General features: G+C 40.6%; 2 protein-coding genes across 6 annotated transcripts; one reads left to right on the top strand and one right to left on the bottom strand.

The window, feature by feature from the left end:
* Positions 1 to 11,071: 11,071 nt before the first annotated feature.
* On the bottom strand, positions 11,072 to 76,860 carry LOC139362802 (zinc finger protein 669-like). Its single transcript, XM_071094861.1, has 4 exons — positions 76,690 to 76,860; positions 18,130 to 18,252; positions 17,791 to 17,934; positions 11,072 to 17,452 (listed from the first exon to the last, which is right to left on the bottom strand). Exons 3-4 carry the CDS (start codon positions 17,817 to 17,819, stop codon positions 16,633 to 16,635), a joined length of 849 nt encoding a protein of 282 aa, XP_070950962.1. The 5' UTR covers positions 17,820 to 17,934; positions 18,130 to 18,252; positions 76,690 to 76,860; the 3' UTR covers positions 11,072 to 16,632.
* On the top strand, positions 76,580 to 96,830 carry LOC105475563 (asparagine synthetase (glutamine-hydrolyzing)). 5 transcript variants are annotated; one of them, XM_011730919.3, is made up of 13 exons: positions 76,602 to 76,717; positions 79,106 to 79,141; positions 79,746 to 80,017; positions 84,400 to 84,637; positions 89,468 to 89,653; positions 89,913 to 90,014; positions 90,458 to 90,585; positions 92,033 to 92,159; positions 93,406 to 93,512; positions 94,189 to 94,289; positions 95,630 to 95,711; positions 95,807 to 95,962; positions 96,489 to 96,830. In XM_011730919.3, the coding sequence occupies exons 3-13, from the start codon at positions 79,769 to 79,771 to the stop codon at positions 96,696 to 96,698; spliced, it is 1,686 nt and encodes a 561-aa protein (XP_011729221.2). In that variant the 5' UTR covers positions 76,602 to 76,717; positions 79,106 to 79,141; positions 79,746 to 79,768; the 3' UTR covers positions 96,699 to 96,830. The 5 variants fall into 5 exon arrangements, with proteins under 5 accessions (XP_011729220.2, XP_011729221.2, XP_011729218.2 ...); XM_011730916.3 differs by lacking the exon at positions 76,602 to 76,717 and adding an exon at positions 76,913 to 77,388; XM_011730920.3 differs by lacking the exon at positions 76,602 to 76,717 and adding an exon at positions 77,010 to 77,027.
* Positions 96,831 to 109,383: the final 12,553 nt, after the last annotated feature.

Raw genomic sequence — 109,383 nt, 5'->3', positions numbered from 1 at the left:
TATTGGCAGTAATATCATTCTCTTCTTTTGTGAATATTAGGAGCAATATAACCGGGTGGCTGTACACCCCCTGCTCTATTGGGAGTAATGTCATGCTCTGACCCATGGATATTAGAATCAATATCACAGGGTGGGTGTACACCTACTGCGATATTGAAACTAACATCGTGCTCTCCCTCCCTGACTATTACGAACAATATCACAGTTGGGTGTAGACCCCGTGTGGTATTAGAAGTGATAATAGTGATAATATTATTAATCATTAAATATGAATATTAATTATTAATAGTAACTAATCCAGACTTCTAACATAATGGTATTATTAATTAATAATAATATTTGTTATTAACCAACATTAATTGGTAATAATTTATTTAGTATTTCTATTTTTGACATTATTAATATTAATCATTATTATTAATACCAATAATTCACATTAATTTTATTGTGATCACTTTAATTACTGATATTAATGATTAATATTAATTAGTATCATTTTATTTATATTAACAATTGACATTAGTTTTAATTATTAACATTAATAAATATGATTGTTCCTGATATCGGGGGGCAGACAATGATATAACTCCCAATATCACAGACGGCATACACCACTTGTGTTGTTCCTAATAGCCAGCGGGTAGAGGATAATATTACTCAAAGTATCGCAGTGGGTATGCATCCCTTCTGTGATATTGTTCCTAATATCCACGGGGGAAGAGGATGATATTACTCCCAATATTGCAGGGGGCGTAGACCCCTCCTGTGATATTGTCTCTAATATCCAATGGTGGAGAGGATGATATTTCTCCCAAATTCGCAGGAGGTGTACGTCACCCCTGTGATATTGTTCCTAATATCCAGAGGGCGAGAGGATATTAGTCTCAGTATCACAGGAAGTGTACACTCCTTAGTGATATTGTTCCTAATATCCAGGGACGGAGAGGATGATATTACTCCCAGTATACCGGGCCGGGTACACCACTTCTGTGACATTGTTCCTAAGAGCCAGCGGTGGAGAGGAAGATATTACTCCCGATATCGCTGGGGTATACATGCCCGCCCACCCCTGTTATATTGTTCTGAAGATTCAGAGTGGGAGAGAATGATATTACCCCCAATATCTCAGGGGGTGTACATCTTCCTGTGATATTCTTATATTCAGGGGGGAAAAGATGGCATTCTCCTAATATCGCAGGGGTTGTACACACCTCCTGTGATATTTTTCCTAATATCCAGAAGGGGAGAGCATACACTTTCCCTGTGATATTGTTCTTAATATCCATGATGGGAGAGGATGATATTACTCCCAATATCGCAAGAAGTGTACAGCCTCCTGTGATACATATCCTAATATCTAGGTGGGGAGAGGATGGTACTACTCCCAATATCGCACAAGTGGTAAAACCCTTTTGATATTTCTCCTACAATCCGTGGGGAGAGGATGACATTACTCCCAACATGGAAGAAGGTGTACACCCCCCCATGACATTGTTCCCAATATCCACGTTGGCAGACCGTGATATTACGCCCAATATTGCAGGGGATGTACACCCACCTTGGGATATTGTTCCTAATATCAAGAGGGGGAGAGGATGATATTACTCCCAATATCGCAGGGGCTATACACCCATCCAGTGATATTGTTCTTAATGTCCAGAAGGGAAGGGATGTTATTACTCCAGATATCGAAGACTTTTTCTCTCCCCCTGGGATATTGTTCCTAATATCCAAATATAGAGAAGATGATATTACTCCCAATATCACAGGGGGTTATACACCCCTCTTGTGATACTATTCTTAATATTTAGCAGGGGCAGACAAGGATATTACTGTCCATATCACAGGGGTGGACAACACGGCTGTGAGATTGTTTTTGATAGTCAGTGGGGGAGAGGAGGATATTAATTTCAGTATCACAGGGGACACACCCCCTGTGATATTGTTCCTAATATCCAGGGGAGAGAAATGATATGACTCACAATATGGCAGAGGGTGTACACCCCCTCCATAATATCGTTCCTAATATCCAGATGTGATTAGAATGATATTACTCCCAATATCACAGGGGTTGTACACGACCCCTTTGATATTGTTTCTAATATCCGGGGAGGGAGAGGATATTACCCCCAATATCGTAAGGGATGTACACCGCCCCCAACATTGTTTCTCATATTTAGTTGGGGAGAGGATGATAATACTCTCCGTATCTCAGAGGGTGTACACCCCTCTTGGGATATTGTTTTGTAGTATCAAGTAGGGGAGAGAATGATATTACTACCAATATCGCAGGGGGTGTACAAACCCCCTGTTATTTTGTTTTGAATATCCAGGTTGGGAGACGATGATATTACCACCAATATAGCAGGAGTTGTACACCCCACCTGTGATATTATTCCTAATATCCAGAAGAAGAGGGAATGATACTACTACTAATACCGCAGGAGGTGTACACCCACCCTGGGATATTGTTCCTAATATCCAGTCGGGGAGACGATGGTATTACTGGTCATATCACCGGGGGTGTACACCACCTCTGTGATACTGTTTTTAATATCCAGGGGGAAGAGGATGACATTACTCCCAGTATCGCAGTGAGTGTACACCAACTCTGTGGTATTGTTCTTAAAATCCAGGGAGGGAGAGGATGATATTACTGTCAACATCGCAAGGGGTGGACATCCTTTCTTTGATATTGTTCCTAATATCCAAGGGAGAGAGCCTGATATTAATCCCAATATCGCTGTACACACCCCTTTTTGTTATTGTTCCTAATATCCAGGAAGGGGGGAGTCCATATTACTGGCAATATCACAGAATATCACAGGGTGTGTACACCACCCCTGGTATATTGTTTCTTATTTCCAGCAACGAAGAAATTGATATTACTCCCAAAATGGAATGGGCTGTACTCCTCCCAAGAGATATTGTTCCTAATATCTAGGGGGGAAAGGATGATATCACTCCCAATGTTGCAGCAGGTGTATAATCCGCCTGTGGTATTGTTCCTAATATCTACGGGGAGTGAGGATGACATTACTCCCATTATCACAGATGGTGTACACTGCCCTTGTGATATTGTTATTAATATCCATGGGGGCAGAAAATAATATTACTCCCAATATCGTAGGTGGTGTACACCCCCCACTACGCCCATGATATTATTTCTCATATCCAGGTGAGGGGAGCATTACATTACTCTCAATATCACAAGTGATGTACACACCTTCTTTGATATTTTTCCTACCATTTACGGGGAGAGAGGATGATATTACTCTCAGTATTGCGGGGGGTGCCTCACTATATCACAGTTGGGTGTACACCCCCTACAGTACAAAGAATAATATTACGTTCTCTTCCTTTAGCTCTTGAGAACAATATTACATGGTGGGTGGGACAACCCCTGCACTATTGGGAGTAATATCCTTCTCTCTTATTCTGGATAGTATGAAAAATATCACAGGCGGGATGGACAACCCCTGTGATATTGAGAGTAATATCATCCTCTTCCAACGTGGATATTAGGAACCATATCACAGGGGGCGTGTACACTTCTTCGATATTGGTAGCGATATCATCGTCTCCTCCCTGGGTATAAGAAACAATGTGATAGGCGGGGTGGACACCCCCTGCGACTTGGGGAGTAATATCCCTCCCTGCATATTAGGATTCACGGTGGACACACAGAGTGTTTACGGTTTTGTGAATAATACCATCTCCCCCTATAGACATTACGAACAGTATCAAAGACGGGTGTACACCCTCTGCAATATAGGGAGGAATATCATCCTCTCCCCGCCTGGATATTAGGAACAATATCAAAGGAGTGTTTATAACTCCTGCGATATTGGGAGTAATATCATCCTCTCACAGGTGGAAATTAGGAACAGTATCCCTGGGGTCTTGTACACCCCCTGCGATATTGAAAGGAATATCATCCTCTTCCCTCCTGGATCATGGGAACAACATCACTGAGGGGTGTACACTTTCTGCGATATTGGGAGTAACATCATCTTCTGTGCCTTGGAATATTAAGGACAATATCACGGGGTGTGTGTACATCTTCTGCAATATTGGGAATAATAGTATCCTCTCTCCCCCTGCATATTAGGAAATATATCACAGAGCGGGTGTTCACCTCCTGCGTTATGGGGATTGATACCATCCTCTCCCCTTCCGGATATCAGGAATAGTATCACGCGGGGGTGTACAGTGTCTGCCATACTGGGAGTAATATCAACCTCTCGGCCTTGGAATATTAAGAACATCACAGGGTGGATGTACACCCCCTGCCATATTGGGAGTAATATCAACCTCTCCCCTCCATGGATATTAGGAACAATATCCCAGGCTGGCTGCATGCCTCCTGCTCTATGGGGAGTAATATCATCTCCCTTCCAGGATATTAATAACAATATCACAGGGCAGGTGAACACAGCCTATGATACTGGAATTATTATCATCCTCTCCCCTTCCGGATACTAGGAACAATATCACAGAAGAGCTGTACCCTCCCTGCGATATTGGGAGTAATAGCATAAACTTATTCCGTGAATATTAAGAGCAATATCACCAGGTGGCTGTCCATTCATTGCTATGTTGGGAGTCATGTCATACTCCACCCACCTGGATATTAGGATCAGTGTCACAGGGTGAGTGTACACCTTCTGCGATATTAAAACTAAAATCATGCTCTCCGTCCCTGGATCATAGGAACAACATAACAGGTAGGTGTATACTCCCTGTGGAATTTGGAGCAATAATATGATTAATTATTAAACATCAAGGATCAATTTTAATAATTATCATTAATACTATCAATTAATAGGATATGATTATTAATTATGGATAATTATTTTAAATATATGATTATGCACGCAAAAATTAGTTATTAATATTAATGTCATTTAACAATATTATTAGTTCTTAATATTAATTATTATTTTATTACAAATATCACTTAGTATTGATTTAACATTAATTGCTGATATCATTATTTTATTATTAATAGTGATAATACTATTAATTATTAATACTAATTGTTAACATTTTAAATCAGTATTAATTTTTACTATCTTTATTGTGATTATTAATATCGATGATTACTATTAATTTTTATTATATTTATTACTATTAATAATTAATAGACTTGTTCTTGATATCCAGGGGGGAGAGGATGATATTACTCCCAATACCGCAGAAAGTGTACACCCCTCTATGATGTTATTCCTAATAGCCAGGGGTAGAGGATGACATTATTGAAACTATCGCAGTGGGTGTACATTCCTTTGGTCATCTTGTTCCTTATATCCTGGGAGGGAGACGATGATACTAGTGGCAATACCGCAGGGGGTGTACACACCCACTGTGATATTGTTCTGAATATCCAGAGGGGAAGAAAATGATATGACTCCCAATATCACAGGGGGTGTACATCCTCCTGTGATATTCTTATATTCAGGGGGAGAAGATGATATTACTCCCAATATTGCAGGGGTTGTACACACCTCCTGCGATATTGTTCCTAATATCCAGAAGGGGAGAGCTTAGTATTACTCTCAATATCGCAGGGGGTGTACACCTCCTTTGTAATGTTGTTCTTAATATCCATGATGGAAGAGGATGATATGACTCCCAATATCGCAAGAAGTGTACAGCCGCCTGTGATATAGTTCCTAACATCTAGGTGGGGAGAGGATGATATTACTGCCCATATCGCACAAGTTGTAAAACCCCTTCGATATTTTGCCTACAATCCTGAGGGGAGAGGATGATATTACTCCCAATATCGAAGAAGGTGTACACCCCCCTGTGACACTATGCCCAATATCCACGTTGGGAGACGATGACATTATGCTCAACATCGCAGGGGATGTAAACCCACCCTGGGATATTGTTTCTTATATCGAGAGGGGGAGAAGATGCTATTACTTCCAATAACGCAGCGGCTATGGCTGTACACCCCTCCTGTGATATTGTTCTTAATATCCTAGGGAAGAGAGGATGACACTACACCCGATATCGCAGGGGGTGTACACCCACCCAGTGAAATTGTTCTTAATGTACTCCACCTCCCACCACCAGGGATATCATTCCTAATATACAGGGGAAGAGAGGATGACATTATGCCCAATATCGCAGGGGAGTGTACACACCCTCTGTAATGTTGTTCCTAGTATCCAAAGGTAGAGACGATGATATTACTGGCCATATCGCAGGGGGTGTAACCCTTCTGTGATATTGCTTTTGACATTCAGTGGGAGAGAGGATAACATTAATCCCAATATCGCAGAAGGTGCACAGACCCTCGTGATGTAGTTCCTACTGTACAGGGGAAAGAGAAGAATATTGTTCTCAATATCACAGGGGGTATAACCACCCTGCCCCCTGTCTATTGTTCCTAATATGCAGCGGGGTGGAGGATCATAGTACTCCCAATATCCCAGAAGGTGCACACACACCTGTGATATAGTTCCTAATATCCAGTGGGAAAGAGGCTGATTTTACTTTCGATATCGCAGTGGGTGTATACCGCCCCCAACCCCGGGGTATCGTTCCTAATATCCAGGCGGGAAGAAGATGACATGGCTGACAATATCGAAGGGGGTAGACACCTCTTCTGTGATATGGTTCCTGATATTCAGGGGGTGAGTGGATGATATTACTCCTAATAAAGTAGGAACCATACAACCACCCTGGGATTTTGTCCTTAATAACCACAGGGGAGAGGTGATATTATTACCAATATTGCAAGGGGTGTACACCTCTCCTGTGATATTGTTTCTGATATCTAGGAAAGGAGAAGATGGTATTACTGCCAATATTGAAGGGATGGACAGCCCCCATGGGATATTGTTCTAAAGATACAGGTTGAAAGATTATGACATTCCATCCAATATAACAAGGGGTGCACACCCCGCCTGTGACATGAATCGTAAAACCTAGAAGAAGAGAACGACATTGCTTCCAAAAATACACGGGGCGTACACCCACCCTGTGATATTGTTCCTGTCATCAAAAGGAAGAGATGATGATACTACTCTCACTACCCGAGAAGGTACACACCCCCCTGTGATATTGTTCCTCATAACTTGTGGGGTAGAGCATGATAGTACTTTCAATATGACAGTGGCCTGACACCCAGTTTGTGATATTGCTCCTAATTTCCAGTAGGTAAAGCATGATGTTCCTGCCAAGAGAGTAGAGGGTGTACAGCCGCCCTGTGATATTTCTCTGAATATTCAGGGAAACACAGGATGACATTACTCCAAATCTCCCAAAAAGTGTACACCCATGGTGTGATATGGTTCCTAATATCTGGAGGTGCAGAGGATGGTATTCCTTCTCCTATCACAGGCTGTGTACACACAACCTGTGAAAATGTTCCTAATATCCTGAACAAAAGAGACTGCTAATAATGGACACACATTGCAGGGGTGAGTCATTGGCTATTACGATCCACATCGCAAGGGGGTGAGGCACCCCCCACGATATGGGGAGTAATAGCAACCCCCTCTCCCTGCCTGGCTACTACGATCCACATCGCAGCGCAGTTCAGGACACCAGCCCTGCCCCAACCTTGACCCAGACAGTGGGTGTCATGAGACCACCTCAGGGTGGGTGGCAGCTCAGCTCTAAGGTATCCCTGCTGCCAAAGACCAACTGTTCCTGCCAGTTTGAATCTGGCCACAGGGTCTCTGTTGGTGAGACAGATGACCATGAGGCAGACACCCTGAAATCTAGCACGACAGGGCTCAACGCCCCCATGAGAGGCACCATAGCACCCAGACTTTGCAGACATATTAGCGAAGACCACAGCAGGCCCTGAGTGAGAAACAATCTGACCAAGATCCTGGGGTCCTGCCACACAGCCCTTAAACGAGAGACTGGAAACTGTTTCCCTAAAGAGCCAGGAGTCAGTATTTTCAGCTTTGCCAACTGATCTTTGCCTCAAGGATGCAACTCTGCCATGGCTGCAGGACAGCAGCCTTCTGCAGGTGGCCTGTGAAGAGATGGGCATGACTGCACCCCCATAAAACTTTACTTATGGACATGGAAAGTTCTCAGTGTCATGAAGTGTTATTTTTTTATTTGTTCAACCACTTGGAAATGTAAAATCTGTTCTTGGAAATGTAAAATCCGTTCTTGATTCACGGACCACAGGAGCAGGCAGGCACAGGCTGCCCCTTGCCGACCTCTGGAATGAGCTTAGAGAAGGAAATGACAGGCTGGACCAGTGCAGCCTCCTCACAGCAGATTCGCTGCAGGAGGGTCCTTCGTAGCAACCACTTCTCATCCTTCATCTTGGCTTTAAGTGCAGTTCAGGTGGAGAAAGAGAGAACAGAACTGGCCTCAGCTACAAGAAGGAAGGAGATGCAGGGTCAAGCGCCCGCCGTGTGGATTGATCACACTCAACATTCATACCAAGCGGAGCACAGGCAGGACCAGCCCAGGGGGACCGAAGCAGAGGCTCTCTGGGGTGGGGGACCTCTGGGTGGGCAAGATTCTCTACCTAAAACTCATATAGAAGTTCCACACAGCAGTAGTTACAGAAAACACACACTAAGAAAAAGGACAAAATAAAAATAGGACACCAAGTTTGGCCAACCGGGTCTCACAAGCCAGTAGATAAGAAAGCCCAGGAGGTCCCACCAGAGGAGCTGGGGGTGGGTTCCCGCCTGCAGGGGGCCTGGGACACCCCATTCCTACAGATGAGGACCCAAGCTTTGGGGAGGAAGCTGTCAGAGTCACCCAGTGAGCTGATGAGAGCCGGAGCCACAGAGCAGGTGAGGAGCCCTGGCTAATTTTTGTATTTTTTATAGAGATGGGATTTCACCATGTTGGCCAGGCTGGTCTTCAACTCCTGACCTCATGATCCGCCTGCCTCATTCTCTGTACTATGGCTCACTGTTTTTTTTTATTTTTTTATTTTTTTTTTGAGATGGAGTCTCACTCTGTCACCCAGGCTGGAGGGAGTGCATTGGCGAGATCTTGGCTCACTGCAAGCTCCACCTCCCGGGTTCATGCCATTCTCCTGCCTCAGCCTCCCAAGTAGCTGGGACTACAGGCGCCTGCCACCACGCCCGGCTAATGTTTTGTATTTTTAGTAGAGACGGGGTTTCACCGTGTTAGCCAGGATGGTCTCGATCTCCTGATCTTGTGTGACAGAGTGAGGTTGCCTGGGCGACAGAGCGAGACTCCATCTCAAAAAAAAAAAAAAAAAGAAAAAAAAAAGAAAAGAAAAAAGAACAATATAAACCAAATTCACTCAAAAGAAATAAAAACAAGATGACAAGTCAATGGCACTGAAAACAGAAAATCAACAGAAGAACTCAATAGAACAATAGCTGTTTCTTCAAAAAGATCAACAAAATTGGTAACTATCAAGCCAGGCTAACAAAGAAAAAAAGAAATCACACAAATTACTATAAGGTGAGTACAAAAGTAATGGCAGTTTTTGCATTCTTGGAATTTGCTGTTTGATACTGGAATACCCTCTTAAATATCTTAAATAAATGTGGTTATGTTATACATCATTTTAATGGGAATTTCTTGCCTTTTTTTTTTTCTAATGACTTATTATTTATTTTACACTATGGAAATGATGTCAGACAAAAAGCAAATTCAAGCAACTTTCTTATTCGAGTTCAAAATGGGTTCTAAAGCAGGGGAGACAATTCACAACATCAACACATTTGGTCCAGGAACTGCTAATTAAGGTACAGCGCAGTGGTTCAAGAAGTTTTGCAAAGAAGGTGAGAGCCTTGAAGATGAGGAGCGTAGTGGTCAGCCACTGGAAGTTGATAACGACCAATTGAGAGCAACCACTGATTTCGATCCTCTTACAGCTACACCAGAAGTTGGCGAAGAACTGAATGTCGACCATTCTATGGTCATCCGGCATTTGAAGCCAATTGGAAAGTTGAAAAAGCTTGATAAGTGGGTGCCTCATGAACTGACCAAATATTTTAAAAATCATCCTTTTGAAGTGTCATCTTCTCTTATTCTATGAAACAACAATGAACCATTTCTTGATCAGATTGTGACATGCCACGAAAAGTGGATTTCATACAACAGCCAGCTCAGTGGTTGGACTGAGAAGAAGCTCCAAACCACTTCCCAAAGTCAAACTTGCACCAAAAAAAAGGTCATGGTCACTGTTTGGTGGTCAGCTGCCAGTCTTCTGATCCACTACAGTTTTTGAATCCTGGTGAAATCATTACATCTGAGAAGTATGCCAAGCTAATCGATGAGATGCATGGAAAACTGCAGCACCTGGAGCCGGTGCTGGTCAACAGGAAGGGCCCAGTTCTCCACAACGCCTGACCACATGTCATACAACCAGGGCTTCAAAAGTTGAATAGACTGGGCTATGAAGTTTTGCCTCATCTTCCATATTCATCTGACCTCTCGCCAACCAACTACCACTTCTTTAAGCATCTTGACAACATTTTGCAGGGAAAACACTTACACAACCAGCAGGATGCAGAAAATGCTTTCCAAGAGTTCATCGAACCCTGAAAACGTGGAATAAACAAGTTTATTTCTCATTGGCAAAAATGTGTTCATTGTAATGGTTTCTTTTTTTTTTTTTAGACAGAGTCTCACTCTGTCGCCCAGGCCAGAGTGCAAAGGTGAAATCTTGGCTCACTGCAACCCCTGCCTCCTGGGTTCAAGAGATTCTCCTGCCTCACCCTCTTGAGTAGCTGGGATTACAGGCACATGCCACCATGCCCAGCTGATTTTTGTATTTTTAGTAGAGACTGGATTTCACCATGTTGGTCAGGCTGGTCTCAAACTCCTGACATCCTGATCTGCTCGCCTCAGCCTCCCAAAGTGCTGGGATTACAGGTGTGAGCCACTGCGCCCAGCCCATTGTAATGGATTCTAGTTTGATTAATAAAGATATGTTGCAGCCTAGTTATAAAAATTTAAAATTCATGGTCCAAAACCACAATTACTTTTGCATCAACCTAATAAGAATTAAAAGAGGCCTTTATATTAGAGAGCCCATGGATGAGAAAATAATAAAGAATATTACAATCTCCATAACCCACAAACTTGGTAACTTAGACCAACTGGATGAATTAAAAGATACAATCTATTAATACTAAAACACAGGAGAAATAGGTAATCTAAATATATTTATATCTATTAATAAAATGGAATTGATACCTAATAACCTTACAGAAAACTTCTATATTCCAAAAATCTGACATTCTCTCATGTTATTCTAACTGGTGGGATTCGGGGATTTTCATTTTGATAAGAACATAGGTGAGTCACATACACTTAAGTTTAGTGCTCATTGGTCAGGAAACCTATGTCCACTATAGGATACTGCAGAGCGATGCATTATGGAGAATTTAGGCAAGATAATATGATTTTCAGAGTTACAGGAGGAAAACCTGTTTTATGTACAGTAATTCCTCATAATATCATAGGGGATACCATATTTAAACTTTGGGGTATCCCCAGGTATAATTCTTATTTGAGCCACATGTGAATTTCAGACACGGAGGCTTCCCAACTTTGGTGGCTTTCAACAAATGTTGAAGTTAATTCACAACCTATTTTGTGGAGGCATAAAATTCAATGAGCACTCATTTAACCTTTAATATTAAATATTATTTTTGTAAACTTTGCATTTCCAATTAGGTGAAATTTTAAACCTGTTTCAGTTCTTATCCACTTTTTTCTTTTTTCTTTTTTTTCCTGAGATAGAGTCTTGCCCTGTCACCCAGGCTGGAGTGCAGTGGCATGGTCTCGACTCACTGCAACCTCCGCCTCCCAGGTTCAAGCGATTCTCCTGCCTCAGCTTCCCAAGTAGCTGGGATTACAGGTGCCCGCCACCACACCTGGCTAATTTCCATATTTTTAGTAGAGATGTGATTTCCCCATGTTGGTCAGGCTGGTCTTGAACCCCTGACCTTGTGATCTGCCCACCTTGGCCTCCCAAAGTGCTCGGATTACAGGCCTGCGCCACCGCACCCGGCCTCTCCACTCTTTTTAGGTGGAGAGGAGTAATGGTTGCTTTCAGTTAGGAGGGACTCCCATGTACCCAACCCATTTGTGTAAATTTCTTCCTTCAGAGTTCTTCAAATCAGCATCACCATTGTTAAAGGTCTCCCACGTGGTAATAATTGTGCTACAGGGTTTTACGACATGAAGTTTATGTTTGGCTGAATTAACCTCCTTGCTGTGGCACAAGGGGGCCATAGGTGTTTTCACCAATTATGAAGCAGGTTCACTGTGCAATGGCTACCAACTTTTCTGACTACAACGAGACCAAACACATTCATACATAAATTCCATGAAGTGAATTTATTACTTACAAATAGCAAACAAAAGACAACAGAAGTCTAGAATTCAATATGAACCGCTACCACAAGATCAGGAAAGCTACCCAGAGCAGATGGATGGCGTTTTGACTGTAAATGCTTCACTTGCACTACAACTGAGGGAGCCCAGAAAGCAGCCCACCTTGGGTTGTCTCCCAAGATGTGGTTTGCTGGACACAAGCGTTAAAGGCCATTCTGTTTCGAGCAGGGACTATAACAGAGCCTGGGCTGTTCTGACCAATGTCACCTGATTATCAGGATATTGCATTCCCAGCATATCATACAGTTATCTTGAGAACTACCAGTAAGAAAGGGAGGAAAATGGCCCTGCACCTTTACAACTGAAGGATCAGGATGTTTGTTGTGACAGAGGCACAGACAGTAGCGACAGAGTGTTCTTGTGAGCCATCTACTAGTTCTCTTGACTGGAGCGTGGCACCTGATTGCTTTTCTCTTTCCTTTCAATGGAAACTGTTTCAGAATATTTTGAATATTTTGAGTTTCTACATCTATAGAGTTGCAGCGCATGATCACTGGCAGTGTTGTGCATGGTTAAAGGAAAGAGTTCAGGAGCCCATCAACCCACATTGGAGGAGACCACCTAATCCTCCAGAGAGTGCCACTCCATCTTCCTGGGGTTGCCTCCATATGCAGTAAGGCCATTATGTCTAAGGCCGTCAAGACTTGCAGTGCGAAGATTAGACTTTTGACATGCTGATAAGCAGCAGTGATAAGAAAAGCCCACACACTGGCTAGGAATTTTTCAATGAAAGCAGCTGAGACATTTCTGCATATGCTTCAGTAGGGGCTAATATCAAACTCTTTCTTTCTACTTTCTTTACTCATCAGTGCCTGAACCATGAGGCACCATAGATGTACACCTCATCAGGAGGGTGTATGGGACAGCAGCAAGGGGAGCAGTAGCACAAGAAACAAACAAGGCCACTACTTCTGCCTACATAATAACTATTGTCTTGGAGTGTACAAGAATTAATAATGTTCACATGGCTGCCCTAAGCATACAGAGATGGTGACCAGAGTAGATGCAGGGACTACACAGATACAGCCTGATTCTTGCTAATTAGGACTTAAGTGTTGGCTTATGTGCTGTGCTTTTGTGCATTAATAAGCCAGGGCCTCAAAACTGCCTGCTAAGCACAGGCCAAATGTCATGCTGGGGTGCAATTAAACATTCATGTCTAGGAGATGAGAGCATTTTAGTGTGGAAGAAGATGGCAACACGTGAAGACCACAAAGACCAAAGGGAAGGCCCATCATCAGCTCACGGTTCTGACCCAGGTGACTGCTGATGTGTTACGGAACCGTCAGCCGACAGCAGGTAGGTCAAGTTGAGCAGGTATCCTGCATGAGGGCTGGTCCATTCCATTTGTGTTGCCAATTGTTTCAATAGCGTCTCATGCACCCTACTGGTGAGGAAGGAAGGAGCACCCTACGTTTACTGGCACCGTTAAACACGTAACATCTATTACTAAACAGATAAACCTGACATCAGTTATTAATTACATATAGGAGGATGGTGTAAGCTCCCACAGGCCCAAACAGGGATTAACTTGGGAGCAGAGAGTGGTATAGCATTAAAAAACTGAGGATGTTCCTTTTTTTTTTTTTAAGACATAATCTCGCTCTGTCACCCTTGCTGGAGTGCAGTAGTGTGATCTTGGCTCACTGCAAGCTCCGTCTCCCAGGTTCACGCCATTCTCCTGCCTCAGTCTCCCTAGAAGCTGGGACTACAGGCGCCCACCACCAAGCCCGGTTAATTTTTTGTATATTTAGTAGAGATGGGGTTTCACCATGTTAGCAAGGATGGTCTCGACCTCCTGACCTCGTGTTCCACCCGCCTCAGCCTCCCTAAGTGCTGGTGCTGGGATCACAGGTGTGAGCCACCATGCCCAGCCGAGGATGTTCCTTTGCTCCTACAGGAGTATGTGATTGGTTTGTCTGTTGGCTGGTAGGGAACTGAATCATGTGACACTGACTGGTAAGACTGTAATACTGTAAAATATAATATATAAACTATCATACCATAATGGTGTAATACTATCTACTACAACACCAAAGGCATCGATGAAAAGCCCAACGGTATCATATGTGACTGAGAGACTGAATGCTTCCTCCCTCAGATTGGTTACAACATATTGTCCTATCACAGGTCTCTCTCCTTCATTCAAAATGAACAATCCAAATAACAGAAATAATAAAGAATAAAGGGCAACAAATGCAAAGAACTCATGAGATGATACTCTATGGTAAACTTTATGTACTTAGGAATTAATACCAACTCATTATTAGCAAAAAATAAACATCTTTACATCAAGAGTAGTTTTTCCTTTAATAAAAAAGGTGGAATGTGTATAATGGACAAGGGATAATCAAAATTTGCCAAATGAGGCTAGTAAGACAATCCCAACAATTCACAATCATTATTCACTGGTCCATTAATCACAGGACAATACATACAAATGAAACTTACCTGGCTGGGCGCAGTGGCTCATGCCTGTAATCCCAGCATGTTGGGAGGCCGAGGCGGGCAAATCATGAGGACAGGAGTTCAAGACCAGTCTAGCCAACATGGCGAAACCCTGTCTCTACTAAAAATACAAAGAATTAGCTGGACATAGTGGCGGGCGGCTGTAGTCCCAGCTACTCGGGAGGCTGAGGCAGGAGAATCGCTTAAACCCAGGAGGCGGAGGTTGCAGTGAGCCGAGATCGTACCACTGCACTCCAGCCTGGGCAACAAAGTGAGACTCCACCTCAAAAAAAAAATAATAATGAAATTAAAAAAAAAAAACTTACCTACATATTAGAAAAACATCAAAATTCAACCATGAATCCAGCACATTATCAAATGAACAGACAAAACTTCTACCAACAAACTTAAGAAAATATTGTTATCTATGAAATTCAAGTACCACTGCTTAAAGAGCATTTACAGAACTCTCACCTCAAGGTTTCCCTGCAAAACAAGGTGAAATGCATACTCAAGACTCTAAGAATGAGCCACTGATACAAACAATATACTTGTAACTTGTGTAACATTTCATACATTTTTTTCAAGCATTGCACGATAATTAATTTGCATCAGGCTTTCCAAATTAGAAAAGCTTCACTTATACAACTTCTTTCCAGTGGGAGTTTTCACATGACTTTTCAAGTAAATGTTAAAACTGAAAATATTCTTGCAGTTTCTAAACTATTAGAGTTTTAATCCTGTGCAAGTTCTTGTATTTACAAGGTCCAGCCAGCTACAGTGTGCATTTTCATATGTCCTTGAGTGGGTATGAGAGAAATGAAACATTCCCACATTCTGGACATTCATAGGGTTTTTCTCAGGAGTGAGCTGATGTCTTCAAATGGAACTAACACAACTGAAGGCCTTACCACAAATTTAAATTCAAAAGGCTTTTCTCCACTCTGAGTCCTCCCAAATCTTCAAAAACAGGAAAATCTCAAGGCTGGACCACATTTCCTACATTCTTAAGGTTTCTCTGCAGTGTGAGCTCTTTCATGTTTATGAGAGAATGGGAAAGAGTAAATGTTTCACATTTCTTACATTCAAGGGGCTTTATTTATTTATTTATTGAGATGGAGTCTCACTCTGTCACCAGGCTGGAGTGCAGTGGCACAATCTCGGTTCACTGCAACCTCCACCTCATGGGTTCAAGTGATTCTCCTGCCTCAGCCTCCTGAGTAGCTGGGATTACAAGCATACGCTACCACACCCAGCTAATTTTTGTATTTTTAGGAGAGACGAGGTTTCACTAGTTGGCCACAATGGTCTCGATCTCCTGACCTCGTGATCCGCATGCACAGGGCTTCCCCCCAACCCCCTGTGGCTTTTTATGTCCTTGAAAAAGAACTAAGACAACTGAAATGTACCACCATGCCCAGCTAATTATTTTCTTTTTTTTTTTTTTTTGAGACGAAGTCTCGCTCTGTCGCCCAGGCTGGAGTGCAGTGGTGCGATCTCGGCTCACTGCAAGCTCCGCCTCCCGGGTTCACGCCATTCTCCTGCCTCAGCCTCCCCAGTAGCTGGCGTGAGCCACCATGCCTGGCACTATTTTATTTTTTGTAGAGACAGGGTTTCACCATGTTGCCCAGGTTGTTTCACATTGTTTTAATCCAGGCTGGTTATGAACTCCTGGGCTCAAGCAATACACACACCTTGGCCTCCTAAAGTGCTGGGATTATAGGCTGAGTCACCACACCCAGCCTCTATATCATGACTTCTTTCATGGCGAGTAAGGTGACTGGAACGAGTGTAGGCGTTACCTCATCTCTTACATTCATAGGGTTTTTCTCCAGTATGAATTCTTTCATGGAAGTGAAGGGAACTGAGGCGACTGAAGGCTTGGTCACATTGTTTACATTCATAGGGTTTCTCTCCAGTATGAGTACTTCTATGGTTACAAAGGGAACTCAAACGACTAAAGGCTTTGCCACATTGTTTACATTCATAGGGTCTCTCTCCAGTATGAATGCTTCCATGGTAATGAAGGGAAGTGGAACAGCTGAAGGCTTTATCACATGTGGTACATTTATAGGGTCTTTCTCCAGCGTGAATCCTTTCATGCGTCTTAAAAGAACAAGAAAATCTGAATGCTTTCCCACATTCCTTACATTCGTAGGGTTTCTCTCCAGTGTGAGTTCGTTCATGTATTAGACAAGAACCGGAAACAGTGAACACTTTACCACATTGTTTACATTTATGGAGTTTTTCTCCTGTGTGAGTTCTCTGATGTCTTTCAACTGAATTGAGAAAATAAAAAGCTTTCCCACATATTGTACATTTATAAGCTGGATTTCCACTGTGCATTATCTTGTGTCTTCTAGCACCTGGAACAGAAACGGAGAGTTTCCCACACTGTTCACATTTATATTGCTTCTCTCCATATGGTTTGTATCCTGAGTGAGCTAGGACGTGCCTGTTAAGAAGGGAATGACGTACAAAGACTTTTCCACAAATACTGCATTCACATTGCTTTAATCCAGTAGAAATGTTCTCATTCAGATCAAGATTTGGAATTTGGCTGACAACTTGTCCATACTGACTACCTTCTTTGCTTTCACACAGTCTCTGTAACATATGATTTCTGTAAAAAAATGACAAGCACATTATTATTGGTTGGTTTAATAACTTTCTACTTATTAATAGGTCTTGGACTTACACTACTACCAATACCAGGGAAAATGCTTTCTTTTTTTTTTTTTTTTTTTTTTGCCATGACTGAATTATTTGAAAGTAAATGGCTTACTATTGAAAACACAGCTACCACCTGCATGGCTATGACCAAAATAGTAACATTCATATACACAATTTTGTAGTACTATTTTCAAGTAAACTGTTTTCCAAACACTGACTGCTACACTGAAGTACGTTAATTTTGGGTGACATTTTGCTAAAAAGAAATAAATTTCAAGTGATTCTTACTTGCTTTGATTGCTTGTTTTTAAGTTCATGACATACTAAGATTCCTTCAGAGGACTTTACTTCCTCTTCTCAGTGCAAATTATCTTATATCTTTCCCAGGTTTTTCGAAGTGATCTTCAATATTCTGGTCTTTTCATTTGTTTCCTAAAATGCAGACCCATAAAATTATCATGAATTATTACAAACTATAGAAACATTACTAGATTTAATGTTCATTGTACACGGTGCCCATGCCTGATTTATTCACCAAATCATTCCCTTGACACATTACAAATCACAAATAGCACTGATGATAGGGAAATACTTCTGTCATTAAGTGAAATGTGTTGTCATTCTTACCTACAGAAGCCAGGTTCCTGCAGGTTTCCTGCATCACTTCTCTACAGAGATTCTTCTGAGAAGAATCTAGCAAAGTCCATTCCTCTTAAAGTTCACAGCCACATCCTCAAAAGCCATGGAGTCCTAGAACATTCCACACATATGGATAGAAGGATGGGTGAGACTGACAGCACTGGGAATCTATACTCAATTCATAAGCTGTTTACATGATTCTAAAATTTCCAAGCATTTACTCTATGACTTGATTGTCACAACTCTTACTCTGTTCACACATACTCCCTCCCACACAGCAGTACTAATGCTAGAATTGAACTATTCAAAAAGGCAACAGCAAAGTAGAAACACCCATCTCATTAGAAAATCCAGGGAGTAAGATGTGCTGCTAGGAGTTACCTTTTAACTTCACTTTGTACATTTCTAGTATCTGTCATAATAAAGTCCTACCTGATGTGCATAAGTGAGTTAATATTATCAGTCCTGAGACTACTTACCCTTAAAAATGCCTGCTCACAAAGTTCAATCTTTGTTTGTATTAGTAACTTACATTTTGAAAGGGATTCCACCAACCCAAGTAATAAGAATGACTCACTGCATCTAAATGGCTTATGCAATATATTTGCCAAAACTTTTTCTGCTGAAGGTCTATTATTTTGTGTCACTGCAGTGGTGCTTACGAACTAGACACCAAAACACAGTCTGAACACTAAGTGTTCAATGAGTTTCCCTGGTAGACAATATTTTACATGTGCTGTCACTTGTTAACTGGGGAGTTGAGCACATTCCATGTGATTACACTGAGAGAATAGGCTTATTAAATTTAATTGAGTAGTAAATAAAACTAATAACTGATATTTAACAATACTAATACAACAATTTTTAAAATTTCTATTGCACAATGTCAAGGCAGAAAGGAATAAGAGGAAATATGACACCTGTTTTTTAAAATGACATGAATGTCACCACTTCCAGATGCTACTCCTGTGAAATCACATAAATTCCCAAATCAGGTTGTTTTAGGCAAGAAAAACTACTTTTTCATATGTAAAAAAAATGACAAATGTCTAAGGATTTTTAGTCATCTAAAAAAAGAGTGATGGCTTGTCTTACGTACTTCTAAGATTTTCAAACGAAAATATTCAGGACAGCACAGTATTAGCAGAGAAATGAGCAAGCAGACCAAGGGAAAAAAAAGTCTTAATGACCCAGCATTTATATGGGAAGTTGATGAATGATAGAGTAGGCACTGTAGAAAAGAAAAAGAAATCACATGCACTTTAAAATATGAGGCAAACCAGGCTGGCATCTACTTGGGAAAATGCATTGCATTCTTCTCTATTCCATGAACCATAATCAACTTATTATATATTCAAATATGAAAGATAAAACCAGAACACTTTCAGAAGTCACAGGAAGATTTCTTTTCTTTTACGAAGGATTAGGCAGAATTTTTTTATGTAAGAAAAAAGTGATAAAGGAACAGACAAACTCAAACATATTAAAATTTAGGGAATAAAAAGAAAATAGAGTGGGCCGGGCATGGTGGCTCACGCCTGTAATCCCAGCACCTTGGGAGGCTGAGGCGGGTGATCACCTGAAGTCAGAAGGTTGAGACCAGCCTGGCCAACATGGCAAAATCCCGTCTTTTTGTTGTTTGTTTGTTTGTTTTTTGAGAGGGAGTCTCGCATTGTCGCTTGGGCTGGGGTGCAGTGGCAAGATCTTGGCTCACTGCAACCTCCACCTCCCGGGTTCAAGCAATTCTCTTGCCTCAGCCTCCCAAGTAGCTGGGATTACAGGTGCCTGCCACCACACTCAGCTAATTTTTTTGTATTTTTAGAGACAGGGTTTCACCATGTTGGCCAGGCTGCTCTGGAACTCCTGACCTCATGATCCGCCCACCTTGGCCTCCCAAAGTGCTAGGATTACAGGCATGAGCCACCATGCCAGGCCTAAAACCCCATGTTTACTAAAAATACAAAAATTAGCTGGGTGTGGTGGTGGGTGCCTATAATCCCAGTTACTTGGGAGGCTGACACAGGAGAATCACTTGAACCCGGGAGGCGGAGGTTGCAGTAAGCAGAGATGGCGCCACTGCACTCCAGCCGGGCTACAGAGCAAGACAGTGTCTCCAAAAAAAACAAAAAACACCACCAAAAAAACGCTCAGATATCCAGATGAGAGGATACAGATGTGTCCACTGTCATAAATTCTTCACCACGCTACAAGAGGGGAACTGACATTTTGGTGAATCTTTGTAAATCATCAATTTATCTATCACATTTTATTTCACCAGTAGCATTTACAAAGCTAAGTCCTACAATTCCATTTGAAATTACTCTTAAAAACAACAGACCTTTAAAACTTACTACACTCACTCTGGGGAAGAAATAAATATGAATTTTTAGCAAATAAAATACATCATTTTACCTTGCCTCTTTGGAAACAGTATTTTTATCTTTCAAGCTGTACTGAGAAAATGTATCTTACAGTCAATGAAAAACTGAAACTCAAATAAGCGGACAAGCCTTTTCAAGGTAACAAACTCAGGGAAAGGCAATGCTGACTCCAACACAGGCCTTTCTAAGTGTCACGGCAGGCCATTCTATCCCTCGGGACACCCATCCTGTTCAGTAAAGTACTGTTACCACCTAGAAGGCAATGGCACTGCTCCTTGTCCTCCTGTGTGCCTTAAGTGTATTTTAATATTCAGGTTCTTGCACATCTCTCTGGGGTGGGTTTTCCTTGTCCTTTGGGACAGTTTTTCTCTCTTCACAAGTCTGAGACAATCTAGAAAGCAGAAATCATTTCTGCCTTTTCCTCTCAGTATCAGCATCCAATTGGCAGACCATCAACATGTCTCCGAGGAATAAAAACTCGGGCTGGAGGAACAATTTTAATGACCTAACTTTAATGACATTACATTGTATTGTTCATTAATTTTAATGTCCTAAAATTTTAGTGACCCTAAGAGGTCACCATTTTAGATGAAACTATACCAGGAGATTCCTCTAAGGCCAAGAGCATCCAGCTGCTCCCCCGAGAGACTCTACCCCCTACCTCAGGCTGCCCTTGGGGATGAGATGACCCCGGGGCTGATACTCACTAGACACTCCAATAGACATGGCCACTGTGGGTATCCTGGCTCATCCCCAGACAGTTCTAAAATGCCAGGACTAGGAAAAGACAGGAGGGTGGCTGAGGACACAACACCCTGTAAAGTTTTCACGGGGGGACCTCAACCTAAAGACATTTTGGTAATATGTACACTTAGGAAAGATGAAGAGAGGCACAAAGATTTTTTTTACAGTAGAGTGTCAGATGATTTATTCTCCGCTTTCCTCTCATGTAAAATGTTTGGAAACAGAAAACTTTTTTGGCCAAGGTGGCTCAGGCCTGTAATCCCTGCGCTTTAGGAGGCCGAGGCGGGCGATCAATTAAGGCCAGGAGTTCGAAACCAACCTAGCCAACATGGCGAAGCCCTGTCTCTACTAAAAATACAAAAATTAGCTGGACGTAGTGGTGGGCGCCAATAAGCCCAGCTACTTGGGAGGCTGAGGCAGGAGAATCGCTTGAACCCGGGAGTCAGAGGTTGCAGTGAGCTGAGACTGCACCATTGCACTCCAGCCTGGCGACAGGGCGAGACTCCGTCTCAAAAAATATATATCTATACACACACATATATACACATACATAAAATATGTACATATATATGTATATATATATGGTTTGCTTCCTCATTAACCTTATCAAAGCCTCTCATTTACGTCCCTCCTGTGGACCAAAAACCACAAACCATGACTGCGGTACCCGGTTTATGAATCGCCGTTTGCTCAAACACACCGTTTAACGTTTTAACAAAGCCTCAGGTTAATTTTAGGGGTAGAAAGGTGGCACTGGAAGTTCCATGAACCACAGCTCCTCCCACGCTGGAACCCCGCACACCGAGTCGGGGCTCTCCCGGATCACCCTCCCGTGGTCACCGCACTACCTGGGTGGGGGAGGCGCGGGGTTCCCGAGAGGGCTCCGGCCAGCGGAAGTGGTGACCACAGGTACAGACAGGACGCAGGGGTCCGGCTGCCCGCCCCGCTCGGCCCTGCACAGAAGGGGACTGAGGTCCGGCTGGGCCGCGGCGGCTGGGTCCGCAGGTTCCGCAGCAGATGGCTGGTTCCAGCAGGTTTCAACCAGCCCTCTTCCCCACTTCGGGAAGCTAGGCGCAGTCCACTCACCATTCCTCGGCTTCCCGGGTGTCCTGGCGTCAGCTAGGCATGTCCCAATACCCGCAGGTCAGAGGGTGGCAGAGGCTGCTGCAGAGCCACCTGGGCCTCCCAGAGCCAAAAAGCAGCAGCGGAGACTAACAGAAAGAGCCTACTGTGGCGAAGGCGAGACAAAGCGCCCGCCAGCCTGATTCCGGAAGACGCCCTCTCCTTCCCGGCGGCGCGCCTGATTGAATGGTCCCCACCCCAGCGCCCCTGACTATAGGCGGCTTCAGGCCCCACCCCCTCAGGCCCTGAGTGACAGGAGATTGCGATCTCACGTGAGGCTGGATGAGGCCAGAACCACCGTTTTGGCCTAGCGGTTTGTAGGGGGTGCGTCCTTCCTGCGCTGGGATCTGACCATGCAAGGAGGACATTCGCATTTAACCTTGTATACAAGGTTATAGCTATTTGTGTAATTGCAAGCAATATAGTGACAATTCTGTAACTGCCCAGTGGGTTCACCTTGCCCGCTACCTAGACAGAGCCGATTTCTCAAGAAGGGGGAATAGCAATAGAGAAAGAGTAATTCACGCAGAGTCGGCTGTGCCGGAGACCGGAGTTTTTTATTTTATTTTATTTTATTTTTCTGAAACAGAGTCTTGCTCTGTCGCCCAGAGTGCAGCCTCAGAGTTTTATGATTATTCAAATCAGTCTCCCTGAGCATTTGGGGATAAGAGTACTTAGAAAGTCTATTTTGCCAAGGTTGGGGATGTTTGTGCATGACACAGCCTCAGGATGTCCTGATGACAGTTGCCCAAGGTGCTCAGAGCACAGCTTGGTTTTGTTGGAGATAAATGCTCGGTGCTGCAAAGCGAAACCACCACTCAAGCGAAAGTTTTCTCGGCAACGCAATTTACTTCTGCAGAAGCGTGCTGCTTGCATCAATCACAATGGCAAGAGCACACGGAACAAAGGAAAGCAGGGGTTTTTATTCCTAACGCAATCCCTACCTCTGGCATGGGCTGGGGTCGGACCTCAAGCTCTAAACTGACCCGGTTGGTATTGGTGAATATTTTCTCAAATAACGAAGGGGGAAGGGGGATGTGAGTTACAATGGTGGGACATGTGGTTTCGAAGGGAGAAATGGGTGCAGAGCAGGTATTTGATTAGAACTGATGGGAAGGTTGTTTATTGATTAGAACTGATGGGAAGGTTAACTAAGGGCAAGGAGGAATGGAGAAAAAGAAAGTTGAGTTCGAGAACAAAAAACAAGAACGTTAACATGCCAAACCTTGGAAGAGAAACTGACTGTATCTGACAGTTTTATACATTATAGGGAGACAGGAGACATCAATCAACATATGTAAGATGAACACTGGTTTGATCAGGTACAACCTGAAGCAAAACTGGGTCAACCCGAAGCCAGGAAGGGACTTCCAGGTCATAGGTAATTGAGAGAGGAACGGTTGCATTCTTGTGAATTTGCATGAGCCTTTCCAAAGGAGGCAATAAGACAAGCATTCTTCTCAGTGAGCAGGGGATGACTTTGAATAGAATGGGAGGCAGGTTTGCCCTAAGCAGTTCCCAGATTGACTTTTCCCTTTATCTTAGTGATTTGGGGGACCCAAAATATTTTCCTTTCCAATTTTCCCCTTTTGTTTTAAAAATATTTTGGAGAAAGCATTTTAGAAGAAAACAGTCTCTGGTGCCAGGTTTTGTCTGATTTCTCATGGAGTAGCTGGGATTACAGGTGCAGGACACCACACCTGGCTAATTTCTTTCTTTTTTTTTTTTTTTTGGTAGAAACGGGGGTCTCCCTCGGTTGCCCATGCTGGTCTCTGGTGCCCAACACAGGGCTCCGGTAATCTCTGCAAATAATCCAGTGAAGGAACACCAGAGCGTGGAAAGAGGAGGACGACCGACAAAGGACCCCCGAGTAGGTTTTCACTTCAAGCTCTAGGGTAAGTGGGGTACTCGGAGAATTCCAGGGAAACCTCGGGAAAATATGGGTCAGGCTGAGAGTAAGTTCGCTAATTACTTAGGCCTTGTGCAGCAGTTACTGCATCACGGAGGGGTAATTGTGAGTACCCAAAATCTCACATCTTTGTTCCATCTGGTAGACAAGTATTCTCCCTGGTTCCCGGAATATGGAACCATGAATGTGAAAGATTGGGACAAGGTCGGATCAGACTTAAAACGAGCACACTTAAAACGAGCACAACAAGAGGGCCACGATATTCCCGTCTCGGCTTAGTCTGTGTGGTCGGCAATTAAAACAGCACTGGAGCCCTTCCACACTGAGGAGGAGAAGGAGGAGTTTCAGGATGACATAGGAAAGTTGAATAATCAGGAGTCTAATTATCAGCAAAGTGAACCATGACAGTTTAGTTTTAAAAAGGGCGAGAAACGGGAAGGTATGTACGCTAATCTCCAAAAACTTATAAAAGGAACAGTGCCACCTACTGCGCCTTTAGGGGAAGGTCTGGAATGGCCACCCCCAGGCCAGCCTTAGGAATTTTTGGAATGGGAGCCTGAGACGCACCTTGCGGCTCCCTTTGTTGCAGGCCCCGCCAGTAACTATGGTGAAGGGAAGCTTCAGGCTTGTCCAAAAGCCAATTACGATGAGGGAATGATCCAGGCTTGCCCACCTGTTAATTATGGTAAAGGAATGCTGCGAGCCTGTCCAAATACAAATTATGGCACAGGGACAATCCAGGCATCCATTCGCCAGGTACAAGAAATGGGGGATTTGAATGCTTGGCAGTTTCTGGTAATTATTTCACCAGCTGAGGCGCCCAGAGAACTTGCTCAAGCATGCTGGGAGCCATTTCCTTTTAAAATATTAAAAGACTTAAAGCAAGCAATTGGACAAGATGGGCCAAATTCTCCTTATGTTCATTCCTTGTTACAATGTTTGACTTATAACAGACGTTGAATACCTATGGATTGGGAGGCATTAGCCCGATCCGCCCAGACCCCTCTGAATTTCTCCAATTTAAAACCTGGTGGACGGATGAAGCAACAAATCAGGCACGCAGAAATGCTCAAGCCCAATGTCCCATTAATATCACATCTGATCAATTGCTTGGAATCGGACAGGCATGGGGTACTCTAAATCAACAGATGGTAATGGGTGATAAGGCTGTTGATCAGCTCAGAACTACATGCCTAAGAGCCTGGGAAAAAATTCACGACCCTGCTACTGCTTATCCTTTTCACACAGTTCAACAAGGTCCAAGGGAGCCTTTTCCAGATTCTATCGCCCGTTTGCAGGATGCAGCTCAAAAGGCTATTTCTGTTTCTCATGCCAAGAAAGTGGTCGTTCAGCTGCTTGCTCATGAAAATGCTAATACAGAATGTCAGGCAGCAATTAGACCTATTAAGGGAAAGGCAGATCTAAATGAGGAAAAACTTTAAGTGAATACATTAAAGCCTGCGATGGCATTGGGGGGCACTTATATAGGGCCAGCCTCCTTCTATAAGGCTGGGGGAGAGAGGGGGATGCTATTACTCCCCATATCATGGAGGGTGCCTCACCCCCCTGCGATGTGGATCCTAACAGCAAGGGGGAGAGAGGGGATTGCTATTACTCCCCATTATGATGTGGATCATAATAATTACTCCACCCCGCAATGCGTGTCCATTATTAGCAGTCTCTTTTGTTCAGGATATTAGCAACAATTTCACAGGTTGTGTGTACACAGCCTGCGATAGGAGAAGGAATACCATCCTCTGCACCTCCGGCTATAAGGAACCATATCACACCATGGGTGTACACTTTTTGGGAGATTTGGGCTAAAGTCGTCCTGTGTTTCCCTGTATATTCGGAGACATATCACAGGGCGGCTGTAGACTCACTACTCTCTTGGCAGGAACATCATGCTTTACGTACTGGAAACTAGGAGCAATATCACAGACTGGGTGTCAAGCCACTGTCACATTGGAAGTAATATCATGCTCTCCCCCACAAGTTATGAGGAACAATATCACAGGGGGGTGTGTACCTTCACCGGTAGTGAGAGTAGTATCATCATCTCTTCCTTTAGATGATAGGAACAATATCACAGGGTGGGTGTACACCCCATGTATTTTTGGAAGCAATGTCATTCTCTCTTCTAGGTTTTACGATTCATATCACAGGCGGGTGTACATCCCTTGTTATATTGGATGGAATCTCATCCTCTTTCAACCTGTACCTTAGAACAATATCCCATAGGGGCTGTACATCTCTTCCATATTGGTAGTAATGCCATCTTCTCCTTTCCTAGATATCAGAAACAATATCACAGGAGGGGTGTACACCCCTTGCAATATTGGTAGTAATATCACCTCTCCGCTGTGGTTATTAAGGACAAAATCCCAGGGTGGCTTTACAGTTCCTACTTTATTGGGAGTAATCATCCACTCACCCGCTGAATATCAGGAACCATATCACAGAAGAGGTGTCTACCCCATTTCGATATTGTCACCTATGTCGTCTTCTTCCTGCCTGGATATTAGGAACGATACCCTGGGGTTGGGGGTGGTGTATACCCACTGCGATATAGAAAGTAAAATCAGCCTCTTTCCCACTGGATATTAGGAACTATATCACAGGTGTGTGTGCACATTCTGGGATATTGGGAGTACTATGAGCCTTCACTCTGCTGCATATTAGGAACAATAGATGGGGGGCAGGGTGTTACACCCCCTGCGATATTGACAGCAATATTCTTCTCTTATTCCCTGTACAGTAGGAACTACATCACAGGGGTCTGTACACCTTCTGCGATATTGGGATTAATGTAATCCTCTCCCCCACTGCATATCAAAAGCAATATCACAGAAGCATGTACACCCCCTGCGATATGGCCAGTAATATCATCGTCTCTACCTTTCTGTACTAGGAACGTCACCGGGGGTTTGTACACTCCCCTGCGATATTGGGAATAATGTTATCCTCTCTTCCCTTGGATATTAGGAACGATATCCCTGGTGATGGGAGGTGGAGTACATTAAGAACAATATCACTGGGTGGGTGTACACCCCCTGTGATATTGGGTGTAGTATCATCCTCTCTTCCCTATGATATTAAGAACAGTATCACATGAGGGGTGTACAGCCACAGCCCCTGTGTTATTGGGAGGAATAGCATCTTCTCCCCCTCTTGATATAAGGAACAATATCTCAGGGTCTGTTTACATCCCCTGCGATATTGGCCATAATGTCATCGTCTCCCAACGTGGATATTGGGCATAGTGTCACGAGGGGGTGTACACCTTCTTCGATATTGGGAGTAATATCATCCTCTCCCCTCAGGATTGTAGGCAAAATATCGAAGGGGTTTTACAACTCGTGTGATATGGGCAGTAACATCATCCTCTCCCCATCTAGATGTTAGGAACTGTATCACAGGCGGCTGTACACTTCTTGCGATATTCGGAGTCATATCATCCTCTCCCATCATGGATATTAAGAACAATATTACAAAGGAGGTGTACACCCCCTGTGATATTGAGAGTAATACTATGCTCTCCCCTTCAGAATATTAGGAACAATATCGCAGGAGGTGTGTACAACCCCTGCGATTTTGGGAGTAATATCATCCTCTCCCCGTGAATATAAGAAACAATATCACAGGAGGATGTACACCCCCTGTGATACTGGGAGTCATATCATTTTCTCCCCCTCTGGATATTCGGAACAATATCACAGTGGGTGTGTACACCCCCTGCGATATTGCCACTAGTATCATCGTCTCCCTCCCAGGATATAAGGAACAATATCACAAGGGGGTGTATACCCCCTGCGATATGGGGGGTAATATCTTCCTCTCCTCCGCTGGCTATTAGGAACAATGTCACAGAAGGCGTGTACACCTCCTGCTCTATTGGAAGTGATATCGTCCTCTCTGTCCCTGGATATTAGGAACAATATCACTAGCGAGTGTACACCTCCTGCAATATTGAGACTAATATCATCCTCTCGCCTCCTGGATATTAGAAACCATATCACAGGGGTGGTGGACACCCCCTATGAAATAGGAAGAAATATCATCCTCTCCACCTTTGGATGTTAGGGACAATATCACGGGGGAGGTCTACACCCCCTGCGATATTGTGAGTCATATCATCCTCTCCCATCCAGGATACAAGGAACAAGATGACTGAAGGGATGTACACCCACTACAATAGTTTCAATAATGTCATTTTCTACCCCCTGGCTATTAGGAATAACATTATGGAGGAGCGCACACTTTCTGAGATATTGGGAGTGATATACTCTCCCCTCCGGATATCAGGAACAAGTCTATTAATTATTAATATTAATAAATATAATAAAAATTAATAGTAATCATTGATATTAGTAATCAAAATAAAGACAGTAAAAATTAATACTGGTTAAAAATGCTGATTAGTATTAATAATTAATAGTAATATCACTATTAATAAAATAATATCAGCAATTAATGTTACTTAAATCAATACTAAGTGATGTTGGTAATAAAATAATAATTAATATTAAGAACTAATAATATTGTTAAATGACATTAATATTAATAATTAATTTTAAGCGTGCATAATCATATTTAAAATAATTATCCATAATTAATAATGGTATCCTATTAATTAGTGTCATTGATAATTATTAAAATCGATCCTTGAAGTTTAATAATTAATCATATTATTACTTGTAATGCCACAGGGGGTGTACACCTACCTGTTATGTTGTTCCTATTATCCAGGGATGGAGAGCATGATTTTAGTTTTAATATCGCAGTAGGTGTACACTCACCCTGTGACACTGATGCTAATATCTCGGGGGGCAGAATATGACATGACCCCCAATATAGTAATGAATGGACAGCCACCCGGTGATATTGCTCCTAATATTCAAGGAAAAAGCATATGATATTACTCCCATTATCGCAGGGAGGGTACAGCTCTTCTGCGATATTGTTCCTAGTATCCAGAGGGGGAGAGGATGATAATAATTCCAGTGTTGCAGGCTGTGTACACCGGCCCTGTGATATTGTTTTTTTTTTTGTTTTTTGTTTTTTGTTTTGAGATGGAGTCTCGCTCTGCCGCCCAGGCTGGAGTGTAGTGGCGTGATCTCAGCTCACTGCAAGCTCCGCCTCCCGGGTTCCCGCCATTCTCCTGCCTCAGCCTCCCGAGTAGCTGGGACTACAGGCGCCCGCCACCTCTCCCGGCTAGTTTTTTGTATTTTTTAGTAGAGACAGGGTTTCACCGTGTTAGCCAGGATGGTCTCAATCTCCTGACCTTGTGATCCGCCCGTCTCGGCCTCCCAAAGTGCTGGGGATATTGTTATTAATATCCTGGAAGGGAGAGGATGATATTACTCCCCGTAGAGCAGGAGGCGTACACCCAGCCTGGGATATTGTTCCTAATATCCATGGAGGGGAGAGGCTGATATTACTCCCAATATGGCAGGGGGTGTACATCCACCCTGTGATGTTCTTAATATTCGAAGGCCGAGAGGTTGATATTACTCTCAGTATGGCAGACACTGTACACCCCCGTGTGATACTATTCCTGATATCCAGAAGGGGAGAGGATGGTATTAATCCCCATATCGCAGTAGGTGAACACCCGCTCTGTGATATATTTCCTAATATGCAGGGGGAGAGAGGATACTATTATTCCCAATATTGCAGAAGATATACACACACCCCGTGATATTGTCCTTAATATTCCAAGGCACAGAAGATGATGTTACTTCCAATATCACAGAAAGTGTACACCCCCCAGTGATGATGTTCCCATGATCCAGGAGGGAAGAGGATGATATTCCTTTCAATATCGCAGGGGGTGTATACGCCCCTGGTGATACTGTTCCTAATTTCCACCTGCGAGATGATGATATTACACCCAATATTGCAGGGGTTATAAATGCTCCTTTGATATTGTTCCTAATATCTAGGCGGGGAGAGGTTGATATTCCTCCCTATATTGCAGAGGGTGTACACCCATCTTTGATACTGTTCGTAGTAAGTATCCCAACAATTCACAATCATTATTCACTGGTCCATTAATCACAGAACAATATATACAAAGCAATATCACCCCCCTCTACCCCCCTGGATATTATGACCCACCTTGCAGGGGGGTGGACACCCACAGCGAGGAGAGGAGCAATATCACCCTCCTCTCCCCCTCTGGATATTACGACCCACCTCGCAGTGGGGTGGACACCCCCCACGAGGCGGGGAGTAATATCATCCCCCTCTCCCCCCCTGGATATTATGACCCACCTCGCAGTGGGGTGGACACCCCCCACGAGGAGTGGAGTAATATCACCACCCTCTCCCCTCCCTGGATATTACGATCCACGGTGGTCCCACAGTGTGTTTACGATACTTTGAGTAATAGCATCTCCCCCTCTTGCAATTGGGAACTATTTCCAGACGGGTGTACACCCTCTGCAGCATTCGGACTAATATCATCCTTTCCCCACCCTTCATGTTAAGAACAGTATCACAGGATTGTTCATACTCTCTGTCATATTGTATCATCCTCTCCCACGTTGAAATTTGGTACAACATCACTGCCTGCGGTTTACACCTTCTGTGATGTGGAAAGTAATATCATCCTCTACTCTCCTGGATCATGGGAACAATATCACTGTGGGTTGCACACTTTCTGCGATATTGGGAGTAGTATCATCCCCTCTGCCTTTGAATATTAAGGACAATCTCACAGGTGGGTGTACATCCCCTGCCATATTGGGAATACTGTTATCCTCTTCCCCCCTGCATATTAGGAAAAATAACACAGAGTGGGTATACACCCCCTGTAATACGGGGAGTAATATCCTCTTCTCCCCTTCTGGATATTAGGAACAATATCACAGGAGGGTTTACACTTTCTTTGATATCTGGAGTTATGTCCTCCTCTCCTCCTTTGAAGGTTAACAGCAGTATCGCAGGGGAGATGTACACCCCCTGCAATATTGAGAGTAATATCAACCTCTCCCCAACTCCCCTTGATATTAGGAACAATATTCCAGCGTGGGTGTACACCTCCTACTATATGGTGAGTAATATCATTCTCTCCCTTCATGGATATTAGGAACAATATCATAGGCTGGGTGTACACAGCCTGCAATGTTGAAAGTAATATCATCCTCTACCCCTCCTGATATTAGGAACAATATGACGGAAGGGTTGTACACTCTGTGCCATATTGGGAGTAATATCATTTTCCCCTTCCCTGAATATGACGAGTAATATTCCCGGGTGGATGTACACCCACTGTTATATTGGGAGTACTGTCATACTCCACCCCCTGGATATTAGAAGCAATATCACAGGGTGGGTGTACACCCATAGCAAGATTGGGAGTAATATCATGCTCTCCCTCCCTGGATATTAGGAACAATGTCACAGGTGAGGGCACACCCCCTGCAGTATAAGGAGTAATATTATCTTCTTTCCCTTTAGCTATTAAGAACAATATTCCATGGTGGGTGGACAACCCCTGCACTTTTGGGAGTAATATTATTCTCTCTTATTCTGGATAGCAGGAATAATATCACAGGCAGGGTGTGCACACCCCTATGATATTAGGAGTAATATCATCCTCTCCCAATGTGGACATTAGGAACAATATCACAGGGGGCGTGTACACTTCTTCAATATTGGTAGTAATATCATCCTCTCCCCTCTGGATATAAGAATCAATATGACAGGCAGGGTGGGCACCCCTCGCGATATGGGGAGCAACATCACCCCTCTCTCTCTCCCTGCCTATTACGATCCACAGTGGACACACCGCGTGTTTACAATATTATAATATCATCTCTCTGTCTAGAAATTAACAAACAATATCAAAGATGGGTGTACACCCTCCACGATATAGGGAGTAATATCATCCTGTCACCCCAACCCGGATATTAGTTACAATATCAAGGGAGTGTTTATAACCTCTGCGATACTGGGAGTAATAACTTCCTCTCCCACGTTGAAATTGGGAACAGTATCACTGGGGGCATGTACACCCCCTGCAATATTGAAAGTAATATCCTCTTGCCTCCTGGATCATGGGAACAATATCACAAGGGCATTGTACACTTTCTGTGATATTGGGAGGAATGTGATCCTCTCACCCTCCCCGCATGTTAGAAAATATTACTATATATAAAAAATATCACATTATATATTTGTGGGAACAATATCACAAGGGCGTTGTACACTTTCTGTGATATTGGGAGGAATGTGATCCTCTCACCCTCCCCGCATGTTAGAAAATATTACTATATATAAAAAATATCACATTATATATTTCATATATTTCATATATCTAAACATATATGTTTTGTATATATCTAAATATATTTTTTATATATTTATCTATATATAAAATATCACATCATATATTAAGGACAATCTTGCAGGGGGACCATACTCTGAGAACCTGTGGTCTAGGGTGAGTTACAGATCTCTAATATCACCAAGTACAGGGCAGGCCAGCTGGAATAGCAGCTCTACAGAAGTGACAGGTACAGCAGAAGAAAAGAAAGGAGGGATTTGATTTGTCTGCAACAAAAAGTAAGGCTTGGGAGGTTTGCCATATATGTGATGAGAGTCTTCAATTGTTCTGGCTCTTCCAACTTGCCTCATTATTCACTAATTCAATACAATCATTTATGGTGTAGAAATGCTAATTTTGGACTACATAGGATTTTGTATTTGAAAACAACTAACAGTTTAAGGGAGCAGGAGTAAATAAGATACAGAAGCGAACAATGCAATAATTTGATATTTTTCCCTAAATGAGGCGTAAATGATGACAGAAGTCCCCTGATTTATAGTGGCAAAAAACTGGCAACCATCACGTAGCTAGGGATGGGAACTGTTGGGAAAAACTCAAACTGTGTTTTTTCCTCTGCTCTCATACCATCAATAATCATCAACACAGAAGCCTTCTGCGACCCTAAAATATGTGGATCTCTCTCCCCCCTAGCAAGCAAGCAATCAATTCTGCCGCAGACACCAGCTGGGTGTTCTTCAATTCAATTCCAATACTATCTACCTGGAGATCACATCAGATCCCACAGGTGAAAGGCTCAGTCCTCAACATTGCTCCTCCCTCTCAGGCACCAGTTGCAAGTCCAGGCCTCTAGAACTTCTGACCGACTGGCTTCAAGTTGGGGTTCTCACAATCTCCTCTTTCGGTTTAATTAATTTGCTAGAGTGGCTCACCAGACTCAGGAAACACTTACTTATGTTTATTGGTTTATTTTAAAAGATTTTCCTTTTTTTTTTTTAAGACAGGATCTTGCACATGTGCCCAGGCTGGAGTGTAGCAGTATGATCATAGCTCACTGTAACCTTAAACTCCTGGGCTCAAGTGATCCTCCTGCCTCGACCTTCCAAATAGCTAAGACTACAGGCTCATGTCACCATGCCTGGATAATTTCCTTTATTTTTCATAGAGACAGAGTCTTACTATGTTGGCTGGGCTGGTCTCGAACTCTTGGGCTCATATGACCCTCCCACCTTGGCCTCTCAAAGCATTACTGGGATTATAGGTGGAAGCCACAACACCTGGCCTATTTTAAAAGATACAAATAAGCAGCCAGAGAAGAAGTACATAGGGTGAGGTCTGCAAGGGTCCCAAGCACAGGAGTTTCTGCCCCTGTGGAGTTGGGGTGTTCCATCTTCCTGGCACATGAGTAAATTCTTGTTCACCTTCCTGTCAGCCTGCATGTGTTCTGCTCTCTGAACTCGGCCCTTTTGGGTTTTTATGGAAGCTTCATTACATAGGCATGATTGATTAAACTGTTGGCCACTGGTGATCAACTTGACCTTCAGCCTCTCTCCCCTCCCTGGAAGGTTGGGGAGTGGGGCTGAAAGTCCCAACCCTCTGATCATGCCTTTGTCTTTTTAGTGGCCAGTCCCATCCTGAATCTATCAGTCAACAATTGCATACCAAAAAACAAACAAACAAAAAACACTTTGGAGATTCAAAGTATTTTAAAAGTTGTATGGCAGGAAACGGGACGGATACCAAATATATATTTCACAGTATCGCAGGGGCTCTTTGTCTCTCTGAAAAACAGATCCCTTTGGCTGAGACCTTCATCATCCAGAATTACATTTCTTTCCTGGCTCAAAGGTACACACAGCATTAACACCTCATCCTCCTCTCTTATGTCTCCTGCCCTACTCCCCAGCTTCTAGCCTAAACTAGAATCTGCCCAACAACATTGGAGTCTGTATCCCTTTTCATAAGTCCTTGTAACAAATGATGAAATGTCTAGTCTGCATTCAAATTGCCAGACAAGCAGGGCATGAGAAGGCAGAGAAAAAGTGGAGAAGAAAGCTGTAGCTGGAAGCTTCCTCTGTCTCTCCTGTTCTTCGGGACCACACTCTGCTCCAGTAATTTCAGAACCCCAAAAACATTGGACTCTGCCCTCCTGGCAAGTGTACATCACCACTGTGCCCCCACATCTGGTCAGAGGAGGATTCTTGGCTGTGCGCTGGGACTAATCAGAGTAGCACGAGGTGGAGGAAAGCCAGCACTTATTTTCTCGCGTCCTCATAGCTTCTGTCCCTCTTCCCTCTTGCCATGCTTCTAGACATGCAAGCAAATATTTCTTCCTAGAAAATGGACGACACCGACAAATGAGAGCACAGAGAAGTGTAATTCACAGGATTTTCACAATTGCACAAAACAACATTGTAAGTGTACAAATTGCAATGTTAGAGAAAAAAAGTAACTCAGAATCCCACCATTTTAATGTTTCCCATAAACCACAGACATTTTTCAAGAAACGGGGCTTCCAGTCCTTGTATTTGCACACATATTTGTGATCAGAATATTGATCGAAGTTCCTTGCCCTGGCTGCCCATTTGAATCACTAAGAAACATAGATGTCCAGGTGTTGAGGCTAAGGTATATGTACCTCTATTTTGGTTAAATTTTTATTGAAATAAACATACATCATAAATGTGAAGCTAGATAGATTTTCACCAACTGAACAAAACTGAGTAACTAGCTTCCAGATCCAGAAACAGATTCTCACCAGCAGGTCAAGAGAGCCATTAGGGTCACTTTCTAGCTACTGCAGCCCAGTGAAAGTTGTCAACATCCTAACTTCTAACATCATGGGTTAGTTTTGTTTTAGAAACAAACAAAAAAAATTAAAATAATATATACTCCTATACTAGCTTCCTTCCCTCAATGTTGTATGAGATTCACTCATATTTGTTGTAAGTAGTTGTGATTTGTTCATTTTCATTGCTTTATAGTATTTCATTGATTGAATAAACCACAATTGATTTATCCATTTAACTGTTGATGGGCACCTATGTAGTTAACAATTGATAAACTGGAGTATATTAAAGTTAGGGAACAACAAAATTTAACAAAAGTCACCATTAAAGAGAGTGATATGTGAAGAAAAATATTCTCAATACACATATAAAACATAAAAGACTTGTACCCTAGTGAGAGGGAATGAATATGTAGACAGGAATCCTATGTATTAACCAGTAAAACACAGCTCAATTTTTAAAATAATTGGCACACCTCAGAGAAAATATGCAAATACTCAATAAGTATATGCTCAATTTCATTTATGGCTCAGGAAATAAAAATTAAATTACCCACTGGAGTGGTTAAAATTAAAAAGATGTAAAATACCAAGCAATTGTATTGAATATGGAATAATGGGGATTCTCATACTGCATTGGTGTGAGTGTTAATTTGTACAATCATTTTGGAAAACTCTTTGGTGATATCAATGAAAGCTAATCACATGCATATCCTGATTTAGCAATTCTATTCTCAGATATACACTTCACAGAGATGCATACATATGTGCCCCAAAAGACAGGTACTGTATAAGATGTTCTTAGTACTACATTTGTAATGGCCCCAAACAGTTATCTTTATGTTTAAGATGCTCTACAGGTGATTCTCAGGACCAATAAGGGCTGAAAACTATGACAATAAATATATTTTTAACAGAATTTTGAGTTAAAATTGCATTTTATGTGCTGACTTAATAGGGAAATTATAAGCCTTTACCTTTCTCCTTTGTAAGAGACAAAGCCTTAATAATAGTTATGGCTAAAATTTATTTATTGATAAAATATTAAGGTTTTTGTTATTTGTTGAAATACTAAATGTTTTCAAGATCATTTCTATTTTTTATGTGGTAGAATCTTAAGAAGTATTTGGCTTTGATGATAGGACCTAATATGGGAAGAGGTTAAAGTCAGGAAAAAGTAATAAAAATTCCTTAGTAATAAATCTGTACAGTAGTATGATATAATTTGGTCCTCAGCTACATCCTGAAATTTTAAAAAAGAGACTGAAAATGATTTCCCTTCCCAGTGAAGCTGTCAGTTTCAGGCAGCATTGCCAGGTCATCAAAAGAGGATGGGTTAGTTTCTCACTAGAGAGGTCTTGGGTGGGATTCAGTCTCTCTGCTAGGTGTCTAATTCTTTAATTGTCCCAACACTTGAAATGGCTCTGGGAGGTGGTTCTTTTACTTCCATTTGACAGGTAAAGGAGTTGAGGCTTAGGGAGGCAAGGCCACCTGGTCACACAGCCTGCAGGTGATAGAGCCAGATACTCCCTAGGAGATGGGTATTTCTGGTGCTGAAAACAGAGGAACAGGCAAAAGGTGTTTATTTAGGGCTTTCTATTTGCTGGGCTCTGGGCTAAGCACTGGCTTATGACAAGAGGTTCCAAAAGGAATGGAGACCAGGGAGTTGGTATAAGGCAAGATTTTCATTCTGAGAGACGAGGCTATTTTTTGGAGGCTGGCAGCCATGGTGTCTTTCGAATATAAGAAAAAAGGGCAAGAGCTGATTCACTCTTTCTGGTTGTTGTTGGGAGCTTGACAGGAGAAGATATTCAATGACAGCTTTGAATAGTTGTATTAGTCCATTTTCATAATGCCATAAAGAACTACCCAAGACTGAGTAGTTTATAAAGGAAAGAGGTGTAATTGACTCACAGTTCAGCATTGCTGGGGAAGCCTCAGGAAACACAATCACAGCAGAAAGTGAAGGGAAAGCAAGACACCTTCTTCATAAGGTGGCAGGAAGAAGTGTTGAGCTAAGGGGGAAGAGCCCCATCAAATTTCATGAGAACTCACACAGCATCAGGAGAACAGCATTGGGGGAACTGCCCCCCATGATTCAATTACCTTTACCTGGTCTCTCCCTTGACATGTGGGGATTTGGGGGATTAAAATTCAAGATGAGATTTGGGTGGCATAAGTATATCAATGGTACTCTGCAAAATAGGGATACACACTGAGATTGAGGTTATAAACTAGGTGGTGGGTAGTCTGAGAAAATGGAAAATCTCTTTGATCTCTAGAGATAGCTAGTACTGTTTGGCAGGAAGTGTATTTCAAAAGACAAATTAGGATTAATGTGGCGAATGAGGTTGAAGATGATTCTTGGAATAGAACTGTAGTCAGATTGTCCAGGGGCATTTGAGATAAAGTGTAGTGTGGCAGACCTGGGCTGACTAGGCTTATTCTTATCCAGAAGATGGGTGTCAAGGGTAGTGTTGAGTTGAAGAGACTAGGTCAGGGCTACAAACTGATAGTAGTGGCTCTTGATATTTTATTGCTGTTAGCTGTCAGTGGCTCCAGGAAAAGTGGGGACAAGGGACCTGTTATAACAGGAACTTATTGGGGGTAAATATGCCATTTTGCATAGGATAGGCTGGTGTGTTGCACCAGCCATATCCGAGTACTGCTGGTTGAGAGCCCTCCATTCATTGCTTTCAGTTGAGGACTTTTCTTGCCCAACGTTATACTCCTTAACTAATGACTGGTTGATGCAGAGTCATAAAGGCCTAGCTATATAATCCCAACTTGGGACAACTTTAAGGGCTCTTCCAGCTTCAGGGCTCCAATAAGGTTGGATGACATGTTCAGTGACACATTATAATCCAACCTCTCCCTGCTCTATCCTGACCCTTTCCCTTCCATAGGTGTTGATCTAAAGCGTACTCTCAAATAAAACTCCTTTATGTTAATTGCCTTCTCAAAGTCTGCTTCTGGGAGAATGCAATCTGCAACAAAGGCAGTGATTGCCACAGGAAAATGCCATTTGGCTTGGGTAGGTGTGAAAGCTATGATGTCTTAGCAGGTATACAAAAAGAGTCCCTTCTGTCTGAGTATTTCGGGCATTGCAAAGCAGGGCTACTTGGAATAATGTCCTCCTGCATGGAATAAGCATATGAATTGAAGATTGGAGTGCAGACAGCTGGACAGTACATAAATACAAAAATATTCTTTGATAAATAAGATTGTAATAAATGACCTTGCTTTTAGGAGGAACTTTCAGGACACAATATAGGTTAAAGGTGGCAGGAAATGTGTCTAAAATAAAGGCCAACTGGGCACAGTGGTTCAGGGCTGTAATCCCAGCACTTTGGGAAGTGAAGGCAGGACAATTACTTGAAAACAGAGGTCAAGACCAGCCTTTGCAACATAGGAGGACCCTGCCACTACAAAAACATTTAAAAATTAGCTGAGTGTGATGGTATATCTTTGCAGTCCTAGTTACTTGGGAAGCTGAGGAGTGAGGGTCACTTGAGTCCAGGGTTTGAGGCTGCAGTGAGCCATGATCCCACCACTGCACTCCAGCCTGGGCTACAGAGTAAGATCCTATCTCTAATAAAATAAAATAAAATAAAAGCCATAGTCAGGTTTTTCCAAAGACATTTTAAATTGGAAGGCTAAAGTAGACCCTTTGGCCACCTAGGCTTGTCCTTTCCCTGTAGGTAGATGTCAAAGTCAATATCCAGCTAGAGAGACTAATTGGGAATAGCTGTGTCACCAAAGTTCCCTGCAGACTTGGTTCAGATATCCAATGGACAGTGCTATGGTTTGAACGTGTCCCACCAAAATGCATGTGTAGGAAACTTAATCCCCAATACAACAGTATTGGGAAGTGGAGGCTAATGGGAAGTGTTTGATCAAAAGGGTTCTACCCTTATGAATGGATTAATGTCACCATAAAAAAGGGCTTATGGGAGTGGGCTCTCTGTCTCTCTGTCTCACTCTCTGTCTTTCCCTCTCCTCTGCTCTTCTCATGTGAAGACATGTTGTCCCTTTCCTCTGGAGGATACAGTATTCAGGGTGCCATCTTGGAAGCAGATAAACCAGGCCATAACCTACTGGTACCTTGATCTTAAACTTCCTAGCCTCTAGAAATGTGAGAAAATAAATTTCCATTCTTTATAAATTACCCAGTCTCAGGTGTTCTGTTACAGCAGTGCAAAATAGACTAAGACAGATACTATTTTTAGTAGATTGAATTATTAGCTTCAGTTCTCCACTCCTCTCTTTATCCACACATTTTCTTATGGAAAGAGTGAAATTCCTCAGCACTTAACATTGGGCTTGGCCATGTGACTTGCTTTGAGCAATAGAATGTTAGCACTTTTATCCACTTGAAATATCCTTGCAAAGTGGGGTTAATCATCTTGCATCTCTGTTATCATTTTGAGGGACATGCCATGGTGAGCCTACTGATCAAAGAGGATAAAAGTTACATAGAGGGCTGGCCATGGAATCTCACACCTGTAATCCCAGCATTATAAGAGGCTGAGGCAGAGGAATCGCTTGAGCCCAGGAGTTCAAGACCAGCCTGGGCAACAAGGCAAAACCCTGTCTCCACAAAATCTACAAAAATTAGCCAGTCATGGAGGTGCATGTCTGTAGTCCCAGCTACTTTGGGTGGCTGAGGTAGGAGGGTTGCTTGTATGGTGGTGCATGCCTGTTGTCCCAACTACTCAGGGTGGCTGAGGTAGGAGGATTGCTTGAGCCTGCATGTTGAGGCTACAATGAGCTGTGATTGCATCACTGCATTTCAGCTTGGGTGACAGACTGAGATGCTGAAAAAAAAAAAAAAAAAAAAAAACCAGCCCTATACGGCTGACTGTGACCTACAGTCTAAAGCAGAGTCACCTCCATTGACCCAAAACCTCTTGAATAGAACAAATATGTTGTTGCATAAAATTTTGCAACTGTTTATTCCATAGCAAAAAATCAACCAACACAGTAGGGTCTGCTGGGTAAGCATCTCCATTTTGCTGCTTCCTGTTGTTTTACTTGTTTTGATAAAACTCTCAGCCTTCCTAATACCTAGAATTCCCTCTAGATGTTCTCCACAGAAAGAATGTCTTTCTGCTTCTTCCATGAGGACCAGGTAGTGGAAAAGTTCTTAGTTGAAAGATATCTGGGTTAATACCAACCTTTTCACCTGGTGCCTGCATTTCCAGATTGGGCATCTTTCAGATAGTGTTGGCCACTGGGCACTTAGCAAATGGAGAAGTGCATGTTCTTGAAATGATGAATTACAGTAGATTTATTAAATGCTAGCATTTATGCATCTGCTGAAATTCCAAAATCAAGATGTTGGCAGGAATGCTTTCCTTTTCAGAAGCTTTAGGAGAGAATCTGTATCCCTGAATCCCTTTTGAAACTTCTAGAAGTTACCCAAGTTACCCACATTACTTGGCCCCCTTTCATCTTGAAGGCCAGCAGAGTGTCATCTTCAAATCTCTCTTCTCACCTGACCTCTACCTCCCCCTTACTCACTTAAAAGACCCTTGTCATTACATTGGGCACATCTGGATAATCCGGGACACTCTTCTAATCTTAAAGTCAGTTGATTGGCAACCTTAATTTTATCATCAATCCTAATTTTCCTTGCTGCGTAACATAACATATTCACAAATTCTGGGAATTTAGATGAACATCTTTGGGTGGGCCATTATTCGACATTCTACATAGACTTATAGGCAGCCATGATTGCTAATAATTCTCGATTCTAGTTCCCTGGGAAGTAGGTGCAGGGGTGGACCATTGGTACCCAGATACTCTTGGGACACATGAGGCTTTCTGTGATTTTGCAAGCCTAGATTTTGAAGTCTAATGCTAGCCCTGTTCTGTTCATGTTAGTCAGAATTGTGAATAGGTAAATCTGTCTTCAGCTTCTATCGGCTAAACTCATGGCTGGAGATTAAGCAAACATCTTTCTCTTCTCACAAGCATTTTTGTTTCAGTTATTAGGGCAGGAAAGTGCTCAATTCTTCTGTTCCTTCCATTGCTTTATCTACTTCAACTCATTGAGACCACATTTTCTTCCATTCCTCTATATGCTTCCATTCTATTAATGATTTATTTTTCCTTAACCTTTCTGGTCTAAACTTATATTCTGTGACATCAGTGATACTCATCCCAAACCTTTCTTTTTTCCTTGTTCTTTTTTACTTCTATAATTGCTCTAATCAATCCCAATTCTGGAGCAACCAATCTTTTGCTTGTTGTGTATTGTATTGTGAAAAAAGACCCTAGCCTCAGAATTTTAAATAAAACATTTTTGTACATGAAAACCATATTGCAAGATGGAAGGAGGATAATGGCCACAAACCAGCAAGAGGCTAAAGAAAATATCACTCCTAGTTCCTTAACACCTCAAAATGATGGGTTTTCATAGTATATATTCTGTAACCTAATTACCTTTTGGAAAGTACTCTGTAGTCAGCCAATAAGAACGGCTATTTCCATCACTGCAGACTAATGTTGGCAACTTTTTGTGAACTAGAAAAAAGCACCCCTTCCTCAAGACACTATACTGCCATATGCCAAAAAATTGTTATAGTTTTACATCATAGATCAGTATAAATATGTGTAAATCTGTAAAAATTTATGATGATTATGATGTGATGAGCAACCTCTAACATGCTGCTTCAACTCACTCAACTAATAGAGACCACATTAGCTTCCATTTTCCCATATTCTTCCCATTACTTACATTCTTATTTCCTTTTCTTTCTTTTTTAACTTATATAGGCATTTATGGTCTATCACAACATGTACTATAAATGGAAATCCTGGGGCTTATGACACACTGGGATTTTGTGATATGTGGGAATGGGTCAGATTGCTGTAAGTCATACTTGTGGTCCTAAGTTGGCAAATTCGAAGAAGATTGTTTAAAGGCGACTACCTGCATTTGAAAGAAGTTATATTAATTATCCAATAAAATATTTAAGATTTAAAGAGAATTCACAGTATTTGCCTAGGAAAGTAAAACACTGACACACAATGCAGGAGTCACAGTGTTTATTCTGAAAAGCAGTAGAGCAAGGAAACCTTGAGCTTTTACATTTTAGGATGTGACAAGAAGTTCTGTTTATTATGGAAACTGCTTTTCTTCTTCATCACCTTCCCCTCCCTTGTAGATTTTAACCCAAATATCTATACCTATATATTTATGGGTCTTTCTAGGAGGTGTAATGATTGACTACCACTTTCAGTGACACTTGCAGGAGACATACATGATTAGAAGCAGAGAAAAAGGATCCTTCCACCGGGGTATAGGCTCAGTGGTTTACCAGTACATACCCAGGTCCTAATGTTATTTGTCTGAATCTCCTTGAGGATCTTAGAGGTACCTTGAGATCTTCATTCAGTTTGGTGGAGATACCACAAGGCATACTATCTTTGTTCTTTAAGCTAAAGATGTCACATATTTTTAGATATGTGGGAGGATGTCATGGTTACAAAAGCTGAGGAGCTGAAATTTCCCACAATCCCCAGTATTATAACTCAATTTTTTGGGTTAATGATATTATTTAGATATAATTCATATACCATAAAATCCACCTATTAAAGTCAATTCAGTGCTTTTTACTTGATTCATAGAGTTGTGCAACCGTCACTACAGACAATCTTAGAATATTTTCATCACATCAAAAAGAAATTCTGTACCTTTTAAGTAACTACTTCCTAATCCCACCCCAGCCCACCATCACCACCAACCCTAGGCAATCACTAGTCTCTTTTCTGTCTCGATTGATTTTCCTATTCTGAGCATTAGCATTACAGCTCCATTTAACAAAAAAATTATAAATCAATGATTCTTAAATTTTTAAAAATCTTAGGACTTCTTTAGAGCCTGAGAAAATTATTTAGGTCACCAAAGAGCTTTTGTTTACATGAATGATACTGATCAATATTTACAATATAAGAAATTAGAAAAGAGAAATTTTAAAAATATTTATTCATCTATTCTTTTTAAATTAATGATATATACTCCACTGGACTCAGGCTCCATACCTGAACCCCAGATGCAGGATCCAGGCCCAACCCTACAGATCTGGTTTCCAGGCCTGCCCCAGTAGACCCCAGCACCAGGGCTGGCACCTGCACACATACACTCATAAACCCAGGCCCACACTTATAAACCCAGGTTCAGGACATCCCCACCAGACCTCAGACACTAGGTCTGCCCCAGGGCTATACAAGCCCTTGTGTATTCAAGATCAAGAATTCCCCCCTACATTAGGTTAGCCCCCATGGACCCAGGCTTCTGAAATACCCCTGTGGTTCCAGTTTCCAGACCCATATAAGTGGACCCCAGCACCAGAACAACCACTGTACACTCAAGATCCAGCCTTGCACTTACAGACTTAGATTCCAAAATTAAATTGATGGATCCAGGTACCAGGATCATCTACCCACTGGCCAAACACTAGAACAGCTTGACCAAGTCTGTGGAACTCCCTAGAGCTTCTTAAAAATGATTATTTTGAATTCTTCTTTAGACAGTTTATAGATCTTCATTTTTTGTTGTTGTTCCCTTGGTGGTGTTATGTTTCCCCAATTATTTATAATCCTGTGGTCTTGCATTGGTATTTGCACAACTGAAGAAGTAGGCACCTCTTTCAGTCTTTATAAACTGACTTTGGCAGGGAAAGCCCTTCACCAGTCAGCCCGTCCAAAGATTCTGGACAGGCCATCTACTGAGTTCCACAAGTATATGAAAATTAAACAACATGCTACTTAACAACGAATGCATCAAAGAAGAAATTGAAAGAAAAATTAAAAAAAAAAAAACTTGAGAAAAATGAAAATGGACAACAGCATACCAAACTTATAGAAAGCAGCAAAAGCAGTTCCAAGAGAGAAGTTTATACCAATAAACACCTATATCAAAAAAGAAAAAAGATTTCAAATAAATAGCTTTCTGTTATACCTCAAGGAATTAGAAAAAGAAAAGCAAACTAAGGCCGAAGTTAGTAGAAGGAAGGAAATAACAGAGATGAGAGTAGAAATAAATGAAATAGAGACGAGAAAAGCAATAGAAAAGATCAATGCAACTAAGAGTAAGTTTTCTGAAAAGATCAACAAAATCAACAATCTTTTAACTAGAGTAAGAAAAAAACGGGAAAAGACTCAAATAAATAAAATCAGAAATGAAAGACAAATTACATCAGGTGCCATGAAAATATAGTGTCATAAGAGACTGCTATGAACAATTATACACCAACAAATCAAAGAACCTAGAATAAATAAATAAACAGCCACCAAGACTGTGTCATGAATAAATAGAAAATTTGAACAGACCAATAAGGAGGAAAAAGATTGAATCAGTAATAAAAAGAAAAGCCTAGAACCTGATGGCTTCACTGGTGAATTATACCAAATACCTAAAGAATTAATGTCAATCCTTCTCAATTTTTTCCAAAAAATTGAAGCAGAGGGAACACTTTCAAATTCAAGTGTTCCCTAATACTAATTATACTAATATAGTATACTAATAATATACTAATATTAGTTAGTATACTAATACTAAAGTCAGATCAGAAAACAACAAGAAAATAAAATACAAGCCAATATCCCTGATGAATGTAGATGCAGCAATCCTCAAGAAAATACTAGCAAACCAAATTCATCAGGACATTAAAAGGGTCATTCACCATGATTAAGTGGAATTTGTCCCTGGGGTGCAGACTTTTAAATATAAATAAATTAACAAATGTAATATACCACATTCACAGAATAAAGGACAAAAACCATGTGATCATCTCAATAGATTAAAAAAAAAGCATGTGATAAAATTTAACACTCCTTCGTGATAAAAACACCCAATAAAGTAGGAAGAGAGAGAAACTACCTAAACATAACAAAGGTCATATATGACAATTTCACAGATAACATAATACTCAAGAGTGACAAATTGAAAGCTTTTCCTTTAAGATTAGGAACAAGACAAGATTGCCCAGTCTCCCCTCTTCCATTCAATATAGTCCTAAGCTGAACATGGCGGTGCACCCCTGGAGTTCCAGCTACTTGGGAGGCTGAGATGGAAGAATCACTTGAGCCCAGGAGTTTGAGTCCAGCCTGTGCAACATAGCAAGACTCCACTCCAAATAAACAAACAAACAATATATGTAGTACTGGAAGTCCTAGCCACAACAATTAGACAAGATAAAGAAATGAGGCCGGGCGCGGTGGCTCAAGCCTGTAATCCCAGCACTTTGGGAGGCCGAGACGGGTGGATCACGAGGTCAGGAGATCGAGACCATCCTGGCTAACACGGTGAAACCCCGTCTCTACTAAAAAATACAAAAAAACTAGCCGGGCGAGGTGGCGGCGCCTGTAGTCCCAGCTACTCGGGAGGCTGAGGCAGGAGAATGGCATAAACCCGGGAGGCGGAGCTTGCAGTGAGCTGAGATCCGGCCACTGCACTCCAGCCTGGGTGACAGAGCCAGACTCCGTCTCCAAAAAAAAAAAAAAAAAAAAAAAAAAAAAGATAAAGAAATGAAATCATCCAAATCAAAAAGAAAGAAGTAAAATTTTCTTTGTTCGCAGATAACATGATTTTATACACAGAAAAATCCTAAAGACACCATCAAAAAACTGTTAGAACCAATAAACTCAATAAAACTGCAGGACACAAAATCAACATACAAAATTCAGTAGCATTTCTGTATACTAACAATGAACTATCCAAAATAGAAATCAAGAAAGCAATTTCAATGACAATAGCTGCCAAAAAACACATAAGAATAAATTTAACAAAGGAGGCCAAAGATCTGTACATTGAAAACTATAAAACATTGATGGAAAAAAAATTGAAGAACATACAAATAAATGGAAAGACATCCTGTGTTCATGGATTGGAAGAATTAATATTATCAAAATGTCTATACTACCCAAAGCAATGTACAGATTCAATTCAATATCTGCCAAAATTCTAATGCTATTGTCCACAGAAATAGAAAAAAAAAATCCTAAAATTAGCATGGAAGCCCAAAAGGCCCTGAGTAGCCGAAGTAATCTTGAATAAAAGGAACAAAGCCGGGAGATAATTGGAAGATGGATAGGGGATAGGGCTGATGTGCAGCACCCACTTGGACAGACACAATAGTGTATAAAGACTCACACCATGGAGTTTTGCTTCAGAAACCACAGCAGGACCATACCAGGAAAACTGAAAGAATTCACAGATCCTTTGAAAGAAGTGGCAGGATGCTGTAAATTCCTTGAGACAGGCAAAAACCCGTGCATTCCCAAAGAGTGAGCGGGGAAAACCTGCCTCTGAATACATGCTCCCACTGGAGATCCTGAAAATTCAAATCATGAGGAAAGGACTTAACCTTACCTAGAGATTAAACAGATTTAGCATAAAATATAAAAGTTGAAGCAGCAGGGGGAAGAGGCTTGTAGGCACTCTCGTTTTCCAGCTTGAGCCCGGAGAAGCAATCCCTGACTATATCTTACAGAGAACCTTGGGAAAGGCAGCTGGCAAAATTTGTGAGGGGTCACAGGGTGAAAGGAGCTTCCAACTGAACTTTGTAATAATTTTGATGGTGCAAGCTTTCTTGAGCAGAATTTGAGGTTGAACAGGAATTGCCTCAAAGAGTAAAGCAGGAGTTGAGGCAGACAGTGGGGGCAGACAGGAAGGGGCATGGCCTGAAAGCCCTGCTTGCTTTCTCAGTGGAGAAGCTTATAGCCTGGGTCAAACTCTGAGTCCTGTGGACAGGCTGCCTGGAGACAAACTTAGCGCTGTTAGCAGGGCACAGTGGGAAAGATACCAGTCTCATCAACACATGGGAGCTGGGCAAGGCCTATCCCTAACGCCTTTCCACCACTTCCTGAGCCATGGAGGCAGCCATAATTCCCTCTGGAACATAACTCTATTGGCCTAAGAACTATCCCCCATCCCCCACAGTGGCCACAACAAGCCCCACTCAAGGGTCTGAGCTCAGACCCACCTAACCCTGCTCCCACCTGATGGTATTTCTCTACCTGCCCTGGTAGCATATCACAAAATATAAACTCTTGGGAGCTTTATGACCCTTCCCATTGCCTGAGAAACCCAGATACTTACCCTGGTCAACTTAGAGAAAGCTTATATCCGCCTTCTACTATCATAGTTGGTGCCCTCTTGAAAGCACCACCTCCTGACTGGAGGCCGACCAACTCAGATCATTATAGCAACTCATGACAAAATAAGCCTGATCCCAGGAAGAAGAAGAAAACAGCTAATTCCACTGCCCGCAATATCCTGGCTAACCAGAGGTCCTGAGTGTGTCCATGTAACAACTTCACTGCTAGTGTAACCAGTATTTGAGTAAGCCAGCACACTAAAAATATCTACAACCAAGGACTATCACGGAGTCTGCTTCACTCCCCTGCCACCTCCACCAGAGCAGGTGCTGGTATCCATGACGGGGAGACCTGAAGATGGATCACATCACAGGACTCTTTGGAGACATTATCCAGTACCAGCCCAGAGCTCAATAGCCCAAATGGGTGGCTAGACAAAGAAGAGCAATCAGAATCACTGCAGTCTGGCTAACAGGAAGCCCTATCCCTAGGGGAAGGGGGAGCACACCACACCAAGGGACCACTTCATGGGACAAAAGAATCTGAACAGTAGCCCTTGAGTTCCAGACTTTTGTGCAGAAATAGTCTACCCAAATGAGAAAGAATCCAAAAAGCTATGCTGGTAATATGACAAAACAAGGTTCTATAACATCTCCAAAAGACCACACTACTTACTTAGCAATGGATCCAAACCAAGAAGAAAGCTCTAAATTGCCAAAGAATTCAGAAGGTTGATTATTAAGCTACTCAAGGAGATAACAGAGAAAGGTGGAGACTAACTTAAATAAATTAAAAAAAAAAACCAGGATATGGATGAAAAATGCTCCAGATATATATATATATATATATATATATGTAGATATAGATATATCTATCTATCTATCTTCTGGTAATGAAAGATAGAGAAATACAAAATGCAGTGGAAAGTTTCAACAATAGAATCAAACAAGTAAAAGAAAGAACTTCAGAGCTCAAATACAAGGCTTTTCAAATTAATTCAATTAGACAAAAACAAAGAAGAGGGAATTTTGTAAAATGAACAAAGCCTCCAAGAAATTTGGAATTATGTTAAATGGCCAAATCTAAGAATATTGGTGTTCCTGAGGAAGAAGAGAAATCTAAAAGTTTGGAAAACATATTTGAGGGAATAATTGAGGAAAATGTCCCTGGCCTTGTGAGAGATCTAGACATCCAAATACAAGAAGCTCAAAGAACACCTGTGAAATTCATCACAGAAAGGTAGTAATCCTAGGCACATAATAATCAGGTTATCTAAAGTCAAAACAAAGGAAAGATTGTTAAGAGCTGTGAGACAAAAAGCATTAAGTAACCTACAAAAGAAAACCTATCAGATGAATAACAGATTTCTTAGCAGAAATCCTACAAGCCAAAAGGGATTGGGGTCATATCTTTCACCTCCTCAAACAAAATAATTGTCAGCCAAGAATTTTGGCTGCAGCAAAACTAAGTTTCATAAAAGAAGGAGAGATAAAGTCTTTTTGAGACACACAAATACTGAGAGAACTCACCACTAACAATCTAGTGCTACAAGAAATGCTAAAAGGAGTTCTAAATGTTGAAACAAATCCTCAAAATATACCAAAATAGAACCTATTTAAAGCATGAATCTCGCAGGGCCTAGAAAACAAAATGCAATTAAAAAAAAAAAAGGTATTTAGGCAACAAGTAGTAAAAATGAATACCAGAGTACCTCACATCACAATACTAACGATGAATGTAAATGGCTTAAATGCCCACTTAAAAGATACAGAATGGCAGAATGGAGAAAAATCTACCAATCAAGTATCTGCTGTCTTCATCTAATGCACATAGACTCACATAAACTTAAGGTAATGAGTGGAAAAAGATATTCCATGAAAATGGAAACCACACCATGAAAATGGAAACCACACCATGAAAATGGAAACCAAAGGTGAATCTTGTATCAGACAAAACAGACTTTAAAGCAACAACAGTTAAAAAAAAAAGACAAAGAGGGACATTATATAATGATAAAAGGATCAGTCCAGCAGGAAAATATCACAATCCTAAATATATATGCACCTAACATGGGTGGTCCCGAATTTATAAAACCATTATTACTAGACATATGAAATGAGATAGATGGCAGCACAATAACAGTGGGGGACTTCAATACTCTACTGACAGCACTAGACAGATCACCAAGACAGAAAGCCAATGAAGAAACAATGGACTTAAACTATACCCTACAACAAAATGGACTTAATAAATATTTACAGAGCATTCTATGCAACAGATGCAGAACATACATTCTTTTCACCAGAACATGGAACATTCTCAGAGATAGACCACATTATAGGCCACAAAACAAGTCTGAATAAATCTAAGATAACTGAAATTATATCAAGTACCCTCTCAGACCATAGTGGGATAAAATCAGAAATTAACTCCAAGATGAACCCTCAAGAGCATAAAATACATGGAAATGAAATAATCTGCTCCTGAATGACCATTGGGTCAACAATGAAATCAAGATGGGTCAACAATGAAATCAAGACGGAAATTTAAAAAGTCTTTGAACTCAACAATAATAGTGACACAACCTAACAAAACCTCTGGGATACAGCAAATGTTGTGCTAAGGAGAAAGTTCATAGCATAAAATGCCTACATAAAACAACCTGAAAGAGCACAAATAGACAATCTAAGGTCACACCTCAAGGAACTAGAGAAACAAGAAGAAATCAAACACAAACCAAGCAGAAGAAAAGAAATAACAAAGATCACAGCAGAACTAAATGAAACTGAGACAAAAAAATATAAAAGATAAATGAAACAAAAAGCTGGTTCTTTGAAAACATAAATGAAATTGATAGACCATTAGCAAGATTAACCAAGAAAAGAAGAGAGAAGAACTAAATAAGTTCAATTAGAAACAAAACAGGAGATATTACAACTGATACCACAGAAATACAAAAGATCATCATTCAAGGCTACTATGAACACCTTTATATGATAAACTAAAAAACCTAGGGGAGAAGGATAAATTCCTGAAAATATACAATGCTCCTAGATTAAACTAGGAAGAAATAGAAAGTCTGAACACACCAACAACAAGCAGCAAGATTGAAATGGTAATTTTAAAATTGCCAACGACAAAAGGTCTAGGACCCAATGGATTCACAACTGAATTCTATCAGACATTCAAAGAAGAATTTGTATCAGTCTTATTGACACTATTCCAAAAGATAGAGAAAGAGGGAATCCTCCCTAAATGATTCCTTGAAACCAGTATCACCCTAATACCCAAACCAGGAAAAGGCATAACAAGAAAACTACAGACCAATATCCCTGATGAACATAAAAAAAAAAAAAAAAACCAAAACACATTATCAAATGAATTTCATATCAGGGAGGCAGGGATGGTTTAACATACACAGTCAATAAATATGATATACCACATAAATAGAATTAAAAATGAAAATCACAGAATCATCTCAATAGATGCAGGAAAAGCATTTGACAAAATCCAGCATCTCTCTATGATTAAAACCTTCAGCAAAATTGGCATAGAAGGGACATACCTTAATGTAATAAAAGTCATTTATGACAAACCCATAGCCAATGTAATTCTGAATGTGGAAAAGTTGAAAGCATTTTCCCTGAGAACTGGAAGAAGACAAGGATGCCCACTTTCACCACTTCCATTCAGCATAGTGCTGGAAGTCCTAGCCAGATAAATCAGACAAGATAAAGAAATAAAGGGCATCCAAATTGGTAAAGAGAAGTCAAGGTGTCACTGTTCACTGATTATATGATTGCATATCTAGAAAACCCTGAAGACTCATCCAAAAAGCTCCTAGATCTGATAAATGAATTCCGTAAAGTTTTGGGAAACAAAACCAATATTCACAAATCAGTAGCACTGGTATATACCAACAGTGACCAAGCTGAGAATTGAATCAAGAACTCAACCCCTTTTACAACAGCTGGAAAAAAAAGTACGTAGGCATATACCTAGTCAAGGACATGAAAGATCTCTACAAGGAAAACTACAAAATATTGCTGAAAGAAATCATGGATTTCTTTCAAATCCTCCCATGCTCATGGATAAGTAGAGTCAATATTGTGAAATGACCATACTGCCAAAAGCAATCTACAGATTCAATGCAACTGCCATCAATACCTTCCTCATTCTGCACAGAACTAGAAAATATAATTCTAAATTCATATGGAACCAAAAAAGAGCCTGCAGAGCCAAAGCAAGACTAAACAAAAAGAACAAATCTGGAGGCATTACATTATCCAACTTCAAATTACACTTCAAGGCCATAATTTCCAAAACAGCATGGTACTGGCATAAAAATAGGCACATAGACCAGTGGGACAGAATAGAGAACCCAGAAATAAAGCCAACTGATCCTCAACAAGGCAAACAAAAACATAAAGTGGGAAAAGGACACCATATTCAACAAATGGTGCTGGGATAATTGGTAAACCACATCTAAAAGAATGAAGCTAGATCCTTATCTCTCATCTTATACAAAAATCAACTCAAGATGGATCAAAGACTTAAATCCAAGACCTGAAACCATAAAAACCTGGAAGATAACTACAGAAAAACTCTTCTAGACATTGGCTTAGGCAAAGAGTTCATGACCAAGAACCCAAAAGCAAATGCAGCAGAAACAGAAACAAATAGATTGGACTTCATTAAACTAAAAAGCTTCTGCACTGCCAAAGAAATAATTGACAGGGTAAACAGACAACCCACAGAGTGGGAAAAAATATTAACAAACTATGCATTTGAGAAAGGACCAGTATTCAGAATCTGTAAGGAACTCAAACAAATCAGCAAGAAAAAAGCAAATAATCCCATGAAAAAGTGGGCAAAGGACATAAGTAGACAATTCTCAAAAGAAGGTACACGAATGGCCAAAAAACATATGAGAAAATGCTCAACATCACTAGTTATCAGGGAAATGCAAATCCAGATCACAATGAGGTACCACCTTACTTCTGCAAGAATGGCCATAATTTAAAAATTTAAAAATAACAGATGTTGGTTTGGATGTGGAGATTCCTTAAATAACTAAAAGTAGTACTAGTTTGATCCAGGAATCCCAATATTGGGTATCTCCCAGAAGAAAAGAAGTCATTATGTGAAAAAGACACTTGCACACACATTTATAGCAGCACAATTCACAACTGCAAAAATATGGAACCAGCCAAATGTCCATCAACCAAGTGAATAAAGAAAATATGGTATACATACACCACAGAATACTACTCAGCCATAAAAAGAAATGAAATAATGGCATTTGCAGCAACTTAGATGGAGCTGGAGACCATTATTCTAAGCGAAGTAACTCAGGAATGGAAAATCACACATTATATCTTCTCATTTATAAGTGAGAGCTAAGCTATGAGGATGCATAGGCATAAAAATGATATAATGGACTTTGGGGACTTAGGGGGAAGGCTAGAAAGGGGGTGAGGGATAAAAGACTATACATTGAGTACACTGTACACTGCTCAGGTGATGGGTGCACCAAAATCTCAGAAATCACCAGTAAAGAACTTTTTTGTGCAGTGAAACACCATCTGTTCCCCCAAAACTATTGAAATAAAAATTAAAATTTTAAAAAAACTTTTGAAAGATGAAAGAAATAGAACAAAGCTGGAGGCATCACACTACCTGAGAAAACAGGATTCCACATTCAAAAAATGAAATTGGACCCTTATCACATACCATATGCAAAAATAAAGTAAAAATGGATTACAAATTTGAATGTATGTCTGAACCTGTAAAACTACTAGACAAAATATAGGGAAAAAAGTGTTTTGACGTTGGCCTGGGAAATGATTTTTTGGATATGACCCCAAAAGCATGAGCAACAACAGGAAAGATAGACAAATGGGACTGCATCAAACTAAAAGGTTTCTGCACAGCAAAGAAAACAGTGAACAGAGTGAAAAGATTAGGAGAAATTATTTGCAAACCATACATTTGATGAGGTGTTGATATCCAAAACATATAGAAACTCCAACAACTAATAACAAGAAAAAAAAATTTTCAAAAGGGCAAAAGGCTTGATAGATATTTCTAAAAAGAAGACATGCTGGTAGTCAGTAGGGGTATATAAAAGTGCTAAAAATCACGAATCATCAGGAAAATGCAAATCAACGCCACACTGAGATATCACCTCGTATCTGTTAGAATAATTAGTATCAAGAAAAGAAGGATAACAAATGTTGATGAGGACGAAGAGAAAAAAGAAAACCCTTGCACACTGTTAGTAGATACATAATATGGTATAGCCATAATGGAAAACAGTGTAGAATTTCCTCCAAAAAATTAAAAATGGAACTACTATATGATGAAGCAATCGAACTTCTGGGCATATATTGAAAGAAAATCAGTATGTCAAAGAGACATCTGCACTCCCATGTTTACTGCAGCATTATTTACATTAGTCAAGATATAGAATCAATCTAAGTGTCAATGGATACATAAAATGGAATATTATTCAGCCATAAAAAGGAAGGAAATCCTGTCATTTACAACAACACAGATGAATGTAGAGAACATCATGCTAAGTGAAATAAGCCAGGCACAGAAACATAAACAGTAACATGATCTCACTTACATGTGGAATATGTAAAAGTCAACCTCATGGAAGCAGAGAGTAGCATTGTGGTACTGGAGGCTAGGGGATGAGGCAAAGGGAAGGATGTTGGTCAGCATGTTCAAAGTTTAGTTATGCAGAATGAAAGTTCCAGAGATCTAATGGACAGCATGGTGACTATAGTTAGTAATACTATATTGTATACTTGAAATTTGCTAAGAGAGTAGATTTTAAATATTCTTCCTATACATACACATACACAAAATGCTAACCATGTGAGGGGATGGATATGCTAACTAGCTTGACTATAGTAATTATTTCACAATGTGAATATATATGAAAACGTTACATAGTGCACCATAAATATATACAATTTTTATTTGTTAATTATACTTCAATAAAGCTGGAAGAAAGTAAAAAAGAACAATAATAAACCCTTTACATTTTAACATAATGATTTTTACAAGAAATAATTATGTTTTCCCAAACATAAAAATTAGTTATGAGTGATATGGTCTACAAATTTTGTAATCTCTTTTATGTTTGACCTAGAAGATAGCTGGATTCTCACACCTGTTTATTTCCAATCTGCTGTGATATACTGTGTTAGATAAATACATGAAGATAATTTGGCCTCATGCAGATGTATAGCTGAAAAAGGGAGGAGTATTTTAATGGCCTTTTTAAATAATTGTGGGTATTTTTTGATATGACATCAAACTGTTTAAGTACTAGTTTACTAAAGGTTTGCTATAATGTGGAAACAGAAATGGTGTCAATGAACTTTTGGTACTCTGTACATTTGGGTGTATGGAAGTGAAAAATTCAGGTCATGTCTTATATTATGAAAATAGCTTTGACATCATGGACTTTCTGAAAGGATCTGTTTGAGAACCATAATTGCTACTATAGACCAAAAATAATAATAGTTTTTTACATGCACCTAGCAGGAGTAGGACATCCTCTTAAATTTTGGTCTGAGGAAGACTCATGAAAATTGATTGAGATGAGGCATCATTTAACAAGACCTGCAATCTTAAAGGGTCATATAGGAAGATTGTAAGAAATGGGAAGGGTAACTAGGCAGACAGATTTAGCTTTATAATTCCTCCAGAAACCAAAGTCTTTCTGAACAGAAACCCACTCAAGGATAAAGCTTACCCACAGCATCCCTATGCAGCAGAGGGGATTTAAGGAAAAACCTAAAGTAAGACATCAAAGGATCCTACCCTGAGCTCACAAAGTCCCTGCCCTGCAGTTCACCTCTGTCATTCTCAAGATTTTTGTTGTTTCACATTCAAACAAAACCTGCACCAAACTGTTGCGTAAATTGAGACTCAGACTCAGGATTTATCGTAAGACTCTGTTGCTTATGAAAATTGTACCATAGGAAGGAAGGAGGAGTACACATTAGTCAGAGACTGAGGATCACCCTAATGAACCATTTTAGGCTAATCAAGAGAAAACTATAGTTGCTGAAAAAGTTTGAGCTGAGTTATAATGAAAGCTATCCTTGGACCACATTCTGCCATGTATATAAGAAGCCATGAAATAGTTTATTTGACATTTGCTATTAGCTTGATGAAGCCCAAGCTCTCCATTCTTTAAGGTGCTCTGAACACCACCTTGCACGAAAGGTTCTTTCAGGATAAATGCAAAAATATTTCAGAGTCATGATGTGGTGCCCTTAGACAAAACATCAGTCAATCAGAAACTGAAACCAATGGCTGATCCCAGGACTGTTTAGAGATCGGACTTAGGTGCTGTCCCTATGGGTACAAGCTGGAAGGCTCACGAGATTCACAGTTCTATTGAAATGGTTTTTGTCCAGTCTCCAACAAATTGCTCATTTTCTAGTCCAATGATAAAATTTTAGTTTTATTCTTTCTTGGTCCCAGTTTGATGCTATTGACCTATCCTAAAACTATTGAAACACTTTCCTCCATTGCTTCTAGTTCACCACTCTATGGGAATCTACTCTGGCTCCTGCGCTTACACTTTCATGGTATATTTGGTTGATCATTCCTTACTTATCATTCTCTCCTTACTCCTAAAATACTGTCATCTCCAAGGCCTGCCTTTAATTTCTACTTCTTTTGCTCTTGCAGAATGATTGTTTTTACTCTTTAAATATGCTGATGATCTGAAAATCTGCCATTTCTGCACAATTATTATGTGCCAGGAACTGTTTATCTCTTTATACATTTTATTGATTTAAAATTTTACAACAACCTAATGGTTATTTTTAGCATCCCTGTTTTGCATGAGGATCAAAAAAGTGGCATGTCTTGTTCAAGTCACAACTTGGAAGAGCTGGGATTTTATCTTAGATCTGACTACAAAATGGTTGCCTTAAACTTGGCATATGCCACCCAACATATTGCCTACCCAGATTTCCATCTTGAACCTGAGACCAGGTCTTCACACATTTGGAGCACATTAGAGATATCAGTAAAAATGCTTTTAAATACAGTCTGTCCCTCCTGATTCTCAGATGATAAAAATCTTGGCAGATGGTTTGATGCATGGATCTTTATATTCAGCTTTCTATTAGAACATCACCAGGATGCTTCCCAGGAACTTTGATTTTAGCCTGAACAAAACTGAATCCACATTCTCCCAAATCTCCCCTTGTAGTTCTTATATTGTTAATATGTCATCATTCACACAAAGATAGACATTTAGGAGTCATCCAAGAGCCCTTCTCCTCTCTCACTCTTCTTATCCTTTTGGCTCCAACTCCTATAAAATTCATCCCAGAGATGTCTGGACATCCCCACCGGTACTGCCATCATCTGTCACCTCCTAACCAACCTCCTTATTTCCAGTCTCTCCATACTCTAAGTGTGTCCTGCATCTTGCTGCTAAGGCCATTTTAGTTTTTCTAAGAAGTGTCTTTGGGTGACCATGTTAATAATTATTTTATTATTTTCCACAAGGAAAATGAGGCAGAAAGAGGTTCAATGTCTGGTCAAAATATCATAAAGTGAAAGCATCATGGCAGTTTAATGGCACATTGGCCATTCTTGAATTTTACCTCAGGTATTTCGCCTTTTGAACTATAGTTCGGATTTGAGTAGATACAGGTGATACTTCAGGAAATCATGAGAGCACACAGATAGGGAAACGGAGGGATAAATAAATGATTTCTGTTTTTCCCATTTTGAATTTTAATGTTTGAAAGTAGAATTCCTAGAGTAATGTTCTGAAATGAAGAGAAACAAGGAATCAGTCATCTGGACTACATGTTAATTTAAAAATAAATTTTAAATAGTGGGCTTCACTACAAAAGCATAAACATTTGGGGATACATACACATTAATTGGTAATCTAGTTGTGTTTTTCAACTTGTGAGGCATGGATCCTGAATGGTTTAGGAATTATATAGCAAGGAGTTGGTGAATCTGAATGTTGCTGTCTCATTGTCTATAAATCAGAAAAAAAGGTAACTGATATATCTATGAAAATGATTTTTCAGATGTATAGAATGGCAAATGAAATACAAACTTAAAAGTGCAATAAAAGTCATAGTAGGTCGTTTCATTATGAGTTTTTCTATCAGTGGATACCCAATTACAACACTTCTCAAGTAAGCAATTTGTTTGCTATTTTGATATTGGGAATGGGCCTCACATACCTGAAAAGGTTAAGATGTATTGCTTTTCTGACCAAAAAAAAAAAAAAAAAAAAAAAAGCAATGGGGAAAAGACTTCCTATTCAATAAACGGTGCTTGCATAAGTGGCTAGTCATACGCAGAAGATTGAAGCTGGACCCCTTCCTTACACCATATACAAAAATCAACTCAAAATGAATTAAAGACATAAATGTGTAACCAAAATCTGAAAACTCTAGGATAAAATCTAGGTAATACCATTCAGGACATAGGCATGGGCAAAGATTTTATGATGAAAACACCAAAAGCAATTGCAACAAAAACAAAAATTGACAAATGAGATCTATTTAAACTAAAGAGTTTCTGCACAGCAAAAGAAACTATCAACAGAGTGAAAGACAACCTACAAAATGGGAGAAAACTTTTTCAATCTATCTGTCTGACAAACGTCTGATATCAGAATCTACAAGGAACTTAAATTTATGAGAGAAAAACAAACAACCCCATTAAAAAGCGTGCAAAGGACATGAACAGACACTTCTCAAAAGAAGACATGCATGCAGCCAACGAACATATGAAAAAAAGCTCAACATCACTGATCATTAAAGAAATGCACATCAAAACCACAGTGAGATACCATCTCACTGCAGTCAGAATGGCTTTTACTAAAAAGTCGAAAAATCTAAGATGCTGGCAAAGTTGCAGAGAAAAAGGAGCACTTTTACCCTGTTGGAGTATAAATTAGTTCAACCATGAAAAACAGTGTGACAATTCCTGAAAGACCTGGAGGCAGAGATACCATTTGACCCAGCAATCCCATTACTGGGTATATAACCAAAGGAATAGAAATCATTCTACTATAAAGATACACACATGTGTATGTTTATTGCAGCATTCACAATAGCAAAGACATGGAATCAATCTAAATGTCCATCAACAAGAGACTGGATAAAGAAAATGTTGTACATATACACCATGGAATACTACGCAGCCATAAAAAGGAATTAGATCATGTCCTTTGCAGGGATATGGATGGATCTGGAAGCCATTATCCACAGCAAACCAACACAGGAACAGAAAACCAAAGGCCGCATGTTCTCACTTATAAGTGGGAGCTGAATGATAAGAACACATGAACACATGGCAAGGAACAACACAGTAGGGCCTGTTGACAGTGCAGGGGCAGGGAGAACATCAAGAAGAATTGTTTATGGATGCTGGGCTTAATACCTAAGTAATGGTATGATCTGTACAACCAACCACATGGCACACATTTACCTATGTAACAAACCTGCACGTCCTGTACATGTACCCTTGAACTTAAAAGAAAAGTTGGAGAATAAATAAATATTTAAAAAGATGGATTAAGGACTTAAATGTAAAACCCAAAACTATAAAAACCCTTGGAAGGCAACCTAGGCAATACCATCCTGGATCTAGTAATGGGCAAAGATTTCATGACAAAGATACCAAAAGCAAACACAACAAAAGTAAAAAATTACAAATGAAATCTAATTAAACTTAAGAGCTTCTGCACAGTGAAAGGAACTATCAACAGAGTAAGTAAATAACCTACAGAATGAGAGAAAATATTTGCCAACTATGTATTCAACATAGGTCTAATATCCAGCATCTATAAGGAACTGACATTTATAAGAGAAAAACAAGGTAGGGCATGGTGGCCCATGCCTGTAATCCCAGCACTTTGGGATGCCGAGGTGGGCGGATCACCTGAGGTCAGGAGTTCAAGACCAGCCTGACCAACGTGGAGAAACCCCATATCTACTAAAAATACAAAAAATTAGCTGGGTGTGGTGGTGCATGCCTGTAATCCCAGCTACTTGGGAGGATGAGGCAGGAGAATCACTTGAACCCAGGAGGCAGAGGTTGCAGTGAGCCAAGATTGCACCATTGCACTTCAACCTGGGCAACAAGAGTGGAACTCCGTCTCAAAAAAAAAAAAAAAAAAAAAAAAAAAAAAAAAAAAAAAAAGCAACCACCTTAAAAAGTGGGGGCAAAGGACATGAACAGTCACTTTTCAAAAGAAGACATACATGTGGCCAATGAACATATGAAAAAAAGCTCAATATCACTGATCATTAGAGAAATGCAAATCAAAACCACAACGAGATACCATCCCACACCAGTCAGAATGGCTGTTACTAAAAAGAAAAAAAATAACAGATGCTAGTGAGGTTTCAGAGAAAAGGGAATCTTTACACACTGTTGGTGGGAGAGTAAATTAGTTCAACTATTGTGGAAAGCAGTATGGTGATTCCTCAGAGAGCTAAAAGCAGAATTACAATTCGACCCAACAATCCCATTACTGGGTGTATACCCAGAGGAATATAAAACAGTCTACCATAAAGACATGTGAATGGGAATGTTCATTGCAGCACTATTCACAATAGCAAAGACATGAAATCAACCTAACTGCCCATCAACGACAGACTGGATAAAGAAAACGTGGTACATATACACCATGGAATATTATGCAACCATTAAAAAAGAAAGAGATCATGTCTCTTGTGGGAATATGGATGGAGCTGGAGGCTATCATCTATAGAAAACTATCAGAGGAACAGAAAACCAAATACCGCATGTTCTCACTTATAAGGAGGAGCTAAATGATAAGAACTTATGAACACAAAGAAGGAAACAACAGACCCTGGAGTTTACTTGAAGGGGCAGGGTGGGAGGAGGGAGAGGAGCAGAAAAGATAGCTATTGGATTCTGAGCTTAATACCATGATGATATAATAATATGTACAACATGTGTTTATCCATGTAACAAACCTTCACATGTACCCTCAAACCCAAAATAAAAATTAAAAGAGATGATGTATTGCTTTTGTTGATATTTATTTTTTAAACGCACAGTTTTAAAAAAAGGGGTTTCAAATAAAAATCTTAAAATGAAGATGGATGTAGTAGTTTGGAGTTTCTGGAAAGTTCTAGGCTTAAAATACAAATTTAGGAGTTACCAGCATATAATTTTTTTTTGTCACAAGACTGGATTAGATTGTTGAGTGAGAAGTGTAGATTTAAAATATATATTGGAGAAGTCTAAGGACTGAGCTTAGGGTTCTTCGATATTAAGAGGTCAAGATGATAAAAGGGAACAAGGAAAGGAGGCTTAGAGAGTGGCTGATGAAAAAAGAGGAAAGTCAAGAGAATGTGCATTCTGGAAACTAAATGAATCAAATATTTAAAGAAAAGAGGTGATTAGCTGTATCAAATGTTGCTAATCAGGCAACTAAGATGAGGACTGAGAATTAGCCATTGGATTTTTCAATGTGGAAGTCCTTGGTGACTCTGACAAGAGTTTTGCTGGAATGTCAGAGAGAAGCCATTTTGGAGTAGGTGTAAGAGAGAATATTAAAAAATTGGAAATGGGGAATTTAGACCAAGCACTGGAAGCGTTTTGCTGTGAAGGTAAAGAGAGAAATGGAGCAGAAGTAGAATAAAGAAGGTAGAGCTGCAGAGTTGTAAAGTTAAGAGATTTTTTTTTTTTTGTTATTGTGTTGTTTGGTTTTGTTTTTACTTTTTTAAAATGGGAGAAATACTAGCATGATCACACACTGAGGGGAAGGTTCCTGAGGAGATCCACTTCAGCAGTGTTAATATTAGTGATTAGTCCCTGCCTGGTTTTTTAGCTAGATCATATTCACTCGTTTAGAATTATATGGCTATTTTAATAATTAAGCTTTCAGACTGATAGGAAAGCTGAATGCTGTATCTGTGCACTGCCTCTACCCTATCTTTCTTCAAATTGCTCTTTGTTCAGGTCAAGAAAGACATCCTCATTGACAGATCTAATGGTTAATTTTCTGCTGCTTATCTGCTAAATATGATGACCATCCTCCTACTCATTGCAACTCTTTCTTTCACTGGCTTCCAGGTTATCACGCAATTCTGATTCTCCTTCCCCCGTCTCTGTGTGTTCTTAGTCTGTTTTGCCTGCTCCAGCTCTGCCTGCCCCTCCTGGGTTGGCATCCCCAAGGTCCTGTCTTTGATTCTCCTGTCTCACATACTTCAGGGTTATCAGCTTCCATCCTGGCTTCAATTCCTACTCTATTCATGACTCAATAACCTATGTAATAGTAACAGCATCTAACATTTACTGAGCATTTACTATAGTACTCATGCCAGGCACTTTGCTAACTTTTGTACCTGCCTTGTCTCCCCAAATCATACCAAATACTCTTCTGAGAATTACCATCTTCATTCTAAAATGAAGAAGGGTATGCTCAGTAAGGCCCCAAATTTCGTCTAATCCCATGGCAGAACTTTGATTGAACTCATTGTCTATTTGACTTTGAAGCTGTTGTTACATAACTACTTTATTTCATTATCTTCTAAACCTCTAACTCAGATCTCCTTCATTTTAGACTGTGACATCCAACTACCTACTGGATGTAGCTCAGGCACTTCTGCCTTAGTAGGTATTAAACTAAATTCATATTACTTGTCCCTCATTTCAACCCCTTTTCTACCCTCCAGTTGTCCCTATTTCAACACCTCCTTCTCTGATATTTATTATCAGGGTTTCTCCTTCAGACCATCCCTTAAGAACACGTTGGATTTTCTCTCTCCATCATCATTTCCGCTGGTCTCCAAGTCACCACAGAGGTGTCTCTACATCCCAGCACAGCTGGCATTCTCCTCTGCTTCCTAATTGATCTCTGAGCTGCTGGTTTCCCAACTGCAGTTGGTTCTCCCTACAGCTGTCAAGGTTAGCTTTTCAAAAAGTCAATCTCATCATTCCACTCCACCTAAAAATCTCCCATGGCCCTTGTCACGTACAGAGTCATTTGTGTTCTTAGAGAATTTGTGTTCTAAGAGGATTTATAGATATAAATGGCCTTGCCTTCCTTGCCTGTCAGTCATATCATGAACATATATGAATAATTATATTTTAAGATATATGTAGATACTTCTTATACTGAAGAAAACAAGTTTCAAAATCTTTACTAAATTTTAAATACATTCACTAAATTAAAAATAAATTATCCCACCTGGTGTGGTGACCCACACCTGGAATCCCAGCACTTTGAAAGACTAAGGTAGGAAGATTGCTTGAACCCAGGAGTTCGAGACCAGCCTGGGCAACATGACAAAACCCCATCTCTTAAAAAATACAAAAAATTAGCTGGGCATGGTGGCACAGGGCTATAGTCCCACCTACTGGGGAAGCTGAGTTGGGAGGATCACCTGAGCCTGGGATGTCAAGGCTGCAGTGAGCCAAGATCATGCCACTGCACTCCACCCTGGGTGACAGAGCAAGACCCTGTCTCAAAAAAAAGGAAAAAAAAAATCACTCATTTTTTTCTCAATGGGTAACTAAATGCACAACGATTGTCATATGAGTCTGCTCAATTTTTTGACATTAAAAAAGATACTCATGCATAACTATATACCGATTTGATTATTTTTCATTTTAACTAATACTCTTTCATTTTAACTAATACTCTTTGACATACCTGTTTTCTGGCTGTGGACCTTGTGGCTAGGTCGTGTTAATTCTGCATAAAAAACTTTGGTAATGTATGAGTGACAGAGTGGAAATAGGTAATTGGTGCAGGGGAAGATGGGGATACTGACACTAGAGTCTTCGAAACTGGAATGGAATAAATTCCACATTCTAAAAAGCTCAATTAAAGTAATTAAAAATTCCCTGTGGTGTTTTATTAACTTCAAAAAGAGGCATTCCGGTGAAGCCTGAATATACAGTATAGTAATATACTACTATATGCATCTGGGACTAGACCTCAATATTCTAGCTTCCTAACCTGCCATTGTTAACATGGCTTGAAGGAGCCAGTAGGACCTCACAGCCTAGTAGTAGACTCATACCTCAACTCAAGTTTTTAGTCTTAAAAGCTGGGACATCAGCTGTGGAAGCTTCAGGAAAAAAGAATGTATTTTCCTGGGAACCACAAGAAAAGCTTCATCAAATCTTTTATAGATTCTACATTTCTTACATTTTCCACTTCAACTCATCACTTAGTAATTCAACAGGTATTTATGTGGTAACAACTCAGGCAGTGTTTGAGTTGATCTGAAAAGTCAGAGTTTACAATCAAAAGGAGGAGGGAGAAATGAAATGTAGAGGAGGATAATAACAAGTAGTAATTATATCCTTCAAAGAAATACAAACAAATCCAGAAGCATCTTCTTTTACATAACGGCAAACTGGGCAAACTCCAAATAGCCAGAGATGAGGTTCCTTCTCCTACCCTACGAAATGAAGAACCTAGTAAGAACATATTTTCTTTTATTAAAATTCAGTCCTTTTTTTTCTGTCTAGCTCACAGATGTAGCTTTAATACTTCCTTTTATTTCTGCCATCCAATTCCCTTTCTCCCTGCCTCTTTTGACCGGTGTGAGATGATATCTCATTGTGGTTTTGATTCGCATTTCTCTAATGGTTGGTGATGTTGAACATTTTTTCACATGCTTGTTGGCTGCACCAATGTCTGTTTTTGAAGTCATTGTTCATGTTATTTGCCCACTTTTTAATGGGGTTGTTTGTTCTTTGCTTGCAAATCTAGTAAGATTTTGCCTTAGGTGAAATCTTCCTGGAAGCAGCAAGCCCTTTCAGAAATGAGGTACTTTGCAGTCTACATTCATATACCAGTTACAAGCAGACTTGGAGGTCGGGGGGAAGATGGGTTGGGGGGGAAGTGGGGTGGGTGGTGGGTGGTGTGAGGGGAGGAGGTCAAAGGGAAAGCTGGAGACAACTGAGCATTGGAGCTTTGTCTGCTGCACCCTGACTGTTCCTCTATAGCCTCTCTCCTCCAGACCTCGCAGCACTCTGCTTCACTGAAGAGCCTCAGTCATCCTGGAAAGTTCATATCCCCATTGCCCACCTCCCATCAGGACACAAAGGGATGCTGAGCTGTGCTTGGGGACCCTTTTTTTTCTTTTAATGAGTTTCACAACTACTTTATTTTTTAAACTTTTATTTTAGGTTCAGGGGCACATGCGCAGGTTTGTTAAATAGGTAAATTGCATGTTGCAATGGAGGGGTGGTTAGTGTACAGATTATTTCATCACCCAGGTAATGAGCATAGTACCTGATAGATAGTTTTTCAATTCTCAACTTCCTCTCACCCTCCACCTTCAAGTAGGCACCAATGCCTATTGTTCCCTTCTTTGTATCCATATGTACTCAACGTTTAACTTCCACTTACAAGTGAGAACATGGGGTATTTGGTTTTCTGTTCCTGTCTGTGTTAGTTTGCTTAGGATAATGGCCTCCAGCTACATCTATGTTGATCCATGTTGCTACAAAGGACATATCTCATTATTTTTATGGCTGTATAGTATTCCATGGTATATATGTACCACATTATCTCTATACAGTCTATCATTGATGGACATTTAGGTGGATTCCATGTCTTTGCTCTTGTGAATAGTGCTGCCATGAATATAGGTGTGCCTATGTCTTTACGGTGGAATGATTTATATTCCTTTGGGCATATACCCAATAATGAGATTGCTGGGTCAGATGGTAATTCTGATATAAGTTCTTTGAGAAATCACCAAACTGCTTTCCACAGTGGCTGAACTAATTTACCTTCCCACCAACAATGTATAAGCATTCGGTTTTCTGTGTAGCCACACCAGCATCTGTTGTTTTCTGGCTTTTTAGTAATAGCCATTGTGGCTGGGCATCGGGACACAAGCCTGTTATCCCAGCACTTTGGGAGGCTGAGGTGGGCAGGTTACTTGAGGTCAGTAGTTTGAGATCAGCCTGGCCGACATGGCGAAACTCCGTCTCTACTAAAAATACAAAAATTAGCCAGGTGTGGTGGCGCACACCTGTAGTCCCAGCTACTTAGGAGGCTGAGGGATGAGAATTGCCTGAACCCAGGAGGTGGAGGTTGTAGTGAGCCGAGATAGCACCACTGCACTCCAGCCTGGGTGACAGAGTGAGACTTTGTCAAAATAATAATAATAATAATACAATAATAGCCATTGTGACTGGTGTGAGATGGTATCTCATTGTAGTTTTGATTTGCATTTCTCTAATGATTAGTGATGTTGAGCATTTCTTCATATGCTTATTGGCCACATAAATGTCTTCTTTTGAAAAATTCATGTTATTTGCCTATTTCTTAATGGGGCTGTTTTTTGCTCATTGATTTGTTTGAGCTCATTATACCTTCTGGATATTAGACCTTTGTTGGATGTCTAGTTTGCTGATATTTTCTCCCATTCTGTAGGTTGTCTGTTTCTCTGTTGATAGTTTCTTTTGCTGTGCAGAGGTCTTTAGTTTAGTTAGATCCCATTTATCAAAGCTTGCTTTTGTTGGGATTGCTTTTGGTGTTGGGACCCTTTTGAATGGAAGAGGTTCAATGTAGAGATGGGGTCTTGCTATGTTACCCCAGCTCGTCTCATCCTTTCCTGATTAAGAAGAATCCAGGGGGTACTATAGGGACCATGTTGTGTTTTCCCCCCTCGTAGCTCCCAAGCTTGCCCCTACCACTAAACAGATACTTCTTGCTAAAAACAAAATGAATAAAAACCCACAGAAAAGTGTAATTTACATAGTTAAATGCATTACTCAAACGTAGGCTGGGTAGGGGGCCCATGCCTATAATCCCAGCACTTTGGGAGGCCAAGGCAGGCAGATTTCTTGAGCCCATGAGTAATCTGCCTTGTATTAATGAGCCCAGTGTGGGCAACATGGCAAAACTCCATCTCTACTAAAAATTAAATTAAAAAAATAAAGCCAGACTTGGTGGTGTGTGGCTGTATTCCCAGCTACTCAGGAGGCTGAGGTGAGAGAATTACCTGAGCCCAGGAATTTGAGGCTGCTGTGAGCCAGGATCCACACCACTGCACTCCAGCCTGGGAAACAGGAGTCAGACTCTGTCTCAAAAATCCCCCAAAACAACAACAAGAAAACCCAAACTTTATCGTAATTCAAATAATAGAAATTATAGAGAAAAGAATGCCCCCAGAATCCAACCATCTTAGCCAGATAACAACAGTCTTTTTTTTTTTAAGTGCAATTTCTACTCTATTCATATCGTTTGCCCAATTTTGAGATATTTTAAATCATGAATCAATGGTTCTCAACTCTGGCTCATCTGAATCTCTAAGGGAGTTTTTACAAGGCATGGATGACCAAGTTCTATCTTGACCTAGAGAATCAGAATCTCAATAACCTGTTCTTAAAATGAACTCCAGGTCAACATTCTGATCCTGGAGACAACATCAGTCACTGTGCAGCAGCTACATCGTGTGGGGTAAATAACTGGGGCTCGTCATCTCACACCAAGAAAATTTAGGACACGGACACACATGAGGAGTTTAGGAGTGGAGGTTTAATAGGTAAAAGAAAGAGAAAGAGAAAGGAAAACAGCTCTCTCTCTAGTTAGAGAGAGAGGGAACTTCTGAGAGGAAAAGGCCGGCTAGTGGCAGATGTGCCAGATTTTATAGTCAGGCTTGAGGAGGCAGTGTCTAATTTACACAGGGTTCACAGATTGGTTTTGATAAGGTATGACGTTTACATAGTCGGGGACGGGGGAAGGCTGGCCACCTCAACATAACCTTATTATGCAAGTGAACTTTCCCTTTGGCAGCACCATTTTGTCTGCTCTGATTGGCACAACTGCCAGCATCATCTGCAGCTTGATTTTACAGGCTGCTCTTTGTTAGAAAGGAAAATAATTTTGGGCTGCTTTTCATTAAAAGGAAAACCTTACCTTATGTCCGTGCCCTCACTATCTGCCTAAGTAATTTCTTCTTAACTCCTGTATCAGCCACATTTAAACAAATTTTTTTAATTGAGATAAAGTTCACCATTTTAAAGTGTACAATTCAGTGACAGTACATCAAAACGTTGTGTGACTGATGTATTATGGTAAGGCATTTTGAATTACATCTGCTGATATTGTGTAAAACTAGAAAGTTACATTTGCAAGAGATAAAATTAAGTGCTAAGAAAGTTAATATTTTCAAACTAGTATTTTCTAATGGCTTTTGTTATTTCCGTCCCCAGTTCAGTGAGAGAGAATTGTAGAAACATCTGGGAATAGTTGGGAGTATTCTGTTCACCTCTTCAGGTCTGAAAGAGTGAGCGAGGCTGCCCAGGGTTCTGCAAGAACTCCTTTCTTCATTAAATGCCATGAATTTGGAGGCCAAACATGAATATAGTCCAATGATAACAGGAGCTGATGTATTTTGAAATTTTATTGTGTTCGAACTACCCTGCCAGTTTGCTAATCCTCACATTATTCCTAAATCTCCAAACAAGACTACATAGTTCTTACCTTTTTTCCACTTGGCAATTGAAGAAACTAAGAATCTGAGGGGACTTGCTCAAGGTCATACAACTTGAAGGTAATGTAGCTGAGGTTCCCATATTTGATCTGTATGATACCATAGCACAGATCCTCTCTCCCTGAACTCTCCAGACTCCAACTGGGTGTCCAAGAATTCAGTTCAGTTCTAACCATCTACCTGGAGTAAGCGTGAATTCCACAGGTTAAGGACTCAGTCCCACAAGACTGCCCTCACTTCAGAAACCAATCCCACGTCCCAGGCCTCCCATGCTTCTGACTGATTGGTTACAAATTGGGGATTCCCAAGACTCCCTCTTCATGTTTGATAATTTGCTAGAACAGCTCACAGAACTCAGGAAGGCACTTTACCTACTATTACCAATTTATCTTAAAGGATATGACTCAGAAACAGCCAAATAGAAAAGATGCATAGTGTAACGTATGGGGGTACACAGAGCTTCCATGCCCTCTCTGGGTGCACCACCCTCCCAGCCCCTGGCTGTGTTCACCAATCCAGAAGCATTCTGAGCCCCATCATTTAGGCACTTTATGAAGCTTTCATTACATAGGCATGATTTATTAAATCATTGGCCATTGCTGATTACCTCAATCTCCAGCCCCTCTCCCCTCCCACAAGGTCGAGGGGTGGGGGAGAAAGTTCCAACCATCTAATCACTTCATTGGTTCCTAGGACAACCAGTCCTTATCCTCCAAGAGTCACATTGTTAGCATAAACTCAGATATGGTTGAAAGGTGCTTGCTATGATAACAAAAGATGCTCCTATCACCCCTGTCACTCAGGAAATTCCAAGGGTTTCAGAATTCTGTCAGGAGTCAGCATGGTGGCAAGTACCTATCATTCCAGCTACTCAGGATACTGAGGCAGGAGGATTACTTGGGCCCAGGAGTTCAAGACTGCAGTGAACTATGATCACGCCACTGGTGAGACCCTGTCTCTTAAAAATTATTATTATTTTTTGCCGGGCGCGGTGGCTCACGCCTGTAATCCCAGCACTTTGGGAGGCCGAGGCGGGCGGATCACAAGGTCAGGAGATCGAGACCACGGTGAAACCCCGTCTCTACTAAAAATACAAAAAATTAGCCGGGCGCGGTTGTGGGCGCCTGTAGTCCCAGCTACTCGGGAGGCTGAGGCAGGAGAATGGCGTGAACCTGGGAGGCGGAGCTTGCAGTGAGCCGAGATCGCGCCACTGCACTCCAGCCTGGGCGACAGAGCGAGACTCCGTCTCAAAAAAAAAAAAAAAAAAAAAAAAAAAAATTATTATTATTTTTAAAGCTTTGTGCTGGAAACCAAAGACAAAGACCAAGTATATATTTCATACTATCACACTCCCAAAACACAGCATGAGAGCTTGTGAGCCTAATATTAAGTAGAGAAGCTGATCCAAACACTAAGAGACAAGAGTTCTGGGTGTCTGAACACAATGCATGGAACCGGGGAGGCCAAAACAGCAAAGAGGCAGGAGGCAGAATGCTAGCCAGAAGGTAGAGGTTGTGCTTGAAGTTTTGCTTGTTCACCTTGTAAATTCCTCTCCCTTTGGCAGGAAGACTTTGCCCGAAGCAAGCTCCATGTGCTCACTGTGGGAAGGCCAGAATAGCCACTGTTACTAGGTGCAGGCATCAAAAATAGGGTCAAGCTAAAGAGAGTGGTGAAATGTATTAGGAGGCCAGTGGTAGCAGTGCCAGTGGGAAAGTGTTTAGAGCACTCCCGGAAGTTTTTGTGGGTTCTAGGTTATCTTCCTGGGTGTTCCTAAGCTGCCTGGCCTCTAGTTATTCAGTTGGCAAGCATTTATTTGGTGCCTTCTATGTGCCAGGCATTGTGCTTGGCTCTGCACTGTGTCAAAAACAGCAGAGACCCGAGAAAAGGTGGAGGAGGAAATGATATCTTTCAGGGAAATGGCTGTTCTGTAAGAGGAAAACAACAATTTACTGATTCACTGTAGCCCATTTCTATACAGTCTGAGCAGGTAAAAGAGCCAAGGTGTCTGGAGGGGTGTATCAGAAGGGTATCTAGTAATTGCATAGATAGTTTTGAATGGTGCCTTGCAAAGTGGAGGCATCCATCGGAATGGAAGGTTGGAGGATAATTTGCTGAATAGTCCATAAAGATGGAGAATCTCTTTAATGATTACGTAGTTTGCTCCAACCTGGGTGGTTGTTGGGAGGATAGAGGTGCAAGAGATCCCTTAGTTTAAATATGACAGGGAGCGCACCTGAAATGGAGGCCATGACAATTGCAGAGGCATTTAGGATTGGCAGTGGTGCTGCTGCCTGGGCTTCTTCTTGTCTTGGTGGTAGGCATCAAAGGTGCGGTCAAGCTAAAGAGAGTCATCAAGTATATTAGTTTCCTAGGACTGCTGTAATGCTTTACCACGAACCAAGTGGCTTAAAACAACAGAAATTTATTTTCTTGAAATCCTGGAAACCAGAAGTCTCTCATTAGAGTGTCAGCAGAGCTACACTTCCTAAGAAGCATCTAGGGAAGATCCCTTCCTTGCCTTTTCCATCTTCTGGTGGCTCCAGAGGTTCCTTGGCTTGTGACTGCATGACTCCAATCTTTGCCTTCATGTGGCCTTCTCTGTTTCCCTTCTGTGTGTCTCTTTAAGAACAGTTGTCCTTGGATTTAAGGCCCACCTGAATAATCCAGCGTGGTCTCATCCTGAAGTCCTTCACTTAATTACATCTGCAAAAATGCTTTTTTCCAAATAAAGTCACATTCATAGGTTCTGGGACATGTGTATATATTTTGGGGGCCACCATTCAACTACTAAACCAACTCCTCCACATACTATGTTCAGAGATACAAATGGACAGAGGTAGCCTCACAGAGAAGCCCGAATTTCAGACTGTTATTTGCTTGCTCTGATAATTTCCTCTCAGTCCTCCTCACCTTTGTCCTGTCATCAGATGTTCTGGACGACAGCCAGATGCCGTGGGGAGATATGTTTTTCTGTCTATGCTGGGGCCTGATGGCTGAGACACGCTTGGTCTGAAGGATTTCCTGAGGGTGGGGCTGACCCTGCCATACCCTGTGAGTTCAGCTTCTAAGTCAGTTACTTAGCAGTGGACAAAAATAAATCAGTTTGAAAAGGTGACCCAAAATACTGTCAATAAACAGAAGCTATGATTGTTATTTCAAGATCTCCCACAATTGATCTGGCCAGTCTGCATACAGCCTACACCAGGTGCCAGTTTCTTAAAGGAAGCATCCAGATCATAGAGGCAGCTTTGGTATCTAACCACTTTTGCTCTCAGCTTTCTGCACTGCAGATATAGCAGTGAGCATCATTTGTATCTGCAACCTCCGAAACCCTTTGGTACCTCCTAGGAAACAGTGGTCCCCATTATGGTGGTAAGAACCTTAACATTATGGTGTTAAGCTTTGGAATATTGGGCTGGGTGCTGTTATGATGGCCAAATTAGGGTAAAAGTGAAATAAGTCTTCAGCTGCTGCAAGGATGTACTGATGGCTGGATTCCAGCAAGTCCTTTCCCCCTTTGGTGGGTGTTGTTTAGAGTAGTTATGACTGAGATGCGGTGGATGGGTTGGTCATATCTAACAAGCCTCAGGAATGACAAAATGATTCCCTTCTGAGGACCTTTCACTACAGCAGTGCAGAATGTTTTTGTTTCATCCCGGAGAGATGTTCATAACATCTTATCCAATGAGAAAACCAAATGATAGCAGACTATTTGGACTATAGCAGACTATATAGGATGATATTACATAATGCAATGCCCGGGCCCCATTATGGTATTTTTTCCTCTACCCTGTTTTTCTCCATAGCACTTATCTTCATTTATATATGTGACTTATGTGTCCTGTTAACTTCCTCTCTTCCTCTGCACCATGAATGTAATAAGCTCCATGCCCCATAACATAATAGATACTCAAAATATATTATTAGTTTAATGAAAAAATTAAGCCCTCACTTTCTCCTCTGACAATCCTAATCATAACCTCCACACAAAGGAAAAGGGGTTAGTCTGGTCTGTAGCCACAAGTCTAACTTTCAGCAGCTGAAAACCCCATTCACCTCTCCTTAACGTGCTCAAGAAGAGCAAAGAGATCAATATTACTGGGATGTAATGAACTAGGGAGAGGGAAGTCAGAGATACAGTTGGAAGACAATAAAGGTGGATTTTGTCAAGCTTTTGGACTAACAATTCGACTCTGATTTTCTGGGGGCCTGTTACTCCAGGGTTCCTGATTCCTAGTTCAGAATCTCTAAACAGCATCTATGACTGCACAGGGCATATCTATGTCTGGACAGGGCACAACCTGGAAATGCTTAGGGGAATTCTGTTTGAAGAAAGCTTTTGTTTATTTAACACACATTGTGTTCAGGGACCTGGGCTAGATAATCTTACATTCATTGTTTTATTTAACACTGTAAAATTATACATTCCTCGCCCATGAAAATGTCCAGTTCATCTGTCTCTTTCACTCCCATACTTCTCTCCCATAGCCTGCGACCAAGACTCTAATCATCAGCTCCTGTTATTGCTCTCAAAAAATTAGGTAACTTACGGCTTTACTTATTTCCCTTCCAGCTTAAAATAGTCAAGCTCTATTAGCTAGTTTAGATTGGGTTATGTTGCGGTTACAAATGATCCCAAGTCTCAGACACTTACAACCAGAAAAGTTTGTTTGCACACTCCAGCTACATATTGATCATGGTAGGTTGTGACCTTTCTCTACATAATTTTCATTCTGGGTCCTTGGTTGGGGGAGTTCCTCCTACCTGGAATACTGGCAGAGGAAAACAGTTGGTGTTGAGCTACATCATGGTTCTTACAATTTCTGCTCACAAGTGACACCTGTCACTTCTGCTCACGTTTCATTGGCAATAGCAAGTCACCTGGCTATGCTGACATCAATGGGCTAGATATAGCATAATCCTCTCCCAGGGAAGGGCACTGCATGTTTTTGAGCAATAATAGAACATACCAAAAGTGCATCCCTGTGGAGGCACACTCACTGTACCTGTCCTCCCCAGCCCTCTTATCCTTCTTCCACACACACTATGCCAAACACAGAACCTGGTCCATTCCCCCGACGTCTTGACTCTGGCTCTCAGACTGCCCCAAGTTATCGAAGGCTCTGCCCTCTCTGACGGTGCCAGTCCACATTCATGCTTGGTTTTCCTCCTTTACTGGACCACCATGATGCCCATCCATCTTTTCTTTTTCCCCTCATTAACTCTGATATTTGTCTGTTATTTTCAAGTTCACCCTCACACCATCCCAAACCCTTCAGTACCTGCAGACGATGAGCCTCCTGCTTTTTATGGAAAACAGGGGCTTATAAGTATGAATTCTTCTAAAACTTGTAAACCCTTCTCTGCATTCCTTTTCCCCTCTCTGTTCTGCTTTTCTCCACAGCACTTATATATCATCATCGACATACTTAGCTTATAAATCTTGTATGTTGGTTAACATTAGGCATCAACTTGATTGGACTGAGAGCTGCCTAGAGTATTGTTCCTGAGTGTGTTTGTGAGGGTGTTGCCAGAGGAGACTGACATTTGAGTTGGTGGACTGGGAAGGAAGACCCACCCTCAAGGTGGCTGGGCACCAGCCAGTCAGCTGCCAGAGCAGCTAGAACAAAGCAGGCTGAAGAAGGTGGGATAACCTTGCTAGCTGAGGCTTCTGGCTTAGAAGCCTCTTTTTTTCTTCTTCCCGTGCAGTAAGCTTGCTTCCGTTCCTCCTGCCTTTGGACATCAGACTCCAGGTTCTTCCGCCTTTGGACTCTAGGACTTGCAACAGCGGCTTCCCTGAGGCTGTCATGCCCTCAGCCTCAGACTGAAGGTTGCACTGCGGGCTTCCCTGGTTTTGAGGCTTTTGGACTTGGACTGAGCCAAATGAATATATACATAATCCATGTTTAATTGTGGGACTTTGCCTTGTAATCGTGTGAGACAATTCTCTCTAATAAACTCCCTTTTACATATATGTGTATCCTATTGGTTCTGATCCTCTGGAGAACCCTAATACATCTTGTTTATTTTTTCTCTGCTGCCTTCTCCTCTTCTTCTAGGCTTACCTAGACCACCACCATTCCTTCCCCCTTTCCTATTCTAAAGTAAAAGTTGTTTTTTCTCACTTAATGCATGGTATTCTGCCCATCTCCCATGGCTTCCCTCAGTCCTGCTCTGTTTATTTTTCTTGCTCTCTTAAGAGGAAATTCCTGCCTCTTCCTTGGCTTTTTCCAATTGGTCTACGTACTGGTTTCTGTTGTTCTCAGAGACACACTGAGACGTTTCACGTCTCACTGTCACTTCTTAGAAGGGCTCTCTCTACCTGGTCTGCCTGCCGAGCAACCTCTTGGGGAGGCATGGGTACTCCTGAGTCATTGAACTTGAGCTGTTTGGTGTTGGCATGTTAATTTATCTTCTTACACCACTTCCCACTTCCTTAACGTCAAAAGACAAGAATAATTATTATTTTCCATGGTTGATGTGAAGAGTACAAATAACTTATACAAAATGCATTGCAGTTAGGAGAGAATAAATGGCAGTGAATGCCCTTATTAATGTTATTCTATCAGTATCAGCTCAGATACCATCTGTTCTGTGTGCTCGACTCTGAATCATATCTAGTTCTTCCCTGGGTTCAGTGTGCTCTTTTCTTAACTGCTTTAAAACAGTAATTATTCTGATTCTAATTAGTGATCCTTCCCAGTAAAATTTTACGTTTTTAGATCTCTTTCTCCCACCCCTGCCCCAGCCTTAGCAGTATTTTCTTATTTCTTTTTTGTGGGTACAGGTTAAATCACTGGTCTTCTTTTACTTGTGGCTAAATAAATGTTTTGCTGGAAGAGTAAAGAGTTCCCAGTTCCATGAGATCTGTAGTTCTACAAAATGAATATACACATAATCCATGTAAATATTTCACTTTTAAAACAATTTTTAAATATTTAGATAAAATTTAATTTGTGCATGTGTGTATGTGTGTGAGACCAGAGATGGCGCAGCGGGGGGGGGGGGGGGTCTCACTATGTTGAGCAGGCTAGTCTTGAACTCCTGGCCTCAAGCCACCCTCTTGCCTTGGCCTTCCAAAGTGCTGGAATTGCAGGCGTGAACCATTGCACCCAAACTTACTTTTTGTTTTTGTCTCACGCATCCGTGTGAAGAGACCACCAAACAGGCTTTGTGTGAGCAAAAAGGCTGTTTATTTCACCTGGGTGCAGGCGGGCTGAGTCCGAAAAGAGAGTCAGCAAAGGGTGGTGGATTATCATTAGTTCTTATAGGTTTTGGGATAGGTGGTGGAGTTAGGAGCAATGGTTTGCGGGCAGATCTCACAAAGTACATTGGTGGATCTCACAAAGTACATTCTCAAGGGTGGGGAGAATTACAAAGAACCTTCTTAAGGATGGGGGAGAGATTTGTAAAATGTAGATAGAAGACCTACTTTCCCACATTGCTTTCCCACATTACTTTCCCACATTGGTCTCAGGTTTAAAATACATCAATTAGGATACAGCAAAGTCTGTTTGATACTGAAAACTTTCCAGCAAGAATGATCCTTAGAACAAGTCATCTCTCATCTTTGCTCTTGCCTGTAACTACTAAGCGACTACTCCATCTTCTGCGCTTAGGGATTTTAAATTGTTGGCATTTTTGATTTAGCCGGGAATGCGTTGTATGGGGATATCAAACCTGCATGCTCCCCGAGCATTGACTGTAGTCTGATCATAGTAGGTCATGCACATATAATTTTACTATTTCTCAATTTATTTCAGTGCTGATGCAATTAGCAAAATACGATTTAAGAGTGTTATGATACTCTTTTAAATCGTGATGTCTTTTCTTCATCAAAGAGATACTTAAAAGCACATAATCATCTTGTGGAGGCAGGCTGACAAAATACTTTTTGAGATTCTAAAAGGAATCTTTGTACTTAAAATGTTTAAGGACCACTGATGTATTTTGGCTTCATGTATCAATCAGATTTAGATTTTATTTTATTGTTTTAGAGATGGGGGTCTCCCTTTGTCGCCCAGGCTGGAGTGGAGCTCACCGCAGCCTCAAACTCCTGGGCTCAAGCTGTCTCTCTGCCTCAGCCTCCTGAGTTGCTGGGACTACAAGGTGTGCCACCATTTTTTGTAGAGATGTGATCTTGCTGTGTTTCCCAAGCTGGTCTTGAACTCCTGGTTTCAAGTGATCCTCTTGCCTTGGCTTCTCAACGTGTTGAGATTACAGGCGTGAGCCACCACTCTTGGCCCCGATTTATTAATAGATTTTATAAGGACATTTTAGGCCTCACGCATCAGTTTCTTAGAACAAGCTTTTCTCTGCACTGCATACTAAATCAGACGGTAGTGCGACAAATAAACGGTGATGATTTCTCTAAGAACAAATCAAGTACGGAAAACTCCCTAATTGTCAGAACAGCAGGTAGTCTGGACGGATCTCTGAGGCTATCCTTAAACAGGTGCACTGAGACGCAATGTGCTGGAAACAAAAGAGCTCCTCCTTGCGCCCTCCCACCGCCCCACTCAATCCTGCTCCGCCCTGGCCACCCTGCGGCCCCGCCCCTATGCGCGCTGGTTGGTCCTCGCAGGCATGATGAAACTTCCCGCACGCATTACAGGAGCCAGGTCGGTATAAGCGCCCGCAGTCTCGCCGCCCAGCACGCTGTCCGCTGCCCGGTCCCCGCTCACCGTATCTCCTTGACTTGCTTACGCCCAGGTGAGCCGGACCCTGCGCTCCGCGCCGTGCGCCCAGCGCCAGCACACTCCTGGTGTGCCCTGCGGCTTCTCCGGGAGGAGGGGGAGGAGGATGCGTCCTTAAGCCTGGCACCCGGCAGACGCAGTTCGGGGGCGCCTGCTGATGCTGCGGCTCCTGCGGTAGAGAGGGCGGGGCGGACGCCTAGCGATTGTTGCGCAACTGGCAGGTAGCGGAAGGACCTCTCTGTCCTGGTCCCCTGAGGCATCAAGAGGGAACCACGACCGGGAGGCCGGGCTGCTCCGGAGAGAAGGCAGCGGCGGTCTGAGTCCCTGTAAATGTTACATGTGTACTTTTTTTACTATGTGGCGTCGAAGCCTGTGGACATTTTCGCAGTCCGGGCCCCTGCCGCGGACTGGTCGGAGCGTGCTGGTGGCCAGGGCGCAGTCAGGCGTCGCGTGGTCCTGATCTAGGAAGAGACTCTGGCTTTATTACCGCCTCGGTGTCTGTGCTTTCCCCTTCAACTGCCCCCGTCCTCACCTGGACCCCTCACCTTCCTCCTCCCCTCTCACCCCGCCACCCCTGCCAGTTCCCACCCCTCTCTGTAGACTGCAAGACTTAACAAGTGACTTGCTGAGCAAACCCTGCCGAGAAGAGGTCTGTTTAGGGACACAGGCGGCCAAGTACAGAAAAAGGTAGAAGAACTAGCGTGCCTTTTTTAGTGGATGTCATTTTACAGGGCTGGCTTCAGATGATTGTTATAGCTTTAAATAAAAGGACAGTTTTCTTCTCGGCCGTTGGCCTACATTATTTCTTTACTGTCCATTGCCCTGGGCGCTTGACTAATAATTTAACAGCAGTTTTTTTTTTTAAATTTTAAATCATGATTCATAGCATTGCTGTAAGAGTAATTAGAGGTAAAATAGGGCTTGAACTTGGCTGTAGTTGGTTACTTACTGACATCTTAACATAAAAGTAAGGTGAGAGGGTGAAGTTTTAAGTAACGTAAAGTGGAATAGAAATTAAATGCCCCGAAACTGCCATGTCCGGTTCGGTAGGCGCTAGCTACCTGTAGCTGTTGAGCACTTGAAATGCTGGCTAGTCCTAATTGAGGTGTGTTGTGTTAAATACACTGGATTTTGTCGTTGGAGTAGGAAGAACAGTGTAAAATATCTGCTTGATAATTTTTTATATTGATTACATACATGTTAAAATGATACTATTTGGGACATATTGAGTTAAGTATATTTAAAATTAATTTCACCTTTTTCTTTTAATGGGGCTACTAGTATATTTAACATTACATACGTGGCTCACATGTTTATTGGACAGCACTGCTCTAGAAGTTTAAGAAGAAATAAGAAAAATATTGAGAACAGGTTGCGGTAGTAGGAACTTTGCCCTTCTATAAGACCGATTCCAATAAAAATAATAGGTTATAGTTTTAATTGGACTTTTCCTACTAGAAAAAATAAGTGTACTTTACATGCCCCTTTGTTCTCCCTCTTTCCCCTCCAGTTTAGAGGTTAGCGTGTATTTATTATAGCAGGATTAATACAGGGATTCACTAAGCGGCGTTAAGAAAACTTAGGTAAATGATTCCCTGATGACCACACTTGATTTTCAAAGCACTTTCCTAACCCATTTTTAACTGGTATAGAGTCAAAGGCAGATGGCTTATTAGTAGTCATCTCATTTAAATCTTATGGAATTTTTCCAGTAAATCTCAAATAATTTGTTGTAGGCTATTTGGGCTATTTGGTCAAGTGCATGGAAGGGACAGCATAGGACATGTGGTACTTCATTTCCAAATTGCTTGAGATGATTTTCATTATAACCATATATTATTTGGTTCTGGTTTTCTGGAAAAGCCAGCTAAACCTTTGGTGCTTTTAGATATAAATGAAATATCACCAAAGGATTGCTCAAAGTGACTTACGCAACTTGAATATATATTTTTTCCTTAGGGTGTTTATCCCAAATTATCTGGGCATTTGCTGCAATTTGCAGTTTTTTTTAAAAAAACACCAAAATAGTTATTTTTCAAGTTAGAGATGTTTTAATAAAAACAGTCATTTTGAGCTGGCAGCAGCCAAATAAAACAGCGCTTTATTTCACAGTTGAGAATTGGAAATTGGAAAGTAATTAACATATGTGAGGATGACTTACTTGCTTCCTGGCTTATAGGGATGAGCCAAGTTTTTATTAGGGATATTGTTGCTGTATATGTCCCACCTAATTTGCTTCCTTACTGAACAATGCAACTTTGAGACAGAAATATTTGAGAACATTTTTGTCACTTGGGACATTTTGATAGTGAACATTTTGTATCTTCTATTAACTTAAAATGTTTTATTTGTTATAAAGCCAGGATATCTGATATCAAATTAAATTGTTTTCTTTTCCCTTTAGATTTTCTTCAATCACATCTGAATAAATCACTTAGAGGTAACCTAGATGTAATATGGTGAAATGCTTAAAAGAGCTGTGTATCTTAGTATTACACTTACAGCAGTATGATTTTCTGTTGTATACATTATATTGTACCTGCAGCTAGTTCAGATAAAGAGAGGGCATTTAACTGTCAAGACAACCTGAGAGGAGACTCTAGTAATCTGGAAAGTCTCTTGGATCTTTGAGGGATTTTGGGATGGAGAGAGTGGGGCTGGGATCTCTGGCTAGGCTGGAGCCAGCCTGGATTTGTATCTATATCTTGGAAGCAAACTTAGAATGCAGAGACAGATGTGGCCTAGATGCTGCCAGCTCTAGCCAACCACTAAATCCTAAGGTGGGAGAGATGCAGGCTTTGACTAGGTGCTAAGCTGCTGTAGCCCATTGAATGTAGAGGTCACTATATTTTCTGAATACCTGTAAGTAAATTAAATCATCCTCTACTCCCGTGTGCCTGCCAACCTAATGGGGAATCGCTATAGAAAAGATGGTTTAAATTTTAGTCTTTGAAGTGGTTTATGCATGTTTCTGGAATCAAGATTTAATGCAGACTGGGATTGGATATTGAATATTTTTGATTTATCTGCTTTTATCTCCATAGAGAGCTTATAGCTTCATTGTGCCATGTGTGGCATTTGGGCCCTGTTTGGCAGTGACGACTGCCTTTCTGTTCAGTGTCTGAGTGCTATGAAGATTGCACACAGAGGGCCAGATGCATTCCGTTTTGAGAATGTCAATGGATACACCAACTGCTGCTTTGGATTTCACCGATTGGCAGTAGTTGATCCGCTGTTTGGAATGCAGCCAATTCGAGTGAAGAAATATCCGTATTTGTGGCTCTGTTACAATGGTGAAATCTACAACTATAAGAAGGTAAGGAGAAAGAAACCAGATGTCTGGATGCGATTAAACTTAAGAGTTTGTTGGTCACGATGATATTACATATTCTGTATCATGCTTTTTACTTTGCAAGGCACTCTATGTTCATTATCTCATTTGCTCTAAGTATGTAAATAGGGAACTGATGAATAAAAAGGTGAGTGAAATGACATGGTCACAAAAGAAGTGATAAAAATGAGAATTACAGTTCAGTTTCTTTGACTCTTAGAATTTTTTTCTCCTTCTCCCCAGCTTTTCATTTTGAAAAAATTTCTAACATATAGAAAAGAACAGAACAGCGAGCACCTAGATTGAATAGTCATTAATGTTTTGCCATATTTGCTTGAGTTTTCTTTTGCACACACACACAAACACACACACACACACATTTTTGCTGAATCATTTGAGAGTACAGTACAGATATTATGACACTCCTAAATATATAAGCATTTATCTTCTAAGAATAAGGACATTCTTCTACATAACATCAATGCCATTATTAAACCTAAGAGTCCATAATACCACCTAATATCCAGTTTATTCTTAAATGAAATTTCCCTAAGTGTCCCAAGAATTTTTTTTTTTTTGAGACAGAGTCTCACTCTGTCACCCAGGCTGGAGTGCAGTGGCACGATCTCAGCTCACTGCAACCTCTGCCTCCCAGGTTCAAGCAATTCTCCTCCCTCAGCCTCCCAAGTAGCTGGGACTACAGACACCTGCCACCATGCCCAGCTAATTTGTTGTATTTTAGTAAAGACAGGGTTTCACCATGTTGCCCAGGGTGGTCTGGAACTCCTGAGCTCAGGCAATCTGCCCACCTTGGCCACTCAAAGTGTTACCAAGAATATATAGCTGGTTTTTGTTTGTTTTGAGCTAGATTTCATTCAAGGTTCATGCATTTGGTTGTGATGTTTCTTGGTGTTTTTTGAGACTTCTTGATAGATACCCTGTCATGCATTGATAGAGATTTATATCCTAATCACATTTTGGACATTTTTATCTCTGAACAAAAGCTTTTGTCATTGTTTGTTGCCTGCTCATAGGAACACTCTTAATAACAGTCTTCTCGTTTAAAAAGTTTTAAAATAGTTATTCAGGAGATTCCTTTTACACATTTCTTTATTCCTTTATTAAAGGACCTACTATGCACCAGACATCATTTTTCTAGGTGATTGGAGATGAAATGGTGAAAAGGAAAGGCAAGAATGTACTTTCCTGCTAGTGGGAGGTGGAAGAAGAGAGTATTACAACTTTTTTCTTTCTGAGTCAAATCAGTGTCACATACGTGAGAATGCTAGGTGGTGCTATGGCATTGTCAGCTTGGCTTTCCCCTTAAATGAAATAGGAAACGCCCTGCTTCACTTGAACAGTGTTGTTTCTTTTCATTAAAAAGTTACAAGAAGTTAAATATCTTGAAAATAATTAATTTCTATTCTGAATTAGCCAAATGTTTCATTTGTAAAAGTAGAGAAGTTTGTTCCATAAGCATCGAAGCTTATGTAGTTGGGGCAGCTAGCAAACTGTCTAATGAACAGAATGTGTATTTTAGCCTTATATAAAGTATTCAAAAATCCCCCCCCACACACACACTCCTCCTTTTTGGTAAAAATAAAGTTTACCACTACAATGAAATACAGTCAGAGGTGTGCTGGGAGTAGAGGGAGACTGAATGAAAAACAGGAGAAATGGGGTCAAGGCTAGAGCAAAGAGCAGGCCCTCTCCCTGCAGGGGAGTATCAGGGGCCTGCAGCCAAGTCAGATGACAGCATGAGTTCAGGAGGTAAGATTTGAGGGCTTTTATCTAAGATGCAGCATTGGAGTTTGGTTTCAGGGGAGTAGGAAGCGATACATCCATTACTCAAAGGACCCTTCTCCCTTTTAAATAAATTACCTGCAAAGTTTAGGCCAAAGAGGTGAGCAAGGTAGATTTTGGAAGCTGTTGCTTGCTAATATCAGTGAATGCTTTATAGTCACTAACCCTTCAGGCAGTTCAGTCCAGAACAGTCAGCAGAAGACTGTTTCCAGACCCCACCTGCTAGTTACAGATCATCCCTGATAGAGCAGAGAGGGGTGACCAGGTAGTGACTTTACAGTCACTGGAGGCAAAGCCCATTTTTGGACAGTTCAGTGAGGGCTTATAGACAAAAGATTCACAAATGATGGAGTGAGCTGGATGGAGTGTGAAGCGTATTTATGGGTCATGCACATACATGATAGGTTTACTTTTTGAAATTTGAAAGCATGTTTTAAGCTTATCTAGGATTTCCACCTGATTTAAACCTCTTCTTTCTCTAATGTCAGCCAAAAACCTGAGTACAAGGTTCAAAAAGGAATACATCCAGGACTTTTCATCCTCATAGTTTGCCAGTGATGGTGGAGAGTGTCAGAATTGGGGAGTAGCCTAATCAAACCTTCCTATTCTGCATGCAGTGGCAGACAGTCCCTTGGCTGTTCCTTTGGGGCATGCAGACTAATAAAGCGCCACCATCATTTTGTCTATAAGTAAGGAGTAGCTTTAATGCTACTGCAGTGGTGGAAGCCCTGGGCATTGTCGTCCACCCCTGGGGACCAGCAACTTTGTTTTGGATCATGTATCTGTTATTGTGAGGTAGCCATTTATTTTTCATGGAATGGTGCCAAATGATGTTTGTCCCTTTGCTTTACATTTTTCTAGCTAGGACTTTGAAGCTGAACTGGAGGAACTTCTTAGCCTATACTATCTTCTCAAACCAAAAAGTTTTAGGTGCAGAAGACATGTTTTTTAGTGTCATGGCAACCAGGCAACCTGTTATCTTAACTTACATTTAGAGGTTGAGCATCCCTAATCTGAAAATCTGAAATTTGAAATGCTCCAAAATCTGAAACTTTTTGAGCACTGACATGATACTACTGTGCATTTTGATGTCACAGTCAAAATGCGGGTGTAAAACACACAGTTTATTTGGCATGCCCTAGGAAAAAAAGACCCTCTCAGCCCCCTTCAGCTGCAGTATAACTTTTCTACACATGCCCAGATTTCCTCGTGCAAGCATGCCCACAAAGGATAATAGAATGGCACATGTGCAAGCTGGACACGCCAATGGCAGGATCCAGGATCCCCACAGATGGGACCTCTGCGCATTACCCATTGTGTATTTTTGCTTATTTTCTGCTCTGTGGTGTTAAGATACTGAAAATGTCAAAAAGACCTGTAGATATTTCTTTGAGCAGCAATGATAAGGAAAAGTAGAAACATAACACAGAAAGTCAAGCTATAGGAGAAATTGGACTGTAGTGTAAAGGTTTATATTACATGATGAAAATGTGTGATAGAGATATTGAAAGGCTAGAGCTACCTGCATTCATAACAGAACAAGAGGTCATGCCAGTCTATAAAATCAAAGAGAGACTTCCAAGACAGAAGCTGTTGTTAATGAGGCAGATGACTCTGGAGAAACACTTACAAAAGTCATTTGGCCAAGTGCCTCCTCAACCTCAGAGGACCCGCTTCCTAGTTGCTCAGCTGCTTCTGATATTTCTTCTCACCTAAAAAAGGAAAAAAAAAGATACAGTGTACAGTAACCTTTTAATCAAAACACAGCATTGTCGGTGGAGTCTGAAAGCCTGCCATTGTTTGTACAGCTGTTTAACTGCTGATACAGGTATTCTGGTGATACTACTATGCTACTTATTATTTTCTTACTGTATTAATGGTAGGTCATATTTTTTACTTACGTATGAATAAGTGTATAAAAATGATTGTTCTTTAGTAGCATATAAATTCAGTCAGGAATGATGGGCAATGATGGCAAACAGCCACAGATTTTCCACATGGTAGCTGAGATAGTGATACCTTTGCTTTCTGATGGTTCCATGTACACAAACTTTGTTTCATGCACAGAATTATTTGAAATATTATCTAAAATTACCTGTAGGCTATGTGTATAAGATATATGAAACATAAATGAATTTCATGTTTAGACTTGAGTCTCATCCCCAAGATATATATGCAAATATGCCAAAATCCAAAACACAACACTTCTGGTTCCAAACATTTCAGATAAGGGAGACTCAATCTGAATATATATGTATTACATACGTAGTATGTATACAATATGCATTTTCATCCCTCCACAGGTTACTATTCTGGCACATTCCCATTATATTCTGTTTCTCAGACTGCAACTAAAATTTTCATGGGTTCAGCTTTATGTTGAACAGAATTTGCAGATTATGAGTTGAAGCAAACCCTAGTTTGATAATGCTGTGATTCTCCTAAATCACCAAAGTGCATGAAAGGATTATAGAGCTCAGAAATACTGAAGCAACTTGGCAATAAGAAATTATTAGTGAATGTACAAGGAATCTAACATTTTGGTTTTGCTATTGCTTCATAAGATGCAACGCCATTTTGAATTTGAATACCAGACCAACGTGGATGGTGAGATAATCCTTCATCTTTATGACAAAGGAGGAATTGAGCAAACAATTTGTATGTTGGATGGTGTGTTTGCATTTGTTTTACTGGATACTGCCAATAAGAAAGTGTTCCTGGGCAGAGATACATATGGAGTCAGACCTTTGTTTAAAGCAATGACAGAAGATGGATTTTTGGCTGTATGTTCAGAAGCTAAAGGTAATAATAAATTTTTCTATAGACGTTCATTATTGTCTTGGTTGTATGTTTGCTTTTAAATTATATTTGAAAATCTCTTAGAGAGCAATCCAGAATTTTACAAGTGACTAATTAAGTTATGAGTCTTTAACCTTTTTTTTTTTTAAAAAAACAGAGGAGTTGTACTCTCCTTTTCAGCACTTAAATTCTGTAATACTTGAAGGATGATTCTTTAGTGCAGTCATTTATTTTTTGCTATGCTAATATGCTGTACGTCTAGCTTGATCCTAAGTGCAGTTTTAAGTTTTCCTGTGTCATACTATAATGGTAGGGTTGACTCTGCGATTATTGCACTGTGGTACTTTGCTGCAGTTATAGCACAGCAAATATTAGGATTTCTAAAACAGCTTTATTGATAATTCACATACCATGTAATTCACCCACTTGAAGTATGCAGTTTGGTGGTTTTTAATGTATTCACAGATGTTGGTAACCGACACTCCAGTCAGTTTTAGAATTGTTTTTCCACCTCAAAAAAAAAAAAAAAATCAAATCCTATGCCCTTTAGCTTAGTTTTTGCTGGCAGGATCAACTAGGTTTTTTGTTTTTGTTTTTGTTTTTAGAGATGGGGTCTTGCTCAGTCGCCCAGCCCAGGCTGGAGTGCAGTGGTCTGAACATAGCTTAGTGCAGCCTTGAACTCCTGGGCTCAAGCGATTCTCCCACCTCAGCCTCCCTAGTAGCTAGGAGTATAGGCATGCACCACAACACCCTGCCTCCTGTGCCCTTTAGCTTTGAATTCCATCTCTCCATATCCATTATCTGCACCCCCGCAGTTGTAGCCCCGGCAATCACCAGTCTTTCTGCCTCTGGATTCCCTATTCTGTATGTTTCATATGAATGGGATTATATATCATATGGGCTTTTGTGACTGGATTCTTTCACTTGGCATAGTGCTTTCAAGATTTGTCTATGCCGTAACATGTATCAGTACTTACTTTTTATGGCCAAATGATACTCCATTACATGGATACACTGCATTTTGTTTATCCACTTGTCAGTTGATGGACATTTAGGACATTGTTTACCCCTTTTGGCTATTACGAATAATGCTGCTATAAACATTGGTATACAAGATTTTGTGTAGACATTTCTCTTGGGTGTATATCTAGGAGTAGAATTGCTGGCACACATGATAACTATGTTCAGTTGAAGAACTACCAGATTATTTTTTGAAATGGCTGCATTATTTTTTATTCCCTCCAGCAGTGTATTAAAATTTCAGTTTCTCCACATCTTCACAAACATTTACTGTGCGACATTTTAATTCTAGCCATCCTAGGGTATGTGAAGTGGTATTTCATTGTGATTTTGATTTGTATTTTCCTGTTGACAGTGATGTCCAGCATCTTATCTTATGCTTATTGGCCATTTGTGTATCTTCTTTGGAGAAATATTTGTTCAGATCCTTTGCCATATTTTTTCCTGCTAGGGATCATTTTATTTGAAAAACATAATAGACTTTTTTTTTTTGAGCAGTTTTATAAAAAATTGAGAGGAAAATGTAGAGAGTTCACATATGCTCCCCCTCCAGTGCCCCCGCCCAGTTTTCCCAACTCTTAACATCTTGCGTTACTGTGCTACATTTATTAGATTTGATGAACTGATACTTATATATTAACTGAAGTTCATAGTTTATGTAAGGGTTCACTCTTTGTGTTTTATAGATTTTTGGATTTGACAAATGTTTAATGCCATGTACCCACCATTACAGTATTATGTAGAACAGTTTCATTGCCCTAAAAAATCTCCTGTGCTCCACTTATTGATTCCTTCCTGTCCTCTTCCTCCTAAATCCCGCCCCAGTCATTACTGATCTTTTTACTTTCTCTTTCACTTTGCCTTTCCCGGAATGTCATATAATAGTTGTAATCATATAGTATGTAGCCTTTTCAGACTGGCTTCTTTCACCTAGCAGTATACATGTAGGGTTCTTCCGTGTTTTTTCATGGCTTGATAGCTCATTTTTTAAATTGCTGAATAATATTCCATTTGTTTGCATGTACTGCAGTTTGTTTATCGGTTCTTGAATTATACATCTCTAATTGGGTTACTTTGTCTTTTTGTTACTGAATTGCAATAGTTTCTTATGTATTCTAGGTAGAAATCCCTTCTGTTCATCAGGGTTGCAGGATACAAGATCAATATACAAAAATCAATGGTGTTTGACACACTTTAACTGAATACTACATACTTAAAATGAGCAATCTGAAAATTAAATTAAGAAAGCAACTTCATTTATAATAGCATCAAAAAGAATAAAATACTTAGAAATAAATTTAAGAAGTGCAAAACTTGTATACTGAAAACTATAAAACATTGTTGAAAGAAATGAGAGAAGATCTAAATAAATGGAAAAGTATCCCATGATCATGAATCGAAGGCTTAACATTATTAAGATGGCAGTCCTCCCTAAACTGATTTACAGATTCAACTTGATCCCTATCAGAATCCCAGATGAGTTCTTTGTAAAATCTACAAGCTGGCTCTGAAATTCATATGGAATTGCAAGGGACTAAGAATAGCCAAAACAATCCTTTGAAAATGAGGAACAAAGTAGGAGAACTCATACTTACTGATTTTAAAACTTACTACAAGACAATGGTAATAAGGACAGTATAATACTGGCAGAAGGATGGATGTATAGATGAGTGGGATAGAATTGAGAGTCAGAAGTGAACACATACATATATAATCAACTTATTTTTGACAAGGGTGCCAAGAGTATTCAGTGGGGAAAGAAGTTCAAAAACTGGCACAGTGGCAACCAGATATGTAAACATATGCAAAACCTGGAGTTGAACCTTTACCCAACATCATATACAAAAACTATAGATACAAAAAAATGCATCAAATGAATCCACTTTTAACTAATCCACATAAATGTAAGGGCTAAAACTATAAAATCCTGAGAAGCAGACATAGAAGTAAGTTGTCATGACCCTGGATTTGGCAAATCTTTCTTAAATATGAGACCAGAAACAATAATACAAATTGATGAATTGGACTTCATCAGAATTAAACAGTTTTGCACGTCTAAAGGACACCATCAAGAAATGAAAAGACAGCCCACAAGTTGGAAGAAAATACTTACAAATCATGTATAGCACTTTTTGATGGTAAACTTGAGGAAGACATTTATTTTTTATCCCTTACCTACACAGTAGTAACATCCTAAAATCTCTCTCCCTGCCTCTTTTTGCCATTCTTTAAATCCTTTGTTACTTAATTTTCAGATTTAATATTGGCCAAAGCAGGGATAATGAGATCAGTCAAAGGGGTACTTAGGACGCTAGTCACAGTGTTTGTACTGATACCGCAACTGGCTTATTTTCAGGCATTTCTACTGTGATCAGATGGCAAAGAGCAAGTATATATATGTAAGTCAGTTGCCAGGACTGCTGGGCAAGCCTGGTAAAGAGAACAGCGGGGAAAAGCAGCCTCCTACTGCCCTGGGCCTTCTTTGAGCCTGATGATCACTTGATATGGAACTAGAATCACGTCCAGTTTACCCTCTGAAATTCCTTGATTGTTGTTTTCTGTATCCTTGACACTGTCCTTTTCCAGACCAAATTATCTCATCTGGAATACTGCAATAGTTTTCCTTTCTCAATGCTTTTAGAATAACCTGTCGAAAAGTCATCTGATTATAGTGCTGCCTGCTTAAAACCTTTTAATTACTCCCCATTCCCTGTCTGGGCTGCGTAGCTCACTTGAGCTCTGCCAGCTGGTGAGGGAATCTGGGTCCTTTTTCTGGTATTTGAATTCAGTGCTACACAGGTTACTGGCTGGGTAGACAGTCTCAAATTGTAAATCACGGGTATTCCATGTAGATAGTCTGTTACAATCTACAATAAAACATTGATGTTTGTGTCAAAGATCATGGTGTTGTGAGGTTGGGTACTGTCTGTGACAATTTATGGAGGAAATTTAAGTTATATGGTTTTATTCACATATAGTGTATAACAACTAGTTAAGGGATAGATGTCATCATATCTGACTTTAAAGTAGCTAAGAGTGGATCATTGTACTTGTTAAAGGTCTGGGAACCATGGCTATTTTCTTTTTCTTTTTTTTTTGAGATGGAGTCTCCCTCTGTCGCCCAGGCTGGAGTACAGTGGCCGGATCTCAGCTCACTGCAAGCTCCGCCTTCTGGGTTTCCGCCATTCTCCTGCCTCAGCCTCCGAGTAGCTGGGACTATAGGCGCCCGCCACCGCGCCCGGCTAGTTTTTTTGTATTTTTTAGTAACACGGGGTTTCACCGTGTTAGCCAGGATGGTCTCGATCTCCTGACCTCGTGATCCACCCGTCTCGGCCTCCCAAAGTGCTGGGATTACAGGCTTGAGCCACCACGCCCGGCCGGCTATTTTCTGAAAATAACTCAGTGACGACAAATGACTACCAGACTATCATAACATTAGGACTCTAGTTCATCCCTTTGCTTCATAAGTATGTCTTTTCCTTTTGTATATATTTGCTTTGGTATAGAAAATAGATTTTCTTGATTAGAAATCTAAGAAGAAGAAATTGAACACTGGAGGTTTTTCTATTTCTTTGAATTACTAAAAGTTAGTGTAATTTGGCAGTATATCCCTATGCCATTATGATCTCTCCAGTAAGTAGACAGTAGGGCTTAGGAAAATAGGAATTTATTTTTCCTATTTTGCTTGTTTAATGGCCATGTGTTTGTATTAAAAAGGGAAAATAAATAGGAATGTAGAGGATGTTAACTAATCGTGACAGTTATTGGGAAGAGTTACCTAATTTGAATAAAGGTATCTTTTTGAATTTGTAGGTCTTGTTACATTGAAACACTCCACGACTCCCTTTTTAAAAGTGGAGCCTTTTCTTCCTGGGCACTATGAAGTTTTGGATTTAAAGCCAAATGGCAAAGTTGCATCTGTGGAAATGGTTAAATATCATCACTGTCGGGATGAACCCCTGCATGCCCTCTATGACAATGTGGACAAACTCTTTCCAGGTAGCAGACACCCATCCACCTATTCCCCATCCTTCTCCAAGGGAAAAAAAATTATAAGTTGTACTCTCCCATCATTTGAATGATTTTAGTTTCAAAACCTATTTCCTATTTTGTTTGGAGGGAACACATTACGATTTGGCACACTCCACCATTGAGTAAATACCATCATGATAGATGTTGATGATTGTGTATTTCGTTTCAATAACTGATCCAGCCCAAGATTTTCTGGAGCTGTTTGGTTTACTTGCTGTGTTTATAGGTTTTGAGATAGAAACTGTGAAGAACAACCTCAGGATCCTTTTTAATAATGCTGTAAAGAAACGTTTGATGACAGACAGAAGGATTGGCTGCCTTTTATCAGGTGAAATCAATTTAAAAACCTAATTATATTTCGTGTGTGTTTAATTGAAATGATTTGTAGTCATCCCTTTTATTTTTACTATAAAATATTTTCTGTATGATTTAATCTTTCCTTCATTATCGGATGGAAACATTTTTTTATAAGCTGCATTTAATAGTCATAGTCATACTCCAACTTGAGTTACAGTGTAGCTATGTTATTGGTGTTAAGAGTGAGCCAGTGGATGTTTGGAATTCTGTGTAGTGATTTTTAACCAATTCAAATGCTACTATTATCACAGTTTGTATATTTTTCTCTTACTGAAGTTGATTTCAGCTTATAAAACTTGCGGGTTTTAAATGGTAAAACTATGATCTTGGTGTTTATCAGGAATATACATCTTCTGTCCCTGTCTTATGCAAGGCACATAACTAGGACACTTCCACTTCCCCTTTTGCATGTAGGGGGCTTGGACTCCAGCTTGGTTGCTGCCACCCTGTTGAAGCAGCTGAAAGAGGCCCAAGTACAGTATCCTCTCCAGACATTTGCAATTGGCATGGAAGACAGCCCCGATTTACTGGCTGCTAGAAAGGTAAGGTGCTGTCTCTGTCCCTTGTGTAGTTAGAGTAGACTTATTATTAGAATGGAAATGGAGTCAATAATGGATGATTCTACTTCTGCTGCTGTATTGACTGGGACAATTGTTTTAAATTAAATGTATTAAAATAGAATGAAATGGCTGTTGAATATGCACTGTGTTGTACACTGTCCTCTGTGTACTTTTATCTGTTATGACCCATACAATTCTCACAAAGACCCTATGATGATAATTATGCTCTTTTGAAAGTAAAGGTATCTGGGCATGGTGGCCTACACCTGTAATCCCAGCACTTTACGAGGCTGGGGGAGGTAGATTACTTGAGGTCAGGAGTTTGAAACCAGCCTGAGCAACGTAATGAAACTCCATCTCTACAAAAAATGCAAAAATAGCCAGGCTTGGTGGCGCCTGCCTGTAGTCTTAGCCTCTTGGGTGATAGAGCCTGGGTGATAGAGCAAGACCTTGTCTCAAAAAAAAAATAAAGTAAGTAAAGGCGTAAGTCAGGTACAGTGGCACACACCTGTAGTCCCAGATACTTGGGAGGCTGTGGTGGGATGTCTGAGCTCAGGAGTTCAAATCTAGGCTGGGCAACATAGCAAGATGCCGTCTTGAAAAATTTTAAAAAAAGGTTTTTTTGTTTGTTCATTTGTTTTTTAAAAAAGAATGTAAAGGCATGGTGTCGTGGCTAACACTGCAGGCTTTGGAACCTGACTTGTGATTTGAAATCCTGGCTCTACTCATTGATGTAACAAAAATAATAGTGTCTGCTATGGGGAAATTTTAAGGTGAAATGATATAATTCATGTAAAGTATGTAGGATAGAACTTAACATGTAGTAAGTACTTAATGAGTGTTAGCTGTTATTATTATTTTAAAAAGTACTGTATTTAGAATACTGTGGGCAGAGGGCAGCTTGTCTGTATTCAGTGGGCGGGAGACCTAGTTCCCACTATGGAGAACTTTCATAGCATGGATGAGAAAAAGCTAGAGAGTAGTCTCAATGCAAAGTGATCAATGCCGAGAGAATCAAAATAGCCAAGGAAAGTAGAATGAGGGGTGTGGCCATTCTATATAAAAATAACATCCTGGATATAAAATTAGGCATTTCAGAAGGACCAAAAAAGACCAAGCTTAGTGGGACCATGTTGGAGTAGAGAGAGATGAGGTGGGTTAGGTAAAATAGGGAGGGAGGTGCCAACTGGGAGAATGGCTGAAGCCTTGGCACCAGAGGAGCTGAGGGGAGACGGACTTCCTGGTGGTGGAGTTGAAGCAGGCGAGGAAACAGTGCTGGATGGGGCTTGTATGTGGTGGGCTGTAAAACCATTTTTCTTTTTTTCCCACCATTGTGAATTCATAAAGCTTTGTTAACTCCCGTCCTGTTTGATTTTCAAGGGAAGTTATTTTCTTTAACAAATAAATGGGTATTTCTTTATATAATAAGGTGGCAAATCATATCGGAAGTGAACATTATGAAGTCCTTTTTAACTCTGAGGAAGGCATTCAGGCTCTGGATGAAGTCATATTTTCCTTGGAAACTTACGACATTACAACAGTTCGTGCTTCAGTAGGTAAGGTATTATAATATTATTAAATAAAAAGCTTTTTCTAATACTGAAAAAAAGTAAGGTTTAAAAAATTTATTTCAAGCTGTAGTTTAAAAATGTTATTTAAGGATGAATACAAATTAAATCCCTATGTTACTGATTATTTAAGACCACTTAAGAATTCTCTGAATCTCTTTTGGAGTGAAGGGAACAATAAATACATAGTTCAACCTCCACATTGTTGGTATCACTGCTGGTGTTTCCCCAGGGAGCAGATACATATTTTCTGCCCTCTGCCTCCCATTTCTCTTAGAGTTTCTCGGACTACAGTCTGTATACAGTGAGGCAATAGGTCTATTTGGTAATGCATTTTTGATAAGAAATACTCATTTTAGATATATTTTGGTAAATATTCCATCACACAACTTACCAGTCACTAGCTATCATTGCTCTGTAAACAATATTAATTTTATTTTGTAGATAATGTATCTACTGAGATTGGAAGTATACCCCAAATTAGACTGATCCCATGTTAATGAACCTTTGTATGCTACTGCCTCCCTTGAGAGACTTGCCTTGGAGGGCAAAAATATCTTTGGTATTACGATGGTTTATGGCCCTCCAAAACATCACAATAAATAAGCAGATAGACAGGATAGCTCTGGTATTGGAATTTCATGGGGCTGGGGTGGGGTTAGGAAAATAAGTGTCTATCACCTCAGCTCTCTAACTGAGGTGATAATAAAAACAAGGCTGAGAAGAAACACTGGTTTAGAGGGATGCAGTGCAGGACCAAGGAGGCAAGTTTAATAACTTATATAGTCTCCCTAGCTTTATGTGAAATCTGGTAAATGGGGAGTGGCAGGGGGAAGGTACCTAACAAAATTAACACTAAACCACCAAAATGGCTATTCTTATTTTTGTGTCATAATACCACTATGAAAGGCATGATTTTTAGGTATTTGAGTCATTGTTCAGCTTAGCATAGTTTTGAGGTGAACATTCTTGTTCTAAAAACATTAGAATGTTAAAACCTGTTTTTATAAAATGAAAGAATGGTTCTGGGTTATTTTATTTTACAGTAGTGCTTTTGGATTAAGTACATATAAATGGCTTGTAAATACAAGGTCATTATTGTGGAAACTACTGTATACTAATATGAAGTCCAGTATGGTAGTAACGCATTCAATTATTTCCAAAAATCAAATCAAAGGCATTTTTTGTGGAAGGTTATGTTGACATTAAAGTTAATTTCTCTCTCTCATTTAAGGTATGTATTTAATTTCCAAGTATATTCGGAAGAACACAGATAACGTGGTGATCTTCTCTGGAGAAGGATCAGATGAACTTACACAGGGTTACATATATTTTCACAAGGTAACCACTCTGAAGTGGAGGAATATTCGTGCTGTATTAAGAAAACTATGAAATGTTTGACTATTTCTATCATCTTTCAGTATGACAGTAATAGCTTTGAGTATCTCGTGAGGTTACAAAAGGGAACCTGATAATGTTTGCTTTCTATCTCTTGAGGAAGAAAGAAATTTTAATGTGTAAGATGATTTTTATTCTTTAAAACTAGTTACAGCTGGGTGTGATGGCTCATGCTTATACCCCCAAGCTACTAAGGAGGCTGAGGTGGGAGGATCACCTGAACCCAGGAGATTGAGGCTGCGGTGAGCTGTGATTGCGCCACTGCACTCCTGCCTGGTTGACAGAGCAAGATCCTATCTCTTAAAAAAAAAAAAAAAAAAAAATGCTAAAAATAAATAAATAAAACTAGTTAAGCTTGAGAATCACCTTTCTGCCATTTCTTAGCATCCTGTGGAATTATGACTGTTGCCCAGTGTGTTCATTTTATTCTAATATTAGCAGTTTGGTAGGAAGGAAGGCATGTTTTGTAAAGCACTGCTTACCTCTGTTCAGTTATTTACTCCCTTCCCTAAATTTGTTTAACTTTTTGTCTTATCCAACTTTAGGATTGGAGAGGGAGAAAGAAAAACTGCTTTGTGTGCCAAAAGCAAAACTCTTGGTGTTTTTGTTTGTGAAATAGGCTCCTTCTCCTGAAGAAGCCGAGGAGGAGAGTGAGAGGCTTCTGAGGGAACTCTATTTGTTTGATGTCCTCCGCGCAGATCGAACTACTGCTGCCCACGGGTAATACTTTTAGAGGCTCCTGTAAAACAAAAACAAACACCAGAAAAAAGGAAAACCAAACCAAAACAAAAAAAAAAGCTCAATACCCTGAAAAAATAGAAATCAATAGCTGGTTGGCTATATGTTGCATATAGTTGGCTATATGTTACAAAGTGTGACTTTTATAGAGAAAATGAAGCTGTTTCTTCACTTTGTCCCCAAAGAATTAGGCCACATTTCAAAGTGTTGTTGTGGTATATGGAGAGAAGTCGTCTTCCATAGGTTGTTTGAGTTGGAGTTTTCACCTTTAAAAGGTAAGAACGTTCTGCTCACATCTGAACAACCAAGATGGAAGAGGGAAGGCTGCTGCAGCAGCTACTGTTAAGTGTTTTAAAGAGAAGTAAAGATTATAAACATCATGTGACAAGTACTGAGTGCCCACCATGCCTATTTGGTGCTGTAGTGACCCTGAGGGGATAGGGTAGTGAAGATGCAAGGGGTTTGATTACATTATAACGAGCCAGGTTTCTTTGGTATCATTTCTGGTTGTCTAGAGTTATGTTGAAGAACTGAAGACTTTTACTGTACAGGATAAACAACTGTCATTAAATGTTTTAGTTGCCTCTGCTGAATCACACCTAGATCAGGATATAATTAAACATGGGTTTAGGGAATGAACTGAATCTGGTTATTATCCTCTCTACTTGTCCTAACTAGAGTCACTAGGCTTCAGGAAACCGGTGATACGGAATTTGATGAAATATAGTGGGACTCTGGTTAAAATTGCATATTGTATGTGAATTGTTAATCACAATTGTTAAAAATAATACTGTTATTATTTTTAATAATACCAATTGTTAATCACAATTGGTAAAAAAAAATACTGTATTGTCATCACAATTGTTAGAAGAGATGGTCTCACCTAGAAAACACTGAGTAAGAAAGGTTCAGGCAAGGTATTTTCTTAATGATTGGGTCACTCATGATTTGTAACTTTTTCTGCTTTTTGAAATATGCATTCAACTGTTCCTAGAAGGGAAAGTAAAAGTAATAGTCTCAGTTAGTTTTACTCCCTCGATGACATGGTGTGTGTGTGTGTGTGTGTATGTATGTATGTGTATATATATATATATATGTGTATATATATATATATATATAAATAATTATTTTAAATGAAGATTTTTTTTTTTTTTGGTATTTATTCATTAGTGTAGAGCAGTCATTAGGAGGCTTGTATGTGACTGTATGACCTTAACATTTCTTAGGATCTGGTTGAATTGATGGGAAAACTGAATCAGAACCTAAACTGACAGGCACTAAATACCCATTTTAATTTAGATTTTCTTCTTTTCTCCTTTAAGCCTTGAACTGAGAGTCCCATTTCTAGATCATCGATTTTCTTCCTATTACTTGTCTCTGCCACCAGAAATGAGAACTCCAAAGGTGGGTAAATCAACTCAAGATAAAAACTGTCCATTGCCATCAGATTATGTTTGTAATTTTTAACTGATGCTCCTTTTTTTTTTTTTTCATATCAGAATGGGATAGAAAAACATCTCCTGAGAGAGACGTTTGAGGAGTCCAATCTGATACCCAAAGAGATTCTCTGGCGACCAAAAGAAGCCTTCAGTGATGGAATAACTTCAGTTAAGAATTCCTGGTTTAGGATTTTACAGGAATACGTTGAACATCAGGTATAATGTCTTTAAAAACGTTTTTAGGAATGCGACAGTTTGGATGCAGAGCTGTCATTGCTGTTCATTCTGTATTTAGTTTGAATGCTTTGTCCCTGTCAGAGAGATTCACAGTCTCTGTAAACACTTATCTCTTTCATAGGAATTACATAAGAATTAAGTAGCATGAAGGATTATAAAGTAGCATCTGGAATTGAAAAAGAGAGGAGACTTACTACTTATCATCACTGATCTTCATTTATCAGATATTTGGGCACCTGCTGGGTGCCAGATCTTGTTAGGCACAAATGACTAAAACAGAGCCACTACGTATTAAAAATATGCATATGAGTGTTCTTTAAAAGGCACTGCAGCTATCCGTATTATGAATACTTTAGCATTTTCTAAGTGATGGGTGATTCAAAGGGTCTCATACAATTTACAGTCATGTCTTATCTGAATGTTTTCTGTTTTGTGAGACCAGAGTCAACAAGCATTTCCTGCCATTTTAAAAAACTGTTTTGCTCCTATATGCTTATTCTTACAGGTTGATGATGCAATGATGGCAAATGCAGCCCAGAAATTTCCCTTCAATACTCCTAAAACCAAAGAAGGATATTACTACCGTCAAATCTTTGAACGCCATTACCCAGGCCGGGCTGACTGGCTGAGCCATTACTGGATGCCCAAGTGGATCAATGCCACTGACCCTTCTGCCCGCACACTGACCCACTACAAGTCAGCTGCCAAAGCTTAGGTGGTCTTTATGCTGTAATGTGAAAGCAAATATTTCTTGTTGTTGTATGGGGACTATGGGTAGATAGGGGAACAATGAGAGTCAACTCAGGTTAACTTGGGTGTGAAAAAAATAAAAGTCCTAAATCTAAAACATTGCTATAGTCATTTATGTTCATACAGTCTCTTCATAAGAGGTAACTAAAATTTTTTTGCTGTATCACAGTAAAATGGAGGGTAAGCTAGGAAAAGGGAAAAGGATCTGATGTCTGCAAGAACTCACAGCCCTCTCCTGGCAGATCTGCTTTAGATGACATTTGCGTCTTGTACCCGTATGGCTTCCTTCCAGTCCTTGCCTCATCTTAGGGACGTCATCAAAGGACTACACTAGTTTGGTTCTGCCTACATTCCTAACAGCTGCCTAATTAGACTTGAGACTTGAGTCTTCTATAGGAGTTCATGACAGCTGTATTTTGCAAGATAGTAGTTCATTTTTTTCTCTTTTATGTGGAGCCAAAGCCACTTCTGGAGACTTGTCCTAGAGCAGGGGTCAGGCTTTTTAAAAATTTTTTATTTGTTTTTAATAAAGAACCAGATAGTAAATATTTTAGGCTTTGTGTACCTCTTTTGGGACTGTTCAGCTCTGCCATTATAGTGCAAAAGCAGTTACATAGACAATATGTAAATAAACGAGCATGGGCCGGGCGCGGTGGCTCAAGCCTGTAATCCCAGCACTTTGGGAGGCTGAGACGGGCGGATCACAAGGTCAGGAGATCGAGACCATCCTGGCTAACACAGTGAAACCCCATCTCTACTAAAAAATGCAAAAAAACTAGCCGGGCGAGTTGGCGGGCGCCTGTAGTCCCAGCTACTCAGAGGCTGAGGCAGGAGAATGGTGTAAACCCGGGAGGCGGAGCTTGCAGTGAGCTGAGATCCGGCCACTGCACTCCAGCCCGGGCTACAGAGCGAGACTCCGTCTCAAAAAAATAAATAAATAAATAAATACAATAAACGAGCATGGCTATGTTCTATTAAAAGTTACTTATAAAAGCAGATGGTGGGCCAGATATAGCCTGTGGGCCATAGTTTGTTGATTGCTGTTCTAGAGGAACAACCAAACTAACTAAGCATTTCTAGTAAAAGTCTAAACCTACTTGAAAGAGAAAGTGTAATAACACATTCAAAGAACAGGTAGAAGATTTTCATTTGAATGCTCATTGATTGTTCAGGGACAACATTTCAAAATACATTATAAAGGTGAATTTAGCTCTTAAAAACTTTTGAAAAGGGAATTGCCTGTGTACAGGTAATACAAGGATGCTTAATGGAGGAAATTAAGCAGAAAATTGTCTGGTAAGTTGGAAGAAGGGTGTATTTTAGGCTAGCTGTAGGCCTTTATGATTAAAGAATATTGCTGAGAAACTGAGGAAATGTCATTCATACTAGATGACTTTTTTGTTTGTTTGTTTTGTTCTGTTTTGTTTTAGTCAGTCTTGCTCTGTCACCCAGGCTGGAGTGCAGTGGCGTGATCTCAGCTCACTGTAACCTCCACCTCCTGGGTTCAAGCAATTCTTGTGCCTCAACCTCCCAAGTAGCTGGAGTACAGGCAGGTGCCACTGTGTCTGGTCAATTTTTGTATATTTAGTAGAGATGGGGTTTCACCATGTTGGCCAGGCTGGTCTCGAACTTCTGGCCTCAAGTGATCTACCCACGTTGGCCTCCCAAATTGCTCGGACTACAGGTGTCAACCACTGTACCCAGGCCTAGTAGATGACTTTTAATAATAATCTTGTGTTTGTAGGTGCTTAAGTTGCCTAAACCTAGAATGATTTGATTCTAGGCATATTTATTCCTGGTGAAGCCTCAGACAGCCAAGCTAAGTGACATCGAAAATACTTGGGAAACTTCGTTGAGAATGATTACACAATGTACATGACAAGATTAATGTATGACATAAACCCCAAACTGCCAGTTTTCCAGGGAGTGGGGTTTGGCTCTAGATTTTTAACTTTAGTGACTGAGATCTGGCATATTTAGTTACCACCCAGAAGTTTGATAGTAAAGATACTTAGTTAAGCCAATTTCATAGCAGCAAACTATAGGTCAATTATAATGGTAGCACCTTTCTGGATTTCAAACTACACCCAAGGCTTACAGAAGGTTATTGGCACAAAGAATAAAGCTAGCTTTTTCTCTCTTTTGCAATTTAAATTGTAGAAGATTTGAAGAAATGGTGGCCTTTGGGTTGTTGTGCACATGACTTACTAGCTCACTTATTGGCCAAGCCTGTTTTCCTGGATATTGGTAATTTAGTGCCAAGGAGGCACTAATCTACACAGCATCTCTAACAACCAATAGTCCAGTTCTTTTGAACATAAACTAAAAGATTATTAGCTGATGTCATTCTGCCATTTCAGTCTGATGTGAGCACTGTCGTGAATGACCTGCCCTTTAGAGGTTTATTTCACTTTCTCTTAAAATCTGCTAAAAGGTACCATATAGTTTGACAGAATGATACACTTCTATTTAAAAAAAAAAAAAAGTAAAATCCACCTAAAATCTACTTGTAAAGTTTTAACGTTTTCTTGAAGATCTTTTGCTATAAAGGGACAATTGTACATGTGTGGTAGATGATCTTGGTTAACATAAGGCCTGAAAGTTTCTTAAGTCCTTTACAAGGAAAAATATAAAAAGGAATTAATCCTAAGCTTATGATAGCCCAGTCTCCAAAGGATTATACTTTGTGGGAAATTTGCTTGTATTAGACTGTGGTATGAACATCTTGAGGCCACAGAGTCAGAGCATGCTCCTGAATGCCTCCTGTCTTGGAATTGCCTTAGTTTGGTATAGAATCTTTGATAAAGGATCCTTGGAGCAGGTCCCTAGGAAGGGAAAGTCTGGCCACAAAGAAGCAAAGTGGAAGCTGGGCAGGGAGGCAGTTATATGTGGTTCTAGACTGTGTGGTGGAAAAATCAATACCAAGCATGTAATTAGCAGCTTTTCTAAGTACTTTTATTGTGTCAGCTCATTCTAATCTTAGGAAGTGTGGCAGATTTTATTTTCTAAAAGTGGCCATAGCAGTGTTCCTGGTCCCGTGTACTCTTCCAGAGCCTGGCTGCCCCTCTGAAGCAGCAGCCTATTTCTTCTCTCCTTGAGCCTGGGCAAGATTTTGCAATTGCCTTATAGTAGAATACAGTGGAAGTGATGCTGTGTGACTTCTGAAACCAGGTCACAAAAAGTGATGTAGCTTCTGCTTTCTGTCTTTTGATGTATAAGGAAACCCAGGCCACATGGAGAGGCTGCATGTGAGTTTGGGCTGACCGCCCTAGCAAAGGGCTCAGTCGACAGCCAACAACGGCCACCAACTGCCAGCTGTGTCAGGGAGTGAGGCTCCAGATGGTTCCAGCTGCTAATCTTTGAGTCTTCTACCAGGAGCCCACACATGGAAAGGAGAGAGGAGCCATCCCTGCTGTGTGCTCTGTCCAAGTTCTTCATTCACAAATCTGTGAGCATAATAAAAACCTGTTTGACACCATTAAGTTCTGTGGTTTCTTACACAGGCATGGTAACTGAAACAGATAAACACTGTTATCCCCATTTTACACATATTAAATACATTGCTCATTTGGCTAATTAGTAAGTGGTGGAACCTTAAATTAGCCAGGTAGGTTGACTGCAGAGCCTTTGAGTTGTTCTTTTCTAAATATTGTCTTGTAATGTCAGCCTGAAACCATAGTCTGGGTCTCCGGTGTGAGTTGGGAGACTAAGGAAAAGGGCTTTTATTGGGAGCAAGACCCGGGATTGCAGGGAATCTCCCAGGGATTGCACTGAGGCTAATTTTTTTCTGTAATGACATAGGCTAGGTGATACTGAAAAAACAATCCCAAAATTTCAGTGCATTACCACAAAAGGGTTTTTTTTTTTTTTTCTCAAACTGTATGTCCACCTTGGCCTATGGAGGGCTGTGCACATTGTTGAGGGGGTTATAAGCACTCTGGAACCCAGGCTGATGGAGGCACAACCTTGACATAATTCCACCATCAGCAAGGCAGGGGATAAAGTGGTGAATTAGTTACTGAAACTTAAAGCTTCCACTCTGAAGTGACACATCACTTTTGTTCACGTTATGTGTAAGTCATGTGGCCACACCTAACTTCAAGGGAGCATGTACCAGAAAGGAAAATAAAATATCTGGAGAATAGCACTAGCGACTCCCCAAATCTGCTCTTCAGTAACAAAATATTGAATTCACTCTCCTGTGAAAGAAATATATTCACCCCCTTTGGAGGGTTACAACTGAGGAATTCCATTGTGCAAGGACTCCAAGCCCAGAGTTTAGGATCTTTGGGTGATGTACTTATGTAGAAATCTATTTCAGGGCTGGAGATGGTACTTCATGAACTAAGAAAAAAGTGATCTCCCCATCTGTCCACTATATAATTCAGCAGGAATAGAATAACTGCAGCAACAACAAAACATATTTAAAAAGGATAAAACAGAAGAAATATAGCAAACCCTACTCAGGAGCAATTTTGACATCCTGCGGTCAGTCATTTGAGGGCCTCCAACTCCAGCAGAAAATTACCCTTCAGAGGTCACCAGCAGCCAAGACATCAATGTGTTGGCAGAAGGAGGCAGATTGAAAGAACTGGGAGAACCAGTATCTGAGCACAGGTGAGAAACAGAACAGTTTGAAGGGGAAGAGTTGATTTCTAGCAATAAAGCCAATTTGCCACATACTATTATAATTGTGGTTATACAGAGTGAGTGTTAACATTAATTGGTTACCCTTCCTGAGTGCCAAGGACTGCTCTAAAAGGTATAATCAGTCTTCACAACAGCTTGTGAAGTTTGTTCCTTTGAGCTCATCCATGTTTTGTGGATAAGGAAAGCAACATACGGAGGTGTTACATTGCATGCCTGAGGTCACATAGCTAACACGTAATAGAAGTGGGATATTGGATCCCAGGTTTCAGGGTTTTAGAGACCTTATGCTTAACCCCTACTCTGTTACTTTTCAAAGGGATAGACTATAGAATATAATTATGTACATGGAAAAAAATATAATTCCGTATTTTTTCTCTACTTCTGTCTTGTTAATGGGAGTATATGGTCTATTTTATGGGTAGCTCCTAAGTTATTTAGGATATCTACAAATTTAAGCATAAGATACTATTTTAATTTTTAAAATTTGTCATGAGCGTGTATGTGTGCGCATCAGTGGAATAATTTAGATATTCTGTGACTTAGATGTGATTTTGATCTTTGTGAGTTGTTACCTGATTTCAGGCCCTACCTCGTCAATAAATTGATACCAATAAATTAATTCATAGTCCTCTTTGCAACTTGGTGAATTTTTAATAATACTAGGAAGAAAACCATACCTAGAAATTGCCAGTATATTTTAGAAATTGGTTGTGGCAGTATAAAATATTTATTTACTATCTGAGGGCTACAATATAAAACAAAACCACAGGGTGGCAGCCACAACACATATTTTTCTCTGGAGGCAATTTTATGCCTTTTCTGAAAGGTACTGGTGTGGGGAAAGTATTTTGTGCTAAATTGAAGAGATGACATCTTTATTTCATAAAATCATCCAAGCACAGAAGCTCTATAATTCGCTATAAGTAATTAGTGAGCAGTTTTAATAATTTGCTATAAGTAGTTAGTGAGCAGTTTTAACTTGTAGACATCATATGACTGTTGTACAGGCCACTATGAACTTGTATGTGTATTGTTTTTGTGAACCTTTTATCTCCCTCTTCTTTGATCTCCTAGCCTAAACACACCTGCACAATGTGCATTCTTACATAAGTGAGATCCTTTATACTCTGGAAGGTAAGAAAAGATGTGAACAACCTCAAATCTGTTATTTGCTTTTTGAATGTAGCAAAAATCTACATAAACTCATTTTCATAATCACCCACTCTACTAACCCCTGACTTGTCTCAGTTTATGCAACTGTAGCTAAAAGACAAAATGTGTATTGAGCACTTAGTTTACACATAATACCAGCTAACATGTACTGATGACTTACGCTGCACCTAACACTGGTATACGACCATATTCAGTCTCTATGACAATTCTGGGAGGCAACCACTGTTGGTGCCATCCCCATTTTATGGTTGAAGAAACAGTGTACAAACAGCCCAAACACTGAACAAGAAGATGGTCAATTTGTGGCCATGATATTGCTTGTCAGTTATAATGGATACCACAGAAAAGAGTTCTATATTATAAGGCAATTTTTGTATGTAGACAGATGATTCATAGAACTTGGTGAGCCCCCATTACAATGACCTTCTTTCTGTGCAAGAAGTGCCTTTAGTTCCTCCCAGCAAAGCTATATCCTCTATCCATTAACTTTATGCTTCACAGAATTGAACTGACAGGTAGTGGTTGCAGTGGAAATGTTGGAAGTTATGGAGCAGCAGGTTTGAAAGTGGAGGGGCAGGGAAGAACCCAGCATGTGTGTTGGTCCATTTCAGGGAGTGAGAAGAAAACACAGTTAAAAAGAATGATTGAGGCCGGGCACGGTGGCTCACGCCTGTAATCCCAGCACTTTGGGAGGCCGAGGCGGGCGGATCAACTGAGGTTAGGAGTTGGCAACCAGCCTGACCAATATGGAGAAACCCCGTCTCTACTAAAAATACAAAATTAGCCAGGCCTGGTGGTGCATGCCTGTAATCCCAGCTACTCTGGAGGCTGATGCAGGAGAATTGCTTGAACCCAGGAGGCGGAGGTTGTGGTGAGCCAAGATCATGCCATTGCACTCCAGCCTGGGCAAAAAGAGCAAAACTCCATCTCAAAAAAAAAAAAAAAAAAAAAAAAAAGAATGATTCATTATTGCATAAAGTGGCTGGGTTTCTGGGGCGCTGTACCAACTAACCAGATCAAATTCAATGAACTGCTAGCTTCAGAGCTTTGCTAAACACACCAAAGGCAACCTTATAGCAATCCTATTACATTATCCTGTGACCAAGGATAATGTAAGAGACATTATCTGTTGTAGATACAATTATCTTTATCTATTTGGCACAGGAGTTATCTAGGTGTATGCTCCCAAATGACCACAAGGTGGAGCAAGATGATACTCAACTGACTGTCCCACAAACAGGATAATTTTCCTGTCGGTTTTAACATCTGAATCTTGTGCATCTGTTAATTTGTAGTTTAGCACTTTTCGTGGTCACAGATTAAAACCAAAACCCCAGCTAATGACCTTGTACACATCTTTGTCATACTGTGCCATGTAATACGTAATGTCACAGACCTTGGATTGCATTGCAAAGCCACCTTTCTTCCATCTGCCCAACACTATTCCCCGTGCTCCACCCTGACTCTGATTCACCTTGGCTAGTGGTGGGGGAGGTGGTCTCCCTAGCTGAGATAGTGAATACAGGAGGAAGCAAGGGTTGGGGAGGGCCACTGGGGAAGGAGGGGAAATGTGAGTTCTTCTTTGTGCAGTAATATGGTTTAGATGCTTGTCCCCTCCAAAATTATGTTGAAATGTGACCTCCAATGTTGGAGGTGAGCCTAGTGGGATGTATTTGGGTCATGGGGTCAGATCTCTTATGAACGGCTTAGTGCCATCCCCTTGTTGATGAGTGAGTTCTTGCTCAGTTAGTTCACATGAGATCTGGTTGTTTAAAAGAATCTAGACTCTCCCCCCACCCCTGCCCCCACTGTTTGCGCCCTCTCTGGACATGTGACCTGCCTGCTCTTCCTTTGTCTTCTGCCATGAGCGAAAGCTCCCTGAGGTCTCCCCAGAAGCCTAGCAGATCCTGGTGCCATGCTTGTACAGCCTGCAGAACTGTCAGCCAAATAAACCTCTTTTCTTTATAAGTTACCTAGTGTCAGGTATTCCTTTGTAGCAATGCGAAAGGACTTAGAACAGCAGAAAAGTTTGTGATGACGCCAGTAGACATATGGACCATGTGATATATAATGTGATATGTTATCACCCAACCAGAAATTACACACTGATGTGCTGCAACGGGCCAGGCAGGTGGACATGTGAAGCCTCCTGAGTGGGGGGGGGGGAGCTGTGGCCAAAGGCAAAGAAAGCCCAGGCAGTCTGTTCCTCAGATCCAGCCTTTTGATGCCATGTGGCAACACTGGTGGTCTTTTATTGTGAGAGAATCCAGAAATCCAGATTTTTGTGAAAAACAAAAAAACAAAACAAAAAAAACCCTCCTGATTTTAAAATATTGATTAAAATGGTCATTTTTATTATTATTTTTTTTGAGATGGAGTTTTTCTCTTATTGCTCAGGCTGGAGTGCAATGATGTGATTTCTGCTCACTGCAATCTCTGCCACCCAGGTTCAAGCGATTCTCCTGCCTCAGCCTCCCGAGTAGCTGGGATTACAGGCATGTGCCACCACACCTGGCTAATATTGTATTTTTAGTAGAGATGGGGTTTCTCCATGTTGGTCAGACTGGTCTTGAACTCCTGACCTCAGGTAATCTGCTCACCTCAGCCTCCCAAAAAATGTCGGTTACAATGTTTAAGAATTTTCAGGTCAAACAAACCATGTCCTATGTGCTGAAATTAATCTAGATAGATTAATCTACACATACTCTGTATAACTCACAGAATCAGTAGCCCTCCCTTGACTCCTCTTCTTAATATAAAGACCATAACATTGTTAAACACCAGAAGGAATTTTGTGCAGTTTTATTTCACTTCTGCATTGTGGCATTCCTTCAATAAACCTGTGTTGAGCGCCTTCTTGTTGGGCGTCACTCTACTCCATGGAGAATAAGGGCTGTACGTGTAGGGAAGGAAAATATCTTTTCCTCATCCATCCTAGGTTCATGGCTGAGGCTCCTATAACAAAATACAGATTAACAAGAAAAAGGCATACACATTTATTTATTTGTTTATTTATTTAGGAGGCAGAGTCTTGCTCTGTCACCCAGGCTGGAGTGCAGTGGCGTAATCTCGGCTCACTGGAACCTCCACCTTCCAGATTCAGGCGATTCTCCTGCCTCCACCTCCCAGGTAGCTGAGACTACAGGCATGTGCCACCATGTCCAGCTAATTGTTTTTGTATTTTGGTAGAGATGGGGTTTCACCATGTTGCCCAGGCTGGTCTTGGACTCCTGAGCTCAGGCAATCCGCCCACCTTGGCCTCCCAAAGTGCTAGGGTTACAGGCGTGAGCCACTGTACCCTATTGGGGGAACTTGCCCCCAATATTTTAACATAGGTTCTTTCTATTTTCCATAAGTATTGGCTGGCTGAGAAATAAAGAGAGACAGTACAAAGAGAGGAATTTTACAGCTGGGCCACCGGGGGTGATATCACATATTGGAGGACTGTGATGCCTGCCTGAGTCTCAGACCAGCAAGTTTTTAATTAAGGGTTTCAAAAGGGGAGGGGGTGTAAGAACAGGGAGTAGGTACAAAGATCACATGCTTCAAAGGGCAAAAAGCAGAACTACTAATAAGGGTCTAACAAAGATCACATGCTTCTGAGGGAACAGGACAAAGGGAAAAAGCAGAACCACTGATAAGGGTTCAACAAAGATCCCAGGGCAAAGGGCAAAAACAGAACCATTGATAAGGGTCTATGTTCAGTGGTGCATGTATTGTCTTGATAAACATCTTAACAGAAAACAGGGTTTGAGAACAGAGAATTGGTCTGACCACAAATTTACCAGGGCAGAGTTTTTCTAACCCTAGTAAGCCTGAGGGTTCTGCAGGAGACCAGGGCGTATCTCAGTCCTTATCTCAACTGCACAAGACAGACATTCCCAGAGCAGCTGTTTATAGACCTCCCCCAAGGAATGCATTCCTTCTCCAGGGTATTAATATTCCTTTCTAGTAAAAGAACTTAGCAATATCTTTCCTACTTGCATGTCCATTTATAGGCTCTCTGCAAGAAAAAGAATATGGCTCTTTTTGCCCAACCCCGCAGGCAGTCAGACCTTATGGTTGTCTTCCCTTGGTCCATAAAAATCGCTATTATTCTGTTCTTTTTCATGGTGCACTGATTTCATACTGTTCAAACACACATGTTTTACAATCAATTTGTATGGTTAACACAATTATCACAGTGGTCCTGAGGTGATGTACATCCTCAGCTTACGAAGATAACAGGATTAAGAGATTACAGTAAAGACAGGCATAAGAAATTATAAAAGTATTATTTGGGAACTGATAAATGTCCATGAAATCTTCACAATTTATGTTCCTTGGCTGCGGCTCCAGCTGGTCCCTCTGTTCAGGGTCCCTGACTTCTCGCAACGGTGCCCAGCCAAATTTACTTAATATAAATTTTTTGTGACATGAGAAACTTCATAAGAAATGAAGACCCAAAGAAATGATTTAGCCAGTATATTTTTATGTTAGATTTGATGAACAGCGGACAGTTGAGAAATGTGATAAGACAAAGAGGGCATGATCTGATGGCAACAAACAGGGAAACTTAAAGGGCTGTTTGCTCAGATTCCTTTGTGATCCTTCATCTTTAGAGATAAGGATATGCCTTTCCTCTGCATGTAGAGGACACTTCTTCCATAAGGGCCTTATGTCCTACTTCAGGGAAAGGTGAAAGAAGAAATCCTTCCTAGGTTTTATGATCTACTCCAGGGAAGAAGGGGAGCAGGGGAAACTCAGAGACTTCCCTGTTTCTGCCAGTTTTCAGTGTACCAAGGTATTATATTTTGGGATAGCATGTCCTGAACCCCATCCTATGTATCTGCCCTGTCATATATAGGTGTCTTGATTCTCTTGTCTCTGACAAAATTTTTAATTCCCAGTGGTCATGAACCATAGTGCTTTAGTTTTAAATATAGTATGAAGCTTAATTTGGAATCGTGAGGGTAAAAGACTCTGAATAAAGATGTTAATTGATTTATGTACCATTTGTACTTATTCAAAAGACATCTATGTCTCTATTTTGCAGAAAGACACAAAGATGTTTTTATTCTGTGGAACAACTGATAGAGTAATAGAAATAGAGTCAATCTCAATTCTCCCATCCGTTCTTATTTGCCCCTAGAACTAAAACTTCATCAGATGGTTTGGTGTTAAACGTGACAAATATATGAGCACCTTAGACTCATATCTGACTTCCTGTTAGGCACTTCCACACGTCCTCTGGTGTTATCACAAATTTTGCTGTTCAACTCAGATCTCACATTCCCACACCCCCATTTCTCTTATATTCCCTATCTCAGCTGGGAGACTACCTTCCCCACCACCAGCCAGGTGAGTCACAGATCAGGAAGGAACACTGGGCGTGGCATACTTTAATGTCAGGAGCATGGAAGAAAGTTGGCTTTGCAATGCAACCCAGGGTCTGAGAAAGACACAAACAGTGCAGCCTTGGACCATACTGACTTCCAGTCATACAAATCATTCATATTTTTCAATGTTGACATTAGGACGATGTATTTGTCAAGGTGGTAGGATGGGACATATTTTATTGAGCAGTTGTGTTTGCTTATTTATAACTTTTGCTCATTTAGATATGCGATATGTGGGATTCCATTTGTACTCTTGTACCAGTACCCACAACTGTTAGTAAGGTCAAAGTGATGCTGGTGGTGGAGGTGACAATTTATTACCTGGACCCTGTGGCACTATGGATGGGAGATTCCTGCTTGTTGGGAGAGATGTCTGAGGCTTCCTTTGCCAGATTCTAAGAGATAACCAGAGAAAAAAGAAGATCACAATAAGAGTAGGGTTACCTGCCAGCCATCCTCTGCTCCTCCTGAGGTTAAAAGGCTTCCCATACGCCTCTGCCTAGCGGCAGAAATGAGTGGATGAGCGAGGATGGCTGGCATGGATTCACAAATGGAACAGGAGACTGTGAAAATGTGTGTGACCCAAGAGATATTTTGGGACTTGCTTACTTCTAAGAGAACATTTGCAGTCTAGCAAAAATGGGGGCATTGGGAATGGGGACTAGACATGAAAGACTTGGAGATAGTCGGGAGAAAGGAGTAACATGGAGCAGAGAAGATAGGTACAAACAGGATGGTTTTCAATGGCCTCGGAAAAGTTCTTTTGTCCCATCCAGAAGGTGTAGTGAGATCAATGCCTTCTTAAGGCATGGGGAATGAAAAAGTCAGTGGGGGAGAGACACTGATTTATTACTGGGTGCAGGGGGCACCTGATATTCAATCCCATCTCTTACATCTGTATTATTTAGGTTTTTTCACTAAAAACCCGGTAAAGAACTGCTTGAAGTGTGTGTGTGTGTGTGTGTGTGTGTGTGTGTGTGTGTGTGTGTGTTTCTTAGGCGAGACGCCCATCAGTAGAGGAAATAGATTACCTGAAATCTCCACTGTGTCTCTCCACAAGAGCAGGCATTAGAGACACATCCCAGCAAAAAAATGACAGATCTGTATTATTGATTTAAAGACAAGAAGCCTAATGGGATCACAGGTGTGGAATAGAGTTGACCAACCTCCCTCTCTGCCTCTATGGTCCCCACAGTGGTACATGTCACCTAAGGCAGGGTACAAGGTAATCTGTTGAAATGCAGGGGAAACTGAACTTCTATTTTTCATTTTTTTCCTTTAAAATTTCTATTTTTGTACATCATTTACAAAATGTATGACATGTCAGTATATTAATAATTAAACATATAGCATGATCTAAATTTTTTACTGATGGTGTGGACAAATGTTGCAAGATCATGGCACTCAAGATAAAGTTCACACTCCCTTCATACAGCTTATAAGAAGTCC

This window comes from Macaca nemestrina, chromosome 4, assembly GCF_043159975.1.
Source record: "Macaca nemestrina isolate mMacNem1 chromosome 4, mMacNem.hap1, whole genome shotgun sequence".
Lineage (NCBI taxonomy): Eukaryota > Metazoa > Chordata > Mammalia > Primates > Cercopithecidae > Macaca > Macaca nemestrina.
This window is presented reverse-complemented; position numbering and strand designations above follow the sequence as displayed.

Excerpts from the sequence above, each read along its gene's own strand:
- LOC139362802 (XM_071094861.1), bottom strand. The coding sequence starts at position 17,819 with ATGAACTTAAAAACAAGCAATCAAAGCAA. Across the intron at positions 17,453-17,790 it reads AAAACAAGCAATCAAAGCAA|AAATCATATGTTACAGAGAC; the intron begins GTAAGAATCACT and ends ATTTTTTTACAG.
- LOC105475563 (XM_011730918.3), top strand. The coding sequence starts at position 79,769 with ATGTGTGGCATTTGGGCCCTGTTTGGCAGTGACGACTGCCTTTCTGTT. Across the intron at positions 89,654-89,912 it reads TGTGGACAAACTCTTTCCAG|GTTTTGAGATAGAAACTGTG; the intron begins GTAGCAGACACC and ends CTGTGTTTATAG. Across the intron at positions 94,290-95,629 it reads CGAACTACTGCTGCCCACGG|CCTTGAACTGAGAGTCCCAT; the intron begins GTAATACTTTTA and ends TTCTCCTTTAAG.